This window comes from Suncus etruscus, chromosome 6 (assembly GCF_024139225.1).
Source record: "Suncus etruscus isolate mSunEtr1 chromosome 6, mSunEtr1.pri.cur, whole genome shotgun sequence".
NCBI lineage: Eukaryota > Metazoa > Chordata > Mammalia > Eulipotyphla > Soricidae > Suncus > Suncus etruscus.
The window spans coordinates 29,435,803-29,579,981 of record NC_064853.1 but is presented as its reverse complement, the minus strand read 5'-3'; the positions used below and the strand labels follow the sequence as shown (position 1 = coordinate 29,579,981).

General features: G+C 36.7%; 4 protein-coding genes across 4 annotated transcripts in view; 1 reads left to right on the top strand and 3 right to left on the bottom strand.

Annotated features, from left to right (window-relative positions):
* Window positions 1-12,998: 12,998 nt before the first annotated feature.
* Window positions 12,999-45,189, bottom strand: LOC126011669 (selection and upkeep of intraepithelial T-cells protein 1-like). The gene is given in 5 exon segments (XM_049775483.1): window positions 12,999-13,300; window positions 19,753-20,113; window positions 20,115-20,193; window positions 35,181-35,341; window positions 44,872-45,189. Coding segments are annotated over 5 exon segments (1,221 nt in total).
* A 16,254-nt stretch (window positions 45,190-61,443) lies between these two features.
* LOC126011668 (selection and upkeep of intraepithelial T-cells protein 7-like) lies at window positions 61,444-87,316 on the bottom strand. Its single transcript, XM_049775482.1, has 6 exons — window positions 87,173-87,316; window positions 84,100-84,209; window positions 74,819-75,195; window positions 74,223-74,501; window positions 61,636-61,743; window positions 61,444-61,448 (listed from the first exon to the last, which is right to left on the bottom strand). The coding sequence occupies exons 1-6, from the start codon at window positions 87,314-87,316 to the stop codon at window positions 61,444-61,446; spliced, it is 1,023 nt and encodes a 340-aa protein (XP_049631439.1).
* A 2,699-nt stretch (window positions 87,317-90,015) lies between these two features.
* LOC126011666 (selection and upkeep of intraepithelial T-cells protein 1-like) lies at window positions 90,016-141,107 on the bottom strand. The gene is made up of 8 exons (XM_049775480.1): window positions 140,846-141,107; window positions 104,064-104,411; window positions 102,635-102,910; window positions 100,731-100,841; window positions 96,528-96,616; window positions 94,272-94,329; window positions 92,913-93,035; window positions 90,016-90,032 (listed from the first exon to the last, which is right to left on the bottom strand). The coding sequence occupies exons 1-8, from the start codon at window positions 141,105-141,107 to the stop codon at window positions 90,016-90,018; spliced, it is 1,284 nt and encodes a 427-aa protein (XP_049631437.1).
* Window positions 141,108-142,655: 1,548 nt separating this feature from the next.
* Window positions 142,656-144,179, top strand: part of SLC5A9 (solute carrier family 5 member 9) — a 17,650-nt gene continuing 16,126 nt past the window's right edge. Inside the window, exons 1-2 of the mRNA XM_049774721.1 lie at window positions 142,656-142,817; window positions 144,151-144,179. The exon at window positions 144,151-144,179 is cut by the window's right edge and continues 43 nt beyond it. Of these exons, the coding sequence (XP_049630678.1) occupies window positions 142,656-142,817; window positions 144,151-144,179 (191 nt within the window). The remainder of the gene's footprint in view (window positions 142,818-144,150) is intronic.

The following is a 144,179-nucleotide window of genomic DNA, read 5'->3' as shown; positions in this document are numbered from 1 at the left end:
GAATAATGACTTTTGAATTACTGCCTTCCAGTTACACTTACCTCTGATTTTAAAGTAAATGAAGAAAATAACCATTTTAATGAAGGCCATCAGAACACACAGGATGATAGTCAAATCTTTCAGCCACAAATTATCCAATTGGGAAATTGAGTCTGAAGTAGAGACTGTGGAAAGGTACAGAAAGTAGCCGTGTCAGAACAGGGAAAGAAGGATGGTTACAGATTAGTAACAGATTTTCTTTTCAAGGTCCTATTGATACATCTGGGTTCATTCTAGGACATGGGAAGAATTAGATTGGGCGATGTAGAAAGTGGATATAGTTGGAGCTGAGTGTATTTGTTATAAAGTTTGAAGATGGATGCAAAGATCAAGTACCCATCCTTTAATTCTAGAAGCAGGACATTTGCTCTGAGTGCTGAGAGTTTGAAGCACTGATGGACATTATACTTTTATATTATTCTAGTGCTACAGACTTCTTTAGAGTTTTTGGTGAAGCAAAACCTTTCCACAGTTCTCAAAAGTATTCCACTTACTTTGAGAGGATATTGCTATTAAAATACTTTCTCTTAGTCATTCTAAAAGTAGAAAAGTATCCTATTTGCTGATAATAGTGATCATATCAAGTGCTGTGTGCACCATTTTCAACCATTAGTTTATCCATTTTCTTACCAGACCTCTATATCTATAGCAGCTAATTTCCTTTATCAACTATGATTTGCCTCACTAACATAGATTGCTCATTGATTTTATATCATATTGAAAAGGACACCAACATTCTATGACTTAAATCCCAGTATAAAATTTTTTGTAAACAGTGATTAAATATATATGTATTTTGACCAAATATTTAAAAAAGGAAAGAAGGAAAGAAGAGAAGAGGAAGGAAGGAAAGAAGGAAAGGTAGGATGGGAGGAAGGGAGGGAGGAGGAAGAAAGGAGGGAGATAGGGAGGAAGAAAAGAAAGAGGGAAGGAAGAAAGTAGGAGGAAAGAAAAGAAGAAAAGAAAGGAAAGGAAAGAAGGAAGGAAAGGAAGAAAGAAAGGAAGAATGGAAGGAAGGTAGGATGGAAGAAAGAAAGGTATGACGGAAGGATGAAAGAATAGAAGGAAGAAAGGATGAAAGGAAGAAAGAAAGGATGGAAGGAAAGATGGAAAGAAGGATGGAAGAAAGGAAGGAATGAAGGATGAAAGGAAGGGAGGAAGAAAGGAAGGATAAAGGATGAAAAAAGGAAGGATGGAAAGAAGGAAGAAAGGATGGAGGGAAGGATGGAGGGATGGAAGGAAGGATGGAGGAAAGGGTGGAAGGACAGAAGGATGAAAGAAAGGAAGGAAAGAAGGAAGGAAGAATGGAAGGAAGGAGTAGGAAATAAGGAAGGAAGGAAGGAAAGAAGAAAGGAAGAATGGGAGGAAGAAAGATGGAAGGAAGGAAAGAAGGAAGGAAGGGAGGGAGGGAGGAAGGAAGGAAGTAAAGAAGAAAGAAAGCAAGAAAGAAAGGGAGGAAGGAAGGAAGAGTAGGAAAGAAGGAACAGAGGACGGAAAAATGAAAGGAAGGAAGGAACAAAAGAAGGAAGGAACGAAGGAAGCAAGAAAGGGAGGAAGAAGGAAGGAGTAGGAAAGAAGGAATGGAGGAAGACAAATGAAAGGAACAAAAGAAAGAAGGAACGAACGAAGGAAGCAAGAAAGGAAGGAAGGAGTAGGAAAGAAGGAACGGAGGAAGGAAAAATGAAAGGAAGGAAGGAACAAAAGAAGAAAGGGAGGAACGAAGGAAGCAAGAAAGGGAGGAAGGAAGGATGGAAGGAAGGAAAGAAGTAAGGAAGGAGAAGGAAGAAAGGAAGGATGGAAGGAAGGAAAATGTATGAAAGTAAGGATGGACAAAAGGAAGAATGAAAGGAAGGATGAAAAAAGAAAGGATGAAAGGAAGGAAAGAATGATGAAAGAAAGGAAGAAGGAAAGGATGGAAGGAAGGAAGAAAGGAAGGAAGGAGGGGTCGAATAGATAGCACAGTGGTGGGGTGTTTGTCTTGCATGCAGAAGGATGACAGTTCGAATCCCGGCATCCCATATGTCCCCCAAGCCTGCCAGGAGCGATTTCTGAGCACTGAGCCAGGAGTCACCCCTGAGCACTGCCGAGTGTGACACAAAAACCTAAATAAATACATAAATACATAAAAGAATAAATAAATAAAAATAAAATAAATACATAAAAGAAAGGAAGGAAGGTAAATTGGGTTAAATTAAAGAAGAGGGAGCCTGATAGATAGCACAGTGGTATGGTGTTTATCTTGCACATAGCAGACCCGCAATGGACCCTGGTTCGATTTCCAGCATCTCATATGGTCCCCCAAGCCTTCCAGGAATATTCTGAGTGCAGAGCCAGGAGCAAACCCTGAACACTGCCTGGCATGATCCAGAAGAAAATAAAATCTAAATACTATATATATATATATATATATACACTTGGATTTGGGATCCTTAAATTGTCATTTAACTATGTGATCTTGGATGTAATCTGTTTAACTTCTCTGTGTCTAATTCTATCACCAAAATAACCTATTTCACTGACAAATGGATTTTGTATAGAATTCATAGAGCATAGAATAGATATAATGTATTTTGCAATTATTATTTATTATTATTGAGGTTGTTCCCTTTTATTATATATGTATAATTTAGTCAACAAATGGTTGATATGAGAGACTGAGGAATGAACTTTTTTGCTCATTGATATGAAAGACATTATCAAACAGCGATAAGGCATTGGATTTTGAGTACAAAACTTAGTTATTGAGACCTTCAGGTAGAGGCTAGAGTGGGGAGGGGAACAAGAGAAATATTAGAATTAAAACAAGGATAATGGTAAGGTCTTTGACACTTTGGTGGTAGTGAAGTTATAGAAATGAAAACATAAATGTCAGCAAAAACATAAATGTCAGCACTAGTTGTAACCATGCAACTTTAGATATGATAGTAAATAAAGAAGAAAAAAAAGGACTCCCAACCTTATTGGCTTTAATTTCATGAAATAAAATTAATAACTAAAATTTTCCAATTAGTTCAGCCATACTTTATAACTTCAGTTAAGTTATTTGGAGCTGTACTATAATGTGGAATCACTTTAGCAGAACTAGGAATGTAGCTCAGTAATAGAACATTAGCCTTGCATATATGAGGCCCTGGGCTCTATCCTCTTTACTTTGCTAAACATTGCCTATATAGTAAGTAATTATATAATGATCTTTCTTTTATTGACTTTATTTATTTAATTTTCATGGAGACCTTAAAGATAGTACTAAGAGTACATTTTAAAGATGCCGGGCTTAGCTATTCAAAACATATGTTTGCCACATTAAAATCATCTTTAAAATGAAAGAGACAAACTACTTTTAAGGGCCCATGAACAGTATGAAACTGGAAAAATATATATGTAGACATGGGTATTATTTCTAGGAGAGTTCTCTACTGTGCAAATGTTTCTAAGGAAAGTGTGACTCCCCAAAGTGTAAGATATTTTGAGTTATTAACCCCTCGAGGCTAAAAGTATGTGAAGAATTGGCACATTTAGTTAGGCAGTGAAAGCTTGGTTTTTGACAAAAAAGTTATTAAACTCATAAAATTCTTTTTCTTTCTGTAATGGACAGAACAATCAATAGTTAAATCATTAAGGCATACAATTCAAGAAGCTATAATCCAGATATTTTGACATGAGATTCAAGTATTTATTATTCCTAAAATTTAAAAATATAACTTTACTTTGGCTATATATTTTATCAAGACTTGGGAAAGGAGATGATTTTCAGTAAGTTTCCACTTTTTTAATACCACATACCTCTATTTCTGTAATTCAAAATGATAATGAGTATGACTGTTACAAGAATTGAAAGTAAGAAATTAATTATGCCCACTCTGAAAGCATGGCACTCATTGAGAAGGATATCTGAAAAAAAGAAGATAATTATAATTAGTGTGGAGGTAGGTATATTGTATTGGGAAAAATGCACCAAAATGATGGGTTATGTTTTACTATCATCCCTCTTTAATTAAGTAGATTAGGATTAAAGATAAAAATTAAAGATATAGCATAAAGCTCAGCAGTATAAGACTCACCCTGCCCTTGCCCTCATCACTGGGTTGTCCATTGCACTGCTATTAAGATCCAAGTACTACTTATTGTACACACTTATTGTGTGTGGTTTCTGGCACACTATAACTAAGTGCTTGATCACCAAATCAAAGTGTGATGTCACAAAAATAAGAAGGGAAAGAAGAAAATTAAACAAAGAATAGAACTAAGGTTAAGGTCTAAGGGATATATTGAACTAAGGTATAGATGAATAAGACTGGAAAATTTCTCCGGGCCAGAGAGATAGCATGGAGGTAAGGCATTTGCCTTGCATTCAGAAGGATGGTGGCTCGAATCCCGGCATCCCATATGGTCCCCTGAGTCTGCCAAGAGAGATTTCTAAGTGTAGAGCCAGGAATAAGCCCTGAGCGCTGTCAGGTGTAACTCAAAAAAATTTTTTTTTCTAAGGTGGGAGAAATTTTGGTCTGGTTGTAAATGTGGAGGAGAGTGACTCATCCTTCATTGAAGTAATCTATGCAATATTATTCATTAAAGATTATGAGGCAGAATTATACTCCATCTATTACCATAACACATAATTCAAGAGTCCAGGAGTAGAATAGCTTTGGAAACCTTTAAACTCCTTTACAAATCAAAAGTGCTTTAAAAATAAGACTCTAATAAATAAAAGGTTGGTGAACACATTGCTTTAAATCTTATTTAGCATATAATATTGTTTAGTCATCTAGTCTTCTCATGAAAGAATTCTATGAGGTGGCGGCTTACAACCATAGGTACTGCGTCTTCCTCTACTGGCACACTTTAGCACTATTCACCTTAGTGATTAAAATGTGGAACAAAAAGATCTATGAGAACTACAGCGGAATAAGCAGGCTTTCATTTTTGTTCATATCCTTCCCAACCAAAAAATACTGTCAATTGCCCATAATCATATTAATCTCTACAAGATTTCTGAAATAGGTAGCAACATATATTGAGAGACATGAGTTGGGGGAAGGGGAGTTATTGCCCACCTTTGATTGAGAAAGATGCAGGAGACTGTGCATCAGTTTTTTCTCTTCTCTGCAGAAATTCTTGGTTGCCTACAATACATTGCCTTGAATACTTACCTAATAAAGAAAATATTTATGAAATTCCAGATGCAGATGACATGATACTATATTTAGAAAATCCTAAAGACTCTACCAAAAAGCTTCTAGAAACAATGGATTAATGTAGCAAAGTTATACTAAAGTGGCAGGCTAAAAATTTAACATGCAAAATCAATGGCATTCTTATACACAAATAAATGTAGATAAGAAAAATAAAATACCATTTACAATCATGCCATAGATATTCAAATATCTTGGAGTCAACTTAAGAGGTGATGAACCTATACAAAGAAAACTACTAACACTGATTCAAGAAATAAAAGATGACACAGAAAATGGAGATGCATATTATGTTCATATATTGGGAGAATTAACGTTATAAAATTGGCAACACTCCCCAAAGCATTGTACTGATTTAAAGCAATTCCTCCAAGGATATCCATGACATTGCTAAAAGATCACTGGAATATACTTGAGTCTTCAGAGAATATCCCCCAGACATATTCTTAACATACACTTAACTAATCTTTAATCAAAAGGTAAAAAATTCAAAATGGAACAAGGAAAGTCTCTTTAATAAGTGGTGTTGGGACAACTGGTCAGACACATGCAAAAAAGCTAACTCAGACCTCATCTAATCCCATGCACAAAGGTCAAATCCAAATGAATTAAAGACCTTGATATCAGACTTGGAACCATAAGATATATAAAGAACAGATAGGTAAAACACTCCATGACATTGGAACTAAAGGTATCTTCAAGAAAAAAACATCATTTTCCAAACAAGTGGAAGTAGAGATAAACAAATGGGACTATATTAAGTTAAGAAGCTTCTGCACTTCAAAGAAAATAGTGATTAGATTACAAAGGTCCCCCACAGAATGGAAGAGACTATCCAATACTCATGAGATAAGGGGCTAATATCTAAGATATAAAATGTACTAACAGAACTTAACAATAAAAATACTTCTAATTGGGCCCGGAGAGATAGCACAGCGGTGTTTGCCTTGCAAGCAGCTGATCCAGGACCTAAGGTGGTTGGTTCAAATCCCGGTGTCCCATATGGTCCCCCATGCCTGCCAGGTGCTATTTCTGAGCAGATAGCCAGGAGTAACCCCTGAGCTCCGCCAGGTGTAGCCCAAAAACCAAAACAAACAAACAAACAAACAAAAACTTCTAATTACATAAAAAATGGGGAGAAGAAATGAATAGACACTTCCTCAAAGAAGAAATACAGATGGCCAAAGGGCACATGAATAAATGCTCCACATTACTAATTATCTGGAAGATGCAAATCAAAACAACAATGAGCTATTATCTCATGCCACAGAGATTGGCACACACCACAAAGACCAAGAACAATCAGTGCTGGCTGGGATGTGGGGAGAAAGGAATTCTCATTCACTGATGCTGGGAATGCAATCTAGTCTAGCTTTCATAGAAAACAATTCAGAGATACCTCAAAAAACTGGAAATTGAGCTCCCGCATGATCGAGATATACCAGTCCTAGGGATATAACCTAATAACACAAAAATACAATACAAAAATGCCTTCCTCACACCTATATTCATTGCTGTGCTATTTAAAATAGCCAAAATCTGGAAACAACCCAGATGCCTGACTAAAGAAAATGTGATACATATATACAATGGAATACTATGCAGCCATCAGGAAAATGAAGTAATGAAATTTTCCTATACATGGATGGACATCAAAACTATTATGCTGAATGAAATAAGTCAGAGAGAGAGAGAGAGAGAGAGGGAAAGAGAGATAAAGAGAGAGAGACAGAATAGCCTCACTTATCTGTAAGAATTGAGAAAAATAAAGACATTTTTTGTAATAATATCCAGAGACAATAGAGATGAGGGATGGAAGGACTATCCCATGATATGAAGCTTACTACAAAGAGTGGTGAGTGCACTTAGAGAAATAACTACTATCAACAACTATCATGACAGAGAAATAGAATGCCTGTCTCAAATACTGGCAGGGAATGGGAAAGGAGGGAGATGGGGCATTGGTGATGAGAAGCTTGCACTGTTGAGGGGGCTGTTCTTTACTATAACTGAAATGCAACCACAAACATATATTTTAGTCAAGCTGCTTAAATAAAAGTATTATTAAAATAGATCAATGGATAATGATATTATACACATAATAATACCATTACTATTCAAAAATAAAAAGTAAGGAAATCCTGCTATTATCAACAACATGAATATACCTTAAGAATATTAAAAACTGAGAATGTCAAAAGGTAGATATATACCAAAAGACAATTAAACTCTGCAACCATTAAAAAGTATGAAAAGTTGTGAATTTGTGACTTTCTGGTGGAGTCCTTAAAATCTATGTTTACAATGGTGAAAATGTACAGCCCAGTAATTTACATCAGATGAGAGTCCAGACTAGAAAGGTGGCTGGAAATGTTAGAGGAAATCTAGGTGGTAAGAGAAGTGCAATACTTTAGCAAAATTCTTATCTGATAGTTGACCAATGTTCATTGGGATAAGCACCTAGACAGTCTTGTGTAAAAAAAAAAAAAACAGAGTTTGTGGAGAAATTTTCTCTTGAGAGAGCTATTGCTGAAGTGAGTTTGAAGTTATCCCAACTGAGTTATGCCCCAATCAAAAACAGCTTTTTTCCAACCAACAGCAATGTCATTGCTCTTAATATAGTGCAATTAAGGGTAGATAAAAACTTTTTTCTAGGACAGCTGCACTTGTGTCATAACTCTCCCTGTATGTTCTGTTTTCCTGCTGTGTCAGACTATTAAGTAACCTGTTCTCAGCCATTTTCCTATCTGTACTATCAGAACTTTAATTCTGACTTCTAACATAGCCTTTGGTCCCTTTAAGAAGCCAGTGCAAAATATGTGTAACTTATGTTAGGTGTTAAGTGTTAAAAGCCCTTTGGACTATTATAACAGTTAACATAATTTGAATTGTATTGAGAAGTATTCATAAAGATTATTGTCAGCAAACTTCAATAGCTAGAGACACCTGTTTAGATCCCAAGAGTGAGTAGAGAGCATGTTTTACATATAACCCAGGAGATTAGACTTTCCGAAAGCAGATAGATTTAGGAATCAAAGGCCATGTAGTTTTAGTTATCCCATCCCACTTTTTATGCATACCTTTCAAACATACTTACTTTTAATTTTATGACATAATTCTATACTGGGCACCAAGATGAAGAATAACAGAAGAAACATAATTCCAAACAGTACCATTGTTAGAAAAAAATTCCAGGGAAACACTATATCTGAAATACAGAACCATACATTTTACTATTAAGAAACTTGGAGTGCTTGGATCTTTCAAATCACAATAATAATCAAGAATTAGTTTTCATAATATGGATATTTCTCAAAAAACTGTAAATTGAGTTCCCATCAAAAACACTCCTAAGAATATACTCTAGAAACAAAAAAACACAATACAAAAATGCCCTCTACATGCCTATGTGCATTAAAGTGCTATTTACAATATCCAGAATCTGGAAACAATCCAGATGCCTGACAACAGATGAGTGACTGAAGAAACTGTGGTATATTTACACAATCGAATGCTACACAGCTGTTAGGAAAAGTGAAGTCATGGAATTTGCCTATAGATGGATGAACATAGAGACTATCATACTGAGTGAAAGGAGTCATAGAATAGAATCATAGAGTAGACATAAAATAGTCTCATTCATCTGTGAGATATAAGAAAAAAAGAGGGACCGGAACAATGGTGCAATGGTAGAATGTTTGCCTTGCATGCAGCAAGAGGGACCGTGGTTTGATTCTCCGGCATCCTATATGGTTCCTCAAGCCAGGAGCAATTTCTGAGCTCATAGACAGGAGTAACCCCTGAGCATCAATGAGTGTGGCCCAAAAAGAAAAAAAAAACAGTATGGTAATAATACCCAGAGACAGTAGGGAGGTGGGCTGTAAGGATCAACCCATGATATGAAGCTTACCACAAAGAGTGGTGAGTGCAGCTAGAGAAGTAACTTCACTAACAACTACCATGACAATGATCGTGAGAGAGAGAAAGAAAGAGAGAGAGAAAGAGAGAAATAGAATGCCTGTTTTGAAGGCAGGAAGACAGTAAGGGGTTGGTGGTGAAGGAAAATGAGGAACATTGGTGGTGGGAAAAAAGTTACATTGGTGAAAAGTGGTGTACATTCAATGACTGAAATCCAACTATCTAAAATTTTTGTAACCATGTACTTAAATAAAGAAAACATGATTAAAATTAAAAAATAGTTTTCATTCAAGGTCTCTCATGGCCCTGGCTAGGTGGAGGCTTCTGGGGTGTAAGTAATTTTGTGAAAGCAGTTTTAACTCAGTGGGTAGAAATCAAGACAGGATATGGAGCTAAGCAGACATCATTTAGTTTAAGAGTGGAGCAAAGGTGAATGTAGGTCAGATTTCCCTTTTCTTTTCATTTAATCTTTCTCTTACTTTTCCAACCAAGATACAGACATATACAAAGCATTACATAAAATGTGGTCCCAACTCAGTCCTTTGGGTTTCACACTTAATAGAGTGTAGTTCTGAGTTCTCCAATGGATTCAGTGAGTTTGGTGTTATTAAGTACTTTAGAAACATACACATACTATAATTTTACTTGTCATGTGAACAAATACCCGTATTTTCCAGCGTATAAGATGACCCTTCAACCCATGAAAAACTTCCTAAAAGTCGGAAGTTGTTTTATATGCTGGTATAAGGCATGCTGAAACTTATTCCAGCTTCAGGGACGAGTGATCCAACCCCCTCTTACTTTTAAGAAGTAACTTACTTTTAAGACTTTTAGAAAGTTTTTCATGGGTTGAAAAGTCGTCTTATACACTGGAAAATATAGTATTTGCTCTAGCTGATTGATTTGTACATTGTGAGCATAAATACTTGTCATAATTGTTTTTGCTTGTTATCTATTTAGAGGAAAAAATTCTATTGACTTCCCCTAGTTCATACTATCACTGTGTACATAAAAATCATTCAAATAGAGTGGTAGAGTAATCAAGCATATTCCCTCTAAAATTTGTATGTTTGGTGCTAATCTGTTGCCTGTAACATGGTGCCTGAGCACATGTTGTCTGCATCTCCCATCTTGAGATTTGTACTTTCCTACTTTCAAGCAGGGTTGTGTATCATGTCTCTTTTTTTTTTTTTTTTTTTTTTTTTTGGTTTTTGGGCCACACCCAGCGGCGCTCAGGGGTTACTCCTGGCTGTCTACTCAGAAATAGCTCCTGGCAGGCACGGGGGACCATATGGGACACCGGGATTCGAACCAACCACCTTTGGTCCTGGATTGGCTGCTTGCAAGGCAAACGCCGCTGTGCTATCTCTCCGGGCCCGTATCATGTCTCTTTACCTTTGGAAAAACCCAAGCTATGCCTTGAGTGTGTTACTCATCACTTTCTCTCTGTCTTATCCTCTCCCTTCCCTTCCCCAGTATCTCCTAAAAAAGCCCTTTTTTACTTAAAAAGGGGGTATATTTGGTTTAAATATATCCTTCAAGAAATCAAAATTTAGAGACATCTTCAATGCCACTGGCCAAGAAAACAGAGGCAAATGTAAACATGACTACATTAAATTAGGAAATTTCTGCTCTGCAAAAAGAGGACTAGAAAAAAAAGCACCCCATAGACAGGAGAAAATATTTTCTCACTATTCATCTGATAAAACTTTCAATCTAAGATATATGAAGCACTTGTAAAACTTAATCCAATCCATCTATAAAAATTGTTCTTAAAAACTTATCATCTGGGAAATGCAAATCAAACCAATGAGATGTCACCTCATACCAGTGAAATGGGCACGTATTAAAACAAAAACAAATAATATGCTAATGTAGATTTGGGAAAAAAAAACAAAACCTCATTCACTGTTAGTTGGTAATATTTATTGGTTCAACTACTTTGGAAAATATATGGACAATTTTCAAAAAGAAAATTCTAGCTTCTATATCACCCAGAAATTTTACTTCTTGGTAAATTTCCCAAGTGTCCAAAATGCCATTTTGAAATTAGCAACAGAAGGTATCATGCCGAATGGAGTCAGTTAGAAGAGGCACGGATACAGAGTGGTCTCCCTCATAAGTGGTGTTAAAAGAAAAGAAATACTAAATGCCCAAAGGTAATACAATCTGTAAGTAGATCTACAGAACTGAGCTCATCAAGGGTTAGGATGGAGGGAAGGGATGTTACGATACTGGTGAAGAGAAGCAGGTAGTAGTGATAGTAGTGGAGGTAGTGGTGTTGGAATTTTGCAAGCATGAAGCATTATAATTTAAAACATGGTATTTCAATAAAATTGGGGGGAAAGCTGGATGGAGGTGGCATGTTCTGGAGGTGTCATGTTTCAAGTATGTAATCCATAAAATTTAGAGCCCCCTGCTCTAAGAGCCATATATGTTAGATGATTCTTCACACTGCAAACACAGGAGGACAGGAAAAGGGCTTTATCAATTCACAAGTTACACAGGCAGAAAGTCTTAAGTAATATAAAACTGGATTATGATTCTCACGATGATTTATGTTTTCTGATGTTCAGTAAGGTCTCCCAGAGATATCTCTATGTTTTTTGTTTTGGTATTAATTATACTCATTTTCAAGATTTCAAGTACATATACACATTTACAAAGTGTTAACCCAGAAAATAAAGCTCTGAAGATGTACATAAATTAGTAAGGTTGTTACATGCCACCCCTGTTTTGCTATATGTGTGTGCATTACTACTCTTGAAACAAATGCAACAGAAACTTTTGTGTGTGTGTTTTAAGATAAATGAGATCATAAATACATAAATGTAGCAATAGTGTCTTTGAGTGGAAGATAAAGCCCTGAAGTAATGAGATGTTGGATATATTTTAAAGGTAGAGCTAGTATACTCTCTGAATAGATGTTATATAGAACAGAGAGAAATATAGTTCTTGATGAAGGCATTCAAGGAAGTTTGTTGTGGAGTGATAGCATAGCAAATAGAGCATTTGCCTTGCAAAGTGGCTGACCCAGGTGTGATCGCAGCATCCATATGGTCCCCTGAGCCTGCCAGGAGTGATTTCTTTTCTTTTCTTTTCTTTTCTTTTCTTTTCTTTTCTTTTCTTTTCTTTTCTTTTCTTTTCTTTTCTTTTCTTTTCTTTTCTTTTCTTTTCTTTTCTTTTCTTTTTCCTTTGGATTTTGGGCCACACCTGGTGATGCTCAGGGGTTAACCCTGGCTATGAGCTCAGAAATCGCTCCTTGCTCAGGGGAGCATATGGGACGCCGGGAATTGAACCGTGGACTGTCCTGGGTCAGCTACATGCAAGGCAAACGCCCTACCGCTGTGCTATCACTTTGGCCACAGCCAGGAGTAATTTCTGAGTGAAGAGCCAGGAGTATCCCTGAGCACTGACTAGTGTGCCCCAAAAACTAAAAAAAAAAATTTTAAAGGAAGTTTGTTCATGAAAATATGAAACTTGGTCATAATGATAGTGAATTAAACAAATCACAAATAAATAACAATTTTTTTATGTATTTGGCTCAGACTATTAGATTTCTACATTGGGATCTTTAGTTTAGAATTTGGGGAGAGATTTAAAAAGAAGTTTTTATTTTAGAAGTCTTTACCATATTATATCACTGAAAGTCAGCATAATTAAAACATGGGGGGGGCAAAAACACAGGAAGTATTTATTCTATATCAAGAAGGCAGACTGAAAAAAATGAAGTAAAAAAGAAAATTAGAAAGTGAGAAGATGAATGAAACAAGAAAATGTAGTGTTATGAAAACCAAGTGAAGAAAGCATACTCATAGTTTAGCATTTAAATCTTATGACAGTGGCTCTAATCTAAAAGAAAACCACACTGATCTCACCTGTCAAAGCAAGGCTTGTCATCTCCTCTTCACCAGTTAGAGGGTTGTGAAGGTAGCAAGTGACATTTCTAATGGAGCTAAGCATCAGGGCTACCTTCATGTTGAATAATTTCTCTGTATCCTGTGAGTGAGATTCTGACGTAGGTGGAATGATCTCCCCTCTGTCATCTCTCCATTCCATTTGAGGTTGTGGGAACCAACCTTCTGAGTTACACTCCACTAAAAGACCTTTTATATTGGGAGGATGCACAACAATCTGTACGTCTAAGCTGGTAGCTAGTTGGAGGAAAAAGTATTTTTAGGTGAAGGGAAGGGAAAGTATAACCAAAATTAAACCTCCCGATTCTCAATTTCTCACACTTTCATGCCTATGATCTTAGAAATTTGATAGCTAAATTCTATGAGGCTATTTGTCTCTACTAGAAAATGAAAACAAGATAAATTAGAATGAGGGTTATTATATGCAAATTTACATTGTCCTAAATGTTAGAGGATGAAATATGTTTCTTTTATTTCTTTATTTATTTTGGTGTGGCGAGTTCATACCCAGTGGTACTTAAGACTTCTGACTTTGCACTTATTGATCATTCAAGAAGGTGCTTGAAGGACCATATGGGGTGCTAGAGATTGAACCAAGGTCAGCCTATGCAAGACAAGTACCCAACTCTGTACTATCTCCAGCTACTCTGTTTTTTTTTATGAACTCATTATTTTATTTATTTATACTATTAATTGATTATTTTGTAAATTTAGGAGACTGTGCAAAGTCCAGGGATAATAATATGTAAAACAATCAGGATTTCAATCTTCATAAAGTTTATAGCTTAATTTCTTTTTGATACTTTATATTAGGTCACTGTTGAGCTGTCACAATAAATAATTAGTACAATACCAATATAAAAATATGCCTCCACAATAAATTATTAATATAAATTAATACAAGAATATGAAAATTTGTAAATTTATATAAACCTTAACTTTGTATACTATTTCATATAATAGGCAGTTGCTTAAAACAGATAAAGCAGTGGGTGTTAATTTGAAGAAAATGAGTATTTGCTTTTCCAATTTCAGGTCATTTCTTGAAGTCTGGGCAAGTCTTAGTAATAAAGGTATTAGAAGAGAAGAGAGTGTTACTTTAGAGAAGCTGTGTTCAATAAATACTTATATAATAATGTAAATATTTACATTAATGTAATATTAATGTGAATATTATACATTATTTTGTACTATAGTACAGTAGATATATTCCCCAAGAAATTGCCAGTTGATAATACAAAACTGAATTTTTTATTACTGTTACACCATGGTTATAAGGTTGTTCATAATACATAGTCAGTGTTGTTTTTTTTTCATTACAAATAGAAAGTTGTTCATGATTGAGGTTCAGTCATACAGTATACTCATCTTTCACCAGTGCACATTCCCCACAATGTCCCCATATTTCCTCCCCTCACCCCCGCCCACCTCGGAGGAAGACAATTTTTTCCTTCTCCCTCTTTCCTTCACCTCCTCCTTCTCTTTCTCCTTCTTCTCTTCTTCCTCTTCCTCCTCCTCTTCCTCCACCTCTTCCTCCTCTTCTTTCTCCTCCTCTTCTTCTTCCTCCTCCCCTTCCTCCTCCTCTTCTTCCTTCTCCTCCTCCTCTTCCTTCTTCTTCTTCTTCTTCTTCTTCTTCTTCTTCTCCTCCTCCTCCTCCTCCTCCTCCTTCTTCTTCTTCTTCTTCTCCTCCTCCTCCTTCTCCTCCTTCTCCTTCTCCTTCTCCTCCTCCTCTTTCTTCTTCTTCTTCTTCTTCTTCTTCTTCTTCTTCTTCTTCTTCTCCTCCTCCTCCTCCTTTCTTCTCCTCCTCCTCCTCTTTCTTCTCCTCCTCCTCTTTCTTCTTCTTCTTCTTCTTCTTCTTCTTCTTCTTCTTCTTCTTCTTCTTCTTCTTCTTCTTCTTCTTCTTCTTCTTCTTCTTCTACTTCTTTTCTGTATCTCTCTTCCTCTCCCCATTTTTAGACACTATAGTTGGCTGTGTTGTTACTTATGGGTATTAGCCCTATCATTTTTATCTCCTTTGAGCACCCAGTTCTTGCCCAGAATGGTCATTTCCAAAAACCATTGTCATAATGGTACCTTCTCTGATAACTGCATAACTGCATTCTTTCGCTATTTGTGACAAGCTTCTTACCATGGACAAGAACTACTGGTACTTTCCTCTATTGTCTCTGAATATTACTAACATTTAATATTCTTTTTATATATCCCACAAATGCATTTGATCATCCTATGTCTACTCCTTGCCCTCTGACTCATTTTGCTTACCATAATACTCTGCATATCAATCTATTTATAGACAAATTTCATTAGTCTGTTTTTCCCAATATCTGTGTGTTATTCCATTTGATATATGTACTACTGTTTCTTTATCTGCTCATGTGTTCTTAGGCACTTGGGTTGTTTCCAGATTCTGGTTATTGTGATAGAACTGTGATGGACATAAGTCAGCAAGGAAGCCTAGAGAGCATCTGAAATGGAAACAAAGGCAGAGAGAGCCAGAGAAGGGGCAGAGAAGTGGCTTCTTGGAAAAGGCTTAACATAGAAGCCATATGAGGAAATGTGCATAGCAGTTAGGATTATGAAATAAAGCATGCTGACTTAATTTTTTTAAAAAATTAGAAAGGGGGAAACATGAAATAAATTGAGGCCTTTGAAATAGTTCCCATTTGTATCAAGCAGTTCTCATTTGTATCTTAATTATTTTCTGTTGATCTTTCCCATTGCTTTTCATCTGACTTTTTCCCCTCTCCCTGGAGAGGGGCTTTGCTTGGATCTCAATAAATGGGAGGCAGGAGAGCTTTAGAGTTCAGCTACCATATAAGCTTGTGGTTCTGCGTGGTGGAGCGAATGGCTTGTAGGTGAACAGCTTGCAGTGTGTTTTCTTGCCTGCTATAACCTCTAAATCTGTGTTGATTACTTTTTGTGGGGAGTTTCTACCAAACCAGTTTCTCCTGTCCTTCCCTGGATAGGGGGTGTGGCATTTTCCTTTCCCTTCTGGAATATCTTATGACAAGGGAATGCTAGAAATAGAACCCAGTTGGCTGCATGCAAGGCAAGTGTCCTACTGCTGTGCTATCATTCAGGCCCCAAATCTATTTTTTAGAAGCTTTTTGGTAGTGTTTAGAATTTTCTAAATATGGGATCATATCATGTGCCAACAGTGGGAACTTGACTTTTTCCTTTCTTATCTAGATGCCATGGATATCTTTTTCTTGCCTAATTGCTACTGCAATTACTTCCAGTACTATACTGAATAGAAATGGTGAAAGTGAGCAGCCTTGATTTGTGCCAGCTTGGAAGGTCTTTAGTTTTATCCCATTGAATATGTTTGCCATGGACTTGTATAAATGGCTTTGACTATGAAAGTTCCTTCAATTTCCATTTGCTGAATGTTTTGGAGTGTTTTGGACCTTGCCAAATACTTTCTATGTATCTATTGCTATGATTATATGATTTTTATATTTTCTTTTATTAATATGGTGCATTAAGTTATTGATTTGCACATGTTGAACCATCCTTGCATTTCTGGAATGAATCCTACTTGGTCATGATGTATGATCTTTTTGATAAATTGTTGGATTAGTGTTTTGTTGAGGATCTTTGCATCTGTGTTCATCAAGAAAATCGACAGTTATTCTCTCTTTTATTTTTTGATAGTGCCTGTGTCTGTTTTTTGATAAAAGAATGATGTTAGCTTCAAAAGAAATTATTTTGGAATGTTTTGTTTCTTCCATTTCCTGAGAGAAACTGAAATGCATTGGAAGTAGGTCCTCTTTAAAGGTTTGAAAGAATTCACTAGTAAATTCCTCTGGGCTGGGTTTTTGTTTTAGGGAGGCCTATTTATTACAATTTCAGTTTACTTATTATTAATAAGTCTGCACAGGTATGTGAGATCATATTGTTTCAACCTTGGGAGGGTATAGGAGTTCAAGAATTTATCTATTTCTTCCAGGTTTTCTCATTTTGTGGCATAAAGCTCTTCAAAGTAATCTCTGATTGCTCTTTACATTTATGTAGTATCTGATATGACATACCCCTATTTAATTTCTGTATTTATTATTAAGTTTATTACTTTTTTATGGGTCTTGCTAATGGCTTGATTAGTCTTGCTAATTTTGTTTATTTTTTCAAACAATCAACTCTTGCTTTTATTGATCTTTTGGATTTTTTTTTTTGATGTCCAGTTCATTATTTTCTCCTCTACTTTTGTTTGCTTTTTGTTTTGTTTTTGAGATACAACCAGCTGTACTTGAGTTACTCCTGAATCTAAACTCAGAAATCACCCCTGGCAGGTTTGGGATATGGGATTCAAGGGATTGAACTAGGGTCAGCTGCATGCAAGGCAAATACCCTACCTGCTGTGCTATCTCTCTGACCTCTGCTTTAAATTTTATTATTTTCTTCCACCTACCTGCTTTCAGCTCATTTTATTGGTCACTTTCCAATTTCTTAAGCTATAACCTTTCTTTTTTCCTGATGAAAATTTACAAAGTTAAAAATTTCCACTTAATATTGCTTTTTCTGTGTTCCACAAATTCTGGTCATTCGTGTCTTTATTCTCATTTATTTCCAGGAATCTTTTGATTTTCTTTCTGACCCATTGATTGTTCAGTAGTGTGCTGTTTAATTTCCAGGTGTTAAAAGTTATTTCTCTGTCTGTAATTCACTTTTATTTTCAGTACATAGTCTGAGAACATAGATGATACACGTTCTATCTTGATTTTATGTAAGTTTTATGGCTCAGTATGTTTTCTATCTTGGCATATGTCCCAGGTACATTGGAGAAGAAAATTAATAATTTAACATTGTGGGTATGAAAAGCACTATATATCTACTAAGCCTCCCTCTTCCATTTCTTCCTTCAAAGACAGTATATACTTGTTTAACTGGTGTAATCTATCAAAAGGTGAAAGGGCACTGTTGAAATCTCCACTACTACTCTGCTGCTACTGATGTCTTTCTTAAAGTATTTGTTTTAAGTTTTTTGCTGGCTCCTCATTGGGTGCATATATGTTTAGAAGTGTGATTTCTTTCTGTTGTAACTTAATGATTAAGAAATGATTCTCTCTGTTTCTTACAACCTTTATAAACCTGAAATAAATGTCTGATTTAGTATGGCCACCTCCATTTTATTTTTATTTTGAAGCCAGACCTGACAGCACTCAGGAATTCCTTCTGGCCCTCTGTTGGGTTGTTTTTTTTTGGAGGGGGGGCATATGTGATACGGGATCAAACCTGAGTCATCCACGAGCAAGGCAAATGGACAACTCTGTGCTAATATTCTGGCCCCTTATCTCTGCCTTTCTTAGGAAGTTGTTTGCTTGATGGATTGTATTCCAACCTTTGACTTTGAGACTGTGTTTGCTCTATTTAGAAGTGTTTCCTACAGACAGCAAAACGTTCAATTCAATTATCTAATCCATTTTGCCACTTTGTATCTTTTAACTGGTATGTTTAGTCCAGTGATGTTGAGAGAGATGGTTGTCATAGGATTTTGTGCCATTTTGGGTGGAGAATTTTAATATTTTGTAACATTAGTCTTGCCATAAAGTAGACCCTTTAGTTTTTTTAAGATAGGTTTGAGTCTGTAAAATTCTTGAGCTTTGGTTTATCCATAAAATTGCTTATCCTTCCTTCAAACCTGAATAAAAATCTGCTAGGTTTGCCAGGGGCCAAAACTGAATTTTTTTTGTTTGTTTGTTTTTGGGCCATACCCGTTTGACGCTCAGGAGTTACTCATGGCTATGCGCTCAGAAATCGCTCCTGGCTTGGGGGCACCATATGGGACGCCAGGGGATCGAACTGCGGTCTGTCCTACGCTAGCGCTTGCAAGGCAGACACCTTACCTCTAGCGCCACCTTCCCGGCCCTCAAAACTGAATTTTTAACTTACTTTAATTCTGAATTTTATTTAAGAACGAGTGTAAGAATACCATGTAGCTAAATAACTATGACATTGGATAACAGCTCTGGAAATAGAGATTAGTGTCATAATACCCAATACAATGTTAAGACAGGTGTGCATAGTCCCCTATACTGATGCCTGTACATTTGTGAACCCTATTATATTGATTCAAGTCTTCTATTTCCCTGTTTATTTGTGTCACAATACTTCAATATAAAGTGACTGACTTAAAAATATACATTCACAAAGGGGCCGGAGAGATAGCACAGCGGCGTTTGCCTTGCAAGCAGCCGATCCAGAACTAAAGGTGGTTGGTTCGAATCCCGGTGTGTATATACATATATATATATATATATACATTCACAGAAAACATATATAGAATAAACATTCTGAAGATTGTAGATGAAGGATATTTTAAGTTTAGTTTGAAATTTAGAAGTCAGTGAATTGAATTGGAGAAATAGAAATAGACTGGGGATATTATTCTTAAGATAGGGATCATCTTTTCCTAACATATCATAAATAATGGAAAGCATATAAATAAATTTAGAAAGTATTCTGATGGTATTTTGAATGTCTAGCAGTGTATACAGACATAAAGAAACATTTCTTACTGTTTAAGGCATTGGCATATATTTGCATTCTTAACCTTTAACTCTTTGCAATTAAAAATTATATGCTTTAATTTGAACTTGTTAACCACAGCACAATGGTCAGAGACATCAAGAATTCTCTGAGGTTGGTTGATAATCATGGGCAGATGGAAAATTCAAAGAATTCATCCTCACCTGTGACCTTCAATTCTGTGATGGCATCATCATAAAATTCACCAGCTTGGAATAAGCAATGGTATTGTCCATCGTCTTCAACATGGACACCAAATATCCTGAGGGTCACTTTTCCCTCTCCAATGGCTTCCTTCAGTAGCTCTGTTCGCTCCACATACTTGGACGCTGTTTCTCCATATATATCTTTCCCATCCTTGTATAGGTGAACAGGTTGTGTGTAGTGTTTTCGGAACCAGCGTATTTCCATGTTTTCTGCACTCTGTGGTGGGGACAGCTGGCAACTGAGCTCAGCGTCTCCTTTTAGTGAAACCAAGACATGTTTCTGCAAGGCAGTTACTGTGAAATATCCTGGGGAGATAGTAAGCAATCAATGAAAGCGTGAACAATGATACACAGACGAAGATACAGACACACACACATCCAATGGCAAGGTAATAGAAGCTATTTTACTCCATTGCACTAGTTTGATTGTTTGTTACCAATGAAGCACAATTAATTTAAAAAACACTTTTTTAAAACCCCAGGAAGTTCTGGGGGCTTACACATAGCTCTATGCTGAGATCACTCCTGAAGCAATTCAGGCAACCATATGGGTCACTGGGTTGAACCCAGGCCAGTCACATACAAGGCAAGTACTTTACTTGCTGTCCTATCTCTCCAGATACCAAATTCACTTTGTAATTTTATGATACAACTCTTTAATGATAATTTAACCTCTCATATTTCTAGGTGACAATGGGATTTTAACATTCAAATGCCACCCTTTGGATTGCCTTACATTTTAATATCACGCCTGATTTTTCTTTCAGTAGATGCCAGCTTGGAGAAAATATTTGTCTCAATATTTACCTTTAATTTTATTTTCTTTAACAAACTCTTAATGAGGGTCTGGAGTGATAACACAGCAGGTAGGGCATTGCCATGTATGTGGTTGGCCTAGGTTTGATCCCCACCATCCCAGATGATTCTTTAAGCCTGCCAGGAGTAATTTCTGAGACAGAGCCAGGACTAAATTCTGAGTACCACTGTATATGGCCCAAAACAAGCAAGTAAACAAACAAAAAACCCAAAACAAACTCTTAATAAATTTTTTTAATTATATATATAAAAGAGACCAGCATACAGATATATTATATCTAGCTCCATCCTTAACAAAAAAGTCTGCACTCACTAAGTATTTAATCAAATAATGTTGGTTGGGTGATTTATACAGGAAATAAACTATTCTGTAAAAATATTTTTAATCACTGCTCTTGCTCTTTTCTCATCCCCAAGTTTACCCATGTCAATCATTTTAAACTGCTAATACATTGACCTAGAGACATGAGTTTCTCTTTTCATCCTTTTATTGCTCTCAGAGTAAGACTTCAATACAAAGGAGATTTTCTTTGTATCCCTTAAACATAATTTATCTAAAAAATTCATTTAGGAGGCAGTCTACTCCATCTATTGTGTAAAAGCTAAACAATTAACAAGACACACCTGAGAAAAATAAAGAGAAAGATTCTTAAAGAAGAGGAAGAAGAGGTAGATGAGGATATGAAGAAGATAGATAAATATAATGTAAGAATTATTATCGATTTAATAATTATTAATGTTTTTATTGAATTTGATTTGCTTTAACACATTGATGTCATCATGTACCATCAATGACTTACATTTGAATGTAGTTCAGGTAACAAATTATAGTATGTCAATGTATTAATATTTTACTTAAAATATTTAAATTTATACAACTTAATTTAATTTATAAAACTTATTTAGTTTAAAGCATTTATTTTCTATATGTCAAGATTATATGATATTGTTTTATCATTTAAAATACTTCCTTTTTTTTCTTTTTTTTGGGTTTTCAGCCACACCTGGTGATGCTCAGGGGTTACTCCTGGTTATTCGCCCAGATATTGCTCCTGGCTTGGGGGGACCATATGGGGACTCAGGGGATCAAACCGCGGTCCATACTAGGCTAACATGCACAAGGCAGACGCTTTATGGCTTACACCACTGCTCCGGCCCCAATACTTCCAATTTTTATTTATTTTTATTAAACTACCTACAAAGTATGAAAATTCATCTTTACAATTCTGTAAGATTTTGAAAGGAACAATAATGGACATAATAAAATTCATAATAACATGTTATTATAAATATTATAAAATAATAATAATATTCTTAACTTGTTTGAAAATTTCATAGTATGTTATTCCTTTTATAACTTAACTGTTAACTGATGTAGAATGGTTTTCTATACTTTCTTTTTTAAATATTTTATTGAAACCATTGTGTTTTACAAAGTTCCTCATAGTTAGGTTTCAGAAATACAATGTTTCAGGACCAGTCCCACTACGAATGTCAGCCTCTTTTCATTAATTTTTCCAGAGTGCATCTCAAGCCACCACATCCTGCTCCTCAACCTGTCAGCATAACAGGCCATTTTAAATTTTTGTTGTTAAAGTTTGGGTCTCATTATTTCATTGTTTTTGAATCTGCCTTGGATATTTAGTTCTATCCTTTCTTAATATCACCAATGTACCTAAAACTTCTTGGCCTCTGTCACCCATCCTTTTGTCTTTCTCCTCCTCTACTCAACCTCGTTCCTTTTCCTCACTATACTCTGAGACCTAGAGTGTTCTTGACACCCCCCCCCCCCAGTTAGACCATTACATTTATTCATGTAGTTACTCTAAATACCAGATAAATGTGATATCATTCTGTATTTATTTTTCTTCTTCTGGCTTACTTCATGTAACATAATATCTTTCATTCATGTTGCTGTGAATTACATGATTTCATAATTCCTTGCAGTTATGTAGTATTCCATTGTATATATGCACCACATCTTTTTTTTTTTTGATTTTTGGGTCACACCTGGCAGCACTCAGGGGTTACTGCTGGCTCTATGCTCAGAAATTGCTCCTGGCAGGCACAGGGGACAATATGGGATGCCGGGATTCGAACCATGAACCTTCTGCATGAAAGGCAAATGCCTTTCCTCCATGCTATCTCTCCGGTCCCTATGCACCACATCTTAATGATCCACTCATCTGTTGTTGGACATCTAGGTTGATTCAAGTCTTAGCTATTGTACTGAGTGCTGCAATGGGTTTTCTATATTTTCTTAGAAAATATAGGAAACACTGATTTTAACTGCCCAATTTACTAATTATCAAAATTGATAAAAAATACTTTTGAACTGATCATTCAAAATTATTAAGATTAAGCTTTCTGTTTTCTTTTCCTCGTGAGACAGCCCAGAAAACACCACACCTGTGAACATAATCTCTCCAGAGCCCAAGCCCGGTAAGATGTCCCCACCCAATAAACATGGGTGCTAGTTCCTGCCGTGTGTTTGGACACAAGAGAGTCATTGTAAAGGACTGCTGCTTTGATCCCTGCCTGCCTTTCGGGTGGAGCGAGAGGAGCATGGCCACTCAGCTTCACTCCGTGGCAGTGCCCATCTTTTAACCCCACACATTTTAACAGCACATAGTAAAAACCACACCACAGGTGTGGCAATGGGGGAACAATGCACGACAAACCCATGCATAGAGAATGAAGATGGCTGCTTTGATGACCCAAAAAGTACCAACCAGCAAGGTATCCTCTCAGATTAGGTGTTTAGAGAAGAAATATGGAGGTTGTTCATGGAACTCAAAGAAAGCATAGATAGACTTGAATGGAACACAAATAAAAATTCAGAGAATATGAAGATAGAAATCAGAAAACTTCATACTGAAATAATAGGTTTGAAAAACAGGAGTAACAGCAGCTGCGGACAGTGTCAGTGAGCTGGAGGATGAGATGCAGAACAACTCCATATAGCAGAAGAGATTGGAAAAGAACCTTAAAGCAAACGATCATACAATGGATAAACAACTCAAAGAATGTAAGCAGGTGAAAACAGAAGTCTTTGATAAACTCAACAGAAACAACATAGGAATCATTGGAATCCCAGAGACCCAGGAAGAGAGTGTTAAGAAGAATTGGAGGAAGTGTGAGAAGAGGAAGAGTAGGAATAAAAAGAGGAAGAAGAGGGAAAAGAAGGGGAAGAAGAGTAAGAAGAAAAAAGGGAATAAGAGGAAGAAAAGGAGGAGGAAGAACAAGAGGAAGAAGAGAAGAGGAGGAAGAAGAGGTAAAAGAAGAGGAAGAAAAAGAAGAGGAAATAAAGAAGAAAAAGAATAAAAGAACAAAGAAGACAAGAAAAGAGGAGGAGGAGACTAGGGATGTGGTTCAATTTTTACATCAGATGATCTGTATGTGTCAATGCCTAAATTTGATTCCAGATGACCTCATGTTCATGCTCTAAAAAGAAAAAAAAAACTTAACAGATGTAATCTGCTAAGTCAATGAACTAAATAAAATCTACTAGTATGTTAAAAAATAAAAAATCCAAATACTGGCATTGTCCAGAAAAAATTGACAGGTTTATGTATAATTGTTATAAAGTTGAACTGCTGAAACTTGTTCATTGGAACATTTTGACTTCCCATTAATGCTTATGCCCCTGCATTTATATTAAAAATTCACACACAAATAAAAATGGAAAAACCACCAAAAAAAAAAAGATTAAGCCTCCTACTAGGGTGAATTATTTTGTGCTTTGGTGAAATTTTTAATTTTTCATTGAAAATTAATTATTCAAATTATTTTCCTTAAGAAATATGAATATTGTTTTCTATAGACACTGTAACTTGGATGGGGTGAAATTTCATGTTGAGTGAAGTTAAGTCAGAATGAGAAGGATAAATACCAGATATTCTCACTAATTGTGGCATAAAATATCATCTGTCTCAAGAATCAAAGATGGACAAAACATTGACTTCCTATTACAAAAATAAAATCTCCAAAGATGTATAAATAGAAGAGAGGAGCAGGAAAGTAGTACGGGGGCATATAGTATAGTATAAAGTAGTATGGGGCAAGACACAGAGGACTGGGGACCATCTATGGTCTAGAGGGGATGTATATGCATATTTCTAAACTACTAAACCCAACATTGGAAGCATTGGACACAAACCACAATGAGTAAATTTAAAATGTATTTGTTAGGGAGCATATTGGGGGCGAAGAGGTAATCTTAGGGTCACTGGTAAAGGAACTCAAGGTAGGAACACTGTATGCCTAAAACTTTGTAAGCAAATTTGTAAGCAAAATTGTGTCTAAATTAAAAAATTAACTTAAAATGTTTAAAAGAAATATAAATATTTTGTTGTCATTACAATTTCTAGTAAGTTGTTGCCAATCTGGAAGCTGAGAGATAGTACTTGGATAAGACACTTCCTTACATGCTCCCAACACAGTTTGGGTCCCCAGCACCACATATGGTCCCCTGTGCACCACCCAGAATGAGTTTTGAGCCAATAGTAAGCCCTGAACATTGCCAGTAGTGATCCCCAAACCAAAATAAACAAATAAATAAATTACTACCAATCTAATTTTGCTCCTTCCTTAATAAAGAAATTTTTCTCTGAATGCTTTAAGATTCACTTTAGTTTTACTATAACGAATCTGTATGGATTGATGCTTCTGTCTCTCTAAAAATTTATTTTATTGAAACCATTGCAATTTATAAAGCCCTTCATAGTTGGGTTTTAGACATGCAATAAATTGGAGCCAATTCTGCCACCAGTGTCGATCTCCCTCCATCATGTACCCATAGTGTATCCCAAACGACCACCCTTTGCCCCGCAGCCTGTTGGTATAACAGGCCCATTTACAGTTTAGATTGTTAGAGTTTGGGTCTCTTGATTCCAGTGTTGTTGACTTTGGCTAAGATATTTAGTTTAGTTTAGTTTTGTTTTTTACTCCACCAATGAACCTGAAACTGCTTGATCCCTGGCCTCCATCATTTCATATGTGTCTCTCCTTCTCCACTCAGTTTCTTTTTTTTCTCCTCGATATACTCTGGGACCAAAGATGTTTGAAACAACCCTCATTTAGATAATTGCATCTATTCATGGAGTTATTCTAAATACTACATATAAGTGATATCATTCTGTATTTATTCTTCTTCTGGCTTACTTCATTTGACATAATATCTTTCAGTTCCCTCATGTTGTAACAAATTGCTTTATTTCATCATTTCTTATATCTATGTAGTATTCCTTTGTATATATGTACATATTCATGATTTAATTATTTGTTGCAGGTTTAGGTTGCTTCCAAGTCTTAGCTATTGTACTGAGTGCTGCAAGGAATAGCAGTGTGTATACATCCTTCACAAAAATTGCATCTTCTACATGTATTATTTTATTACTTCTATTATTTTCTGCATTCTCTTTTATAGAAATTCTGTGTTCTATATTACCCTTTCAACTCTGTAGCACGTTACCAAAAAGATGCCACAAACTACTTGCTTCTAAAAGTGCACCACATATTAAAATATTTCATGGGTATATTTTTACTAATTTGAACAGTTCAGTTGCAATAGACCTTTCTGCTTAAACACTTAAAAATTCTCAAAATTGAGATGCAAATCTGCCGAAATTTGCCATCTTGAAATGTGTACTTTTAAACTTTAGGAGTCATTTAGCCATTCTTGAAAATTGGTGGCAGGTCTCTGCCTTGTAAGATTGGCCCTATGTGAGCATATGCGCTATACAGGGGCTCATCATAGATTTTATCAGTCCTAGATTTCCCAGGCAATTTCCCAGGTGATCAAAACAGGTAGAACAGGAAGCAGTAAATTTCCTCCTTGCGAATGCCACATCTCCACTCCATTTCACATAAGTTACGCAGGGTGCCCTACAGCTCGCCATTGGTGGGGTTGAAACTACCACCAGTCACATAGGCATTTGTGTGAAGTCAAGCTGTTTGTTCTATCCTAGGTCAGGACACTTGCAAAGACTACTGCTATGGCAGGCACCCACTCCCCCAAGCTCATAGAGATATAACTGACCTAGGAAGCTATACTCAAAACCTATCATTCTGCCTCTCCCCCAAGATAGAACTTTTTAAAGCTTGTCTGCCACTAGGCAAAGCCCTAGCACTGCTCCAGCTCAGCCCTGGGTTGGTCCTGGTTCAGCTCTGACTAGGTTCCAGCTTCATCCTGTGAACTTAAAGCTTCAGAAACTCTCTAGGAAGTCACCATTTCACGTACAGATAAGGGCCCCTGTGAAATACACCTCTCCAATACAGCTGTACAAAACTTCATTTCTTCATATCTTACAGAAAGCATTCATTGACATCCTAACTCTATAGTCACCTACACATCCTAACTACTTCTACACTCAAAAAATACCTCCAGGTCGCAAAAATCACAATGGATAAACAACACAGAAACCCATCACTCGCAGCAAAAGTCATAGATTTGAAGACTCAACAAGTAATACCCTGCTGATAAGAACTTCAAAAAAGAATTGTTGAAGATGTTTTAGGAGATCAAAGAAACAGTTGTAATGGACAGCCAATAAAACACAAAAGGACATGATAAAGGAAATGAGGAAACTATAAGCAAAAACAGTAGAACTAGAGAATTTGATAGAAGAAATAAAGAACTAACTAGAAAGCCTCAAATCCTGAGGGAAAAAAATCAGTGAGCTCCCAGATGAGACACAAAAAGCCTCCAAAGTAGGGGATGGAAAATTCCTAAAAGTAAATGAACAGTGGACAAGAGAACTCTGGGATGAATTCAAGAGGAAAAACAAAAAAAAATTAGGGTCCCACAGACCCAGGAAGGCACTTTTGATGAATATGACACAAAGAAATGATTGAGAAGTTTTTAGAGTTGAATTACACATGTATCCAGATTCAAGAGGCCTGACAAATTACTAGCTAAAATAGACCCATGCTGTGTTTGTTTTGATTCCATTAAATCGGTTAAAATTTTCTTTTGAATATTTTTCTCTATCAGACACTTTGGAAATGGTGAATAATAGATCTTTATCCATGTAAAGTGCAGCATTCAGTATAAGAGGCAGATGATAACAGAGTAAATAAATAAATGCATAACATAGTTTCTAATAATAATAAATGTCATTTATAAAAGGAGCAGAAAAATATTCTTTTACTTATAAAGGCATTGGGAAGATTTCTTTGAGGGAGTTTATTTTATGAAAGGATGCATTATACAGATTCAATGTGATCCTTATAAGTATACCCATGAAATTTTAAAAAACTCAGTCAAACCTGAAATTCATAGGGAAAAATAACCCATCCCTCAAATAACCAGAGAAATCCTAAGGGAAAAGAAAATGGGGCATAACTTTCCCAACTTTAAACTATACTACAAATTAGTAGTAATTAAAATAGTATGGTACTGGAATAAAATTCTCAAATCAATGGAATAGAATTGAAAATCTAGAGACAGACCCACTGGCATATGGTTGTTAATATTTAATCAAAGAGCAATATATATGAAATGTGAGGAAAGATTCTTTAATAAATGTACTGAGAAAAATGGTGAGTCACGTGCAAAAAACTGACCTCAGGTTTTTTTCTGATGTCATGCATAAAGTAGAAAAGGGCTCATACCTGAAGTTGATGGTATCAAATGAAGGATATTGCTATAAAAGCATAAAATGAAACATGGTTTCAGAATTTCCATTATATCTGTGAGAAGAAGTGAGACAAGTTGAGAAACTGAAATATTCATAAGAGCTTGCAAAATCACATATTTTCATTCAATTCTTTTCTCATGGAAAAATAACAATAACAGATGGTTAGACACACATAACTATAAACAAGAAAAAAAAGAATAGGATCCAGAGAGATAGCACAGCAGTAAGGTGTTTGCCTTAGAAGCAGAAGGATGATGGTTCAAATCTCAGCATCCTATATGGTCCCCCGAGCCTGCCAGGAACCATTTCTGAGCATAAAGCCAAGAGTAAACCCTGAGCGCTGCCAGGTGTGACCCAAAAACAAAAGAAAGAAAGAAAGAAAGAAAGAAAGAAAGAAAGAAAGAAAGAAAGAAAGAAAGAAAGAAAGAAAGAAAGAAAGAAAGAAAGAAAGAAAGAAAGAAAGAAAGAAAGAAAGAAAGAAAGAAAGAAAGAAAGAAAGAAAGAAAGAAAGAAAGAAAGAAAGAAAGAAAGAAAGAAAGAAAGAAAAAGAAAGAAAGAAAGAAAAAGAAAGAAACAAAGAAACAGAAAGAAGAAAGAAGAAAGAAAGAAAGAAAGAAAGAAAGTAAAGAATAATATAAAGACTTTGTTAGTTCTATAATAGTTTGTTTTTTTTTTATATTTTATTTAAACACCTTGATTACATACATGATTGTGTCTGGGTTTCAGTCATGTAAAGAACACCACCCATCACCAGTGCAACATTCCCATCACCAATATCCCAAATCTCCCTCCTCCCCACCCGACCCCCGCCTGTACTCTAAACAGGCTTTCCATTTCCCTCATACATTCTCATTATTAGGACAGTTCAAAATGTAGCTATTTCTCTAACTAAACTCATCACTCTTTGTGGTGAGCTTCCTGAGGTGAGCTGGAGCTTCCAGCTCTTTCCTATTTTGTGTCTGAAAATTATTATTGCAAGAATGTCTTTCATTTTTCTTAAAACCCATAGATGAGTGAGACCATTCTGTGTTTTTCTCTCTCTCTCTGACTTATTTCACTCAGCCTAATAGATTCCATGTACATCCATGTATAGGAAAATTTCATGACTTCATCTCTCCTGACAGCTGCATAATATTCCATTGTGTATATGTACCACAGTTTCTTTAGCCATTCGTCTGTTGAAGGGCATCTTGGTTGTTTCCAGAGTCTTGCTATGGTAAATAGTGCTGCAATGAATATAGGTGTAAGGAAGGGGTTTTTGTATTGTATTTTTGTGTTCCTAGGGTATATTCCTAGGAGTGGTATAGCTGGATCGTATGGGAGCTCGATTTCCAGTTTTTGGAGGAATCTCCATATCGCTTTCCATAAAGGTTGAACTAGATGGCATTCCCACCAGCAGTGGATAAGAGTTCCTTTCTCTCCACATCCCTGCCAGCACTATTTATTCTCATTCTTTGTGATGTGTGCCATTCTCTGGGGTGTGAGGTGGTATCTCATCGTTGTTTTGATTTGCATCTCCCTGATGATTAGTGATGAGGAGCATTTTTTCATGTGTCTTTTGGCCATTTGTATTTCTTCTTTGTGAAAGTGTCTGTTCATTTCTTCTCCCCATTTTTTGATGGGATTAGATGTTTTTTCTTGTAAAGTTCTGTCAGTGCCTTGTATATTTTGGAGATTAGCCCCTTATCTGATGGGTATTGGGTGAATAGTTTCTCCCACTCAGTGGGTGGCTCTTGTATCCTGGGCACTATTCCCTTTGAGGTGCAGAAGCTTCTCAGCTTAATATATTCCCATCTGTTAATCTCTGCTTTCACTTGCTTGGAGAGTGCAGTTTCCTCCTTGAAGATGCCTGTAGTCTCAATGTCCTGGAGTGTTTTGCCTATGTGTTGTCCTATATAGCTTATGGTTTTGGGTCTGATATCGAGGTCTTTAATCCATTTGGATTTTACCTTCATACATGATGTTAGCTGGGGGTCTAAGTTCAATTTTTTGCAATTGGCTATCCAGTTGTGCCAACACCACTTGTTGAAGAGGCTTTCCCTACTCCATTTAGGATTTCCTGCTCCTTTATCAAAAATTAGGTGATTGTATGTCTGGGGAACATTTTCTGAGTATTCAAGCCTATTCCACTGATCTGAGGGCCTGTCCTTATTCCAATACCATACTGTTTTGATAACTATTGCTTTGTAGTAAAGTTTAAATTTGGGGAAAGTAATTCCTCCCATATTCTTTTTCCCAATGATTGCTTTAGCTATTCTAGGGTGTTTATTGTTCCAAACGAATTTCAAAAGTGCCTGATCCACTTCTTTGAAGACTGTCATGGGTATCTTTAGAGGGATAGCATTAAATCTGTATAATGCCTTGGGGAGTATTGCCATTTTGATGATGTTAATCCTGCCAATCCATGAGCAGGGTATGTATTTCCATTTCCGTGTGTCCTCTCTTATTTCTTGGAGCAGAGTTTTATAGTTTTCTTTGTATAGGTCCTTCACATTTGACAAAATCTTTTTAGAAAAGAATAATGGCTATGATTGTAGAATGTTGTCTATGTCTGTGACTAATGTCATAGGATATACACCTAGTAATGGTTAACATAATAAAATTGTATTATGAGAATTCTAATACAATTTTTAAAAAATTTAAATTTTCAACAAAAAGCAAAACTGCAAATACAGAACTATAAAATAAAAAGTCATACTTGACTGACTGGAAAGTGAATCATATTATAGAGACAGAAACCCTTTGACTAGTATTATTACAGTGACAGTAACTTTCCTGATTCTTTAGAAACATCTAATTTGCCTTACACCCTATTTTTTTTGTTTGTTTTTGGGTGACAGCCAGCAGCACTCAGGGGTTACTCCTGGCTCTACACTCAGAAATTACTCCTGGGAAGCTTGGGGGACCATATGAGATACCGGAATTTGAACCACCTTCTTCTGCATGCAAGGCAAATGCCTTACCTCCATGCTATCTCTTCGGCCCCCTTGCATACTATTTTGATCAAACTTTAAATGTTTCTGATATCTCCTAATTCCATATTCATAAAATATGTTTATGAATGTCATTTGTCACATTTAAAAACAGTCATTTTGTATATATTATACTCGAATATTCATAAAAATATCCCACAATGGGACATTCTTTATTCTTCAAGTTTTTTGTTCATATCAACTAATTTTATATAACAGAAGAAGTTGGTTTCAGTTAATACTATCCAGTGGGAAAAGGTACACTGTTACTATACAACTAGGAATAACAAGCATACCAATAGGATTTTCTTTACTTTTAATCAAACCAGACTCAAGAAATTGAGTTAACACCTTTTCACTGTGACCTAATACTTTAGGGTCAGTTTTAAGTAACCAAAAGCAAAAGCTGAAATAATGTTTTCTCACACTCTCTTTTGTTTCACTCAAATATAGGTCTCTTAGACCTCTAAATTGTGGGAACACAACAGGATATTTCCAAGGATCATAAATAAGAAGAGAAAAAGTAGTAAGCACCTTTCTACACTTACTTGAGCTTGGTGATCCTGGGTCAATTTTCTTTGCTCCTAGAAAACTGCTCCCACCTGAAGTTCTGACAGCAGCAATGTTAAGAGTGAACAAGAAAATCATCTAACAATTCCATTTGTCAGAGTTGCCATCTATTCTGGGGCCCAGTTGTGCAGTCACACCCTAATTTTCCTTTCTAAGGGAAATTCCAAGGCGAATGACTGTCTTAGCTCGTGAACAGGAATTTGTTTGACTTCAGAGATGCAGCAGGTATTACTGTATTGACATTACAAGTACTAACATGCCTCACATTATCTGATATATAACATGCAGCACATTATCTGATATATACATTCCAGTTGAGATGTTTGCTTAGTAAAGAGCTATGATAAAGGTGCTTATTTTGATTAAGCTAACTTCTATTAGAAGGGGAAAGAAATAAGCTATAGAAACACAAATACAAGACACTAAATTCAGATTACACCTTCAGGAAGGTTTCAGTAGATGAAAGTGCCTGACAAGAATTGTGAAACAAAACGAGCAGTTGGGTTAATTAAGGAAAGAAGCAGCACAATCTTCCAGATTGGGAAGCAGGAAAACAGTTTGAAAGACATGAGAAGAAAGTAAATTCAGAAAATTTGAAGTAGTCTACTATAGATGCTCTTACTTACCTGGAAACAAATGTATTACAGTCAACTGTGTCAACTATGTGATGCATGTTCTTCAAATAAAGTAAATAATTTTTTAAATGAAGAAATGTCAAAAATTAGAGGACAAAAATTATTCAACCAAACATCCTTTCAAAAGTGCAGTGTTGGCTACACTAATATCAGACAATATAGACTCAAAAAGATTATAAGAGACAGCAAAGGTAATTTCTCAATGACGAAGAGACATATACATCATGAAGAACTCACATTCCTAAATATATATGCAACCTATGAGGCATCAGCAAAATTATTAAAATGAATGTTAATAGATTTGAAGGAAATTATTGATATCAATACTAATAGTAGTAGGAGACTTCAGCATGGCTCTGTTAGCTCTTGATAGATATGAGACTAAAGCTCAGTAAGCAAATGCTTGCTTTGAAGAAAGAAATGGCAAAGAGGAATGGGGACTTACATACTTAGTATATACATGTGTGTGTACTATATGTACTATAGAATATATCCATAATATAGTATATACAATATATTCAATACATAGTATATATTAACCCTCCCAAAGCCAAATACACATTATTCTCTAGCTCATATGAGACACTGTCTCGAGTAGACAGTGTGCAAAATGTACCTCCACAAAGCTCAGAGGATAGAAATCACATCAACTACCTTTTCAAACCATGAAACATTGAAAATAAATGTTAATCACAAAAAGATAACACAAACATCTAGAAACTAATAGTTCCTTAATGAATACTAGGGGGTTAGAGAGAAAATTAAAAAAAATTCCTGCAAACAAATGAGAATGAGGATACAATCTACCAAAATTTGTGGGACACAGTAAAACCAATGTGAAGAGGAAAGTTGATAAAATTTTAAAGATTCATCAGAAAGGAAGAAAGGACCCATATAAAAAACTAACTGCACAACTTAAAAACTGGAAAATGACTCAAAAAAAGCACAATGCAGATAGAAGGAAGGAAAATAATAAAGTTTAGAGCAGAAATTAATGAACTGGAATACGAAAAAACAATCCAAAGAATCAATGAAGCCACGTTCATTGAAAAACCAAACAAATTGGCCGGGGTGGTGGCGCTAGAGGTAAGGTGTCTGCCTTGCCAGCGTTAGCCTAGGACGAACCGCATTTCAATCCTCGGGCATCCCATATGGTCCCCCAAGCCAGGAGCGACTTCTGAGCACATAGCCAGGAGTAACCCCTGAGCAGCACCAGGTGTGGCCCAAAAACCAAAAAAAAAAAAAAAAAAAAAAAAAAAGAAAACCAAACAAGATTAATAAACCATTAGTAAGACTCACAAAGAGAGGGAACCCTAATAAACTAAGTCAGAACCAAAAAAGGTGAAATAATATCAAACACCATAAATATTCAAAGGATCATCCATGATTACTTTGAGAAGCTCTATACCATGATATGACCTATAAAAAATGAATAAATTCTTGGAATCCTATAACTTCCCAAGACTAAACCATGTGAATTGTAATACCTAAAAGACCTAGCACTATTGAGGAAGTTGAAATGTTAATTGAAAGACTTCCCAAAAACAAAAGCTCTCACTATTTGAGGATGATATGATATGATATTATATTTAGTAAAATCTAAAAACTTTACAAAAAGTGTCGAGAAAAAATAATTTTTATGAAACATTGGCAAGCTACACAATAGCACACAAAAGTTTCTGGCTTTCCTATATACAAATAATGGAAGAGGGGGCCAGAGAGATAACATGGAGACAAGGCATTTGCCTTGCATGCAGAAGGATGGTGGTTCAAATCTCGGCATCCCACATGGTCCCCCAAATCTGCAAGGAGCAATTTCTGAGTGTTGAGCCAGGAGTAACCACTGAACGCTGATTATGAGGTACTTGAGGCACAATGTGAATGGGTGTGACCCAAAAATACCAAAAAAAAAAAAAAAAACTCAAAACAACAAAAAACAAACCACCACCACCAACAACAAAAAAAACAAATAATGGATGAGATAAAAGAAATTACAAAAACAACCCCATTTACTGTTGGTGTGAATGACTACTGTTTCAGGCTTTTTGGTAAACAACATAGACATTCCTCAAAAAATACTAGACATTGAGCTTCCATTTGACCCAGCAATACTGCTCATGGAAATATACCTTATGGATCCAAAAACATAATACAGAAAAAGCATCTACTCTCCTATGTTTATTACAGAACTATTCACAAGAGCCAGAATCTGGAAACAACCGAAGTGTCTGAGAACAGATGAGTGGGTAAAGAAACAGTGGTAGATCTACACAATGAAATACTATTCAGCTATTAGGAAAAATGAAATCATGAAATTTGCTTATACATGGATAGATATGGATAGTATCTCAGCAGACATTCCTATCAAAATTTGTTTATATATTCTATTGCTTTCTATTGCTTAATTCTTCTACTCTAAATTTAAATTTTCTATACTATGGCAGGGACAGAAGATATTAGTATTACTCCAATTTTTTTGCTCCTTATAATTTTCTCACTTAAAGTGCTTTAATTACTTCTTACTAACCCCTTATTTTTCATCTGAAATTAGTTTGCTAAGAGCTGCCTTGAGTTGTGACCTTCTCCTTTGTAACTCAGAATTCTTACTGCTCACACCCATAGCTTAATGCATTGTTTACTGCTAAACTCTGCTTTGTAATTGTAAACATTCTTCTCAATACCTATGACCGTGCCTTTTACCTCTTATAAAAAAAAAAAAACCTTCCTGCTTAAAGATTAAATTTGTCACACACTTGTCAGACGTGGGTCCCAAAACTTCGTATGGTCTCATCATTTTCTCATTTTCTTCAATATATTTCTGTACACTGGCCCATATTTCATCCACTCCCTGAAGTGGGCTCATTGAAGTGCACTGAAGCTGTGAGACAGAAGCTGCTTGCAGCATAGTATCATGCTGAATGAAATGATTTAGAGTGAAAGGACAGAAAATAGCATGATTGCACTCATGTATGGGATATTAAAAATTCATATTATGAGATCAACACCCAAAACAATAGAAATGATGAGTGGGAAGTTTAGATAAGACAGAGAAGGGACCATAAGAATATGATCACTCTGGACAAAAACTGGGAGTTAAAATGGAGTAAAGTGATATGCATGATTCCCCTTTAATCGCAGTATTGTCAACCATGTGCTTAAAAGGAAAAAAAGGGGGGAGAGAAAGAGAAGAAAAGAATCTGTCATTGATGTAGGCTTTGAGGGTGGATGTGGATGTGGAAGTGGAATGATGGGAGAGTACCTGGGGATATTGATGGTGTGAAATAAACACTAGTAAATGGATGGGTATTGAAATATTGTTTTGTTTTGAGAAACAAAAAAGAGAAAAAAACTCAAAACAAAGCAAAGTAAAGCCTAAGAATTGAACTTCCCTCTGATTCAACAATCCTACTCTGGATATCTATCACAAGGGTCTAAACCTCTACCCACAGAACTTTTTTAAACATTCTGAATTCATATACAATAATTATTAATTCAAAGATGCATCCTGGTTTCACATATATCACATATGAAAAATGTATATCTTTGAAAATAAAAATGTTGCACATTTTTGAAAACCCTAAGATTTGAGCTTCTATGTGATTGAATGTTTCCATTTTTTGCATCTATCTAAAGAGTCACTAAATATTTCAGAACAGATATATGCAATAATATGTTTATTGCAATGACAATCATAGTAAGCAATATTTAGAAACACTTCAAGTGCTTAAGAAGAGGTGAGTAGCTAATGAAACTGTTTTATATAATATATATGTGTATATAACATATATACACAGTGTAATACTATTCAGGTATACTAAAATAAAATCAAACAATTCACAGTTGCATGGAAAGAGCTAGGGTGCAGCATGTCAGGGAGGGAGAAAATACAGGTTGATCTGTTATATATATATATATAGTGTAACATAGTAAGAGAATGATAAGGAAATACTATTAATAATAGAGTCTATTATATTTAATATTAATAATAGAGCCTACAATATTAAGTTTGATAAGAAATGGCGAATGGAAGTTAGGGGTACTTAGACACTTATGGAGGGACATTGACACTGCTGGTAGGTGTAGTGTTGAGTATTGTAGGTTTGGAATACTATTATTTATAGTATTTTTAATGTGGTTAATTAAAATTTGAGGAAGATATAACAGTATTATAAGCTATGTTCACTGAATAAATAAGTGGATTTTATTTTATTTTCTATTTTGGGCGAGCACACCCAGCAATGCTCAGGCATCACTGCCAGCTCTGCACTCAAAGATCACATCTGGCAGTGCTCAGGAGACAACAGGGGACGCCCAGAATTGAACCTAGGTCAGCTGTGTACAAGGTAAGTGATTTCATTCAGGCACCAATAAATTAATTAAAAATGTAAAACATAATGTTTTGTTCTGAAATTGCAACATAACTTGGAGAATGTTCTACGCACATTTGGAAAGAAAGAATGTATATGTTTCTAGTAATACAGATTGGCGAGGGAAACGTATGATCAGCCTAGATTGGAATTTTGAGGACCTCTCAAAATTTTCACTGAACTTCTTTTCTCTGATCTAGTGTGTAAAAAAATTCCAATTTCAATTAAAGGAATTTTATGATTCTATTGTCAAGAGATCTATTGTTCCTCAGAGTTGGTCTGCTATATGATAGCTCCTCTAAAGCAATACAGCTCACAACTCTATGTTATAGTTCTCAAGGTCTTTAGGCATCTAGACCTTATCTACCAGTGATTTATGGCATGAAAGATAGAAATAAGTCTGCCCAATTTTTTCTCAGATTAAATAGCAAATGTATGTTTGAGAATTCTTTGTTCAATAGGTAGAACCAAGGGATAGTGAACATTCCCGATGATATCAAACTGAGCTAAAATGAGCAGATGAAAGTGCATACTCGAAGCATTTACTTTATTCTTAAGAGTTTTAGGACATGATATCTCTTCATCACGAAGATCAGATTCAGGATGCAGAAAAGATAACAAATAATCCTACAGATTGACCTTCTAAATACTTTATAACAATTTTTATTTTCACAGTATAGGGCTTGTCTTCCTCAGGAAAAGCTTGGGAGTTGAATTTTATTTTATTGTGTAGTATGTCTTGAGGAAGTAATTTTGAAGAAAATTAAGACATTTTGGTTTAAGTACCACAGTTTCTTATATATTTTTTTAAATTTTATTGTGACCAAAGTGAATTACAAATCTTTCACAGTAATATTTAAGGTACATAGTGACAATGAATGAGAGGCATTCCCATCCCCAGTGTTGTCCTCCCTCCACTCTTGTTCCTGACATGCACCCCATATCTCCCTCATTGACCCCCCAGAATACTGGTGTAATTGGTCCCCACTTTATAGCTTGTTGTAGGTTGGATATCGATTCTGTTGGCACTGATTTTGGGTTTGGTGTTCAAGTCTAATTATTTTTATTTCTGCTATATATTCATATGATTATCTGGTCCTGGTACCATCCTTTCCCCTGCTCATGATTCAAGATATGTGGTTCTGTCTGAGATAAAAAGGAAAAGAAAAAGAAAAGAAAAAAATTGGTAGTAACTACATAAAAAAAGAAGAAGAAAATGCAACCAGCAAAAAAAAAGTTCATCAAATAATAACCACAAGAGTGAAAAAGAAAGAAAAAAGTGGAAGAAAAAAAAGAGGAGGAAAAGAAAAACAAAACAAAACAACAACAACAACAACAACAAATAAAGAAGTGCTGGTGTGGCAGGGTTTTGTGCCCACCCTTTTTCTTTATTTTTGCATAGGCACAGTAAGTATTGGGGAAGAAAGGGAAGTCCCTTGGCCTAAGAGATTCAGGGTTCCTCCACCCTTGAAGCATACCATCATGGGACCAACTACTGGCTCCTTACATGCTCATTACCACATCCCAAGGGCTGTTTTGTGGTGCCAGGAAACTTTCCTTTCAGTTGTGGATGATAAAAATCAGGCCACTGTAGCTAGGGATCTAGAAATTTCCCAGGGGAGTTTGGTTCCTGGTATTGTTGCAGAAAGCTGTATCAGTTCTATGTCTGGGATCTGGGTTTCGTGTTGACACTGCCCAATCTCATGGAGACTGAGTTATATCCACATGACACATGTTCAGGGTGGGAGGCACTCCTGTGTTGTAAAAAGTATGGGCTCTTATCTCTAGAAGATAAGACCATGTTACTGTATCTATGTTTTCTTATTTTTTACTGTGCCTACACAAAAGTGTATGGTGTCATATTGTATTGCTGGTGCTATTCTCGGTAGGGATGATAGGCTACACAGTCTCTGTGCTCTGGTTTTGACTTGGGCTTTTATCTCAGGAAAAACTTTTTCTTGGTTTTGTACTAAGCAGCACCAAAACTGGTGAGGATAAGAAAATATGTGTGTGTGTATGTGTATAATAGAACTAATAAATAAAACTGAGTTTTTTTAAAATGGTAATTGACAAAAACAAGTGATGTAGGAGACTACCTTTATATATTAAACATCTTAATTAGGTCTTTTGAGATATCCTTGTGGGGTGTTAATTCCAAGGCACTTTTTTTTATCATACACCTTGATCTTGAGTTTGAGACATGATTTGAAGCATTACAGAATCATGTACTGTCCTTGTGCTGAGGGTATTTCTGGAGCTGAATTTGGTACCATGCAACAGTCCACGGTTTGAGGGGAGTGAAAAAGGCCACATAGCATGAGTCAGAAGGCATGTTGGTTGTAGTTACTTGCCAGGGCACGAGATGGGGGACTGAGAGGGTGTCTTTTCGTTGAGGAGCTGAGTGGTGGTTAGTTGGGGCAGGAGGTCAGTCTTGGTGTCTAAGGAGTTAAGAACTGAGGGTAAAGAGATAAGCAAGGAGGGATAACAGATCATGATTGGGAGATGAAGGGGTAAAAGGCATTCTGGAATTGGGGAGGGGTAATATGTAAGAGGGGCTATATACACTATAAAGATGGATTGCTTATGGTTTAGGTTTGCAATCAGAGAGAAAACCACTGTATAAAAACTCACCCCATATATAAACTGACTTTAGAGATCTATCCAAAACTTGGGCATTCCATTTCCTTTCCTACGAACGATCTAAAATTAGGAGCACTGTTGGCTAAAGGTTAAAAAGTATATTTGGCTAAAAAGTAAAGATTAAAGGTTAAAAAGGTTTAAAAGATTAAAAAGTATATTTGGCTAAAGGTTAAAAAGTATATTGCCCATGTGATTTTGAAAATGAGGACTACTAGAAAAGGACACCCTACAAGGGGGTCCACTGCATAGCTCCGTTTATGGCAATGGAGAAGGGTTTGAATTTCTTTCCCCAACCCCCTGGTGTGTGTGGGGGTCTCAGTCCCCTGCACTAGTGTTCAGTACAGGGGACCTTTTGGCTAGGTCCCCCAGCCAGTGACCCGCACATAACAGTTGAAAGAGGAACAGAGAAGTCCTGGCATGTGGAGACTGCTGTGCCAGGCTCCAGCTTCTCCTGGTTGTTTATGCTTTGGGGCATAATTTTTCTCTCTCCCCCAACCCCAGAGACCCATCTGCCAGGCCTTGCTTTAAGGCTGGTTTAACATGGGGGCGATCTTGGTCCCCTGCGCAGTGTTCAGTACAAGGGGCCTTTTGACTAGGTCCCCTGGCCAGTGACCCGCAAATACAAGTTGAAAGAGAAACAGTATGTACCACGGTTTCTTTATACATTCATCTGTTGAAGGGTATCTTGGCTATTGTAAATAGTGCTGCAATGAATATAGGTGTAAGGAAGGGATTTTTGAATTGTATTTTTGTGTTCCTAAGGTATATACCTAGGAGTGGAATAGCTGGATCATATGGGAGTTCAATTTCCATTTTTTTTGAGGAATCTTCATATTGTTTTCCATAAAGTCTGAACTGGACAGTATTCCCACTAGCAGTAAATATTATGCAGCTGTCAGGAGAGATTAAGTCATAAAATTTTCCTATTCATGAATGTACATGGAATCTATTATGTTGAGTGAAATAAGTCAGAGGGAGAGAGATAGACACAGAGTAATCTCACTCATCTATGGGTTTTAAGAAAAATTAAAGACATTACTGTAATAAGGCCCAGAGACAATAGAGTTGAGGGCTGGAAGGACTGGGAGGACCAGCTTCACAATTTGAAGTTCACCACAAAGAGTGGTGAATGCTGCTAGGGAAATAACTGCACTAACAACTAGCATGGCAATGTTAAAGAATGAGTAGAATGCCTGTCGCGAATACAGGCAAGGGTGGGGGAGGCGGGGGGGGGGCATTGGTGGTGGGAATGCTGCACTGGTGAAGGGGGGTATTCTGTTTATGACTGAAATCCAACTACAAACATGCTTGTAATCATGGTGTTTAAATAAATATTTATAAAAATAAATAAAAATAAAAGACCAAAAAATAAAAGACTATAAAGATATACCAACCAAATATGTTTGGAACAAGTTTAAAACAGTAAAAATAGAGCTTTTGCCAGCAAGGGGAATGGCAGGCTTCTGCCATGCCAAAGGCCTTTTTAAACAGGCCTAGGAGGGGTATGGGGATTGGGTCACTCCAGCACCCTTTCACTTCCTTCCTCTGGAAATTCAAGACTACCCCTAGGATGCACCCCCAGGGGGCCAGTGAGGTGGGTCTCATCTACGAGTTTAAAGGGACCCCACCCTTTCCCCACCCAGCTCTGGAGGTTTTGAGTGGGGGTGGAGAACTTTCAGGCTTCCAGCTCTTGAAGGATCTCTTTCCTTCCTGGGAACAGGGAGCTTTTGCCAGTAAGGGGAATGGCAGACCTCGCCACATCAAAGGCCTTTTGAACTAGGCTAGGAGGGGTGCGGGGCTTGGGTCACCCCAGAACCCTTTCACCGCCTTCTTCTGGAACTCCAGGGCTACCCCTGGGCGTGCGGACAGTGAGGTGGGTCCCAGTGAAGAATTTAAAGGGGACCCCCAGGCTTTCCCCATTTCCCACCCAGCTCTGGAGGGAGGGTTTGGGTGGGGGTAGTGAACTTCCGGGCTTCCAGCTCTTGAAAGATCTCTTTTCTTCCTGGGAGCTGGGAGCTTTTGACAGCATGGGGAATGGCAGCACAGGAGCATAAGAGGTGCTGACTTCAGAAAGTCACAGTCAACTGTCCTTCTTAACCCTGTCCATTCTGAAACCGTGCAGGGGCTAGTGCCCCCACGTGGAAAATATGGACAATTACTTGGATATCATTGCTTTTAATCTGTCATATACAGAATGTCTATGTTGTATACTTTCCTACCTCCCCCCTTGACTTACCACCCAGAAGCTCATTTTTAGTCCTTTACTCCCTCACTCTCACCACCTATTATCCTACATTTAACGATTTTTACCCTCAGTTCTTGGCTCCCCACGAAGCACATTATTATCCCCATCCAAGTTAGCTACCAACCAGCTACCAAATTGGAAAAAATAGACTATCAGGCTGAGAAGAAACCAGTTCTTTGTTCCTACTTATCTACTCTCAGTGGCCGCCTGTCCTCCACCTTCCTTCACTCTGTAACTGTGGTTGCTACCATACTAGGATTCTGATTAGTTCCCATTTAAAGGCATTCCCCGATATGGAACTGCTAGGAGTCATTTTGCATACTGCAGAATGCCAAATTACCCCAGAATTCAATACCTCCTCCCGACTATTTCTAATGACATAAAACTGACATGCATATCTCGTTTGAATATCCTAGATGTATTCCCTTAACAGTAAAAAAAAAAGCTCATTTTTTAGAATTAAAAAAAAAAAAGAATATTGGGGGAAGGTGCCCACACTTGCTCCCAAAAAATCCTAAAAAAAAAGTTTTGTACATTTAATTTTGTGAATATCTGAGGTACAAAGGTTTTTCAGTTGATTCCTGGTTTTATCATTAAGGGTATTCATGTCAGGTGAAATTGGGTCAGGAAGAGTCTGGGATTTTCTAATTTTCTTTGGCTGTTATCATTTTTTTGTATTTATCATTTTATTTGGCTGTTATCATCAAGTACTATTTTCAGTCATCCATGTCTCAAGCACCTAAAAACTCAATTGCTATGGGAAGATAAACATGGATTGGTAGCTATATTAGTTGATGTTGTGGTGTTTTTGTTTGTTTTTTTGACACAGCTTCATGTTTTTTTTTACATACTGACAGCTGTCTCCTCTCCTATAATATGTATGATTCACAGTGTAGTGACTATATGCCACAAGAAAACTTCCCAAGAGCAAGTATTCCAGGAGACTGAGAAAGAATTGCTTTTTTCTTTTGAGTTTAGGCAGATATGCAAATCATTAAAGCAGTATAGTTTCAAATGCTGAGAAATTCTGATTCAGTGATTGATTTTTGCTTGTTGGTTTGTTTTTGGGTCATAACTGGCGGTGCTCAGAGGTTATTCGTAGCTCTGACCTCAGAAGTAGCTCCTGGAAGGCTAGGGGGATCATATGGAATAGTAGGATTTGAACCAGGGGCCATCTTGTGTTGGCCGCATGCAAGGCAAAAGCCCTACCACTCTGCTATCGCTCTGCCCCCTCGATTGATTTTTTAATTTTACACCTTGTTTTTTGCTTTTAAACATAGTTCTTTTTTGGTTGAAATTACTTTTTTCAACCTATTTTGATGAGCTTTGATTTATTGATTGATTTTAAATTTTATTTAAATTATTTTTTGAATAATTTTATCTTGATCATCTATTGGTTTACTTCTACTATCGTCTGTTGGCAATCAATCATACTACAAAGCACATATATTGTATATTTCTTTTTATGTCAATTTATTGCAAGGTCAATTTAGTTATTTATTATCCTTGTGAATAATGAGTAAAAAGAACATGAATGATTTTCCACTCTATATGTGCACATGTATATGAGAGAATAATATGATCATATATGTATAATATTATTTACTGCTTTTCTCTATTCTTTTTCTGAAAACCATGAACGAAGTGTAAATAATTCATGGCTCCAATTCATATAACTCATTTTACTATGATGATTTTGTTACTAGTAGAAACCAACATTATTTCCATAGTATCACTGACCAATGTATCAAGTGTAAATCACACAATAGCAGGCTTCTCACATTATATGCTTCTTCTCATGGTAGGGTTCTGATTTGTTCTCATAATATTTGATAATTCTCACGAATGTATTTCTCAATGACAATGTATATTCTTTATTTTATATAAAACACCTTTGTTTAATCTAATTCTACAGTTTCACATGTATTACTGATTTTGACTGAGAAAGATCTTGGAAAGAAAAGCAAGGAAAACAATTTGGGGGAGGCACATCTGGCCACACTCAGGGGTCACTCCTGGCTCTGTGCTCAAAATTGCTCCTGGCAGGCTCAGGAAACTATATGGGATGCTGGGATCAAATATGGGGATGTCCAGGGTTAGTTACATGCAAGGTAAATGCCGTACCACTGTGCTATCACTCCAGCCCCAAGAAAAACAATTTTTAACTTTATATTTGTATTAAATTTATTAATTCTGTAACTATTGATTGTATTCCTACATAATACATTGCTGTTTTGTACATGATGCTGTAAACAAAAAAGAAATATGTTGGAGACTGTTTGGCATAACTAAAAGCCCTTTTTACTAAAATCAAAATGGAGTCTCTGAAAGTCTGAGCAAAAATGCCTACGTGACAATTAGTAGGAGCTGCCAGCCTGAGCAGCTAGCAGATGTGGCCTTTGCCCTTGGACCTAAAGAAAAGGGGAGTTACTGCATACCTCAGAACTAGGGGAGTCAACCACAGACACCAAGATGTTCCCATAAAGATAGAGGCTGGTGGGCCTAGGCAGAGATTAGATCTTATTTGTTGCTCTAACACAATGTGGGCCTCATGATTGATGAATGCCAGCCTCATGATGTATAACCTTGTTAATTTTAAAAAAACAAGATGTGCCTATGGAAAGTTACAGTTATTCCAAGGATGCCTTGCCCCCTTTCTCTTTGTTTGGCCTGACTATATAAGGTCTACCTTTCCCCATAATAAACGGACTCTTGATCAGAACCTTTCATCTTGAGTCTCTTTATTTCCCAGCCCCTCTTCTCTTTCAGGCCAGAATCCTCTTCGTGACTCGTGAATAACTGTTGTGGTCTCCAGCCTCTCCCATGGGTTGGGGTTTCTGGGGGGCCACATAAATATATATATATGTATATATATGTATATATATAAAATATATAAAATAAACAAAAAGAAATATATATAGGCAACAAAAACTCAAACCAGCACCTGATATACCACACTTTTATAACCAGAATACATAAGTTTGGAAACCAAAAAATTAAATGCAAGAGATATTTTATACAATTAGAAATTTAAAACACTCAAATCATTTTTGCTTCCTATCTTTCAATTAATAAGTTTGCTTATTTTCAGGTTTCAGTACCTAATAGTAAATATGTTGATCAAAAGATACAATGGTTCAATTAAATTAAAATCAAAATTACTATTCAACCATTTTGGTATATTTGTGCTACCAAAATAAGTTTTAAAAACATTCTTTTATTGGAACAGCCGCCCCGCTCCTGCTGGGTTTCTCTTGCCCTGGGAAGGACCGCGAGAACGGCCGCCCATTCCTGCTGGGTTTCCCTTGCCCCAGGGAAGGTAGGAAAGCTCCGCCCACCCACGCTGAGCGTGCGAACAGCTGCCCCGCTCCTGCTGGGTTTCTCTTGCCCCGGGAAGGACCACGAGAACTGCCGCCCGTTCCTGCTGGGTTTCCCTTGCCCCAGGGAAGGTAGGGAAGCTCCGCCCACCCACACCGACTGTGCGAACAGCCACCGCGCCACATCCCCCATCGGGTCAGGCCACAGAAAGAGCACAGGAGGAGCCAAACCGCAGAAAACCCACCCAACAGTACCTCTAGATCCACCATCAGGGAGGGGACCCATTCCCACACCACAGGGGATCAAAACAGGCTGAAATTGGAAGGAACAGCACTCCAAAGCGCACCAATAAACACAAAGAAATATGGGTAAATCAAAGAGAACCCTAAGGTCTGAAGATACGGAGACAACCCCTAACAAGTTTCCAAGTCCGCCAAAACGCACAGATTCGTGGGAAGGCAACCTAAAAGCAGCAATGAGGAAGGAAATGCAAGAATCAATAAAAGAAATGAGAGAAACCTTAGCTACTGAGTATAAGATATCTATGGAGGAATGAATCAGCCAAATTAAAGAAGAAATGTTAAAGAGCATGAGAGAGTCCATACAAAAAGAAGTGAAGGAATTAACAGACAAAGTAACAAGCCTTACTAGCAGAAACACAGAGTTGGAGAAACACATTGAAGAACTCGAAGGAAAACTGCAAACAAAAAATGACCAAGAAACCAACAAAGAAATAAAAGGCAAAGCACTGGAAGGAAAAGTCCAGTACCTAATGAACAAGGACAAAAGAAACAATCTAAGAATCGTGGGTATACCAGAAGGGGAGGAAATAGGGAAAGGGAAAGAACAAGTAGTCAGAGAGATAATAGCAGAGAACTTCCCCACCCTCTGGAATGAAACTTCAGGGCAAATCCAGGAAATCAAGAGGGTCCCTAATAAAATAGACCCCAATAAACCAACACCAAGACATATAGTAATCCAAATGGCAAAAAAAACAAAGAGAAAGAGGAACTTCTTAAGGCAATAAGAGAGAAAAAAAAACCTCAAGTACAAAGGTAGGGACATAAGAATCAAACCAGATCTCCCAGTCAAAATAATTCAAGCTAGAAGACAGTGGAATGACATATTTAAACGACTGAATGAAAGAAACTTCCAACCTAGAGTCCAATACCCAGCAAAACTATCATTCATATGGGAGGACAGACTAAAAACATTTTCAAACAAGACCGAACTAGAGCTATTTGTGCAAACAAAACCGATTCTAAACGACCTACTCAGAGATGAATTACACAATTCAAACCCCCGATTGTAATAAAAGCCACCCTACACAACACAACTGCACAACAGTCCTCTCTCTCAATAATCTCCCTAAATGTTAATGGCTTAAACTCTCCAATATAAAGACGCATAGTAGAGAACTGGATTAGGAAAAATAAACCGGACTTCTGCTGTCTGCAAGAAACACACCTACAGCTACAGGATAAGCATAGGCTTAGAATCAAAGGATGGAAAGTAATTATTCAGGCCAATGGAAAACAAAAAAGAGCAGGGACAGCCATTCTTATATCAGACCAAATTGCATTCAACCTCAAGAAAGTGATCAGAGACAAAGAGGGTCACTACTTACTGATCAGGGGAACATTACATCAAGAAACACTAACCCTGGTCAATATCTATGCACCTAATCTAGAGTCAGCACAATATGTGAGGCAACTGCTTGTAAACCTGGAGAAACACATGAAGGGAAATGTGATAATAGTAGGGGACCTCAATACTCCACTTTCACCACTGGACAGATCCACCAAACAGAAAAATAGCAAAGAAATAAGAGCTCTAAATGAAAAATTAGAAGATTTGGGGCTAATAGACTTATATAGAGTCCTCCATCCCCCAAAAGCAGAATACACATTCTTCTCAAGCCCATATGGAACCTTCTCCAGAATAGACCATGTCTTAGGATACAAAGCCAACCTATATAAGACCACAAAGGTAAGGATCATTAGAAGTACCCTTTCAGATTACTATGCAACAGAGGTCAAAATTGACGTCAAGAAGAAGCAATGGAGAAAAACTAATACCTGGAGATTAAACAACATGCTGCTCAACAACAGCTGGATCAAAGAACAACTCAAGGAAGAAATAAAAAGATTCCTTGAGACAAATGACAATGAAGAGACAACATGTCAAAATTTGTGGGACACAGCAAAAGCAGTAATTAGGGGGAAACTCATAGCAATACAGGCCTATGTCAAGAAACAGGAAAATAACAAAACCAACAGTTTAAAAGATCATCTCAAAGAATTGGAACAACAGCAACAGAGAAATCCAACCACAACCAGAAGGCAAGAAATAATAAAAACCAGAGCAGAAATAAACAACATAGAAACCAAGAAAACAATACAAAAAATCAATGAGACCAGGAGTTGGTTTTTCGATAAAATAAACAAGATAGACAAACCACTGGCGAAACTCACCAAAAAAAAAAAGAGGGAAAACACCCAAATCAGTAGGATCACAAATGAAAGGGGAGATATTACAACAGAACCCCAAGAAATACAACATATCATAAGATCATATTATGAACAACTATACTCAGCTAGGATAGAGAACCCAGGAGAAATCGACAGATTCTTGGAGAAAAACCCTCTTCCAAGACTGGACAAGGAAGACCTAGAAAGCCTAAACAGACCAATCACCTCAGAGGAAATTGAAGATGTAATTAAAAAACTCCCTAAGAACAAAAGCCCAGGACCAGATGGATTAAGAGGTGAATTTTACCAAACATTCCGAGAAGACTTACTACCACTTTTCCATAGGCTCTTCCAAACCATAGAAAAAACAGGAATCCTCCCTAACTCCTTCTATGAGGCAAATATCACACTCATTCCCAAAGATGGCAAAGACACCACCAAGAAAGAAAACTACAGACCAATCTCACTAATGAACATAGATGCAAAGATACTCAACAAAATCTTAGCTAACCGAATCCAGCACTTCATCAAAAAGATCATACATCATGACCAAGTGGGTTTTATACCAGGAATGCAAGGTTGGTTCAACATACGCAAATCAATCAACATTATACATAACATCAACAACAAGAAAAACAAAAACCACATGATCATATCAATCGATGCAGAGAAGGCGTTTGACAAAATCCAACACCCTTTCATGTTAAAGACACTCAGCAAAATAGGGTTAGAAGGAACCTTCCTCAAGATAGTTAAAGCTATCTATGAAAAGCCTACAGCCAACATTATACTTAATGGCGAGAAACTAGAAGCATTCCCACTAAGGTCAGGAACTAGGCAAGGCTGTCCACTCTCTCCACTATTATTCAATATAACCTTAGAAGTCCTAGCAATAGCAATCCGACAAGAGAAGGGAATCAAAGGAATCCAAATTGGGAAAGAGGAACACAAACTATCTCTATTTGCAGATGATATGATGATATACATCGAAAATCCTAAAGAGTCCACAGTAAAACTCCTAGAAACAATTAACCACTACAGCAAAGTGGCTGGATACAAAGTCAATACACAAAAGACAGTAGCGTTTCTATATACAAACAACGAAGTCGAGGAGAGAGAGATTAAAAATACAATACCATTTAAAATAGTATCAAAAAATATCAGGTACCTAGGAATCAACCTTACAAGGGAAGTGAAAGACCTATACCAGGGAAACATCAAAATGCTTCAGAAAGAAATTGAAGACAATCTAAAGAAATGGAAGAACATCCCATGCTCATGGATAGGTAGAATTAACATAGTCAAAATGACTATCCTACCCAAACTACTATATAGATTTAATGCAATCCCTATCCAAATCCAGACACCATTCTTTAATGAAATAGAACAATCAATCACAAAATTTATCTGGAACCACAAAAGACCCAGGATAGCCAAACACATACTGAAAAACAAAAAGCTGGGAGGCATCTCCTTACCTAACTTGAAACTATACTATAGAGCCATAATAATCAAAACAGCATGGTACTGGAACAGAGACAGGCCCTCAGACCAGTGGGTCAGAACAGAATTCACAGACATAAACCCCAAGATATACAGCCAACTAATATTTGATAAAAGAGGCAAGAACCTGAAATGGAACAAAGGAAGTCTATTCAACAAATGGTGTTGGTACAATTGGAAAACCACATGTACGAAAATGAAGATTGACCCATACCTCACCCCTTATACAAAAGTCAACTCAAAATGGATCAAAGACCTTGAAATCAGACCCGAATCTATAAAGTTTATCGAGAATAAAATAGGCAGAACACCCAAAGACCTATATATCAAAAAGGTCTTTGAGAATGGAGCACCAATGGTAAGAACGTTAGTAGCAAATATAAACAAATGGGACTACATCAAACTAAAAAGCTTCTGCATGGCAAAAGAAACCCTACTTAATGCAAGAAGACAGTTAACAGAATGGGAAAAAATCTTTTCACTCGACATATCAGATAAAGGGCTGATATCTAGAATATACAAAGCACTCAGAAAGCTGAGCCCCCGAAAACCAAATAAAGCCATAAAAAATGGGGAGATGAAATAAATAGACACTTCTCTGAGGAAGACAGAAGGATGGCCAACAAACACATGAAAACATGCTCACCTTCACTCATCATCAGGGAGATCCAAATCAAGACAACAATGAGATACCACCTTACACCAGTGAGGATGGCTCACATCAAAAATAATGGAAACAACCTTTGTTGGCGGGGATGCAGTATGAAAGGAACTCTCATCCACTGCTGGTGGGAATGCCCCCTAGTCCAACACCTATGGAGAAAAGTCTGGAGAGTGCTCAAAGAACTCAGAATTGAGCTGCCATTTGACCCAGCAATTGCCCTCCTAGGCATATACCCCCAAGTTGGAAGGATATTCATCCCAAAATACGTATGCACCCCACTATTTATCGCAGCACTCAGTATAATAGCCAAATCTTGGAACCAACCTCGATGTCCAACAACAGATGAATGGATCATTAAGATGTGGTACATATACACAATGGAATAGTACATGGCAGTCAGAAATGATACAATCACAGACTTTGCAGCAACGTGGATGGACCTAGATCATGTTATGTTAAACGAAGTATGTCAGAAGACAAAAGATAAACACAGAATAGTAGCACTATTCTGAAGCACCTAGAACATATATTTTATACACAACTAATACCTAACAATCAAATAACAGGGTTTAAAAGTTAGAAACTCCGAGCACTGTGATAGTCAACATATACTTGGGAGCAGTGTCCAAAATACATGAAAAAGGAACAACGCAAACTCTTGACTACACAGTATACCACAAAGAAAACAGCAACAACAGAGACAGCAGCATAGAGAGAACAGGTATGTAATCAGACTTCTACAACAAAGGCCCACAATAATCCCTTAGAGATCGTATACAGGAACACAAGTATAGAACACCACGGGAAATCACTGACTGCAATGGATACATACCATAACACTATGTTTTAATGCCTTTATCTTACTATATTTTAAATAACCTCTCAGCTTTTCTGTCCACAGGCGCCCTTGGATACAAAGGGCGGACAAACTAAGATGGCAACTCGAGATACTACACGAGATACCATACCTTGCTTGCACTACGAGATGGCCACAAGAAAAATCTTTAACATACACTTTATCTCTAGGTTACACCTTCTTTTAGGAATTGAAGCACGTGACCAGTCAGACCACCGCAGCAGTAACTGTGACGTACAGACTTAAACTACAGGCTCTATTCATAGAACACAATCAACCAAACCAGCATTCCCTTGCTATTCTCTCCTCTCTTCTCACTACTTTCTTCTTTTTTTTCTTTTTTTCTTCATTTTTCTCTTTTCTATTCTTCTCTTTACTTTTTTCCCCTTTCTCTTCTCTCTTTCTTTCTAAGGTATTTTTTTCTTTTCTCTCCCTTCATACCCCTCTCATATACTTTCCCCTTTCTCCCCTCCGGAAATCCAACTATCCCTTCACCCCTCAATCCCATCCAGACCTCCCACCATATTAAAACTCTTCACCCTCAGTCCTTAATCTATTAGGCATCAAGATCGACCTCCTACCCAACAAACCAGTACCCAGCACCCAGGCAAGGGGACACCCAGTCAAACCCACACCTAGTCTCCTGCAAGAAAAGACAGCCAACTCCCCTGCGGACTCATGCTGCACGGCCCGCCCTACCAACTCCCCCTAACATGGACTGTTTCTTGAAACCGGGCCTAGGTCCAAAAGTATCCCCAATACAAGAACTCTTCCAAGACCTCCCTACCACAAATTTTTACCAAACTGAAGAAGGCCAGGGGGTGTGATAGAAAGATGCCTGGTAACCCACACACCACAAGAAAAACCCAAAAGGCAATGGGAAAAACTGTACTCCCAACATAGGCATAAGACCTGTAATACACCACCTCTTTACCTGCTTTCCCCCAAATGTAGGGCAGTTTTTTGCACCACTTTGGTCCTTTAAAAGCTTCGCTAACTCATTTTATTTCTTTTTCTTTTATTTATTTATTTATTTATTTAATTTATTTTTTCAAATGCCTGTCCTACATATACATTTGTGAGCATATACATTTTTATTCCCTTTCTTTTATTTATTTTTTTAATTTTTATTTTATTTTATTTTATTTTATTTTATTTCATTTCATTTTTTTTATTTTTTATCATTTTGGGGTATGTGACCTGTTTCTGTTATCCCCTCTGTCCACCCCCAAATACACCGACAATATAATGTAGCACCATTTCTCCCTGCAAAGGCACACTAAATAAAGGGAAAATCTTACATATAAAAAAGAGCTCTTATCTAATAGAGATAGGAACTCACAGTTATTAACAATACAGGAATATCTCCTACCTGGAAAATATGTCATGTGGAATCAACTTAGACCTCAGGTGATTAGATACCATTCATCCAGCCTTGAACCCTGGATCCCAGACATAGAAACGGCACAGCTCTTCACAACAGCTGCAGGAAACAAATCCCATCCTGGACAGCCTTAATACTGCGGGGTCAACAACAAGGGCCAGCTCTAACATGATATCCTGACAACGAGGAAAATGTGAACAACTTGACCTTAGAGCAGATTAGCCTACCTTACCAGCTAACGACAAGACAAAACCAGAAGACTTGTCACCCTTTGGTAGGTCCAAAAGCCAAGATCGCGATTTACAGATGACTGGCTGATAGAACCACGACCAGACTGTACACATCTTGGGGCCAATAAAAAAGCCCTAGTTTAGGGTTTGAACTATGACCTGCACAATAAGCATGATCCCCAGTCCCAAAGGTCCTGCAGAGACAATTGTAATGGAATGGGGCTTCTGGAAGCACAAAGAAAGACGCTAACCTAGGTGCTATCCTAGGCTCAGTGCAAAGACCAAGATCACCAACCACAGGAGATGGATTAAAATGACACTGAGGTAACAGAACCTCTAGAACCACAAAGACTGACTTCATCATAAATCCCATCTCAGGATCTGTGCAGATACTGAGACCTCTAAACACAGAGCTCTGATTGTATCACCCTGGACAGAGCAGAAGTCTACCAAACACCACAAAAACGCCACGGGGAGAGTAAATGATCCTGAGCAAAGTCTAGAGTTGATCCCATGACAGTATGCTCCAAGGAAGGAGAAACCCCATATTTCTTAGGCCAAGTGAATTCCTTTTCGAATGACCCCAATATTTACTGTGCCAGGGCAGGAGGGAAAAAACAAAAATACAAAAAGCACAAAACCTTGGTTATTTTTATATATATATATTTTTTACCTTCATTTATTATTATTATTATTATTTTTATTTACCTATCTATTTTGGTCGATTTCTCTCTTTGGGTGTGATTATTGAAATTGTTGTCCCCAATTATACTTTTTTTCTCTTCCTTTCTTTTCTTTTGTTATGTGCTATGCCATGTTTCTTATTACAGGACCATGGCGTATTTTTTGTTTGTTTGTTTGTTTTTGTTTGTTTTTTGTTTGTTTTGTTTTGTTCTTTGTTTTTGTGGTGCTTAATGATATAGCCGGAGTCCTCACTGGATATTTGACACTTCTTTTGGTACTGGTGGAGTGTTTCACCTTCTCTTTCTCCTTCACCTCCCAAATCGATGATGAGAGCCACTAGAAGGATTCCACCCATTTTCGGGGTATTAGACTCTTACCCCAATTTATTACTTTTCTCTTTTTCAGGCAAAACCACGTAACTTGAAATAGCTAGTCTTGCCTCCAGTTAGAGGGGGAAATAAGGGAGGCCTCAAGACCAAACAGGTGCAAGACTACTAAGTAGTAGATTAGATACAGAGGGGACCACATATTCTAGCCACCCTTGGGGTGAGGGAAGAAGAAATGGGAGGGAAGACAAAAACGGACGGGTAGGGAGGACAATTCGGTGATGGGAATCCCCCCTGATTTTATGTAAATATGTACCTAAAATATTATTGTCAACAATATGTAAGCCACTATGATCAAAATAAAAATTATGTTATAATAAAACAAACAAACAAACATTCTTTTATTAATTCTAATTACTAAAAATAGTTAACTTAAAGTATAATAGGATTTGTTTATAACATAAATTCTTCTAATCCTACCCTAATTCTGTTATTCTATTATCTGGTATCTCTAATGCTATCTGAAATGGTAGAATTTAGTCTCAGAGCAAAACAAAAACTTTCTTCCTGATTTCTCTTAAAAAATATTACCACCTATTTTCCCCAAATAAATGTACTAGATATTGAACCCATCATCAGTGTAAGGCAAGTAACATACCTGCTGCTCTATCTACCCACTATATATATGGTAGTTTTAAATGACTATACAGAAAAAGCCTTGACTTTACACTCAAGGATCACCCCGACTTTGCCTCCTGTGGCCCCCAGGTAAATTGAGTTTGAGACCCCTGGATTAAAGCAACAGTGATGGAACAGAACTTATAGAACTGTAAAGAAAGACTCCATCCTAGGCTTCATCCTATGACCTGTGCATATTCCTGTACAAATACCAAGATCTTAAGTTACAGAAGCCTGATTTTATCATCCACAACTGAGTGGAAAGTTTCCAGGCACTACAAAAGGACCTAGGGGAGAGAAAAAGAGCATGTACATAGCCTATATTTATTTATTCCCATGACAGTATGTCTCAATAGTGGAGAAGGCCTTTATCTCTAAGGCCTAATCTTCACAATTTACTGTGCCTATGCAAAAAAAAAAAAAAAAAAAAGCACAAATCTTTTTTTCTTTTTGCTATTGTTGTTGTTTGTTTGTGTTTTTTCACTTTGTTTTGTTTTTATTTTATGATTATGGTTATTGTTTGGTTGTTGTCTTTATTGTTGTGGTGCTTTTCGGCTTTTTGTTTGTTTTGATTATTGTAGTTTCTTTTTACTTATATTGTTGTTATCTTTTTCTTCCCTTTCTCTTTCTTCTCTTAAATTGATATTTATAGCCTCTAGAAGGACTCCTCCCATTTTTTTCCTTGTTTGATTTTTGCCCCCCCCCTTTTTTCCCTCAAACAGAACCACATAACTTGAATCATCTTGTTCTGCCTCATAAATTGAGGGGGAAATAATGGAAGGTACCAAGACTAAACAGTATATGAACATCAAGTAGAAATAAAATATGATCAGACTTAAACACCGAATCCAAAGCCAAGGACAAAAGAATCGAAACCTAATCTACAACAAGCTAGACACAGAAGGGACCACTTATACTAGTAGTCTGGGGGCAAAGAAGGGGGATAAGGGATGTATGCTGGGAATAGAGGTAGAGGGAGGACAACATTGGTGGTGGGAATGCCTCTGATTCAATGTCACTATGTACCTAAAATATTACTGTGAAAGATTTTTAATCCACTTTGGTCAAAATAAAAATTATTTTTAAAAAATTTACTGAAGGAGGGACATCACTGGTGGTGGGAATGCCCTTGATTTATTGTCACTATGTACCTTAAATATTACTGTGAAATATTTGTAATTCACTTCGGCCACAATAAAAATAAAAAAATAATTGAAGTAAATGAGATGTAAAAGTATAAATGTTTATATAAATTTTGAGAACTATTGTACCATATTACATTCACCATCAATAAATACTTTTAAACATTCATAGTAATATAAATTTAAAATATGAATTAATTTACTTTGCCCTAATAGATGAAAATTGAGAAGAATTTAAAAGTTCCAATTAATCTCTTACAAATTTTCTGTAATCTCTGGCCACACAACAGAAATCTGGCCATATTGGGAGGAGAGAACCGTCCAAGCCCCACCCTGCCAAAACCATACCTGATGCATCCATCACTCAGAATCACCAATTTCTTGATAGCCTTGCCTCATCACAACTCTTTGATTCCCTTTAGGAGCACCAATCTAACCAAACCTCAGGTACACCATTCTTTGGGCTGATATTACCAGGGTGTTTTTTTTTTTGGAATGAATGCAGCACTAACCCCCTTTGCCCTTTCACATATTTCCCTTCTTCCAGGAAGCCTCTCAGCCTAGTGCACGCCCCTAAAAGCCTCAATATCACTAATAATAATGCTTTGAATTTTTGGATAACTTCATTTGCTTGGTACTGTCATTTTTATAGAAACACACCAAATTAATAGAATAAACAGTTAATATCATGATCTTACTAAACCTTCTGCCATTGTCCTAATGACTTCATTAGAGATACAATAATTTTCACAAATGTGTATGCTTGCTACTGTACTTTTTCTTGTTTCTTTTTTTTTTTTTTTTTTGTGTTGGCACACCTGGAGGTGCTCCGTGGTTAATCCTGGCTCGCTCTCAGAAATAGCTCCTGGCAGGCTCAGGGGACCATATGTGATGCCAGGGATTGAATTCGGTCCTTCCTGGGTCGTCCGTGTGCAAGGTAAATAAATGCCCTACTACTGTGGTATCGCTCCGGTCCCTCTTTTTTCCTTTTCCTTTTTTTTTTTCAGTAGCTTTGCTTTCACTTATCTGGAAATTAATGTATTATGGTAAATTATGTCAACTATGTGATGCATTTCTTTACACAAAGTAAAAATGTAAAAACCAAATAATTTGTGTAATTTCTAATTTTTACGTAGAGAACAAACAATGCTTAAGCCATGTTAGTATTCCCATAACTAAGTAATGTAGTTTTGTTATGGCTTCAGAAGACATATTGTTTCTTTTTTGACTGTCATGTGTCTGCTTGTTAAAAACTTTTATTTATTCATTTTTATTGTACTATTTTACTTTTTCATATTATCTCATTATTATTTTAAATATATGCAAAAATAAGCTGAAAGAGATAGCTGGAAGAGATGGTTGAGCTGCTGGCTTTGCATGCAGTGAACTATTCATCTCTAGTATTTCATATGGTTTCTCCCAAGCACCAACAAGAATAATATCTGGGTGTAGAGCAGAGTAAACCTTGACTACTGTTATGTCTGGCATAAAAACAATATATACACACATATAGAATATGTATATGTAAACATTAATATAATTCAGATTCCCACTATTTGGCTTTAATATAATTAGCTTATTATCAATTTTAAACTATTGCCCACCTACCTCCTAATATTATTTTGAAGCAAAATCTAGACATTTTATTATTTTATTTCTGAATATTTCATCCCATTTCTCTAATATATTCCAACACAGCTACATACTTTTATTTGGCCTAAACACTAGTAATTCATTAATACCATCATACTTACATTCTTACAGTTTACATATTTATAACGCATACAAATGTCCTAGTTATTCAATAGTTTAATCACCCAAACACATAAACAAAGGGTGATTGAGATGCTACACATCTCAAAGTGTAGTCACTTCTTCCTTTGTTCTCATATTATTTTCTTGCAGCATATTTACTTGAATACCTTGGAGCATTTGTTCTGTAATGTTTTCATATTACATTTTGCTAATTGACATTTGATCTGTTTAGTATGTTCTTCTTGTTCTTAAATTTCCTATAATTTGAAGGTAAAAAGACAAGTTAATTGGATTTAGGTTTGCTATTCACTTTTATTTTTCAAAAATTTATCATGCTGTTTTTGTTCTTATTTCAAGAATTGAATAATTTTTAGTTATCCTTCTTTGTGTTAATTAGCAGTCATACTATTCAGTGATGAGACTATAAACATTTTTACTTTATTTAAATATTTTTGAACATAATACAAAAATTGAAATTAATTACATAGATTATGTTGACTTATTTGTTATTATTTGTTAATATTCTATATTTTTAATCTATACTTTCTGTTTTTTTGGGAGTCTTATTCAGTGGTACATATGGACTACTCAAACTGCAGTTGGCAATATGCAAATTTTACACTTTAACTCCTCTAGTTGTTAGGATAACATTTCTGACATAATTTCCAATTTACAAAATGATGCTGTTTTTAAGTATCTATATTTTGCTTTTGCATCTGTATTAAATACTATATATATTTAAGAAAATCATATAAACCAATGAGAATTACTCGTGAATTATTCTGTTGCAACCTGATTATAGGATATTTTGAGAAAAAGATCACATTTCTCATGTATTTAAGAAACAAAATTCTAGGAACAAAATTAAAAGCATTTCTCATCACTTGTTAAGCAAGATATGCAGTTAATTAGTGCTCAAATGGTATAGACTCATTAATTTTCTATGTATGACCTAATATATAAGCAGATAAATATTTTTTGTGATTAACATAGTATCACAAGCCTTTGTGCTTGGAAAAGTTTTCATTGTATCCTTTTTGGATACCAAAAATGTTCTCAGAAAAACTGACTTACATATTAAAGAAGAGTAATAGTATGATTCTTTGTTGTTATATGAAGATTAAAATGGAAGATCCCCTTGTCAATATAATATACTCAAGATATGACAACAACTAAATCATACAGTTATGGCAACTGAATGGAACTGGAATGAATCACACTGAGTGAGATGGTCAGAGGCAGAGGAAAAATAAAAGAATAGAGAAACAAATCAACAGTATGGACAATATAAATCGATTAAAGTTTGAATACTAGAAAACAATACTGAGAGTGCCTCTTGGGTTAGGGAGATAGTACATTTGGTTAAGGCATTAATCTTGCACATGGCCAACTCAGGTTGGATCTCTGGCATCCCATATGGTACCCCAATTCCTCCTTGAGCACAGTCAGGAGGAAGCCCTGAGCATCATCAGTTTTGACCTCAAATCTAAACCAAAAATAAAAAAGGGACAATTTCACCTTATAGTAAGTTACCTTATCATATTAAAGCATAATTTGACAAAAAAATATAATTTGGAATTTATGCTGTTTTATCTTTAGAAACAGTAAAATCATTAGTCTAATAACCAGTAATCTTTCAGGGAATGAAATATAAATCTGAGCTGGATTAAAGGCAATCTCAGACTCAGCACATAACCTGTTTACTTACTTCTTTACTGTACAGTATAAGATAAGGAGTAGTACAGGGTAAAATACCATCAGAATAATGATCAAATTTACTAAATCCCAAATCCAGTTATTGTACATCAGAAATAAAGGATCTGAAATAGAAACTGAAAAATAGTACAGAATTAGGAATGAGTGAAACTGGTGTGTTAATAGGGGAGAAAACATTAGGAAAAAGTACGTAGTATCACTATAGTTGAACTGTGCAACAGTACTGGTAATTTATTCTTTAGAACTCACTGTTTTACAAACCAAGATGGATGACTTTAATTATAACTAATAATATAGATTCTTTAATAACATTCTTTTGTTATAAAATTTGAGTTGATGGAGAAAAATCTTAGGATACTTCTATTTTGATAAGGATACTTTAAAATTATAGTTTGTGTGGGGGCCGGAGTGGTAACACAGCAGTAGGGCATTTGCCTAGCAAGCGGCTGATCCAGGACAGACATGGGTTCGATCCCCTGCATCCCATGTGCCCCCCACACCCAGCCAGCTGCGATTTTTGAGCGCAGAGCCAGGAATAATTTCTGAGTGCCGCTGGGTGTGACCCAAATTCACCCCCCCCAAATAAATATAAATATAGTTTCTGTGATAGGGCTACAATAGTGTTGAAGTTTATGTTATTGGTGTACAAAGTTGCTACATACTCCTGACACCAAAGTATTCACTCCTTATTTGGTCCCAGTGTCATTTCCCATCAGACGTTCCGCCCCTTTCCCCCAATATTTTCTAATTGAAAGTTATGGTTTTATGGCAACCTGTTAGCTCCCTTAGCTAGAGAACCTCTACCAATATTCCTATGTTTGTTCCCTTCACATATTCACCTCAAACCTAACATAGTATGCTCAGATCTATATTCTAATATCCAAAGATTAAACATCAACTGATACTTTCCACACTCAATTTTTTTTATCTGCAGATTAGTGGGATAATTTCTGCATTTGTATTCTGTGTCTGCTTAATCTCACTCAGAATGATACACTCCAATTCCATTAAAGTTGCCATTAACTGCATGAATTTTATCTCTATCTTTTGCTGGACTTTGGGCATATAAACATACCATATCCTAGTTATCACATTAAGATCTACAATTAACATAGCTGTGTACATAATTTTTGAAATTAATAATTTTTATTTAGGGAATAGATACTAAGAAATGAGATAGGAGGATCAAATGAAAGCTCTAATCTTTTTTTTTTTTTTTTTTTTTTGGTTTTTGGGCCACACCCGTTTGATGCTCAGGGGTTACTCCTGGCTATGTGCTCAGAAATCGCCCCTGGCTTGGGGGGACCATATGGGACGCTGGGGGATCGAACCGCAGTCCTTCCTTGGCTAGCGCTTGCAAGGCAGACACCTTACCTCCAGCGCCACCTACCCGGCCCCGAAAGCTCTAATCTTATCTAATCTAATCTTTTTGAGAAATATCCACCTTGTTTTCTACAGAGACAGAAACAAGTGACATTCCCACCAACACTTCTCCAACATCTGTTGATATTAGATTTTTTAAAATATATATCATTCTCACTGCTGTGAAATGATATTTAAGTGTCATTTTGATAGTGTTTTCTTGATATTAAGTGGTAATGAACACTTTTTCATATGCTTATTGGCTGTCTGTGTCTCATTTTTGTTGTGGAAGTGTCTGTACTTTTTCTCCCCATTTCGGATGGAATTTTTTAGTTGTTGTTTTGTTTTGTTTTTGCTGAAATTTTTAAGTGATATTTATATTTTGTATATTAGTACTGTGTGACATATAAGACCAAATATCTTTTCTCTGTCTACAGAGTGTCTTTTGATTTTTGCCCTTTTCCATGCAGAAACTTTTCAATTTCATTTGCATTTTTGTTACCTTTGGCAGGAAATTATGTCTTTAAATACCACTGTGATGCTCACATCCTGAATATTTCTGACTGTGCTTCCTCAATGTACTAACTAAATGCCTTGGAACTGTTCAATATCCCCAAAACATAATGCGGTAAACAAACTTGCACTTTTACTTTCATTTCAGCTCTATTCACAATAGTCCATATCTCTTAAAAACACAAGTGCCCAAGAAAAGGTAAACTGTCATTCATCATATAAAAAATATTTTTGTCTCAAAGAATATTACTAGAAAATCAAAACGGTAACCCATATGGAATGTGAAAATAATAAGTAAATAATATATCAAAAATACAAAAAAAGATATTCAACATATAACAAATGAAAGGAAAAATTCCAACTTAGAAAAAAGTAGACAAACTTAATTGACATTTATTCAATTAAAATTTGCATATCAGGGTTTAGGAGATAGTGTTGGGACTTAGGCTCATTTTTTCATAATAGGATCCTGTTTTGGCCTAGTTAATCAAGAATTGGAATAGCCTAAGAGATTCAATGAGTCCATCTCCTTTCAAAAAAATTAATCAAATAGACAAATGAAATTAAGAACAAGAGTTGTTTCATATATTTACTTATAAGAAAATAAAATATTTAAATGTGGCACACTATCAATTCATAGCAGAGAGCAATAATGAAAAAGACATGCCCTCTCCCAGTAGCAGATAACTATAGATGACAGACCTTCAACCAGTGTACAATTTAAAGAATTAAAAGAGAAAACTTTCTAGGGGAAATGTTATAAGTAGATTCCAGGGAAAGTGGTTTAAAAACAAAGCTCATGCAATATCAAGTATTTCTTTGTCTTGGGTAGATGACAAATATCTTGTTTTACATTCAAAATTATTAATACTAAAACAATATTTTCAAACAATTTATCCATTTCACCTCTAAATTATAGCCACATTCCATAAATAGAACAAGAGTTTCAATGCTTCATAAATGTTTGAATACAAAGTTAACAAAGAAAGCAGTATTGGTATACATAATATGTATACATAATGTGTAATTTTGTATAGTCGATATAGATTCTATGCCCCAAATATTCACATAGGTTTATAGACAAATTGTATACTGTCAATGATCCCATTAATGTAAATGAGTGGCTGGATCCATTCAAACCTACAAAAACAGAACATTTCTTTTAACCTGTAACAGAATATTTACAAATACATTTGAAAACTCTGGCCATAGTCATTGCAACTTCAGTCCATGACATACACTACAATCTTAGTGATGGATTCTGATGTTATCTTAGATGACTCAAAACCATAATATGGATTTCCAGAAAAAGAATAGGTGCCAAAGGAAATTCCCCACTACTAAATCCACATACCTGGGTTCCGATAACGTATATAAGTAAAGGTGACTATTCCCAAGATGATGTAACACAGTAATTGAGATATAATTGAATGCATCCTTTTAAAACAGGAATATTTAATCTCTAAAAAAGATAAAACAAGTATTATCCAATCAAAATAACAAACATCATTAGATGATGTGAAAATGACCATAGAATAAAAATAAGTCATTGTTCCATGTTCACATAACCTATGGAGGGCCTAAAATATGACTATAGTTTATGGGTGATGCCCAACCAAGTAAGGTTGGTTTTAGATCTTTTAGAACTAGGAAGAACTTGCTTCCCTAATTTAATCACTTTATTTAACAGCAGGGAGATGCCAGAAGGAGACTCTAGAATCTGTCATCAAATTTCTGAAGTTTCTGAGTATGATGGGACTGAACAGAATTCACTTGGAATACTAAATTTACAGACTCTGAATACCCCTCAGTTTATATTTTCCAGTCAGAAAGTTATTTATATAAGACAAGCAAAAGTCACTTTTTTATGTATTACTAAAATACTAATTATTAAAATTGGTGTTTCTATCTAAAAAATAAGAACTTCAAGATTGTTTTTAAAGAAGTATAATCGAAAAGATCTTATCTTTTAAAGTCTTTATGAGAAAGCCAAAGAATAACTAATAATATTAAAAGTGATATCGAGGGGCCGGTGAGGTGGCGCTAGAGGTAAAGTGTCTGCCTTGCAAGTGCTAGCCAAGGAAGGACTGCGGTTTGATCCCCCGGCATCTCATATGGTCCCCCCAAGCCAGGGGCGACTTCTGAGCGCTTAGCCAAGAGTAACCCCTGAGCATCAAACGGGTGTGGCCCCCCCAAAATAAAACAAAAAAATAAAAGTGATATCGATAGAAACACAACAGAATTTGCAGAATTCAATACTATTATGCCACCTCTTGATAGATAAACTAGACTAAAGATACGTTAAAAAAAACCCTTGCTTCTAAGAAAGAATGAAAGAAATGTGGCTAGTAGATATACATTGAGTTTTTTATCTTCAGAAGGCCACAAACACATTCTTCTCCAATGCGCATGAGACAGTCTCCAAGATAGAACACAGTGGAAACCAATTATCCCTCCACAAAGTTAATAGGTTAAAAATTATATCAACTATCTTCTCAGATGATGATGTACTGAGAATAGAAAGTTAATCACAAGCAGAAATGGAAAAATAACTCAAACAAAATATTAGATAGCTTATTACTGAATAATCAGTGTATTAGAAAGGAAATTAAAGTGGAAATTAAAAGATTTCTGATAACAAATGGGAATGAGGGCATGAGTTATCAGAATTTGTAGGACACACAATGTTGAGAACAAAGTTCATATCCATTCAAGAATTTATCAGAAAAGAAGAAAGGGCTCACATAAAAAACTTGATTGTACCACTTGAGAAACTAGAAAAATAACAAACTAAAGGAACCCCAAGCAGGTAGAAGGAAGAAAATAATCAAACTTTAAATAAAATTGGAATCCAAAAAGGTTATCCTAAAGATCAATGAAGCTGGTTCTTTGAAAACAAAACAAAAATCAATAAACTACTAGCAATACTCACAAAGAGGAGAGAGAATCCTAATAAACTAAATTAGAAATGAAAGGGTAGCATCACAATAGATACAACAGAAATTCAATTTATCATCAGAGATTCTTTGAGAAACTTTATGCCATTAAATGAAATAACCTAGAAGAGATGGATAAATAAGTAGACACCTCACAAGGCTGAACCAAGAGGACCTGGAAAACTTGAACAGACCTATAACAATTTTTATTTAATAATACCTTTATTTAAGCACCTTGATTACAGACATGATTATAGTTGGGTTTCAGTCATATAAAGAATACCCGCTTCACCATTGCAATGTTCCCATCACCAATGCCCCCCTCAATTATCCTTCCCCATGCCTGTATTTGAGACAGGCATTCTACTTTCATTCATTGACATTGTCACCATAGTTTTCAGTGTAGTTATTTCTCTAACTGTACTTACCACTTTTTTGTGGTGAGCTTATATCATGAGCCAGTAATTCCAGCCCTCATCTCTATTGTCTCTGGGAATTATTACAATAACGTCTTTTATTTTTCTTAAAACCCATAGATGAGTGTGACTATGCTGTGTCTATCTCTCTCCCTCTGACTTACTTCATTCAGCATAATAGATTCCATGCACATCTACATATAGGAAAATTTCATGACTTCCTCTCTCCTGACAGCTACATAATATTCCATTGTGTATATGTACCACAGTTTCTTTAGCCATTCATTTGTTGAAGGGCATTTTGGTTGTTTCCAGAGTCTGGCTATTGTAAATAGTGCTAAAATGAATATAGGTGTGAGGAAGGGATTTTGGTATTGTGTTTTTGTATTCCTAGGCTATATCCCTAGGAGTGGTACAGCTGGATCTTATAGGAGCTCAATTTTCAGTTTTTTGAGAAATCTCCATATTGTTTTCCATAAAGTCTAGACAAGAATGAGTGAATGAGAGTTCCTTTCTCTCCACATTCCTGCCAGTACCAAATGTTCTTATTCTTTGTGATGTGTGCCAGACTCTATGGCATGAGATGGTACCTAATTGTTTTGATTTGTAGCTCCCTGATGATGACTAATGTGGAGCATTTTTTCATATGCCTTCTGTCCATTTGTATTTCTTCTTTGAGGAAGTGTCTATTCATTTCTTCTCCCCACTTTTTGATGGGGTTAGATGTTTTCTTCTTGTTAAATTCTGTCATTACTTTGTATATTTTCAATATTTGTGATGAGTGTGGTGTGATAACATAAGTTTGGTGAAATTATATTCATAAAACATAGATAGTATTCTAAACTTATGAAGCCACAATAGATCTTAATGTCAAATTTTCTCATGATTTTGTTGATCACAATATCTTAGTGACATTCATTTACCAAGGGTGATATATTCATAGCTTAGCCACAAAACAGAAGAAGGAGTCTAGTTTAAAAGGACCTGTTTGGGATCAGAGCAATAAAGCAGAGAATTTACCTGATGTGCCCCTTTCAAAAGAAAATAAAATAAAAGTAAAATGACCTGTTGTATATTAATAGAAATCTTTCTTTTTCATTTAAATTTTATACAGTTTATTGAATAGAAATAATATCTTGAGAATTAACAGTAATGTGTAGGAAGAAGATTGTGACCAAATAAGCATATTCTAGAGCAATACTAAGGACTCTTCATTACTAAGTAATTTTGAGTAAAGTTGAGGTCAGTTTACTTCATTAACTGACTAGAGTCTGACTGAAGAGACAATGGTTCTTTAGGAGCACAGAATAACTGAAAGGATCAAGATACATCTATACTGACTTTTCATCTCACAAAACATTGTTCTGGAGGGGCCAGAGCAATAGTGTAGCAGTAGGCATTTGCCTTGCACGCAGCTGACCCAGGACGGATTTCTGTTCAATCCCCAGCATCCCATATGATCTCCCAAGCCAGGAGTGATTTCTGAGCACATAGCCAGGAATAACCTCTAAGCGTCACCGGATATGCCTTACTATATCCCCCCTAAGAAAACATTCTGGGAATCTCAGAAGAGAAAAAATGCTAAATTTAATAGTGCTGAAGAAACAAGCCCTAAATGATTCTATATAAGGTTTAGTATTGTTTCACAAATGCTATACAACTTTGCCCAAACATCCCATGTTGCTCAGATGTCATATTAAAAGATATAACTTTAATTATTATTTACTTGTAATAATTACCTTTTTTGTTTTTAAGTTGGCAATATGGAATCACTACTAACAGTAATAATATTAATAACAAACTCAGAATGGATGACATCACTGCATACTGGTATCCTTCAAACACTCCTAAAAGAGAAAACAGGAAGATCAGTAAACACACAACATAGAGCATCATTGCATTAAGAATGTTATTGCTATTAAATCAGCACTTCCCATCATGCCCTGAATTTTTTTTGTATATCTGGATCAGGGCTAACGGTCAATGGGCTGATTAAAGATGCTATCAAGCTATGATGGATCGGCTGTTTGACTGCCTGCATCAGCTCCCAAAGCTCTACACTTTTTTTTTGGACAGTGGACATACCTAGTAGTACTCAGGAATCACTCCTTACTCTGTGCCCCAGAATCACTCCTAGTGGGCTCAGGGGACCATATGACATTCTAGGGACTGATTCTGAATCTGCTGTGAGTAAGGCATGTGCCTTAGCCATTCACCAGGCCTCTGGCCTCTCCATATTCTTTTTATATTTTAATTTTTATTTTGATCATAATGGCTTACATATCTTTCACAGTAGTATTTTAAGTACATATTAACATTGAATCAGGGGAATACCCATCACCAAATTTGTCCTCCCCCATCCCAGTTCCCTTTCTGTAACCCATATACCCCACCATCACCCACAGGCTGCTAGAGTAGGTGGTCCCATCTTTGTATAGTTTACTATTAGTGATCATATATCTGTTTGGTCCTGGTACCCTCCCTTGTTTCCCCCTCTATTTAAGAGGCGGAGCTAGATAAATCGAGTTATGTGGTTTTGTTTGAAGGAAAGAAAAGCAATAGTTTGGGGTACATAATAAGAAAAAATAAAATAAAAAAAAGAAGTCAAATACGCTGAAAATGGGCAGAGTCCTTCTAGAAGCTTTCAACCTCAATTTTAGAGAGGATGTGAAAAAGGTAATTGAAACATCACGCCAATACAGAAAGAAATATCAAATTAAATATCCAGTGAGCACTCCAGCTATAAAGACAAGCACCACACAATAGTCTTGGTTCTGAAACCAAATTATGCCGAAGTGCAAAAAGAAAAAGATAAGATAAAATAAAGTAAAATAAAATAATATTGGAGACATCAACTTCAATCTCTACACCAAAATAAAGATGTCAAAAAATCGATCAATCGATAAATAAATATGTGGAAAAATGATTGTTTTGTGCTTTTTTTTTCTCCTTTTCTTTTTCCCCTTGCATAGGCATAGTAACTATTGGGGATATTATAGAAGGACTTCCCTTGGCCTAGGAGATACAGGGTTTCTCCACCCCTGAAGTATACTGTCATGGGATTGACAATAGACTCCTTGCATGATCATTTACTCTCCCCTCGGTGCTTTCGTGGTGAATGGAAGACTTCTGCTTCGTCTTGGATGGTAAAATCAGACCTCTGTATCTAGAGATCTTGGTGACTGTGCAGCTCAAGGAATGGAGTTTATGGTGAAGTCTTTCTTTGTGGTTCTAGCAGTTCTGCTTCTTCAGTGTCGTTTTAATTCATCTTCTGTAGTTGGTGGTCTTGGTCATTATGTTGCTCCTAGGATGGAGCCTGGGATAAAATCTTTTCGTTATGTTTTCGGAAGACTGGTTCAGTTGCGGTTGTCTCAGTCAGACCTTTGGAATTGGAGCTCTTGTTTGTTGAACAGATCGTAGACCAAAAGCTAGGCTAGAGCTTTTTGTTGCTGTTGTTGTTGTTGTTGTTGGTCCCTGGATGCATACTGTCCAGTCCTGGTTGTAACAACCAGTCATCTGTATATAGCGATCTTGGCTTTTGCACAGATCAAAGGGTGACATTTTTTTTTTTACCTTATCCTTGGCTGATGAGGAAGGACAACTTGCTCTTAGATCAAATTGTTCTCATTTCCTCATTGTCAGGTTATCAATTTAGAAATGGTGCGTGTTGGCATCAGAGCAGCATTATGAATGACCTGGAGGGGATTTGGCTCCTGGAGCTGTTGTTGAGAACTCTGTCGTTTCTATGTCTGGGATCCAGGAGTCAAGGCTGGACGGTCAGTGTCTAGTTCCCTAGAATCTAAGTCATTTCCACATGACATATGTTCAGGGTGGGAGATGTCCCTGTGTTGTAGACAAGTATGAGTTCTTATCACTAGTAGATAAGAGCTTGTTTTTACACATAAAATTTCCCCTTTGTTTAATATGTCTTTGCAGGAGGAAGTGGTGCTATATTATATTACTGGTGGATTTGGGGGTGGAGAGAGAAGAAAACAGATACCCGACCAAAAAAAAAAAAAAAAAAAGAATATATATGCTCACATATATCTAAAGAAAAACAAGGTTTCTTTTTTTTTTTTTAAAGATTAAATAAAAGACGTAATTAAAGGAGTAAAGTGGGGCCGGGAGAGATAGCATGGAGACAAGGCATCTGTCCTTCCTGTAGAACGACAGTGACTCAGATCCCGGCATCCCATATGGTCCCCGTGCCCACCAGGGGCAATCTCCGAAGCATAGAGCCAGGAGCACCCTCCGAGTGCCGCCAGGAGTGACCCAAAAGAAGCAAAAACAAATCAAATCAAAAACCAAACCAAACAAAACAAACAAAAAAAACCGAACAAGAATAAAAAAGAAAAGAAAAAAGAAAAAAAAAAGAAAGAAAAAGGGAGAAAGCGATATAGGAGATTACATTTGGGGAGAAACAGGATAAGAGGTAGTGTTATATAGGTCTATACTGATGATGAAAGTATAGGCCTCCCTATTGTCTTTTGAGATTTCCTTGTGAGGTGTGGGGTCCAGGCAGGGAGGTCTTGGGTAGAGTTCTTGCAGTGGAGGTCCTTTGGAGCTAGTTCCAGTATCAAGCCACAGTCCACATTAGGGAGAGGTGATTAGGAGGGGCCTCTCCATATTCTTAAATTGATTGATTAGTCATATGTGGTTGTGTGACAACTCTGCTCCACTCACATCATATATTCTAAAACTTGCTGGAAATTCACTGTAGGCTGCCAATCATTCAAAGTGGGATCATACTACAACCATTAGAGTTACAAAGGTTTCAGACCCACTCAGACATATGTCAAATTCCAACATTAGCTCAACACATAGACACATACTAGCCCAGTTTAATTCATCACCAGTTAAAGGAAGACCAAAAGCAGGGGGCTGGAGATATAGCATGGAGGTAGGGCATTTGCCTTGCATGCAGAAGGATGATGGTTTGAATCCCGGCATTCCATATGGTCCCCTGAGCTTGCCAGGAGCCATTTCTGAGCGTAAAGCCAGGAGTAACCCCTGAGTGTGCTGGATGACCCAAAAAAACAAACAAACAAACAAAAAAAAAAAACAAAAAAAAGGAAGACCAAAAGCAAATGAGAAAAAAAAACCTTAACAATGTTGGGGCCGGCATGATAGTGCAGCAGTAGGGCGTTTGCCTTGCATACAGCTGACCCATGAAGGACCTGAATTCGATCCAAGGCGTCCCATATGGTCCCCCAAGCCAGGAGCGATTTCTGAGTGCATAGCCAGGAGTAACCCCTGAGTGTCAACGAGTGTGGACCAACCCCTCAAAAAAGAACTCAGTGTCAACAGAGAACAATACAAGTTAAGAAATATTCCAACAATATCAGGTTTCTGTAATCTACAAGTTGAAGTTATTAAGACCACAATCATATTGCTGCTCAATAACCTAAAATTGAGAAATTTGAACCTAAAAATAATAAACATTAAGAGATGCTGATAGGGGCTGGGAAGGTGGCGCTAGAGGTAAGGTGTCTGCCTTGCAAGCACTAGCGTAGGATGGACCGCGGTTCGATCCCCCAGCGTCCCATATCATCCCCCCAAGCCAGGGGCAATTTCTGAGAGCATAGCCAGGAGTAACCCCTGAGCGTCAAACAGGTGTGGCCCTAAACCAAGGAAAAAAAAGAGATGCTGATAGAAAAAATAAAGAAAAAGAAAAATATCAAGTAGTATAAAAAAACTACAGAATATAGTATTAAGCTTAGGAAGCAGTATGGATAAAAGCTGAGAAGAAGAAAGTGGATATTCCTCAATGTACAAGAAACTGAGCTTCCATATGACTCAACAATACTGCTTCTGGGAATATACCCTAGAGGCCTACAAACACAATGCAGAAAAGGCATCACCACTCCTATGTTCACTGCAGCACTGTTCACAATAGCTAGAATCTGGAAATTCCCTAAATTCCCAAGAATGGAGGGATAAAGAAACTATAGTGCATCTACATCATGGAACGAATTCCTAAATAAGCTGTTAGGAAAAATGAAGTCATGAAATTTGTTTATATATGGATGAATATGGAGAGTATTATGTTAAGTGAAATGAGTCAGAAGGGAAGGGTCAGACATAGGATAATCACACTAATTTGTGGGATTAAAAACACAGTGTGAGAGGCTAGAGTGGTGGCATCTGCCTTGCAGGTCAGCCTAGGACGGACTGAAGTTCAATCCCTGCATCCCATGTGGTCCCCCAAGCCAGGAGCGATTTATGAGCCCATAGCCAGTAGTAACCCCTGAGCATCACTGGGTGTGACTGAAAAACCAAAAAAGACAAAAACAAAAACAAAAAAACCCACAAAACAAAACAAACAAACAAACAAACAAACAAAAAAAACCCCAAGTATGGTAAGTAATACTATACAGACAGTAGAGTTGAAAGCCAGGAGGTCTGGTCCATGGTTGAAAAATTATCAGAAAGGAGTGGGAGGTGCAGTTAGGACAGAGAAGGGATCACCATGATAATGGAAGTTGGAAACTCCTTTCAGCAAAATGCATAAAGCAATATGCATGATACCCCTTCAGTAACAAATTGCAAACCACAGTATCTAAAAGAAAAACAAAAGGAAGAAAGAGAAAAGAAAAATGTCATAGAAGCAGAGAGGCAGGCTGTGTGGTGCCGCTGGGGATGGAAACTGGGGATATTCATGGCAGGAAATGTGTATAAGAGATGCAACATTGTATGACTGAAATTCAGTCGTGAACAACTTTATAACTATGTGTCTCATGATGATTCAATTTTAAAAAACAGAAGTTAAATATACTCTCATTTCATTGGTAGTTATATACCCAAAAGAATTTAAAACAGATATTCACTCAAAACAAAACAAAACAAAACACCATAAGATTTGTTATCTAAATGGCTAGAATCAAAGAATAGAAGACAGAGACAGACTCCTTAAAGTCACACTAGAGAAGCAAAACCTTATAAACTGAAAAAGCATTTAAGTCACAGCAGATTTCTCCAGTGTAAATATATGGAATGCCATATACAAATATTGAATAAAAAAACCCACCAATCAAAATTACTTTTCCCAGCAGGATTATCACTCAAAGTGGGAAAAGGGATTAAATAATTTGCAGACAAACAGAACCTGAGGACATATTTGGAATCTAATACAGCTCTGGCAAGGATTCTGAAGGGCCTTATATATTAAGGAAAGATCAAACTACAAGCAGCAAAACTCCTTATAGATGCATGGCAAATAAAACCTCTTTATATCAATAATTTATCTAAATGATAATGCACTCTCCCATTAAATTACAGAATAGTAGAATGAATCGAAAATCCAACCTTTTGTTGCTTACAAGAGACTTACTTAAAATCTCATGAATACAAATATTCATAGTAAAACACTGGAAAATAATCATACTGGCTAAATAGCAGACTTAAGAAAAAGCAGACAGCCATACCAATCTTGGACAAAATAATACTCAAACTAAAGAAAATAAAAGACAGTCATGAAATGATGTATTTGTACTGGTTAAGGAACCAATAGATTAACAATACTTATCTCATTAACGTCGTACATTAAATAAAGGGATAAAAAATTAATAATCCTGAATTATTTAATAGATGGCAGCACAAGAGTAGAGGTAAATTTTAATAATCTACTCTCATCATTAAACTAATTAAAAAAGAACATTCATAAAGAAACAAGAGTCCTAAATTAAAAATTAGAATAACAGAGTCTAATTAGAATAGTCAGGACCTTCCACCACTCCCCAAGTTAATTACATATTCTTTTCCAGTGCACCTGGAACATTCTCCAGGATAAAAGACATGCTGGAACACAATTATAACACCAATAAAAACCTCAGAACAAAAATGTAACAATAGTCTTTTTACCAAGCCACAAAGGTAGAACCAATAATAAAAAAAAAGTTGTAAAAAGATCCAATATTTAGAAACTAAACATTGTTAAATAATAATTGTGTCAAAGAGAAAGTTGAAGAAAAAAATATTTCTTTAAAAAGAATGAAGGGGGGGGTAAGGTGTCTGCCTTGCAAGTGCTAGCCAAGGAAGGATCGCATCCCCTGGCGTCCCATATGGTCCCCCAAGTCAGGGGCAATTTCTGAGCGCTTAGCCAGGAAAAACCCTGAGTATCAAACGGGTGTGGCCTGAAAAAAAAAAGGGGGGGGGCCGGAGAGATAGCATGGAGGTAAAGCGTTTGCCTTGCATGCAGAAGGTCGGTGGTTCGAATTCCGGCATCCCATATGGTCTCCCGAGCCTGCCAGGAGCAATTTCTGAGCATAGTGCCAGGAGTAACCCCTGAGCACTGCCGGGTGTGACCCCTCCCCCCAAAAATAAAAAATAAATAAAAATAAAAAAGAATGAAAACAAACTATCAGAACCAATAGTAAAAGCAGTACAAAGGGGGATTTTTGTAGCTGCACAGATATATACCAGGAAAAAAAGTTCAAATCAATTCAATATCTAAAATTGATAAGCTAGAAAAAGGCAAACAATTCCCAAGTGAATAAGAAATAGAAGATAATAAAAATTAAAAATAAATTAATGCGGGGGCTGGAGAGAGAGAGCGCAGCGGTGGGTTTTTTTTCTTGCATGCAGCTGACCCAGGAGAAATCTGTTCGATTCCTGACATCCTATATGGTCCCACAGCCTGCCAAGAGCGATTTCTGAGAGCATAACCAGGAGTAACCCCTTAGTACCGCTGAGTATGCCCCCCCAAAAGACATATGGATGGGCTTCCTGTAGTGATACTGACACTGCCTACCACTATTCTGCTTCTCTAATCCATCTGATTTCTCTATACAGAGTTAGCTAAGTATACTTTTTTTTATACTGAAGAAGGCATTTTCTGCTTGGTCTTAGATGTATGCCCAGAAATTGTTAAGTAATCAGAACACTATACTTTAGTTCTATGTTTTCCTTACATTGCTTTGAATGACTTTTCTTAATAGTGTCATAAATAAACATACTTGCTAGAATTTTCAATGAGTCTAGAATGACAGTACTGTCATGTGACAGTAATAGTCACTAACACACATTCTTGATGGTGTTATATAAATGACATATATATATATTTATATATAATATGTATATTTATATATAAAATATATGTATATATGTATATATATTTATATATAAAATAACAGCTTTAAATTCACTTAGATTTATTTTTTTGTTTTGTTTTTGTTTGTTTGTTTTTGGGGCAACACCCATTTGATGCTCAGGGGTTTCTCCTGGCTAAGCTCTAAGAAATTGCCCCTGGCTTGGGGGGGGACCATATGGGACCCCGGGAGATCGAACCTCGGTCCTTCCTTGGCTAGCGCTTGCAAGGCAGACACCTTACCTCTAGTGCCACCTCACTGGCCCCAGATTTAGAAAATATTTTATGCACATGAATATTCTATGGGTTTAATGAGATAATAAAATTTAAATAATATATTGAACTATATTATATATTTTCCCCACTTTTTATTATAACACCATGATTTGACTTATTAAGTTTTTCATAATAGCCATTTTAAGGACTAAATGTTCAAACACCAATCCTACTACCTATATGACAGTATCTCCCACCTACCACCACCATAGCCTGCCTTCATGCAAGCACAAACAATATTGCTTATTACAACACAATGACAAATGGAATTATCAAACCTTAAATCAACTCAGTTGCTTAAAATAATTGTTATATCTCTCAATGGTATTACTAAAGTAAGTATCTAAGTGGTTGGTGCTAGTTGAGCTTTCTGTGCCACTGTTTAGGCTCACTAAGGTTGTATATTACTTTGCAATTTTCCCATCAAAGTTCCTGTGATACTAGTGGCCTAATACTACTATAAAATATTACGGTGTTGTCTGGCAGCTTCGAGTTCCAGAATTTATATATCAAAAACAAATGTGGTGGCTTGGAAATTTGATATGGTTGTTATTTAACTGGGCTGTTTCAGTTCAGGGTAGAGGGTGTAGCGTTGTGCTACTGTAGTTCATGGTTAAAATATGTAAAGCTACATTTATAATCATGGGTTGTTATTATTCTTATAATAGTTTTCTTCTAAAGTCTCCCTCTTGGGGCCGGCAAGGTGGTGCTAGAGGTATGGTGTCTGCCTTGCAATCGCAAGCCAAGGAAAGACCGCAGTTCGATCCCCTGGGGTCCCATATGGTCCTCCCAAGCCAGGGGCAATTTCTGAGTGCTTAGCCAGGAGTAACCCCTGAGCATCAATGGGTGTGGCCCGAAAAACCAAAAAAAAAAAAAAAGTCTCCCTCTTGGTATCTGATGCCATATATACTACAACTAATCTAAGGCAGTCACAATCAAGATTGTTTGATAACATATGATCCTATGTAACATTACTTATCTCAATAATTTTCTCTTATATTTTATATTGACAAACCAATCTTATAAAAACTCACCTGTTTTTTTTTTTTTTTGGGCCACACCCGGCGTTGCTCAGGGGTAACTCCTGGCTGTCTGCTCAGAAATAGCTCCTGGCAGGCACGGGGGACCATATGGGACACCAGGATTTGAACCAACCACCTTTGGTCCTGGATCGGCTGCTTGCAAGGCAAACACCGCTGTGCTATCTCTCCGGGCCCCCAAAACTCACCTGTTATGGTCACATTTGTTTGTCTTCCTTTACCTATTAGAGGGTTGAATATGTAGCAAGTTATATTGTCCGATGAATGTTTGGTGAGGAACAGAGTCATCTTCATGTGGAATAATCTGGCTTTATCCTGTGAAAAGGATTTTGAAAAATGCGGAATGATCTCTCCCTTGCTGTTTCTCCACTCCATGTGGGGCTCTGGGAACCATCCTCCTGAGTTACATTCTATAAGTTTTTTCAAGGTATAAGCCTGAATATGGATACCTGTGTTCAAACCTAGTGCTAGGGGAAACAAGACAGAAATACAGATAATTAGTTCATTGGAATTACGTTAGAAAGTTAAAAAGAAAAATTTATATTAATTTTGTTTACATAATATGTGAAGGGGTTCTCAAATTTATATCCATGCTATGAGTTAAGTTTAGCTTGTGTGTTCAATTCTCTGCGGTATGTTTCCAGAAATGAGCTCTTCTCATTTATAATATTTGAAATACTTTTTAAAATATGACAAAAGATAAATGAATATTTTTATACTTCACATATTTTGTTTAAGAGCATAATGAAAACTGCAATATGTGATGGTCTACCATTAATCTTACCTGCTACACTCAGGTTTATGCTGGCAGCATCACTGAAGTGGTCATCTTTAAATGAACAATGGTATGGTCCATCATCAGAAACACTGATATTATGAAGTCTGAGAGTCACTTTACCCTTCCCAATGGCTGCTTTCACAAACTCTGTGCGATTCATATATTCTGGGGCAACTTTTTCATTCACTTCATGGCCACCTCTGTAAAGGTGAATAGTATTGGAAGTGTTACCCCTAAACCATTGTATCTCCAAGTGCTCTGCACTTTGTGATGGGGACAATTGGCAGCTAAGTTCAGCTTTTCCTCCCACTGTAGCCACCACGTGTCCAGTGGAAGTGGTGACTGTCCACTTTTCTGTAGAGGAAAAAAAGACCAGAATAAATCTGAACTCAACAACATTGTTTTTGCTAGACAATGAAGGCTAACTGAATTCTTTCCATTTTAACAGGACATTCAAATGTCTAGCTCTGAGTATATCTCATTCAGCTGAAACATTCGATTTTTCAAAAGAACAATAACACTACATAATTTCCTTTAAAATAATTCTAGGAAGATTACAGAAAAAGAAATATTAGAAATTGATCTTCTGTTAGAAAATACTCATACTGGAATAATCTAATTTCTGTGCTTATTTAGATACCTGGAGTCTAATCTAGTTTATGTACTATGATAGTAAGTTCCAGGGGAAATGTTAAATGAAAATTTGTATTAATTTTGGTCAGGTTTGGCTTATAACACAAGTAGTTATTAATATAGCCCAGTGTCAGGAAACTGCATGACTAGAATTGCTTATACACAACTTATTGGAACCACCATTGACAAAAAGTTGTCTTCATAATATAAGTAATATTTGCTCTGATACTGTCTGCTACTTCTGATCAGAGATGTTCATACAAGGAGGAAAGTCATTATTATGCACATCTCCCATTCTCATCTAAAATCTTCCCCAGGGGAGTATAACAAACTTTAATTTACCCTCTTAATTGTTCTCATTTACACTTTATGAAATGACAAAAAATATAAAAAAAAATACAGACATTCAAAAGCAACTGGATATTTAGGGAAAATATGAAGTGGTTATATAGGTCCAGAAAAAGACACAGACTTACAAATAAACTATGAAGGACTGCACTTACACCTCAGGCTAATCTTTGGTGGGCAGTCTACAAAAAGAACAAAACCCAAAATATACAAATAATACCAACAGACACACAAAAAATAAACAACAAATAATATGAAGGGGAAGGGGAAAATTTGATTCTGAGCTAACACATTACTAGAGTCAAATGTATAGATTTTTAATTCTTTTGTTGTTGTTGTTGTTTTTTGGGGGGCCACATCCAGTGATGCTCAGGGGTTACTTCTGGCTATGCACTCAGAAATTGCTCCTGGTGTGGGGGACCACATGGGATGGCGGGGATTGAACATATGTCTGTCCTAGGTTAGTGCGTGGAAGGCAAATGCCTACCACTTGCACCACCTCTCCAGCCCTAGGCATACATCATTTTAACACCACACCCACTATCAGTCTTTGCATCCCTCCACCAATGTCCCAAGCACCCCACCCCACCACCCCACTCTCCAGTAAGCTCAATTCTGTAAGTAAATTCTTCGGCTTTGATGCTATTTGTTGTCCCTTTACTCCTTTTTAATTTTCCACATATGAGCATTATTATTATTTGATTGTGAAAGTGATAACATCTAAGCACAAATAGATGAACAAAACTAACCTCCTGAAATTCCATAACATGGTAAATTAATAATATGCTGATAAAAATCCCAAGAACTCTTTTTACAGCTATACAAACTTAAGAATTTGTATATCTGGGGCCGGGCGGTGGCGCTAAAGGTAAGGTGCCTGCCTTGCCTGCGCTAGCCTCGGACGGACCGCGGTTCGATTCCCCCGGCGTCCCATATGGTCCCCCAAGCCAGGAGCGACTTCTGAGCGCATAGCCAGGAGTAACCCCTGAGCATTACCGGGTGTGGCCCAAAAACCAAAAAAAAAAAAAAAAGAATTTGTATATCTGTATACAAATTATTTCATATATTATAATATTAATAATTTTATGCTAATCCATTTTAGGCTTTACATTAAATCCTAAAAAATATCTAAGCATGCAATTTAGTAAAGGTGGGGGAATTTAAAATTTTATTTAAAGGATAATATGAGTAGGACTATAAAATTTTAAAGCATGTTTTGATCTAAAATAGTAATGATAGTTTTGTTATAAATATTGAATTATGTATAAGACTGAAGTATCGGGCCCGGAGAGATAGCACAGCGCCCGGAGAGATAGCACAGTGGCGTTTGCCTTGCAAGCAGCCAATCCAGGACCGAAGGTGGTTGGTTCGAATCCCGGTGTCCCATATGGTCCCCTGTGCCAGCCAGGAGCTATTTCTGAGCAGACAGCCAGAAGTAACCCCTGAGCACCGTCGGGTGTGGCTCAAAAACCAAAAAAAAAAAAAAAAAAAGACTGAAGTATCTGAATTAATAAGTAAAAGAAAACATTTCTATATTTTTAAATCAAAAAAGAATATTCAATATAAATGTAAAATATAAATGTAAATCAAAAAAGAATATTCAATATAAATGTAAAATTAATTTATCATTTTAAAAGTATAAAATTTTTGGCAAACAAAATAACTGCCATTCTTAATCTAATAGAGAGAAACTTTAAGTGCCGTTAGAGAATGCCATACTTATTGATGAAATCTTGAGAAGTTTGTCTTGCCTTTTAAAAAAATTCCTTTAATGCTTCTTGAAAAAACAGTTTTAGTGATATGAAGTCTTAAACTGTTGATTGTCCATGAAACTTTAAATTCATCCTTTAGATATGAATGGTAATCAATGATAAGCTGGATAGAGTACTCTGGTTGAGGTGTTATTTCAGTGAAATTTTAAATTATACCCCACCTTTTATTTCTGGACTGTAGAGATATATTTCAAATTTGGTAGATCTGTGAATATTATGAGTTTCTTTGAATAGTCTGATCATTTTTTATTTCTACTCGATGTTCATATGACTGTTTGGTTAATTTTGATTTTAAAACAATTTTAAGCTTTTTAGTTTAAAGCATTTCTATTTTCAGAGTTATTCATACAATACAACACACACAATATACATACAATGTTTCAGCACGAATCCCAGTACCGGTGTCAATCTCCCAGTTTTCCCAGAATCCATCCCATACATCTCTTCAACCCACCTCCAGTCTTCCATCATAAAAAGCATATTTTTAAATGTGGCTGCTAAAGTTTGGGTCTTATAAATTCAGTGTTGTTGACTCCAGGGTTTGGATATATAGCTTTGTTATTCTTTAATACCACCAATGTACCTGAATCCCCTTGATCTCTATCCCCCATTATTTCTCATCCTTTCTCCTTGTCTACTTAATTTCTTTTCTTTGCCTCATTATACTCTGGGGTAAAGAGTGTTCAAGACAACTTCAATTAAATCACTACATTCCCTTATGTAGTAGTTATTCTGAATACCACATGTTAAGAGATATTATCCTATATTTATACTTTTATTATATGCTTTTATGCTTTTTTATGTTTTTTTTTATGTTCCATCCATGATATGCTTGGAGGACCACTTGGAATACTATGGATCAAACTGTAGTTGGCTGAGTCCAAGGTAAGTGCCCTATATGTTGTATTGTCACTCTGACTCAGAATTTGCTTGTAATAACCATATATTTTTCACAGTTTCTGTACTTTTTCTATTACAGCATTTAGCATATTACATATGCTTTAAAAAGTATTAATATTTAAAATTTTTTAATTTTAACACAATATTGATATTTTGTTTTAGTGCTGACACACCATGCCTACCATCAGATTGGGAAGGTCTCTCCATTATTACACCAAGCCTTCCAGCTCAGCACGCTCATCATACTTCTAATAATAGTGCTCTGGGATTGTTTCCACTGTGGATTGCCTAACCTTTTCTTTGCTTATTTATACACCATTGACGAATGAGATCACTCAGTGTTTTCCTTTTCCTTTCCAAGGAACTTTAATATCACGAGTTCCTCTAATAAAATCCAAGTTGTGGCAAACTACAAGACTTCTGTCTTTCTTCATGAGTAGTATTTCATTATGTATATATGCTACATTTTTTATCCATTTTGTTTATTGTTGGGCACTTGAGATATTTCTAGATATTGTCATTGCAAGTAATTTGTTAGTAAGTATAGGTATACATATATCCTTTTGAATTAAGTGTTCTTGTGTTCTGGGCATAAGAGGTCAAGGAATAGAATTAAAGGGTCTTAATTTTATAAAAATTCTCCAAACTAAATTTAAGAGGATTAATTTATCATATAATTGTTTCATTAGTCTTGCCCTATAAAAATCTAATCTTGTTTGCCATAGAACATAAAGCTATTTATTTTTATCTTTTAGGATTCCTTTCATATTTTTTGTTAAAAATCCTACATGAGGGGCTGAAGTGGTAGCACAGTAGGGCGTTTGCCTTGCATGCAGCTAATCCAAGATGAACACGTGTTCTATCCCTGCCATTCCATCTGGTCCCCAAACCTGCCAGGAGAAATTTCTGAGTGCAGAATCAGGAGTAATCCCTGAGCACTGCCAGGTGTGGCCCAACCTCCCTACCCCCAAAATCCTACAAGATGTACTGAGTAAAAAGGATTCTAGTGAAAGATTTTTATTGCTAATTGTAAGAAATGTGGGGAAAGATTATATTCTAAAATCCTTTATTAACACTCAGACTTATTGTGAACCACTGCCCTTGCACATGTTTCTCACTTTCCCTACACTCGCTGCTTGTTAAAGAAAAATTGTTTAAAGTGTACTTGAGTAGAATATTTTCCTACCCCCAGATCAATAAGGCTCTGATAAAATGCATATAGACCAGGCTAGTCTCTAGTAAAATAGTTTTTTTGATAGTAAACCTTGTTAAGAAGAAGAATACATTTCAAAATGGTTACCTCTTTTCCCCATTCTTGTGAAACACAAAAGAAAATATTTTTACAATATTCACTGTGAAAACATAGTGAAGTCAGTAAGGAAGGGTCCAAGACTTTTTGTCTCCCAGATTTATTCACATTGAATCAATTTTCTGACCATAGAACTATTTCCCAGGTTTCTGGCCTTAAACATTGTGAGTCTCTCTATTCACTTATCTGTGTCTCCAATTTTAAATCTATGTTAGTATGGATTCATGATGTTATGTCTCCTTACATGCTGGACTGAAGAACAGAAAATTGCCTGAGTATTCATAACTATGATGCCATTCAAAAAAATCTCACCTGAAGCAGAAATTTTCATTTGCAAGAGAAGAAATTCCACAAAAAAAGCAAAGGTTTTATGATTCATTGTACCTGTAAAGGAGGCAAGAATAAAGTAATAAACTGAGATATTAGGTAGGGATTGTAAAAATATACAACCTTGAAACTAATTCCTCTTAAGACAATCATCCTCCTAGTGCTCTACACAATGTGTTGCCATCAATATGATTTTTATTCAGAAGACATCTTATCAATTTCTTGCTCTCAATGTATGTTTTTCATGTTTCTCTCTCTTATTTTGGGACCTAACTTAATAAATAAACAATTTCTTTTGGTAGCTATATGAAAAATTAACAGTAAGTAGTGGAGCAGGGTGTTTAGGGTATAGAAGGGACCACTATGACAATGAGAGTTGGAACTGACCACTCTGGTACTGAACAGAGATAAAGTGATATGCATGGTACCCATTGTTAACAATAGTACACGGTGTCTAAAAGTGGAAAAAATGAGAGAGAAAGAAGAGTAAAATGCTTACCTCAGAGGCAGGTAGTGGGGAGGATGAGAAAGAAACTAGGAACACTGGGAAATGCACACTGGTCAAGGGTGATATATATTTTAAGACTGAAACCCAATCATGAACAATTTTATAAAAATAAGAGGAAAAATAAAATAAATAAAATGAACAAAATATAATTAAAATCTAACGAGAGAGTAATACAGGTCATATCAAGTGGCAAATCTCTTACAACATAACCAAAATGTATCATTGTAGGAAACTGAAGTTTGAGTAAATTACTATCATATTCTATTAGTTACATACACTGCATGCAAAATATCAAAATATTATTTAAAAATGGAGGTAGGGTAGGGTAAATGAGAAAGAACCTGGGGGCATTGGTAGAGGGAAATGGACACTGGTGGAGAGAGAGCTACCAGAACTTACATAACATAGTATGCTTAAAATTCAATTATGCATAACTTTGTAAATCATATCTTTAAAAAATAAAATTTTAATTAAAATTAAATTCAAAAGTTGTTGACACCCCTCAAAAATAAAAAGTAAATACAATTTAATTCTCAAATATAAAGAAAAAACAAGTCAGGAAATATTCAGTTTAATAAGTTGAGTATACGCTTTCATGTGGGAGACCTGAATTTGAACCCCAATACCACATGCTTACTGGGCACCATCAGATGGGGCCAGAGAGATAGCATGTAAGGCATTTGCCTTTCATGCAGAAGGTCATTGGTTCGAATTCTGGCATTCTATATGGTCTCCCGAGCCTGCCAGGAGCGATTTCTGAGCATGGAGCCAGGAGTAACATCTGAGTGCTGCCGGGTGTGACCTTCCCCCCAAAAAAAAGAGACACAAAAATTAAAACAAAAATAGATCTTACTCATTGCTTTGCTTCTAGGAATCACTTTTCTTGTGGTTCTAGAGGGACAATATGTGGCTCCAGGGTTAAGGTCAGTTGTGTACAAGACAATCTGTCACCCATGCCAATTGTTTGATCCTAGTATTTTTCTTTTAAAATTATGTGTACATTATGGAGCTGGAGCTATAGGACAGTGGTAGTGACAATAAAATGCCTCCAAAAGAATAAATCAAATCCAAATGGCTTCAATAGTGAATTTCAATAAATATTTAAGAATGAATTAATGCCAATTCTTCACAAATTCTTTCCAAAATTAGAAAAAAGAAGGAATAATTTATAATACATTCTATAAAATCAAGATTATCCTGATACTAAATCAGGACAATAGTACCACAAGGATAAAATTAAACTATAAATATGCTTCTTATGAACACAGGCAAATAAAATATAGCACAATATAAAAAGAACATACACAATGATAAAATGAGTATTGTCCTAGAGAAACAGTGTTGGCTTAAATCAATGAGCATACTACCAACCAGCTCAAATGTCCTCAGATAATGGTTTTCATAACACTATTGTGATAAGTAAATTTGTTTGTGCCAGCTAAAGCAGACTTGGAGGATGAGGACATTGGTGTAGGGAAGATCACACTGATGGGATTAGATTTAGAATATCGAATGCCTGAAATAATTGTATTATGAACACCTTTACAAATAGCAAGACTTAGCTTTTTAAAAATGCAATAAAATAAAAGGATCATTTGATCATCATAATAGATGCAGAAAAAACATTGCATAAAACTGAACACCTCTTCACAATAAAAACCCTTACAAAAATAAAAATGTATATGCAAAAGGGTTGCTAATATTTGATAGAAAGACACTCCAAATTTTATTAGCGCTTAGGTATTAAATGTAGAGTGAACATTTTAATTTTACGTATAAAATAAATAATAATTCGATGTAAGCAAGGCCAAATGTTACTTCTGCCACATGAATACTAGTAAATCATTAATTGTTTATATAAAATTCAAAATTAACTGGGTGTTTTGTCTTTTATAGACAACTCTAATGTATAAGCACGTGTGGTGATTTACAAAGTCAGTAAAACTAAAACTTCAACAACCAAATAGTAGTTTGCACATATATCTTAAAAGGACTTGGGTAATTTTATTTTACTCATAATCATAAACTAAAAATATAAAAATACATAAAGAAAAATGTTTACATGGTCATATACACTAAAAGTCTCTCTTAGACACTACTGTCAAAATATCTGGGAAGTCTATTTGATATTTTAAAGCCACCATGAAAATATTTAAAGTATTAGTTCTTAGAATTTTATTATTTTACATATCTAACACAAAAGGTAAATAATGATAAGCAGCACTGAGTACACATTAAATATGTAACCCATATCATCATGAAGGTGGAAAATAAGTTAATGTATCTCTCAGAAAATCATATTACACTTTTCTAAGAGATATTATGTCAAAATTATTCATTATTTTGGAATATAAAAAAACTAACAAAAGAAGGAATAATGAGAGGAAGGGAGGACGGAAGAAAGGATGGAAGGAAGGAAGGAAGGAAGGAAGGAAGGAAGGAAGGAAGGAAGGAAGGAAGGAAGGAAGGAAGGAAGGAAGGAAGGAAGGAAGGAAGGAAGGAAGGAAGGAAGGGGGAAATGATGCTGTTTGGTTAACCCAAATTAGAAAGAACTAGGCTTTCACAATCAGTAATTCAGTACTTAAATTTGAAAGTATATTCTCTATGTAGAAATATATGACTAAATTTTATCTTTCTAAATCCCCATTTATCACTGTTCTGTGAAGAAAAAAAAATGGCCAGGCATTACAGAAAATCAACTAAAGCAACTCCTAACTTCAGACTTAAGGAAGACAGTCTTGTCTTTTACTGTCCTTTAATATTTAATCACTTACTTGAGCTCCAGAATCTTGGAGGAATTTTCTTTTTAGGTTTCTCAGAACCTGGCAGTCTCAGTGTCTGAGGGAGGTTCAGCCAGTTCCTACAGAACAGTCACTAACAATTATGCAGCAGTCCAGATGGGTGCTCTGTTTGCTCTAGCTTCCACCTAGTGCTCACTAGAGAAATAGTTTGTCCTTACCGATCTGAAATCAATATTTCTTCTGAGAGAGAGAATAGCAAGGTGTATGTCTAACTCATTGTAAAAATCTCTAATCTCTTTGCTGCTGCAAAAGGGTGTTTCACCCAAAAGGTGAGACATGTTTCAACATGATATACCTGAGCTGACGAATGAACTAAGGTGTTGTGCTTTACTGAGTTTTAGCATGGGTGTCTTCTTGACATTATGAGAGTGCTGAGAATAATATTAAGAATTCTTGTTCATATTGAATGTTAGACACTTCACAAGTTATTTTTAAGCAACTTGGAGATTTTCCTTCTCTTTCAGTCCTATTTAATATTATCTTTTCTACCTCCCCATTCTATTTCTTTTTGCTTATTGTATACATTATCACACTTGATTTAGAGAAGAGCACAGAACAAGTACTTGGAAAACCTTTTGTATTAATTAACTAACCAACTAGATTTTTTAATTAAAAAGAATTTACCTGAGGCTTTAAAACTTTGTTGAAATTAGTCTGCAGAAGACTTTCAATGATTGTATTTTACCTACGGCAAAACATAGGCTGCTCTTACTACAAAGTGCAGGTTTAAATTGAAGTCGATGGAGGACAGAGTTGATAAAGAATCGAAGAATTCTAAGTTCTCCTTAGCAATGAAAGCCTGTGCTTGGGTAGATGTGAATTAATTGTAGGCATTGTGAAAGTGTTCTGTAAAAGAACTTCCCTGCTTCTGAAATGCTTTACTTACCTGACAACACATATGAAACATTTGACTCTAAGACAAAGGTGGCCCTAGTGTTCAAGAAGTAATTAATCTTAGCCTGTTCTTCTGTTCAACCTTCTCTCTTCTTGAGATCTGAAAGGAAATTAGAAAATAGCCTAGGACCAGAAGGTTTTTTTTCCCCTCATTATGTCTATGACGCTTGCATGATCACTAAGTATCTTTCCACTAAAAGTCACTGAATAGTGAATTGGGGGATAATAGGAAGCTATTTGAGCCTAGATCTCTCCAACTATAAAAAGAGCAAAATAGTAATCTGCCTATTCCTCAAAACCCTACCCATTTTTCAGAGTGAGATTAAGTTGATTTATTTCAATTTTAAATTGATTAGGGATATTGTTTCAGCTTTAAGTTGATTTAATTCACCTGCCATCCTTAGGTATTCAGTACAAATCTGTTCTTGGGCAGAGTAAATAGCTTTTTTGATGGTAATTCACTGGCTGCTGTTCCTTTCAGCCTTATGAACTTTAGAAGTATATACAAATTTTCAGTTTTGAAAAGACCCTACTGGTATTTTGATTAAAAAAAACCCCGAGACTTCTAATCCATGAATATGTAATCCATTAATATGTTTATTAATATCATCCCGATTTTGTTATTTACTAGCAATTGCTATAACTCTTTGTAGGTATAAGTGAATACTCTTTCTGGAAGTCATTATAAAATTCTGTCTTATGTGAGACCCCTGAGAAACTGACTCAAATATTTAAGTATGTGAAGAAGCTGTTGAGATTTTATTTGGAATCACCATCAAAGATCAAGTAAAAAAAATAATAAGCTTGCTATTTTAGAATAAATAAATGTGTTAAACCATAATGAAGTTATAATAAATCCCAATCCTGTGGAACTTGAATAATTTTTTTTCCAGTTTAGGTTTTATTTGGGGGACACACTTGGCAGTGCTCTGTGTCTACTCCTTACTTTGGGTTTGGGGAATGTTATATACATATATAGCACCCTAATAAATACTCCATGATCTGGATAGTCCCTTGAAAATATACACCACCCTTCACGAGTGCATTTTCCCCATCATTAATGTCCCACTTTTTCTCCCACCTACCCTCTTTGCATGCCTCTGTAGAAAGAAACTTTTTTTCTCTTACTCTCTCTCTCTTTTCTTTTTTGATACTGTGATTTACACTATTGCTATTGAAGGAATACTGTGCATATCACTTTATCCCCTTTCAGCATCCAGTTTTTGTTCAGTTATCATTTCCAACTACCATTGTCACAGTGAATCTTTCACTACCCTAATTGCATTCACCACTCTTTTTGGCAAGCTTCCTACCATGGACTGGTCTCCTGATCCTAATTTCTATTGTCTTTAGATATTATTACCATACTATTTTTATTTATATTCTATTCCACTAATGAGTGAGATTATTCTATGTCTATCTCTCTCTCATTTCACTTTAAATCTATCCATGTATAAGCAAATTTCATTACTTAATCTTTCCTAATAGCTGCATAGTACTCCAATGTCTAGATATACTACAAGTTTTTAGCCACTCATCTGTTCTCAGGCACTTCTAAGTTGTTTCTGCTTTGTTCTTGGTTGTTTCCAGACTCTAGATATTGTAAATTGTGCTATGATAAACATATTCTTATACCTGTTTTATGCTAATTAACTAACCTTTAGTATTTTGATTTTTATTGACATTATACTTTAAAGGTTGCTTTTGACTTATAATTTGAAACATGCCTTCTTAGTATGTGAAGTTAATTTTAATATAAATTTAACTTTATTTAAAAATTATATATTACATAGTTGCTCATAATATGTTTGTTTTGAGACCAATACCATCACCATTGTCCCCAGATTCCAGTCTGTTAGAAGGGAATGTTAGTTTAGAATAACTTGCTGCTATTTTTCTTCTGTAACCTTGCTTTGCTTCACACAGCTATGACAGGCTTAAGTTGCAAATGACAGGGACTAGGCTCAGAAAGATAGCCATTTCCAGGAACTTCAAAGACATATATAAGGATAGATAAACTAGCAACAACTGGGGGCCTGCAGGTGAGAAACCTTATCTAACTATACCCAAAAGTTGGTGGGAACCCACCTGGCAGGTACCTGATCCCCTCATCCACTATTTCAGACAAACAGTTTAAACCTGAATAATGCAATGTGTACTAAGAACCTATAGTTTTACCCCTATCTTGAAGCCCCAGAAACCCTATAAAAATGGCCTGCAAACCCACTTAGTTGTTGCTACCTATGAGAGGTATGGTCTCAGTATGCTGGAATAGACTCCCTTGCTTTTGCATTGCTCCCCTGGCCTTTGTGGAACAGATCTTGAGTCCAGAGCTAGCACAGTCCATTCCCAAATACCCTTGGCAGGTAAAAATAATATATTTCATATTTCTGTTTTCAAGTAAGAGGAAATAAAATTGGTGATGGGAATGTTGCACTGGTGATGGGTGGTGTTCTTTACATGACTGAAACCTAAACACAATCATGTATGTAATCAAGGTGTTTAAATAAAAAAAGAGGAAATAAAATAAATTTTATAAGTACAGTAATGTGAAAATTATTGTATCTCACAATGAGGTCATTAAGTCATTGTCAGAAGTTCTGCTAAGTGGTTTGTTACTAGCTGATATTCTGTTACTTGTTTTTGAACATTAAGTGGCTCTGGAAACCATGTTGTTGAAATTATTATGTTCCTACTGGGATGACAGTATTAAAAAATAATTGAAGCTGTCATGAGGTTGCAAGGTCCAGGAATTCTATACTTTTTAGCTACTACTTTGGTTTTAGCAAGATGTGGTTTTAGCTGTCAGTATTTCTGGATGTATGAGGAGGCAGGTGCAGAGTGCCTGCACTCACTCCCCCAAAATACTGGAGATGTCAGCCCATATATTGGCACAGTTGGAGTTTTGGTCAGTTTGGCATCTCTGCAGAGCACCATGATTGAGAGGTGAAGGTAGGCCATTGTCAAAGCAGCATTTATAAGTGGTGAGTAAAGCTGGCATGGCTTTGGCATGGCCCTTCCCTGTGATTGTCATTTTCAGCTGTGTGGCTGGTGTACCTATGGTTTTTCACAGCTTGGTATACATCTCCTTCAAGATAAAGTAAGTAGCTGGCTGAGTGCAGACATGATGACTCTATTGTATAGTAATTTTATATAATTTAGAGCAAAACACAAGACATGCCTTAGATTATACTTTGTTCTTTCCACATAATCCATTTTCTGTTGTTTCTTTTGCTACTATAAAATATACTATAAATTCTTATTTTTAATAAATATATAAATTATCAACTGTCTAATAAGAGAGAGTTAGAATAAAATAAAATATCAGCTTGCCTCACATTTTTACAATTTCTAGAACTTTTTCCTTTGATAGATTGGAATTTGCATCTGGTATGATATTCTTTCACCTTGTAAATTTCCCTTAACATTTCTAGTAGTCAGATATGTTAGCCAATCTTTCTGCTTTAATTTTCTGGACTATTTCTGCAATTCTCCTTGATTTTTGTCTTGTACTATAGCATACGCGATTTAAGACTGATATTGTTTTGTTTTGTATCTGTTAAAGACATATTATTTTCTTTAGGCTTTTCTTTATTATGCTGATCAATCAATCAATAGTAATGTTTACTTTGTCCCCTATCTAATTTCTAATTTATCTAGTTACTTTATAAGATATTTGAAACAATTTAACTATGATGTGCTTTAACTTATTTTTTAAATAATTTAACTATGGCGTGGTTCCCCAAATATAAGGTGTGGTTTACCTTATATTTCTCCTGTCCTTCAGGGTTGTCAACTATCTTTTCTAATGTCACATAACTATTTTCTAGATTGCCTACAATCTTCTCTCAGAAATAATAGTGAGAAATATTCTCTTGCATGTTTACATGGAAGTTTTGAAAGGATATCCTTAATGTACGTATCCTAATATGGCATAGGTAGTTAATGTATCATAAGTACATTATACATTTTATACATATGTGTACATACATATACATATGATATATTTCCTCTTTCTTTCTCCTACCCCTCTTCCTCCTCCAATTCCTCCTCTCTATTTCTTCTCCTACTCTTTCTCATTTTCCTTCTCCTTCTCATCCTTTCTCTTCCTCCTGCTTTTTATCCCCACTTCTCTTTCTCCTTCTCTCTCTCCTACTCCTCTTCATCTCCTCTTCTTCCTCCTCTTTCTTTTACTTTCTCCTATTTTTCCAGGAACTCATCTTTTTGCAATTCATATGCAATTGGGCCTGTTTTAATCAGAGTCATGACAGATTAACATAAAAGTATATAGATAAGCAAACTAAGAAAATGTTTACCCAAGAATGATATGAATTAAGTGAACTAATAAGACTCACAAGATATTGTTAACATGAAAAGTTATTAGTCTTCAACATTAACCACTAAGTTATTGCATGAGGGAACTTGTTTTTCTTAGAGTTTATATTTTCTGCCTGCTCTAATCAGGATTGTTACAAAGAGATTGATAAAATTCTAAAGATAATTTTATTTGCATTTCTTTCATAGACTAAAGAATGTATTATTAGTATATATGCACTATATAATGTATTTTAGAAAAATTTGTTTATTTTTATATTTATTTTGTAGGTGACTATCCCTACTAATTTCTTTTCAATTGTATTTTTCTTATATTTTCCACTTTTTGATAGACATTGCATAGGTTTGGCTTTGGAGCCCTGTGTTTTCGACTTCTAAATAGTGATGTTTTAATCAACTCTCTTGTAAACATCATAGATTTAAGAATCACTTTACTTTCATTAACATCCTTTTTTTTTTTTTTTTTTTTTTTTTTGGTTTTAGGGTCACACCCGGTGATGCTCAGGGCTTATTCCTGGCTATGCGCTCAGAAATCGCTCCTGGCTGGGGGGACCATATAGGACGCCGAGGAAATCAAACCTCTGTCACTCCTAGGCTAGCATGTGCAAAGCAGATGCCTTACGCCCTGCTCCAGCCTCTCATTACCATTCTTTTTTTTTTTTTTAATTTTTATTGTGACCAAAGTGCATTACAAAAAAGAAAAAAAATGCACCCGGGAAATAAAAATAAAAATAAATCACCAAATAATAACCACAAGAGTGAAAAAGAAAGAGAAAAGTGGAAGAAAAAAGAGAAGAAAAATAAAGTCAAAAACTAATAAATTAAACCAAAACAAGAAAAAGTAGGGGTGCTGGGGTGGCAGGGTTTGGCGTTTCCCCACTTTTTTTTTTGCATAGGCACAGTAAGCATTGGGGAAGAAAGGGAATTTCCGTGGCCTAAGAGATTCAGGGTTTCTCCATCCTTGAAGCATACCATCATGGGATCAACCCCTGGCTCCATATATACTCATTACCCCATCCCAAAGGCTTTCTTGTGGTGCCAGGAAACTTTCCTCTCAGTTGTGTGTGAGAAAATCAAGCCACTGTAGCTAGCGATCTTGGTATTTGCGCAGGTCATAGGTCAGGGTCTAGGATAGAGTCTTTAAGGTTCTAGAGGTTCCTATTCATCATTGTTGTGATGTTAAATTACTGTTATAGATTCAAAAACTAAAATAAATACAAAATAAATATACAAGTATATTTTATTTGTACGCTATATGTGAATTTTTGATTGTTATAAAATTGTGAGACAACAGATTTTTTCTTCTGAGATCTTAGCATGGTTTTCCAGTCTTGCCTCAAGAAGTCCAGATAAAACTTGGATGCTTGTTCAACTCCTTAAATGTTCAGGAATTCTGTTGAGAAAATAAAACATATTCACAGCATTATAAACTCATATCTTAATAAGAAAAGTTCTTATAATGGTAATATATTTGAGAATAGCCTGATTTTCTTTCATAGATAGAAGATAGTACTGGAAAATCAGTAGAGAAAAATAACTTTCACTTAGAAGTCATAATATAAATTAGCTTGATTATATCAATGAAAGGAAAATTTCTTCAAGGAGCCTGAAATAAATACAAATAATTTTAGAAGAGATACATTTAATTTATACATTATTTCTTCAACTGAAATAAACATATAGCCAGGTGAAATTAAAATAAATATTATCTTTCTATCTCTTTTTATTTTATTTCTCTTTGAACTCTGATACAATAACTCTGATACTCTGAACTTTGATATAATAAGTCATTATCTGTTGTATTTGCTTGTTTGATAAAAAGATGTTGTACAATCAAACTGATGCTTATGTCATCAGTACATGAGAGGTTACACTGGATCTGTACATTTGTTTTAAATTTTTTCTTAATATTTTTGTGCATTTTCTTCTAGTAGTCTCTTAAAGGAAGAGAAACTAAAAAAATACCCTGAAACACTAAAGGACATGAAATATAAAACTGAAGTATTCAATGTGAAAAAAGAAAAATTCTTTCAGTAAAATGGTACCAAAAATGTAGTAGAAAAGCAAGCCTAAAAACCCAACAGAAAGTTGGGAGAATCAAAAATAATATTAAGAAAAACTGTAGGCAATTTTGGAAAGTTGTAAGCAGTTGGAAATTTTTTTGGTACTTCTCAAATAAAATTAATTTTATTATGGAAATAGTTAACATTTTATATTGAAAAATTTGTATTTAGATTTTCAATTTGGCTATGTTATCATAAGATTATTACTATAAAATTATAACATTAGCAATGTCTTACTAATATAGTACAAATATTTATACAAAGAGTAATTTAATCATTTCAGCTCAATCTTTTGTATAATCCCTAATCTAAATTAATTAATGCATCATCTGATCTTATTTTATGTGATTATGAGAACAGTTAAAATATTGCTAAAATATTTGATTGAAATAATTCTTTCATGGTCTTCATGGAATACAGAAAGACACAATTGGGGGCCGGGAAGGTGGCGCTGGAGATAAGGTGTCTGCCTTGTAAGCGCTACCAAGGAACGGACCGCGGTTCGATCCCCCGGCGTCCCATATGGTCCCCCCCAAGCCAGGGGCGATTTCTGAGCACATAGCCAGGAGTAACCCCTGAGCGTCAAACGGGTGTGGCCCAAAAACCAAAAAAAAAAAAAAAAAAAAAAAGAAAGACACAATTAAGAAATGACCTTGCAGCCTTATGTAGATGAAAAATAGTACTGTTTCTCATCTCCTTTGGTACTCTACGGTGAGAGAAAGGTTCCTCCTTGACTCTAATGTCTATACTAATTCCTATAAGTTAATACATAAACATGACTATAATGAGTGAAAGAACATGGTTATAGGCTTATTACATTCCTCCCTGTCATTAATTCATGCTTAGGGATAGACTGACAGTGATAAAGTTACTTTACGTGGTAGCAAAATTAGGCACCAAAAGTATAAAACTGTTTTTATGAAACAGACTCTTAGACTCTTAGACACTTGACTCTTATATTTGTTTAATCTTGAGAAGCGGAATATTAGGACTGGAGAGATAGCACAGTGGTAAGGTGTTTGCCTTGCATGAAGCCCACCGGGACTGACCGGATTCTATCCCCGACATTTCATATAGTCCCCTAATCCTGCTAGGAGCGATTTCTGAGTTCAGAACCAGGAGTAACACCTGAGTGCTACCAGGTGGGGCCCCCAAAAAAACAAAAAACAAATTAAAAAAAAGAGAGGTTGGAGAGATAGCACAGCTGGAAGGTGTTTGCCTTGCAAGCAGCTGATCCAGGATGGATGGAGGTTTGAATTCCAGCATCCCATATGGTCCCCCAAGCCTGCCAGGAGAGATTTCTGAGCTCAGAGCCAGGAGTCTTTTTTTTTTTAAACTTACTCTATGACCATTACATACATTTTTTTATTTTAAAATCTGATTTTATTTTTTGAATTAAAAAGAAATATATCATGTTAAATTATAATGTTAAACTTTCCACTTCTCTCAAAATACTTTCCAGATATTGATAGCAGTGCTCAAAACTGTGTAAAAGTTAACATTCAATACTACATTTTAAAGAAAATAGCTTAAATGTGGAAACTGTGTGTAGAAACCCTTCTCATAGGTCAAGGGAGTAGCAATGCTAATTTTAATCATTAATGGAAATTTAAGGAAGAGTGGTTTTTAAGAATTAAAAATAGTCTTTAGAACAAACACAATTTTTGATTGAAGTTTTAGGATTCATAAATTTCTGGTAGAATACAAGAATCAAATATGAAATTATTTCTTTTCATGTAACCATTTCTTCCTTTCCATTTTCACAAGAAAAGTATATTTGTGCAGAAAAAAAGAAAGAAATTTTATATTCTTGTGAGCAAAACTTCAGAAATGTTTCTTGCCAAATGTTCTTCGGATACTTGAGAGAGAAAATTGTAATATTACATTCCGATACTGAGTTTGAGATGCAAATGAAGAAAGCACCTTAGTTATGAAAAAGATCTATAAACAACTTTAGCAAATGTTTCAGGATTAGATAGCCAAGTACCCTCGTTCAAATGAGAGTTGTAGCAGTTGTGAAGTAAGAAGTGAGATTATTTCTTGAATTTGAGGCACAGCACTAGTACCTACAGAAACCCTGGAGTTTCATGAAGATAAAAAACAGGAAGCTCTTATATAGGACATAGGTCTGTTTCATCCTTCCCCTAAGCCACATAGACTAGAAATATCATCCCTTTGAAAATTTAAATATCCCTTTCCATTCCTCTTACCTTTAAATTTAAAGTAAACGAAGGAAATGATCATGTTAATGAAGACCAGCAGAATACACAGGGCCACAGTTAAATCTTCCAGCCACATAGCATCTAATTGGGAATGTGGATTTGAATCAGGGCCTGTAGAGAGGTACAATAAATAGCAGTGTCACATTAGGGAAAGAGAGCTGATTACAGACTAATAACAGATTTATTTTATGTCCTAATGATCCATTCTTTTGTATGCATATTAGAGTATGGAGAGAGATAGAATGGACTATGTAGAAGGTGAAAGATCCCAGAGCTGAGTATAATTGGGATAAAGTTGGAAGATGACCACCAAGAGACAGGAACCCATCTTTCCATTCCAGCAGCATGACATTTACTCTGCGTGCTAAGAGTTTGAAGAACAGATGAGCACATTATGCTTTCTATTTTTTGTTTGCTTGTTTTTTGGGGCAACACCTGGTGGCTTTCAGGGATTACTCCTGGTTTATCAGAAATCACTCCTAGACAGGATTGGGAGACCCTATGGAAAGCCTGGGAGTTAACCCTCATCCAATGCTGGCAAGGCAAATGTCCTACTCGCCGTGCTATTGCTCCAGCCCCATTTTTATCTTCTTTATCTGGGGCCTTGGGTTTCTTGATACTTCTTGGTGAAGCAAAATCATTCAAGATCTCTGAGATGAAAGAACTTTCACAAAAGTATTCCTGTTACATGAAAAAATTATCTTCATTAAATTTTTTCTTCTGGATGACTTTAAAAGTATAAAACCAACTTTATAATATTGGTCTTATCTTGGGCTGGGTGTACCACTGTCAACATTATTATCTGTTTACAAACCAAAACTCTATGTCTATAGCAATCACTTTTTTTCCCAGAAATTTTCTTCATTGTTAATAAATATTGGCCTCTGTAGTTCAAAAAAACTACTCATCTCTGTTGGGGCCACACCCGACAATGCTCAGGGCTCTGAGCTCAGAAATTACTCTTAGCCAGTTCAGGGGACCATATGGGATGCCCAGGAAGGAACCTTGGTCATCCACATGCAAGGCAAGCACCCTACCCACTGTGTTATTGCTCTGGCCTCGATATTCTGTTCTTAGCTAACCATAAATCTCCTTTGACAGTGTAATGACATCACCTTTTAAATAGCAAAAATTCTCTGGATACTTATGTAAAATAAAAGAGAGAATGGAGACTCAGCAAGTTTTGCTGTTGGACAAAGAGTTCTATCTTCTAACATTAACATTGTAGAGAATAAGAATGAAATTTAAAAGAAAACCTAAACATAACTTGGAAATAAAAAATAGACTGAAAATGTTGAGTATTTACTCAAATAAATGAGTGAAAACTAAAACTTTCTTCCATCCTACTTTCTTTTTCCTTTTTGTCTTGTTTTCTTTCTTCCTTTCTTTCTTCTTTCTTCTTTCCTTCTTTTTCTTCTTTCTTTCCTTCCTTCTCTTTCTTTCTCTATCTCTTTCTTTTCTTTCAATTGCCATACTTAGAAAGTGAGATAACATAGGCTGCATGTGAAGAAATATAGTCTAAAAAAGAGAGGTGGGGAAATGACAGTGCTTTTAATCTACTCTTCCAGGAAAAGACTTGGGATAAAATTCTTAGCTAAAGGTAATGCTAATGGTAATGATCATTATAACAAGTTCATGTTGTCTAAATTCTGTGCAAAATCAGGATAAATACTTTTTAAATGGACTAGTTTAATTATCATATTAAACCTAGAGAGAATATATATGTATTATCACAGATATTTCACAGATAAGAAAATACAGCTAAAAGACCTTAGATAAATCTTCTAAATTTATTTCCATGGAAGAACCATGGGAATCTGACTCTAGCGTGCATCTTATAAACACTTTGCCACATAGACTGGAAACAAATGGCTGGATTTATTGTAGACTTATCTATGTATATGTTGATAGAGAACTTCCATCAAAATGCGTCTCTTGGAGAATCAGTCCACAACCAATTTTTTGTTTTATTGAGGACAGACCGCGGTTTGATGCCCCGGCATCCCATATGGTCCCCCAAGCCAGGAACGATTTCTGAGAGCATAGCCCAGAGTAACCCTTGAGCATCACTGGATGTGGCCCCCCAAAAAACAAAAAGCAAAAAAAAAAAACATTTAAGAGGGCAATCGTATTAATTGTAAAATTTTAAGAATAAGGGACTTATGGTTAGAATCCTAGAAGTTACCTTATTACTTTCTAAGTTAGCTGATATATAGGATAGTCAATTTTAGCTTTTATAGTTGCTTCTCTAAAGTGAAAGTTATAGTCAATTTCCCATAAGGATACTGTAAAACTAAAAACAAAGATTTTTGAAATTTTCTTGCAATTCATATGTGTTAAATGAATGGTTAAGTTATATCTAAATTGCAATATATAAATGAAATAAAGTAATCCAGAAAGGTTGATGCAAATGGAATCTGTCTAGACAAGAAGAGAGGCACCAAATAGAACTAGTAGGAAGCAGGATTCCCAAAGAAAGACCATTTTAAATAACATTAGGAGTAATTGTGAAATAGATTAGTGGTTAAACTTTTATGCATAACTACCAAAGATTGTGAGCAGTGTGGTAAAAGCCTTTGTAATTAATGCCTCAAGTTAGACAGAACAAACAAAAATGAAGTTTTAATACACTGTGAAGTGTTTGGGGTAAGTTTTCATAATGGCAAAGGCTTGCAGCCTTATAATGTCATATTCATCAGGAAGCCTTTAAGCTATATCACCTTGCAGTGTTTCTCACATGAAAATTAGGGCCAAATCTCTTTTTTTTTAATTTTTCTTTTTTTTATACAATTGATAATAGACTATTACCCTTGCCAAAACAGTGGAGACTATTCTTGTCTTTGTTCCTTAAATACCTTAAAACTTCTTTCTTCCTTTTGTTTGTGTTCTCTTTTTTAACTTCATTATCAATGCTGGATTATATTTTGTCTTTCACTATCTGATTCTGTCCCTATGAGATTCAATTACTATGACTATTGAGTGTGCTCTTTAGCTCCTTCAATTCCATTTTTATGGAGTCTCCCATCCTTTGAAAAAGTTCTTCTTTGAGTTGGTTTAATCTCTTGTATAGTGATCTCTTAAATTCACTAGCAAATGCTTGCTTAATTTCTGTTGCCAGTGCAGTGAGTCTTAATTTTAGGTCTTCATCAACTAATTTTAAGTGTTTTGATGGTCTTGGGGACTTCCCTGGTTTCTGTTCTATTTGTAGATGAAGCTGAATTTCTTAGTTTTCTCATTGTTCTTCAAGTTTTATCGGTGTTAATGGTGGAGATTTAGACTCCCAGTTACTTGAGAACTGATCTCTTGAGTTGTCTATAAAAGACAGCTAACAATACATCTGCTATTCAGGTTATTTACCTTATTGTGCGATGTTATTTGAGTATGCCCAGAAAAATTTCAACTAATTCCTCAGTTGAGTCAATTGAGATTTAAGGTTACACGTTGTCTAAGAAATAGGAGTTCCACATCCCAACTTCCCCCAATATAAGATATGTATGTAATAATGCTTTCACTAAGTGGGTCCACAAGGCTTTGGATTTAGAGGATAGATGGATATGATATAAGACCAATTTTTGGTCTAGAGGTAGATATACAAGAAAATACAGAAGGATGGGGTCTCCAGGCTTGCTGGTGTGTGGCTTCATAGGGCTTCAGACATAGAGACACAGGTTTGGACTCTACAGTGTACCTATCTATGTTTAAAGGAGAAAAAGATACACTACAGGGCCAATCTCCGTCCTATGGGTCGAATACAATGCACAGGACAGAAGAATGGGATCCCCAAAATTAACTTTTTTATGAGTTATGAAAAACAGTCCTACTCACATTTGGTTAAAGTCCAGTGTATTTTATTATAATAAATATGAGTATATAAAATTATCTGAAGAGTCTATGTCTTATGGTTTCTTCATTTTAAATTCTGGCTTTAAAGACATAATCAGCGGTAGAGCACGTGCCTTGAATGTATTTGGCTCAGAGTTTATTCTCCAACACAACAAGGGAATGAAGAATTTTTATTCTTTACTATACTAATTATTGTCTTGTTTATATAATTTTCATGGGCACATTTCACATATGCTAGATTTAACTATCACAAGACTTTTATAATTACTATTTCTATGCCATCCATAAAAAGGGCAAGAGAGGAAAGAATTAATTCTAAGTGGCCATGAACACTAGGAAACTGGCAATATATATGTAAAGTAAGAGTCATTTTGAGAAGGGAGTCTTTTGTTGTGCCCTGCTTTTTTAATAAAAGTCTGAATAAAGTTTAATATACAGTGAATTATTACCTCCTCTAGGTTTAACATATGAAAAGAATTGGTATTTTTGATTAGGGAGTGATAACAGGACTTCTGGCACGCGCGCGCGCGCGCGCGCACACACACACACACACACACACACACACACACATACACAAAGCTATAAGACCGAAGTATATTTTTTCTTTGTCTTGTGGGTAGCAGAATCAGCACTGTGTGTAATTAATTCATAAAATTTAAGCAGATATAAATCTTTAGCTAAATATGTTATCAAAAGATAATATTTAAAAATAACATATATTCCCACCTTTTGATATAGCATACCTCTGTTCTTGTGATGCAAATAGATATTAAGTCCAATGATTAGAAGTATTGTAAGGAATATCAGCATGCCAGCTTCTATAGGACACTTACTGAAAGAATGCTCTGAAAAAAATAGAAATCATAATTATTTTTGTATGGAGATAATTTGGATTGGTAAATGTGTACCAAGTAGTAATGGCGAGACTTTAATGTCACCCTTTTTGGTAATGTAGAATAGAAAAAGTTCAAAGAACTAGATAAAAAAAAAACTCAGGGATACATAGAGAGATATATAAAGAGCATGTAGCTAACCCTGGTCCAATCCCTGTCACCACATATGATCTTCTGATCACTGCCAAGAGTGACCCCTGAATGCAGTGAGCAAACCTGAACACTACTAGGTTTGGTCAAAACCAAAGAATGATAAATGAGAATGTCTATGACTTATTGAGTTCAAAGTGCTGGATGGTGAATGATGAATAATTAGTGAATTCCCTCCCCAACTGAATGGGAGGGCTTGTTTTTCTCTAACAGAATTCAAAGTACTGTCAAAATCTGGAAACAATTCAGCTGCCTGACAACAGATGAGTGGCTAAAGAAACTGTGATACATTTACACAATTGAATACCATGCAGCTGTTAGAAAAAATGAAGTCATGAAATTTTTCTATACATGGATAGATATGGATGCTATTATGCTGAGTGAAATAAGTCAGAGGGAGAGATAAACCATAATAGTCTTTGGGATTTAAGAAAAATAAAAGTCATTATTGCAATAACACTCAGAAATCATAGAGATGAGGGCCGGAAGAACAAGCTCATGATATGAAGCTTGCCACAAAGAATGGTAAGTGCAGTTAGAGAAATAACTACACTAACAACTACCATGACAGTGATGGAGAAATACAATACATGTCTCAAAGACTGGCAAGGGATGGGGGAGAAGGGAAATGGGGACATTGGTGGCAGGAAAGTTGCACTGGTGAAAGGGCATATGCATCTTATGGTGGAAACCCAATTATGAACATGTTTGTAATCATGGTGCTTGAATAAAGTATTACTAAAAAAAGAATTCAAAGTACCAAATAGAAATTTTAGGACTAGCTGATAAAGAGCATTAAGGACTTCAGTGAAACAATTTAATGTAATAATATTTATACCTTAGAAATTGTAGAAAACAATTCCAAATACTGGGTAGTATCAATAAGCAGATATAACATAAAAGAGAATTTACTTTTGCAAGACAGCAATTAGAGATGTATTAAAAATGTGAAATTGTAGTGTCTGGTAGGATTTTTCTCAAACTTTGTATTTATAGTGTGAACGTGGTACCATAAGGAAAACCACATAAAATAACAGAGTTCACAGGTTACGGGGAATTTTGGACTTGATCCATCGGCCCCCAGATGCACCAACAATATCTTGTGACATTGGTTCTCTTTTGCATAGGCACATTAAAATGGGAATATAATACATATGCAAACAAGTTCTTATCTAATAGAGATGGGAACACAAATTTGGTAATGCAGTTAGGCCTTTTACCCTGAACATTGGCAATAATGATTTGGCTTAGGCCTCAGAAGAATGGGTATCGCCCATACACACCTGAACAATAAATACCATCTGTGGAAACAACCACAATTGTCCATAACATTACCAGGATGCAAACCTCTACCATGGAAGACTTACTACTGCTCTGGCATTGACTTACTCCAGATGACTCAGCAACAACCTATTTGCAGGGCAGATTGCTCCGCATCTAATGGCGTGCTGAAACTGGAAGATGCTCCACATCAGCTGACTTCAATGAAAGAAATACATAGAATTCAGAATCTTTAAATATAGGAACCTGATACTAACAATAGCTAAAATGTGAAAAAGTTTCACCAGGACCACGGAGAATGACTTGGGTTGGACAGACTGGTATGCCTGGAGCCCAGAGTCGGTCTTATGCCATTAAAATTCTGGAGTGAGGCCTTCTTGTAATCAGGCCAACGATTTTTTCCCCTGTTTTCCCCATATTTTTCTGGACCTATGCAAACAACGGCGATTGCCACTGTCACAACTTCACTATTGTATTTTTTTTTAACACTTATCCTTTAAGAAAAAAAAAGCAGTTTACTGAACTTAAAAACAAACAACTGTAGTAGAATTAGAATGCCTGTCTCGAATACAGGCAGGGGATGGGAAAGGGGGGAGGGGGCCATCGGGAGGCGGAATGTTACGCTGGTGAAGGGGGATGTTCTGTTTGTGACTGTAACTCAACTATAATCATGGTTGTAATCATGGTGCTTAAAAAAAAAGATAACAGAGTTCATACCAGAAAGGAAGCTGAAAAAGTTAAGAGGAGATTTAGATGAGAGAAGTATAGAACTGAAATCCAAGTCCTTCGCTAATAGCTAATCTAGGCTTATTGGAACAAGCACTTGGAAGTTTGGTGAAAAGAACAAAGAGGCTGCAGATAAATTAACTTTGAAGGATTGAAAGACCTATAGCTGAAGGGTTATGTGAGTATGAAGTTTTTCCAACTGAACACTCCTCCCCAAATCACACAGTTATTTGTGTCTCTATTCCAACTAACCACCATATCTATTTTCATTATTATAACATACTTGAGAATAATAAAAAGCACTTTATTCTAGGAAACTTAAGCTAGCTTCCTTCAAACACCATTTTCCAACTGTAGACTAGGATGTGACCTCTTCTCAACCATGTCTTTCCTTTGCTTAGAGCTTTAATTTCTACTTCTAACGTGGTCATCGAAACTTTTTAAAAATTAAGTACAAAATATGTGTAAATCATGTTAGGTTTTATGGATTATATGTTATAAAATTCCTTGTTTGTTGTTAAGGCCAACTGTGCTAAGAATTGGATTAAAATAAAAGTAGCCTAAAAAAATTAAATAAAAGTAGCCTGTCTTCTATAGGAAGCTTACCACAGTGAGACGGGGTGTATTAGTGACACTGAAACAATAGTGGAGATTGTAGGCAAGTGGGTGGAGGGTGTGGTTCTGAAATAGTTTACACATAAAACCCTACTAATAACAGTTTATAAAATATGGAACACCCCCAAGTATTACCAATAGTTCCACCAAGAGGAGAATATATAGAACACAAGAGTGTATTGAGGACATATGTCTTACATATAACCCAAGAGATTAGACCTTCCTGACAGTCTTATAATTATAGACATGTAGGTTCTGCTATCCCACCCTCTTTTCATATCTTACCTATTAAACATACCTTTACACATATGAAATGCCTCAATCAGAGATGTTTTTATGAAGACCGGTAGAAGAGCCAGAATTAAACCCAGCATCAACAACCAAAAATACTTCCATGAAAACAGTACATCTGAATTACAGAACCAGAAATCTTAATATTAGGAAACTCAGAGTGCTTGGATGGTTCAAACAAAAAATAATACATCAAAAATATGTTTTCATTCAAAGCTCCCTTGACTCTGCCCAAAAGGGCTTGTGTGGTTTAAGGTAATTTTATGAGGCAGTTTTAATTGGATTGGACTGATCCAGATGTCATTTAGTTTGATAGGGTAACAAAGGTGGATGAAAGACAGATTTCCCTTCTATTTTCATCTAGTTTTTCCCTCATTATTTTTCAGGACAACCAGAGAGAGGCTTGGTTATTGCCACTAAAACTGGACTTACAAAAAAAAAAAGATTTATAAAGGCTTATAAAGGTCATTCCTGACATGTTCTGATTTTACATTTAGTTAATGTGCAGTCTTGGGTTCTCCAAAGGATTCACTAGATTAACACTATTATTAACTACCCTTAGTTACATGTGCTGCAACATTTCTTTCCTACTCATATAAACAAGCTTTAGCTTTCTGATTTGCATGAACATGTCATTTTGTTTGAGAATCTAATGTTTTTCTACCAGATAAAAATACCTGTCTTTTCTCACTAGAATATGTGGAAATGATTCTAAGATGTTACTAAAGAGTTGGTCAAGAGTTCTGTGTCTCAAAATTTTGTGTGGTTAAATTTGGATCGAGTTGATATGTTTCATGCATGTTATCCATGAAACTGAGAGCCAGTACTATATTCAGATGATTTTCTGCACTTTTCAAACCCAATAAGATAGTAAAATAGGTATATCAATGCACAATGCACAAGTCTAATGAACACAGACCCCCAAAGTAAGATTAAATTGGATTATGCGTTTTTCCAAGATCAAAAGTTTTCCTTATGTTTTTTGACGATAAATGAATGGGAAACTGTGCTCTTTCAGTACTATCTGCTTCCCAAAACTAGTTCTATTTCCAAATGCCTGCTAATGATAGTTTTTTTAATGTAATGTTTTTTAAGTAAACATCTACATTTAGAAAGTGGAACTAACACAGATGCTTGACAACAGATGAGTGGCTAAAGAAACATACACAATTGAATATTACACAGATATTAGAAAAAAATGAAGTCATGAAATTTGCCTATACATGGATGGATATGGAGACTATTATGTTGAGTGAAATAAGACAAAGGGAGAGACATAAATACAGAATAGTCTCACTCATCTGTGGGATTTAAGAAAAACAAAAACAGTATAGTAATAATGTCCAAAGTCAATAGAGATAAAGGCCAGAAGGACTAGCCCATGATATAAAGCTTACCACAGAGTGCTAAGTGCAGTTAGAGAAATAACTACACTAACAACTACCATAACAATGATAGAAAGAGAAATAGAATGCCATTTTCGAAGACAGGCAGAGGATGGAGGGAGGATGGAAATAGGGGACATTGGTAGCAGGTAAGTTGCACTAGTGAAGGGTGTGTGTATTTTATGGCTGAAACTCATTTAATTATGAACATATTTGTAACCATGGTGCTTAAATCAAAACATTATTAAAATAGAAAGTATTAATTTAGAAAATATATCTTTAATTTTTTTAAATTATCTCTTAGGTAATAGGGTGATAATAGTGTCAATTTTCTGGTATTTGTATATAAATACATCTCAGCCACTTAAGTGCCCAATGGCCCATGCCCATTGCTATGTAACTTCTACTCTAAAGTTCTTTCCCATTCACCCTTTATTTGTAATTGAAGGTTATATTTTTGTATGTTCTAAAACCTTATTTCCCTTAGTACCATACTAGCACTTATTTACTGACACACTGATCTTACCTGGAAGGAAAATGTGTGTGATTTCCTCTTGACCAGTCACAGGGTTACGAAGGCAGCAACTGACATTTCTATGTGATCTAAGAATAAGGGTCATCTTCATGTTGAACAATTTATCTGTACCCTGTGAATGTGATTCTGATGTAGGTGGAATGATCTTTCCTCTGTCATCTCTCCATTCCATGTGAGGTTGTGGGTACCAACCTTCTGAATTACACTCCAATAAAATACCTTTGATACTAGATGGGTGTACAAGCATCTGTGTCTCTATATTTGTTGCTGGTTAAAAATAAAAAGGGAAACCAGTATCTTAGGTTAAAGAAAGGGGAAATATAACCAAAAATATTTCTGCCACTCCTATTCTAATTTCAGTGCATTTGGATAGCCAAACACCATGAAGTTCTGCTTTTCTATCCCCATTAATCAAAACATAAACAAGAGTAACTATACTAAAGAGATACTACAAACAAATTAAAAACATCATACTAAATACTAAGGAGAAAATGACTATTTCATTCATATTTTCATTAACTTAAATTATTTATGGAATATTTGATCAATTTAGAAGATTGTTTAAGTTCAGTTGATATAAAAACAAAGCCATCAAAATTTAAGTATTCAAAAATTTATAGAGTAATGTTTTTTCTCATATCTTCATTATTTATCATTTATATGATTAATATGAACTGATTAATGAACTGATTAATATGAACTGCCACAATAAATAACTTAAACATTTAAATGAGACTTCAATTTGTATAGTCTTTTCATATGATAGGTATTTGCCAAAAACATATATAGATGTAGATGTCAGTTTAAGAAAAACTTTTTTTTTTTCAGGCTATTTCCTAGATTATTGGCAAAATGTGCTTAACATACTGGCAAAAAATGAGAAGAGATTTAAACTTTGAATCTAGAGTAATTTTGGGGAGGGGTTTGGACCACACCCGTTTGACGTTTAGGTGTTACTCCTGGCTATGCACTCAGAAATCACCCCTGGCTTGGGGGTACCATATGGGATGCTGGGGGATCAAACCGTGGTTAATCCTAGGCTAGCACTTGCAAGGCAGATGCCTTACCTCTAGTGCCACCTCTCTGGCCCCTTAATCTAGATTAATTTTATGCAATAAATGTTCTCCAGTAATATAAATGTTCTGCATCTTATTATCTAATACAGTAGCTTTTTGCCACATAATATCATTATGTACCAGAGATGTGGTCATTGCTACTACAGAATTGAAATTTTAACTTAATTTTAAATTTTATTTAAAAATGAATGCAAGTATCTCTGTGTCTATCATATTAAATAACTTAGCTCTAGGTAATAGAGTTAACATTTCATGTAAGAGGCAAATAGTGATAGACACTGATAATTTTTCTAGATGGGTTTAGAACCATGGATACATAAATATTTCAAGGAACCCATCCTCACCTGTGACCCTCAGTTCTGTGATGGCGTCATCATAGAACTCACCATCTTGGAATAAGCAATGGTATTGTCCATCATCATCAACACGTACACCAAGAATCCTGAGGGTCACTTTACCCTCTCCAATGGCTTCTTTCAGGAGCTCTGTTCGCTCCACATACTTCGGATCTGTTTCTCCATATATATCTTTACCATCTTTGTACAAGTGAACAGGTTGTGTGTAGCGATTCCGGAACCAGCGTATCTCCATGTGCTCTGCACTCTGTGGTGGGTACAGCTGGCAACTGAGTTTAGCTTCTCCATGAAGTGAAACCACGATATGTTCCTGCAAGGCATTCACTATAAAATGTCCTGGGAAGGGAGATAGTCATGAACAATTGAGAGTGTGAGTCAAGACACATATACAGACACACATGTTTCCATAGTTTGGTAAGGAACTAGTAACTATCTGCCACATTTAAGTAACTTAAATATTTGGCACTAATAGATATAAAATTTATATTATAATATGACTCGAAGAATAATTTGAGTTCTCATATTTCTTGTTAACATTTGGGATTTTATAGTTTTTTTGGAGAGGGGTTTGGGTCACACCTAGTGATGTTCAAGGGTTGCTCCTGGCACTGAACTCAGGAATTATTAAAGGCAGTATTAAGGGGACCATATGGGATGCTGGGGGTTGAACCTAGGTTGGCTGCAAGCAAGGCAATCACCCTACACACTGAACTAACCCTTCAGACATCAACATAAGTTTTTAACATTCCAAACACTTATCTGGTTACCTCACCTTTTCAAATTAAAATATTTTTCATTACTTATTTCTTCAACTAATCGTTTTATTTCTCCCTCTCTCTCCTCCTACTGGAATTCCTGATTTTCTCTCTTCTCCTTCTGGAATTCCCGATTCTGAGATTGTTTCTTTTTTTTCTTTTTTCTTTTCGTTCTGTTTTTTGGGGCCACACTTGGTGAAGCTCAGGGATTACTCCTGGATATGCTCTCAAAAATCGCTCCTGGCTTGGGGGACCATATGGGATGCTGGGGGATTGTCAGTCCTGAGTCAGCCACGTGCAAGGCAAATGCCCTACCATTGCACCACTGCTGCAGCACCAAACAGTTGTTTCTTTTTAATATTGTAATTAATATCTCTTATACTTTTTTTTTTCATTCTCTTTTCTATGGACTTCATTCTTACTGGAGTTGTTTAATGTATCTTAAAGTGCACTAATTTGATTTTCAGCGTTAACAATACTGCTTCTGTGAGTTAGTAATGCATTCTTTTAGTTCTTTTATTTCTATTCAAACATTTATTTTATTTTAGCGGGATACTTCAAGCTTAATTATTCAAGTATCGTTTTTCAGATCATTGAGTATCAATATACAGTTGCCCTAAAGATTTCTCCAAGATGATTACACAGTTCTGATGTTGTGCATTCTCCTGAATTTTTGTTCTGTTTACAACTATGAGAAGTTTGCCCCCGACTATTCTTGGAACTATGTTAACCAATGACTGCTGATGTGTTGAGCTAGTGTCTGTCTAAGCCAAACAATGCTCTTGAGTAGATGCTGGGAGTGAACCAACATCTGGCAGGGCCTTTGTTCTTTGCTACCAAGACAATTATGATATAATTCTTCTTTTTAATGGTCATGCAATAGTGGGGATAGGCTAACTGAGCCTCTATGTATTTGCAGAACGGTTATAAGTGTGTGTGGTAAGGGTTATTAGCTGCCATGAAGTTTTGGGGTATTCATGTAGAGTGGAGAATTCAAGACAGTACAGATGACAAAGTCTGTCTCACACCTAGACAGGGGCTGGAAAGAGAAGCTAGGGACACACCCACACTTTCTCTAAAAAGGTGAAAAAATAGTCACACAGTAAGAATTTTTATTTTATGATGTTTTTTGTTAAGATGATTAATTAGTACCAAAATATATGGATTTTATAGAGAGAGACATTGCATAAAACAATAACAAACCTTTAACTTTAGATTGAAATACTGATTACAAAACCCTGGACAGGAGTGAGGGTGAAGAATAATGATCAGACTAAAGTGGTTAAGGGTTTGTTATTGTTTTATACTTGCATTTCCCTTGTTTTATCTCTATATTTCAGAGATGATAGAGGTTATCTAATATTTGCCCTTCTCCCTCTAACTTATTTTGTTTAATATAACGACTCCAGTTTTATGCACTTTGTACAAACCACATGATAGAATTTTTCTTGTATAGTATTCCATTGTGTATATATTATACATATATATGTCACAATTTTATTCATTTAACTTTTGTGGACATTTAGACTGTTTACATTTCCTGATTCTTTTACACTATGGTAAAAAAGAAATGTGCATATATCTTTTAAAAGTAACATTTTTTTATGTTTGGGGACAGATGCCAAGAAGGGGAATTACACAGGTTTTTAAGCAGAATATTTATCTATTCAATAAATGAGAGACTTGCTTAAAACCTTACTATGTGTTTGTCTTTCTCCACTGTTCTGCATTGTACCCAGGTCAAAAACTCCTGAACCCAGTTTAACAAAAGAAATGAACACTAAAGAACCCCCTACTCCCAACTCTGGGAGTCTCCTTGATATACCACTAAGGAATTAAAAATTAAGACAAGATATTACACAAATATATTAGTTTAGGTGAAATCTAAATCACTGATATCATCAAAATTAGTGATGATATAGGAAAAAAAAAAGAAATTCTCATTTGCCAAATGAGAAATGCCAATAGAACAAATATTTTGGAAAAAAAAGATGACAGTTTCTCAGAAAGCTGACTGCACGCTTACTAAATAATCTAGCAATTATGCTGGTATGAACTGAAAATTACATCCATGTAAATTTCTACTTATAAACACTAATAGCATTTTTATTCAAAATCGACAGAATTTGAAAATAATTAAACTGTCCTTAATGAATAAACAAATGATTTGTTTCTTTAATCTTTATTCAATAATAATTAATAAATAATATTTATTGAACAAAACAAAATGAGCTGTTACACCACAAAGAAGAAAATTTACCTTTCTCTTGTTAGCAAATGTGGTCACTGTGATTAGGCCATATATTGTATGATATTTTGAAAAGATTGTAACTATGGAGACAGGAAAATATTGGCTTCCAAAAATCAGGAAGACAGAAAAGATGAAAGATGTTGCACAAGACATTTTTGTATTTTTGTTGTTGTTGTTGTTTTTTGGGCCACACCCGTTTGATGCTCAGGGGTTACTCCTGGCTAAGTGCTCAGAAATTGCCCCTGGCTTGGGGGGACCATATGGGACGCCGGGGGATCGAACCGTGGTACTTCCTTGGCTAGTGATTGCAAGGCAGACACCTTACCTCGCTGGCCCCATGCACAAGACATTTTTGAAGTGGTCAAATGATTTTGTATAATATATAGTAGTACATGTATTGCATAGAGCTCTTACATAATAAATTTGAGTTTTTCAGGTCTGATCAAGGATAAGTCTACAAAGGTAGTAGATTTGGCTTTTGTTCATACATTGGTGGTGGGAGTGGGAAGCAGCATTACAAGTATAAAACAACATGGAAATTCATAAGCCATATTATCAAAACAAAAAACAGAGTTTACAAACAAAATATTAAAGAAAAGTTGATCTGATGGTAAGATAAGTACTAGAACTGATGGCCTTAAATTCAACTATGAATAACTTTGTGACTCATGGTGCCTCAATGAAAGCATTTAATCAAAATATTAAAAATATTTAAAGCATCTGAAATAAAAATAGAATTGTCTTAAACTTGAAGAGATAAAAACTTTTGATATCTGTAAAACCTCTCATAACTAATAAAAATATTTTCTGATGTCATATAATACCTTCTGTGGAGCTATAGATAAAATTTTTCAACATTATAGCAATCTTGGAGTTTCACTGCTAATAACGTGTCCTATTTCTGTACTCATAAGAATGCTCATATAATATAAGTATATTTGTAGAGCATTAGTTTTATTAGTCAAAGATTGGACACCACCTATTTTAGATGTCTATCAATAATATTTCTACCATTTAACAAACAACTTTTGCTAGACATTTTGTAATCTAATGTGCTAATTTGTCTCTGTGTTTTATTTTGTACTTATAAATAAGTTACATTTATTTCTGCTTTTCATAGATCCTCTTATAAGTGCAAATTCTTATCACTTGTTTAAACTTCACTAGTCTATCCCATCCTTTTTATCTGTTGCCTTAATAGAAATTTCAAAATGGATCCAAGATTACTTTTTCATTGTATGACTTACATTAAATCATTATTCATTATTCATTCCTATGAATATTTGGCAGTCCATCTAAATAAAGGTATGTGAAAAAGGGCAAATGGTAGGTCTTCTGTATTGGTGTTTAAGAGAAGTGTTTAATAAAAGATTTGACTTGCCAACTAAAAATAATTGATTTTCCCAACCTCAAGTTGAATCCTACACATGCTTTTCCAATAAAAAATGTACATCTTATTCTCACTATATGATTTGATTAAATCTGAGATAAAATGATCATAAAGCTTATTTTTTGTCTTTCTGTTTTTTATTATTGATATTGCTGTGGCATAAGGAGATTCATACCTGAAGTTGGTGTTATCAACTGAAGAAAGATCATGATATAAAAGAAAATGATGAAAGATAGTTCTGTAATTTCCATTATGCCTGTGATAAAAAAATGAGATAAGTTAGAAAAAAGTGATAGCATACTTAAGTAGTTGCAGAAACCACATATTCACTTATCTTTTTACTGTGTCCTAATTTTTAATTATATCCAGTTATATTTTAGTATCATAAAACAATTGTAATTTTTGTTTTTTGGTTTTTGGGCCACACCTGGTGATACTCAGAGGTTACTACTGGTTATACACTCAGAAATTGCTCCTGGCTTGGAGGACCATATGGGATGCTGGGGGATCAAACCACAGTTCATCCTAGGTCAGCACATGCAAGGCAAAAGCCCTACCGCTATGCCACCACTTCAGCCTCACAATTAAAACTCAACTTTAACAATTTTGTAATCATGGCACTTAAAAAATGTGAAAAGCTATTTTCAGGGCGGGACTCCAGAACATAAAAACCGGCAGGCTTTTGCAGAAGCCATGTCCCCTGTTTGGGACATCAGGCGGGGAAAATCCACGAATCTATGCCTGCCCAGTGGGGCCCAACTGTGAAAAACTGTGAGTTCTACCTGTAAATGTCTGTCTACTGTCCTCTTGCGTGAAACTCTTAGGAGTGGGGCAAAAGAGGCTCCAGCAGAGCACGGCCGCTTCGCTTCGCTACGTGGCCGTGTGCTCTTTCTAAGAAAAGAACACCATCGCAACAAGAAGAAAAAATCACACTAAGAACTGTGCTATATCACAGAAGCAAGCATTTCTCTCCGGACTGTCTTCTCTGTTGCATGCTCGGGCCTAAGATTTGATCCAGTGTGAGGCGTCATCCACGGAGGACTCCCCTCCCTTAGAGGCAAGTCAGCCCATCCAGAAAGGGAGGAGCCAGAGGAGTGTGCTGCCTGCATCATATAGCCAATGAATACCACCACAACACGTAGAAAAACCCACGATACAAGTGTGACAATGGGGAAACAACGCAGGCCAGCATCAGACATAGAGAATGAAGAAAACAATTCTGATGACCAGATAATGGCCAACCAACTAATCAACCTCTCAGATAAGGACTTTAGACTAGCAATATGGAAGATGCTCAAAGAACTCAAAGAAACCATGGATAGAGTTGAACAGAACACTAATAAGAACCAAGAAAATATGAAGACAGAAATCACAAAACTCCAAACTGAAATAACATGTCAACTAACAGGGCTGAAAAAGTCAGTAAACGAAGTGAATGACAAAATGGATAAGCTCTGGGACAGGGTATCAGAAGCTGAGAATAGACTTGGTGCTGTGGAAGATGAGATACATAAAATTCCATACAGCAGGACAGATTGGACAAAAAACTTAAAACAAATGAGCAGACAATGGAAAAATTAGTCAAAGAATGGGAACAGATGAAAATAGAAGTCTATGATAAGATCAATAGAAACAACTTAAGAATCATTGGAGTCCCAGATACCCAGGAAGAAAATTTCCAGGAAGAATCAACGGTCAAGAACATCATTAAAGAGAAACTCCCAGAGCTAAAGAATATATGTGATCAAATCCTGCATACCCGAAGAGTACCAACCAAAAGAGACCCCAGAAAAACCACCCCAAGACACATCCTAGTCACAATGACAAATCCCACAGATAGAGACAGAATTCTGAAAACAGCAAGATCAAAAGGGGAAATCACGTTCAAGCAAGCATCCTTAAGATTTACAGCAGACCTGTCACCAGAAACACTCAATGCCAGAAAGCAGTGGTGGGATATTGTGACAAGACTGAATGAAATGAATGCTTCACCCAGAATACTATACCAGCAAAACTCACTTTCCGGTTTGACGGAAGAATACATTGTTTCACAGACAAAAAGCAGCTCAGAAACTTTACAGACACAATACCAGTCTTAAGAGAAAAACTGAAAGACCTAATTTAAGACAAGACTAACCAAAAGACACACCAACTTTCGATATAAAGATGGCATTAAATCAGAGGACAATTCTTTCTCTCACTGTCAATGGACTAAATGCACCAGTCAAGAGACACAGAGTGGCTAAATGGATCAAAAAACTCAATCCAACCTTCTGCTGCCTACAAAAAAAGCACCTGAATAGTCAGAACAAACATAGACTCAAAATAAAAGGCTGGAGAAAAATTATCCAAGCAAACAACACCCATAAAAAAGCTGGAGTGGCCATACTAATATCAGATAATGCAAACTTTATACTCAGAAAGGTTGTAAGGGACAAAGATGGACATTTTATATTAATAAAGGGGTATGTAGAGCAGGAAGAAATAACTCTCCTAAACATATATGCACCAAATGAGGGGCCAGCAAAATATTTAATACAACTGTTGACAAATCTGAAATATAATATCAATAACAACACAATAATTGTGGGGGACCTTAACACGGCTTTGTCAACACTGGATAGGTCAACCAGACTGAAACCCAACAAGAATATACTAGACCTGAGGAGAGAAATGGAAGAAAGAGGCCTAGTGGATATATATAGGACACTTCACCCCCAGAAACCTGGATACACATTCTTCTCCAATGTACATGGGACATTCTCCAGGATAAACTACATGCTGGCACATAAAACATACCTCCATAAGATCAAGAGGATAGAAATTTTGCAGACTACCTTCGCTGACCACAAGGCTCTGAAATTATTTGTGAACTCCAAAGGGACTCAGAAGAAACACTTTAAGACCTGGAAGTTAAACAGCCTCATGCTCAATAACCAGTGGGTCTGAGATGAAATCAAGGAGGAAATCAAAAGGTTCCTGGAAACAAATGACAATAAAGACACAAACTCTCAGAACTTATGGGACACAGCAAAAGCAGTACTGAGAGGAAAATTTATAGCTTTGCAAGCACACATCAGGAAGGAAGAAGGAGCTTACCTGAGTAGCTTAATGACACAGCTAATAGAACTAGAAAGTGGTCAACAAAAGGACCCAAAAATAGGAAGACAGAAGGAAATAACAAAGCTGAGAGCAGAAATCAATGAAGTGGAAACCCAAAAAACAATCTGAAAGATCAACGAAAGCAGAAGTTGGTTCTTTGAAAAAATAAACAAGATTGATAAACCACTGGCAAACCTAACAAAGAAAGAGAGAGAGAGAAACTTGATAACTCGTATTAGGAATGAAAAAGGAGAGATCACTACTGATATGACAGAGATTCAAAGGGTAATCAGAAACTACTTTGAGAAACTCTATGCCACTAAAAATGAGAACCTGGAAGAAATGGATAAATTCTTAGACGCTTATAATCTTCCACAGTTGAAGGAAGAGGATGTAGCATATCTAAACATCCCCATCACCATTGATGAAATTAAAACGGTAATCAAAGGTCTGCCGAAAAACAAAAGCCCAGGCCCAGATGGATTCACTAATGAATTCTTTCAAACTTTCCAAGAGGAACAACTACCAATACTGGCAAGACTCTTTCATGAAATTGAGCAAACAGAAACACTTCCAAATAGCTTTTATGAAGCCAACATCACCTTGATACCTAAACCAGACAGAGATGCTACAAAAAAAGAAAATTACAGACCAATAACGCTGATGAATGCAGATGCAAAGACCTCAACAAAATTCTGGGAAATAGGATTCAATGCCTCATTAAGAAGATCATCCACTACAATCAAGTAGGTTTCATCCCAGGAATGCAAGGATGGTTTAACATCCATAAATCTATCAACATCATACACAACATCAATAACAAGAAAAATAAAAACCACATGATCATATCCATAGATGCAGAGAAAGCATTTGATAAGGTCCAACACCCATTCTTGATCAAAACTCTCAGCAAGATGGGAATGGAAGGAACCTTTCTCAATACAGTTAAGGCCATCTACCACAAGCCAGTGGCAAATATTATCCTCAATGGAGAAAAACTAAAAGCCTTCCCTCTAAATTCTGGCACAAGACAAGGCTGTCCTCTCTCACCACTCCTATTCAACATAGCACTGGAAGTACTTGCTATAGCGATTAGGCAAGAAAAGGATATCAAGGGAATCCAGATAGGAAAGGAAGAAGTCAAGCTCTCACTGTTTGCAGATGACATGATACTCTACTTAGAAAACCCTAAAGACTCTACCAAAAAGCTTCTAGAAACAATAGACTCATATAGCAATGTGGCAGGCTACAAAATTAACACACAAAAATCAATGGCCTTTCTATACACCAATAGTAATAAGGAAGAAATGGACATTAAGAAAACAACCCCATTCACGATAGTGCCACACAAACTCAAATATCTTGGAATCAACTTGACTAAAATGTGAAGGAACTATACAAAGAAAACTATAAAACTCTGCTCCAAGAAATTAGAGAGGACACGCAGAAATGGAAACACATACCCTGCTGGTGGATTGGCAGGATTAACTTCATCAAAATGGCAATACTCCCCAAGGCATTATACAGATTTAATGCTATCCCTCTAAAAATACCCATGATATTCTTCAAAGAAGTGGATCAGGCACTTTTGAAATTCATTTGGAACAATAAACACCCTTGAATAGCTAAAGCAATCATTGGGAAAAAGAATATGGGAGAGATTACTTTCCCCAACTTTAAACTGTACTACAAAGCAATAGTTATCAAAACAGCATGGTATTGGAATAAGGACAGGCCCTCAGATCAGTGGAATAGGCCTGAATACTCAGAAAATGTTCCCCAGACATACAATCACCTAATTTTTGATAAAGGAGCAGGAAACCCTAAATGGAGCAGGGAAAGCCTCTTCAACAAGTGGTGTTGGCATAATTGGATAGTTGCTTGCAAAAAATTGAACTTAGACCCCCAGCTAACATCATGTACGAAGGTAAAATCCAAATGGATTAAAGACCTCGATATCAGCCCCAAAACCATAAGATATATAGAACAGCACATAGGCAAGACACTCCAGGACATTACAGGCATCTTCAAGGAGGAAACTGCACTCTCCAAGCAAGTGAAAGCAGAGATTAACAGATGGGAATATATTAAGCTGAGAAGCTTCTGCACCTCAAAGGAAATAGTGCCCAGGATACAAGAGCCACCCACTGAGTGGGAGAAACTATTCACCCAATCAGATAAGGGGCTAATCTCCAAAATATACAAGGCACTGACAGAACTTTACAAGAAAAAATCATCTAATCCCATCAAAAAATGGGGAGAAGAAATGAACAGACACTTTGACAAAGAAGAAATACAAATGGCCAAAAGACACATGAAAAAGTGCTCCACATCACTAATCATCAGGGAGATGCAAATCAAAACAACAATGAGATACCACCTCACACCACAGAGAATGGCACACATCACAAAGAATGAGAATAAACAGTGTTGGCGGGGATGTGGAGAGAAAGGAACTCTTATCCACTGCTGGTGGGAATGCTGTCTAGTTCAACCTTTATGGAAAGCGATATGGAGATTCCTCCAAAAACTGGAAATTGAGCTCCCATATGATCCAGCTATACCACTCCTAGGAATATACCCTAGGTATACAAAAGTACAGTACAAAAACCCCTTCCTTACACCTATATTCATTGCAGCACTATTTACCATAGCAAGACTCTGGAAACAACCAAGATGCCTTTCAACAGGCGAATGGCTAAAGAAACTGGTACATATACACAATGGAATATTATGCAGCTGTCAGGAGAGATGAAGTCATGAAATTTTTCTATACATGGATGTACACAGAATCTATTATGCTGAGTGAAATAAGTCAGAGAGAGAGAGAGAAAAACACAGAATGGTCTCACTCATCTATGGGTTTTAAGAAAAATGAAAGACATTCTTGCAATAATAATTTTCAGACACAAAAGAGAAAAGAGCTGGAAGTTCCAGCTCACCACAGGAAGCTCACCACAAAGAGTGATGAGTTTAGTTAGAGAAATAACTACATTTTAAACTTTCCTAATAATGAGAATGTATGAGGGAAATGAAGAGCCTGTTTAGAGTATAGGCGGGGGTCGGGTGGGGAGGAGGGAGACTTGGGACATTGGTGATGGGAATGTTGCACTGGTGATGGGTGGTGTTCTTTACATGACTGAAACCCAAACGCAATCATGTATGTAATCAAGGTGTTTAAATAAAAAAATGTGAAAAGCCAAAATAATTTATAATACTATATTAGAAAATAGTGAAAAAACTAGATATCCTTGCCTTTGCCTGATCTCACTCATGGTACATATTTAAGTAAAACAAAATAATATACAGTAATAAATTAAGACAAATATTTAGCTCTATATTACAAAACCAAGATTCCCAAACAGGGAGAATATGGTGGAGAAAATGAAGAGGTGGACTAGAGGTGATATAGAGACAGTAATAGAGAGTCTTAGAACTTTCTTCTCAAAGACTTTCAAGCTATTAATACCTAAAGTCTACTGTACCTACAACAATAAAAAATTATGTTCTAATGATGTATGGTTGCACAAACATATCAACATAAACTAATGTCATAGGCTATGCACATATGGTGGTAAAAATGATATATTTTATGTTATGTATATTATAGCAGAACTTCCCATTTTTAAGTCCTTAAACAAAAGAAAAGATGCAAAGAAGGAACCAAGAAATTTAATAAAAATTAACGCTCAACTTGCCAGTAAAGTGAAGCAGATCACAGAAAAAGAGATACGCCTCTGAGAAGCAAAAGGGCATTTGGAAATCAAAGAAGTAATGAGCATCTTTCTGTAGATTAAGAATCATGTTCCTGGGCCCGGAGAGATAGCACAGTGGCGTTTGCCTTGCAAGCAGCCGATCCAGGACCAAAGGTGGTTGGTTCAAATCCCGGTGTCCCATATGGTCCCCCTTGCCTGCCAGGAGCTATTTCTGAGCAGACAGCCAGGAGTAACCCCTGAGCAATGCCGGGTGTGGCCCAAAAACCAAAAAAAAAAAAAAAAAAAAAAAAAAAAAAAAAAAAAAAAGAATCATGTTCCTAAATCTTAGACTTACTTGAGCTTGGTGATTCTGGATCAGATTTCCTTGTCTCTAGAGAACTGCTTCCTCCTGAAGTTCAAGGACAATCAGGAAAACCACCAGCAAATGCACTTTCTCATACTTACCATCTGTTCCGAGACCTGGCTCAGCAGCCTGATCTTTATGTTCTTTTCTTTCCAAGGTAAATTCCTAGGTAACTTAAAGTCTGAGCCTATGAACAGGACTTTGTTTGACTTCAGAGATGCAACTATCATCACTATATTGACATCACAAGTACTAACATGCCTCACCCGAAAAAGAAGCAATACATGTTCTTATGTACACATTCCAGGAGTATTTTTGCTTAGCCAAAGACTATGATAAAGATGTTTCTTCCAATAGTCTCCCCTCTCCTTAGAGGGAAAAGAGAGAAGCTGTAAAAGCACAAATAAAAAGAACTAAATTTGGGTTTGATTTTAAAATGTTTTGAGAGGAGACGTTGCCTGAGAGGAATCGTGAAATGAAATGAGCATCTAGATTTGTTTAAAAAAAAGCAGCAGCATTATGCAGGCTGGAGGGCAATGGTTCGAAAGATATGCTGCTTATATGGGGCTTGCTTTAGACTGTGAGGACTTTCAGAAGTACAAGAAGGAAGAGCGAGGGTGCTCACACTCACTCCAAAACATTTCTAGTAAAATCAGCCCAAATACTGACATACCTGGAGTTTTAGTCAGATTGGTGTCTCTACAGGGAAGCAAATTATTAAAAATTTTAATGAATCACACAACTCTTTTAGTAGACTTTTGTTCCCTAACTTTGAGTGATACTATAAAGCTATAGTAATAAAAGTAGTAGATGGCTGGAGAGATAGTACAGGGAACAGGGTGCTTGACTTGCTCAAAGTTAACCTGGATTCAACCTCTTGCAGCACATAGTAGTCTTCTAAGTGCAGCAAGAAGTGATCCTTAAGCACAGAGCCAGGAGTAAGCCCTAAATACTACTGGCTGTGGACTCAATTTTTAAGAAATATGTTTGTTTACTTATTCAATTCATTAATGTTCTAGATATGAAATCCAGAGCCTCACACATGTGAGAAGCAAGTGTTCTGCTGCCGAGCCATATCTCCAGCTTTATGTACCTTTTTACATGCCACAATGCATTGTCAGTATTTTTTATTATTCTTCAAAAACATAACTTCAATTAATTGATAGATTACTTTTGTGTCTCAATTTATTTTTAAGTATCATCGTTAGGACTCAAAGGAGATGAAAGAATCATATTTTTTTGTTTAAATTCCAAATTAACTGGAAAATAAAACTAAATTAAAAAAACAGGAAATCTAAATATTACCTTCAATTTACTTTCTTTTTTTTAATTTAGGCTCTGTGATTTACAGTTTTACAATCTGTACTATCTTTCTAGCTCTAAAGAAATAAGTTTTGGGAATAAAATAACTTTCCAAGACTGAACAAAGACAATACAAAGCATGTATTGAGAAAATTAAAACTAGGATTAAGTCTCTCCAAAAACAAAAACTGAGAGTACTATGAGTTCATTACTGAGTTCTTAACCTTATTTGAAAAATAATTACTTTATTCAAGCACTATGATTACAAAAATTGTTCATGATTGTCATACAATGTACATACACCACCCATTGCCAGTGCACATTTCCCACCATAATGTCCCCACCCTTTCTCTGGCTGCCTTTTGGCAGACATTTCACTATTTTTCTCTTTCCTGTTTTTTTCCCCTTTTGACATTGTGGTCTGTACTATAGTTAATGAAGGAATATGTATCATGCATATCACTTTCTCCCCCTTTAGCACCCAGTTTTTGTCTATGGTTATCATTTCCAACTATCATTGTCATAGTGACAGAGAACATCTCTACCCTAAAAGCACTGTTCTACTATTTGTGGCAAACTTCCTACCATGAACTAGTCCTTCTGACCCTCATCTCTATTTATTCTGAATGTTATTATTAGATGTCATAAAATTTATTTATAGATTTATAAAATTTTATTTTATTTATAAAATTTATTGAATAGATATGGAGATTATTATGCTGAGTGAAATGAGTTAGAGGAAGAGAGAGAGAGACTTAGAATAATCTCACTCGAAGTTCTTCTAAATCTTTCAACAAGATCTACTTTCACTACTTTTCAGACTCTTCCAGAAAGTTCAAGAAACAAGAATCCTAAAAGTTTCTATAAGGCTAACATAACAAAAGCACACAAAAACGCACCACTAACAAAAAAAATTATAGACCTTATATCCTAATAAATATAGATGCAAATATACTTAACAAAATACTAGCAAACAAAATTCAGCAATACATCAACAGGATCATACATCATGACCAAATAGAATTTATCCCTGGGCTGAAAGAATGGCTTGATATATGGAAGTCAATCTATATATCAATACAAGAAAAAACATATCAACACAAGAAAAACTAAAAATTATATAAAATATCAATGATGCAGTTAAAACATTTGACAAAATAAAAAATACTCATGCATTATTAGAAAAAAAACACTAGAATGGGGATAGTAGTTACATAGTAATTAGACAAGAAAGAGATTCAAGGGCATACATAAGGAAAAGAAGTCAGCTTATCATTATTTGCAGATGGCATGATATTATACTTATAAAACCCTAGAGTCTGCCAAAAATATCGCAGGAACAACAAACTTGTACAATAAAATCAGGGTAAAATACATACACAGAAATCCATGGCATTTCTGTATGAAAACAAATAGGAGAGAAATTTAAAAACTCTCTCCCACTTGCAATTGCACCTCAAAAAATAAAATACCCAAGATCCAATCTAACAAAGGAGATGAAAAACTCATACAAAGAAATTACTCTGATTTTAAGAATAACTATAATAGAGAATATACCTACTATCAAAGGGCAAGTGAGCTACCAATATTAAATCTAAAAATTAGGCCGAAGTATCCGTTACCAGAAAATTTATAACTCCTACTATCATAAATGTCTCCCATGAGATATCCACCATAACAAATGAGAGCCATGTTCATTGTGACATGCTTGATTCCAGAGAGATAAATATATATTAGGAACAAGAAAGAAACCATTCTATTCTATTCCCACTTTCATAAGACTATTTCATAGGAGCAATTTTCAGAACTGTTGTTTTGACTCTATTGTAACTATTTAATTACTAACAATGAAGACTTTGCTACCAAAGAGCTCTTCTTAAACCCATGGCCAAAGAACAATATAATTTTTATTGTCCAAGTCTAAACTAACTGAGAAACAATACAAATTTTAATAGATTTATAAATTTAAATGTTAATTTTATAAACCATAGTTATGAGATAAATGTATAGTATATATTTAAGTGAATTGACAACCCAGTGATAAGAAAGTCCAATGCGAGGTTGGATTATCTGCTCCCACAGAGATAAACTCAGTTTTACAATTTACTCCATGACTTAATGCTGCTGGCCACACATTTTCTCCATGAGTTACCTGTTCCTTAAATAGATAGGTAAAATTTTTAGAAATAAAGAAACCTCTATTCCTGATCACTATATACTGTACCATGAAGCATGGTAAGGGCAAGTTAGGAGATAGAGTGGGCAATGATATTAGTATTGAGGAATGTGGAGGAAATTAGCTGGCCTTGAATATAAAAGAAAGTCTCTTTTCAGAAACTTGTGTTCCCTGCTATTATGAGTGCAGGATGAGCTGTGGAGAAAGTCATCCGGGTCAAACAATCTGTCCTTACAAACCATCTAGGTTAATAATGCCATAAGCATTGCAACCATTACCTTTACATACTATCTGAGTTAATGATGCCATGAGCATTGTAACCACCATAATTGCATACTATCTGACTTAATGATGTCCTGTGCCTTATGACCACTATCTCCACATACTTTCTGATCGCTGTAATGCTTAAGCAATGTAAAACTGTATTACCCACATTCTATTTCCCGACTGAAGTTTGCCTTTAAAAACCCTGTCCCTACCTTCAATAAAGGAAGTCTATTGCTATGACAATACTTCCCTGCGAGTGGTTTTTGGCTTCCCGCCTTTTCCCAAGTCTGGCCTCAAAGGCTACGGTGCGAAAGAGACCCTAACCCACCTTTGCATCAGCCTCATGGGGATGGGGGCCAGAGCCCATCAGAGGACCACAAAAAAAGCAGTTAATTCTTTCAGTAACAAAATGGATTATTTTAACAAACAAGAGAAAAAAGGGACTCGTCAAAGGTGTATGCCTCGTAGCAAGAATGTCTCATTTATGCTTCCTCAAATCAAAGCTGCAAACTATACAATTTCTGAAGAAACTTCTTTCATGTGAGGCAGAGAGCATATCATTTCCCTTCAGAGATCAAAGGAGTATTTGGATCCTAGAGTTGGTTATTTGCACATACATGGACACACTCTTTAGCCTCCTGATGGTTTTAAATATGGTTTCTACGTATTATTATTTTTTAATACTTGAAAATAGAAAAAGATTTTGTTTAAAGTAATAAAGTAATCCTTTTATTCAGGGGTAAAAGTCAACAGTTATTAATACAGCCTTCATTCTCACCACCACCCTCTTCCTTCTTATCACCAATATTGTTAAAGCCTTTTTATATCAAGTCTTATATCTGTATTTCTTGTTACTTGACTAGAAATACCAAGATGTTGTGCTAGTAATTTAAGGCTTTTTATAAAATTTGTTTAATTGCCTTCCAAAAACAAATACATGGTTTACCCCCTCACCACCATTAATCACAATATTTATGCTATAGTGTGAGCAAGAAATAAGACTATATTAGGTTAAATAAGGAAATATGTTCAGTGTTTTAGAAATATTATATCTTGATATACTTACTTCAACCCAACAAAATAGAAACTGACTCAATGTTATCATGCTTTTGATCACATTTGATACCAAAAAAGATTTACAGAGATTACAGGTGGCTTAAAGTTACATGAAATATGAGATGAAAATTTTATGAAGAATCCCAGCTCCTCAGTGCACTGGAACGAGATATGTTTATCTATTAGTCACTAATTCATTAAAATTAAGTTAGTGGAACTAGGGTAAAGTGAAATGGAAGAATATAGCTCACTTGCTATGCTCAATGATAGCCTATTAAAAATTCTCTCTCCTTCATTTTCATCACAGTACAGTCACAGTCCTGCTTCTCCCACCTACACTTTAGCTCTTTGCCTGGAAGAAAAAAAAAAAACCTGTCCAGTCATGTTTCACCCCATCTTATTCCAAAGAATTAAGAAGAAAGTAAAAAAAAAAAAAGGTTAATATTGCATACTTTACCCAGAATCAAAATCTGAAATAAAACTCAGGTTTAAGGAAATTGAGTTGATCTTTCAATCATTTAGTTATTCATTATGTGTATATGTCATTAGCTGGTAGAAATTTAATGTGCAAACCAAGACAGTCTCTGCTCTTTGGAGTTTATGAGATCATGAACTTATGAGTGCCAGAAAGCTCAGTGCCAAAGGCAGCAACACCTGCAAAGGCCCTGCAGTGGGAGACAGTACAGGAATTGCTGGAAAATTAAAGACCCAGGGAGACAAGTGCAAAAGGCAAAATAAGGGAACTTTGAGGCAAAATAAGGCACAAAGACAGACCATGCAGGCACTAGCACACAGCATTAAGGAGGACTAGATTTTTTAAATATCATTAGGAAACTACTGAAAAGTTTTAAGCCAGGTGTGGAATTTAAGATTAACATGTCCCATACTTACATTTGAAAAGTTCTTTTTGGTTCAAGAGTAGAGTAGAAAGTTTTGAGATGATCCATCAGTGAATCTGCAAACTAGGAAGTCAATTAGTAAAGGGTCCCCTTCATCCTGCTTCATGCTAAGTCCTACAGCAGGACAAATTCCAGATGAATGAACACTTGTTTCCCATACTCAGCAAATCACACTGCTTTTTTCCTTCAGATGATAGTGTCTTTTCCTCCATCCACATTTTCTCTGTTTCATGCTGCAGAGATATCCTTCTCTCTCTTTATATTCTAGGGTGATTAAACAGGATCATTAAACCTGGCTTTTTTATAAGCCTTTCTTTAATCTCTAAGCAGGAATCTATCTGCCTCTAAAGGGAAAAAGTAACACACAATAATCGTCCCTTTCCCAGATTTCCCTTACATTTACAAATTTATGTTTTATTTTGTATGTAAAAAAATTGCAGACCATTCTTTTATTTAAAAATCATTCTTATCCATCAGAAAAACTAAACAGTTGTTGGGTTTATTCACATCTAGTCTTCATGCTATATAAGTAATCTTTCTAGATCCTAATTTAAGTAGCAAACTTGAAAGTTATTCTATCTGACTCTAAAGTTATTCTGACATGAGGAATGTGATACCATAAGAGCAGGGGTTTATTTACCTAGGGTCTCCACAACAAAATGATGAGCCTGGCCTTATTATATCAGACATGCATTCCTTTTCAATTTCATCTTCCTAGGGTTAAGTGCTAAGCTTTACACTTTCATCATTAAATATAATCTTGATAGAATCAAATCAATTATAGAAGGCAATAACCTGCTGGCTTATGAGTCTCTAAGTAAAAATTATCTCTCTTAACTAAAATAATCTTTTAACCAAGCCTTTATTTTATGAAATGTATTTGTTTAATATGAGCTTAAAATGAAATGAAATTGTTAAATCCATAATGATCTGCTCCATTTGTCATTATAGTAAAAGTCATTTTAAATCACCAACATACATTTGTCTATTATGTGCTAGGAGATTTTGAAAAATATTTTTTAATTTTATTTTATTGAAACCATTGTGATCAATAAAGTCCTTTATAGTTGAATTTCAGATATATTGTGAATCAGGGCCATTTCCACCACCAGTGTTGACATCTCTCCACCAGTGATTCCAGAGTGCATCCTATTCTGCCACCCTTTGCCCCCTGGCTTGCAAGTATAACAGGTCCATTTAAGTTTAGATGGTTGAAGTTTAGGTCTCTTAATACTATTGTTGTTGCCTTGGCTTGGAAATTTAGTTCTGTCCTTTTTTTCCTCTACCAATGAACCTGAGACCACTTGGCCTCTTTCCGCATTCTTTCCTTTTTCCTTTCTTATTAATTGTTAATTGTATATTAATGCTTATTAATTATTAATTGTACAGAATACTGAAAAATGTTGTTTTACCCAATATGACAAAGCTTTTCTGTTGAGCCCACACATAATTGGTGTCAATAATCTACTTCATTGACTGTATAATCAATCTAGTCTTTTGGATCCATCCATTAATACTGAAAATACTAGCATTATATTGAGTTTAGTATGACTATCATTCTATGGCTATGTTTTTCTGAAGTTCTTCCTCCCATTTACAGTTCATCGTTGAGAGCTGTGAGATGTTAAAGTAGAAATGGGGGTACCTTTGCACTTCACTTATTTATCTGTTTTGGGAGGAGCAGCTACTCATCATTCTCCTGCTCATGCATTCCTAAGACTTCCATTGCATATGGGAACACTCCTCTATCTCTCTCATACCAGTGGTTATGAGTGAGGAATCATGGACTCAACCTACATTTAGTAGTAGTAGTAGTCTACATTTTCCAACAAACCCAGATTTTCTTTAGGTCGGGACCAAACCCCTGTTCCAGGGTCTAAGCAAATCTGTTTCACCAGGTTTCACAATGAGATGAGTGCTATTATCCATATTTTTTGTTAATTGTAATGTTACAGTGCTGAATTGTCTCTAAATGTGAACTGCAGTGGAAAATGCTAAAGTGTGCTCTAGTACTCCACCTTGTGTTCAATACTTGATTTTGTACATGTTTTATATCACTCATAGCAATAAACTCTTAAGTTCAGAAAAAATAAGAATGCCAAATTAATTCATCTTTATTACACTTTAAGGAACTAGAAAAAGAACAAAATAGGCACAAGTGAATAGTAGTAAGGTAATAACAATTGGCAGAGCAATAATATGCGAAAAATAATGAAAAATAAAAAATATTAAAGATCAATAAACCAGCATTTTGTTTTGTTTTGTTTTGGTTTGGGGACCACACCTTGTGGTGCTCCAGGGGAATATCCAGCTCTGTGCTTAGAGTTTGCTCCTGCAAGTGCTTGGGGGGGATCATTTAAGGTCAGGGCTCAAAATCTGTCCTCCCACAGATACAGTATGTACTCAGACTATTGAACTATCTCTCTTGCCCCAGAGTTGTGTTTTTGTTTGTAATATTTTTTTTTAAAAAAGTGACAATTTTTTATTTAGACAAATTCACACAGAAATAGAATGAATAGACCAGAGCGATAGTATAGTGAGTGGTGCTTGCCTTTCACATGGCCAACTTGGATTCAATCTGCAGCCACATAGTATCCCTTGAGCACAACCAGGAGTAATTACTGAATGAAAAGCTAGGAATAAGCCCTTAATATTTCTGGGCACAGCCCAAAAAACAGAGAGAGAGAGAGAGAGAGAGAGAGAGAGAGAGAGAGAGAGAGAGAGAGAGAGAGAGAGAGAGAGATGGACAACAAACAGACAGACAGACACAGAGACAGAGTAAATGCTCAGATCTAAAATGTAAAGAAAAGGTTCCCAAGCCGAAAGCCAAGAGGTCTCCTCTGCTTTGGAAACTGGTTATGCCCAAAGATCAGAAGGCATTACCTTGGTTCCCCAAAGCTATGCAAAAGATAATTTTCCTCTCTTTAATACAGCTTCCCCAGAGCCATTGATTGTAACACAATAGTAGTTGGACACTTCAACATTGCTCTCTCACCTCTCCATAGATCAATTAGGAAAGAAATACTTAAATTGAGCTAAATAAATGGAAGAGCAGGCTTTATATACATAAAACATATGTATGTGTGTGTGTATACTTAAAACAAACAGGAGGAAGAAAATAATCAAAGAAAATAAATTATTGAACTGGAAAAATAAGTTCAAAGAACAAAGAAACCAAGAACTGTTTTTATTTTTACAAAGGTAAGATCAATAAATCATTAGCTAAAGTCAGAAAAAGGAACTCTAATAAATCAAATCAGAAATGAAAGAGGGATGTAAAAATAGATACCACATAAATCCAAAGGAACATCAGAAGTTACTTTAAGAATCTTTTTGCCATGAAACTAGAGAACCTAGAAGAAATGAACAAATTCTTGTACTCCTACAACCTTAAAAGGCTGAATTAGTAAGCCATGGAACACCTGATCCCTTTTCAAGAGATAGAAATTATAATAAAAGTTTATGGAAAGACAAAAGTCCAGGTCCAGATGCAGTCACTATTTAAGTCCTTATTTGACGCCAAAAAAAAAAAAAAGTTACATTTGAGCTCCTTATAGGAGGGGCCAATGGGCCAGAGCAGTAACACAACCAATACTGCATTTCCCTTGCATGCGGCCCACCCAAGTTCTATTCCTAGCATCCCATATAGTTCCCTGAGCCTACCAGGAGTGATTTCTGAGTGTGGAATCAGGCATAACCCCGAGTGCAGCTGGGTGTGGCCCAAAACAATAACAACAACAACAACAACAAAACACTTTAAGAGAGATATACTGCCAATCCTTTTCTGGTTCTTCCAAAAAATTAAAAACCAGAAATAGTTCCAATTTCTATGAATCAAAAACATCACATCACCCTGATACCAAAAGCAAATAGAGATACCACCAAAAAAAAAAAAAAAGGCAAATTACAGATCGATTTAGTTGATGAATACAGATGCAAAGAACCTCATCAAAATTCTAAACATAAAATCCAACAACTCGGGGCCGGCTAGGTGGCGCTAGAGGTAAGGTGTCTGCCTTGCAAGCCCTAGCCAAGGAACGGACCACGGTTCGATCCCCCGGAGTCCCATATAGTCCCCCCAAGCCAGGGGCTATTTCTGAGCGCGTAGCCAAGAGTAACCCCTGTACATCAAACTGGTGTGCCCCCCATCCCCCCCAAAAAAGAATCCAACAACTCATCAGAAATATGTTGATTCCACTTGGTCACAATTCATGCCAGGGATGCAAGAATGATTTACCACATGCAGGTCATATACCTGCATATATTAAATAATAGACTATAACAATGAAAAAAATAAAAATCATATGTTTATATAAATAGACACAGATACATTTGACAAAATTCAGCACCTAGTCATGATTTAAAAAAAACTCTCAACAAAATGAAGGCACATTCCTCAAAATAATTAAATCCATTTACCACAGGACCACAGCAAACACTATACTCAATGGGGAAAATCTAAAAGCTTTCCCTCTAAGACAAAGTTGCCCACTCCCACCACTTCCATTCAATATAATTCTGTAAGTACTTGCCATAGCAATTAGGCAAGAAAAAGATTTTTTAAGGGCATCCAGATAGGAAAAAAAAAATCAAGCTCTCCCTATTTGTGGATGCCATTATCCTATAATTAGAAAATTCTAGAGTCTACAAAAAGCTCCTAGAAACAATAGATTTATATAATAAAATGGCAGTCTACAAAATTAACGCACTAAAGTCCATGACTTGCATATATGCAAATAGTGTAAGAGAAAGAGATATTTAAAAGAATCCCATTCACAATTGTGCTTCAAAAATTAAATTCTTCTGAATTAGCTTAACTAAAAATGCAAAAGGCCTAAACAAAATAAACTACAAAGCTCTATGAAATCAAGGAGCATACAAGGAAATAGAAACACATTCCCTGCTAATGAATTAGAAGGATTAACATCAATAAAATAACAATACTCCCTACAGCATTGTGCACATTCAATTTAATCTCTATGAGAAAATTATTTTTCAAAGAAATAACTCAAACACACCTGAAATTCATATAGAACAATGAGTACCCTCCTTCTTGAAGAAGTAAAGCAATTCTTGGGGAAAAGAAAATGGCAGGCATCCCTTTCCCCAATGTCAAATGGTACTACAAAATGGTAGTAAATAAAACAGCATATTTTTTTTAATAAAACAGCTTTAGATTGATGGAATAGAATTGAATATCCTCAGAAGACAATCAATTAATATTTGATAAATGAGCAAAAAATAAATAAAATGGAGCAAGGAAACTTCCTTAATAAATGGTGCTGAAGAAACTAGTCATGCCAAATAATGGAGTCAAGTCTGTTTCTAACACCATGCACAAAAATAAAATCAAAATTCATTAAAGACCTGAATTTATAAAATATATAGAAGAAAATGGAGGCAGAACTCCCCAAGATATTGAAACTAAAGGCATCTTGGATGATGATCACTTATTAAGCAAATATCACTGACCCAAAAAAAAAATAAAAGAAAAATAAGCAAATCCTTGGGACTACATTAAATGAAGAAGTTTCTACACCTACACCTCAGTGAAAATAATGACCAGAATACAAGACAGCCACAAAACAGGAGAAACTATTTTCCCACCATTCATCTGATAGAGGTTTCATATCAAAGATTTATAAGGCACTGGTAGAAGTTGAAAGGAATAAACCCTATCAAAAATTGAAAGAGGGGATAAACAGAAACTTCAAAAAGAAGAAATATAAATGGTTAAAAGGCACATGAAAAGTATTCTGTATCAGGATTGCAAATCAAAACATCAATGATATATCTTTCACACTAGTAACTGGAACAGATCAAGAAATAAACCAAAACAGAGCTGGCATGAATGCTATAAGAAAAGGATTCTCATACACTGGGAATGTCAACTGATGAGCCTTTCTGGAAAATAATGACATTCCTTAAAAAAAAAAAGCAATTTTTTTTTGCAAAAGCTGGCTCCCTGTGTGTGACACCAGGCGGGGAAAATCCGCAAAAGTACACCGGCCCAGTGGGGCTCAGCTGTGAAAGACTGTGAGTGTGACCTGTCTATGTCTGTCTACTGTCCTCTTGCGTGAAACTCTTGCGAGTGGGGCAAAAAGAGCCTCCAGAAACCTCGCTCGCCCAGACGCCATTTTCAGGGAGGGACTTCAGAGCATAAAAACCGGCTAACCTTTGCAAAAGCTGGCTCCCTGTGTGTGACACCAGGCGGGGAAAATCCGCGAAAGTACACCGGCCCAGTGGGGCTCAGCTGTGAAAGACTGTGAGTGTGACCTGTCTATGTCTGTCTACTGTCCTCTTGCGTGAAACTCTTGCGAGTGGGGCAAAAAGAGCCTCCAGAAACCTCGCTTGCCCAGACGCCATTTTCAGGGAGGGACTTCAGAGCATAAAAACCGGCTAACCTTTGCAAAAGCTGGCTCCCTGTGTGTGACACCAGGCGGGGAAAATCCGCAAAAGTACACCGGCCCAGTGGGGCTCAGCTGTGAAAGACTGTGAGTGTGACCTGTCTATGTCTGTCTACTGTCCTCTTGCGTGAAACTCTTGCGAGTGGGGCAAAAAGAGCCTCCAGAAACCTCGCTTGCCCAGACGCCATTTTCAGGGAGGGACTTCAGAGCATAAAAACCGGCTAACCTTTGCAAAAGCTGGCTCCCTGTGTGTGACACCAGGCGGGGAAAATCCGCAAAAGTACACCGGCCCAGTGGGGCTCAGCTGTGAAAGACTGTGAGTGTGACCTGTCTATGTCTGTCTACTGTCCTCTTGCGTGAAACTCTTGCGAGTGGGGCAAAAAGAGGCTCAGAGGAGCACGGCCGCTCCGCTTCGCTACGCGGCCGTGCACTCTTTCTAAGGAAAGAACTCCATTGCAACAAGAAGGAAAAATCACACTAAGAACGGCGCTATATCACAGAAGCAAACATTTCTCTCTGGACTGTCTTCTCTGTTGCATGCTCGGGCCTAAGATTTGTCCCAGTGTGAGGCTTCATCCACGGAGGACTCCCCTCCCTTAGAGGCAAGTCAGCCCATCCAGAAAGGGAGGAGCCAGAGGAGTGTGCTGCCTACATCATATAGACAATGAATACCACTACAACACATAGAAAAACCCACAATACAAGTGTGACAATGGGGAAACAACGCAGGCCAGCATCAGACATAGAGAATGAAGATGACAATTCTGAGGACCAGATAATGACTGAACAACTAATCAACCTCTCAGATAAGGACTTTAGACTAGCAATATGGAAGGTGCTCAACAGACTCCAAGAAACCATGGATCGAGTTGAACAGAACACTAATAAGAACCAAGAAAATATGAAGGCAGAAATGACAAAACTCCAAACTGAAATAACATGTCAACTAACAGGACTGAAAAAGTCAGTAAACGAAGTGAATGACAAAATGGATAAGCTCTGGGACAGGGTATCAGAAGCTGAGAATAGACTTGGTGCTGTGGAAGATGAGATACATAACAATTCCATACAGCAGGAGAGATTGGACAAAAAACTTAAAGCAAATGAGCAGACAATGGAAAAATTAGTCAAAGAATGGGAACAGACGAAAATAGAAGTCTATGATAAGATCAACAGAAACAACTTAAGAATCATTGGAGTCCCAGAGACCCAGGAAGAAAATTTCCAGGAAGAATCAATGGTCAAGAACATCATTAAAGAGAAACTTCCAGAGCTAAAGAATATATGTGATCAAATCCTGCATGCCCGAAGAGTACCAACCAAAAGAGACCCCAGAAAAACCACCCCAAGACACATCCTAGTCACAATGACAAATCCCACAGATAGAGACAGAATTCTGAAAACAGCAAGATCAAAAGGGGAAATCATGTTCAAGCAAGCTTCCCTGAGATTTACAGCAGACCTGTCACCAGAAACGCTCAATGCCAGAAAGCAGTGGTGGGATATTGTGACAAGACTGAATGAAATGAATGCTTCACCCAGAATACTATACCCAGCAAAACTCACTTTCCGGTTTGACGGAAGAATACATGGTTTCACAGACAAAAAACAGCTCAGAAACTTCACAGACACAAAACCAGTCTTAAGAGAAAAACTGAAAGACCTAATCTAAGACAAGACTACCCAAAAGACACACCAAATTTTGAAATAAAGATGGCGTTAAATCCCAGGACAATTCTTTCTCTCAACGTCAATGGACTAAATGCACCAGTTAAGAGACACAGAGTGGCTAAATGGATCAAAAAACTCAATCCAACCTTCTGCTGCCTACAAGAAATGCACCTGAATAGTCAGAACAAACATAGACTCAAAATAAAAGGCTGGAGAAAATAAAATAAAATAAAATAAAATAAAAGCTGGAGTGGCCATACTAATATCAGATAATGCAAACTTTATACTCAGGAAGGTTGTAAGGGACAAAGACGGACATTTTATATTAATCAAGGGGTACGTAGAGCAGGAAGAATTCACTCTCCTAAACATATATGCACCGAATGAGGGGCCAGCAAAATATTTAATACAACTGTTGACAAATCTGAAAAATAATATCAACAACAACACAATAATTGTGGGGGACCTTAACACGGCTTTGTCAACACTGGACAGGTCAACCAGACTGAAACCCAACAAGAATATACTAGACCTGAGGAGAGAAATGGAAGAAAGAGGCCTAGTGGATATATATAGGACTCTCCATCCCCAGAAACCTGGATACACATTCTTCTCCAATGTACATGGGACATTCTCCAGGATAGACTACATGCTGGCACATAAAACATACCTCCATAAGATCAAGAGGATAGAAATTTTGCAGACTACCTTCGCTGACCACAAGGCTCTGAAATTATTTGTGAACTCCAAAGGGACTCAGAAGAAACACTTTAACACCTGGAAGTTAAACAGCCTCATGCTCAATAACCAGTGGGTCCGAGATGAAATCAAGGAGGAAATAAAAAGGTTCCTGGAAACAAATGACAATAAAGACACAAACTCTCAGAACTTATGGGACACAGCAAAAGCAGTACTGAGAGGAAAATTTATAGCTTTGCAAGCACACATCAGGAAGGAAGAAGGAGCTTACCTGAGTAGCTTAATGACACAGCTAATAGAACTAGAAAATGCTCAACAAAAGGACCCAAGAATAGGAAGACAGAAGGAAATAACAAAGCTGAGAGCAGAAATCAACGAAGTGGAAACTCAAAAAACAATCCGAAAGATCAACGAAAGCAGAAGTTGGTTCTTTGAAAAAATAAACAAGATTGATAGACCACTGGCAAACCTAACAAAGAAAGAGAGAGAGAGAAATTTGATAACTCGTATCAGGAATGAAAAAGGAGAGATCACTACTGATATGACAGAGATTCAAAGGGTAATCAGAAACTACTTTGAAAAACTCTATGCCACTAAAAATGAGAACCTGGAAGAAATGGATAAATTCTTGGACTCTTATAATCTTCCACGGTTGAAGGAAGAGGATGTAGCATATCTAAACACCCCCATCACCATTGATGAAATTAAAACAGTAATCAAATGTCTGCCGAAAAACAAAAGCCCAGGTCCAGATGGATTCACTAATGAATTCTATCAAACTTTCCAAGAGGAACTACTGCCAATCTTGGCAAGACTCTTTCATGAAATTGAACAAACAGAAACACTTCCAAATAGCTTTTATGAAGCCAACATCACCTTGATACCTAAACCAGACAGAGACGCTACCAAAAAAGAAAATTACAGACCAATATCACTGATGAATGCAGATGCAAAGATCCTCAACAAAATCCTGGCAAATAGGATTCAATGCCTCGTTAAGAAGATCATCCACTACGATCAAGTAGGTTTCATCCCAGGAATGCAAGGCTGGTTTAACATCCGTAAATCTATCAACATAATACACAACATCAATAACAAGAAAAATAAAAACCACATGATCATATCAATAGATGCAGAGAAAGCATTTGATAAGGTCCAACACCCATTCTTGATCAAAACTCTCAGCAAAATGGGAATGGAGGGAACCTTTCTCAATATAGTGAAGGCCATCTACCACAAGCCAGTGGCAAATATTATCCTCAATGGAGAAAAACTGAAAGCCTTCCCTCTAAATTCTGGCACATGACAAGGCTGTCCTCTCTCACCACTCCTATTCAACACAGCACTGGAAGTACTTGCTATAGCGATTAGGCAAGAAAAGGATATCAAGGGAATCCAGATAGGAAAGGAAGAAGTCAAGCTCTCACTGTTTGCAGATGACATGATACTCTACTTAGAAAACCCTAAAGACTCTATCAAAAAGCTTCTAGAAACAATAGACTCATATAGCAAGGTGGCAGGCTACAAAATTAACACACAAAAATCAATGGCCTTTCTATATACCAATAGTAATAAGGATGAAATGGACATTAAGAAAACAACCCCATTCACAATAGTACCACACAAACTCAAATATCTTGGAATCAACTTGACTAAATATGTGAAGGACCTATACAAAGAAAACTATAAAACTCTGCTCCAAGAAATAAGAGAGGACACACGGAAATGGAAACACATACCCTGCTCATGGATTGGCAGGATTAACATCATCAAAATGTCAATACTCCCCAAGGCATTATACAGATTTAATGCCATCCCTCTAAAGATACCCATGACATTCTTCAAAGAAGTGGATCAGACACTTTTGAAATTCATTTGGAACAATAAACACCCTCGAATAGCTAAAGCAATCATTGGGAAAAAGAATATGGGAGGAATTACTTTTCCCAACTTTAAACTGTACTACAAAGCAACAATTATCAAAACAGCATGGTATTGGAATAAGGATAGGTCCTCAGATCAGTGGAATAGGCTTGAATACTCAGAAAATGTTCCCCAGAGATACAACCATCTAATTTTTGATAAAGGAGCAGGAAATCCTAAATGGAGCAGGGAAAGCCTCTTCAACAAGTGGTGTTGGCACAATTGGATAGCCACTTGCAAAAAATTAAACTTAGACCCCCAGCTAACATCATGTACAAAGGTAAAATCCAAATGGATTAAAGACCTCGATATCAGCCCCAAAACCATAAGATATATAGAACAGCACATAGGCAAAACACTCCAGGACATTACAGGCATCTTCAAGGAGGAAACTGCACTCTCCAAGCAAGTGAAAGCAGAGATTAACAGATGGGAATATATTAAGCTGAGAAGCTTCTGCACCTCAAAGGAAATAGTGCCCAGGATACAAGAGCCACCCACTGAGTGGGAGAAACTATTCACCCAATACCCATCAGATAAGGGGCTAATCTCCAAAATATACAAGGCACTGACAGAACTTTACAAGAAAAAAACATCTAACCCCATCAAAAAATGGGGAGAAGAAATGAACAGACACTTTGACAAAAATAAATACGCATGGCCAAAAGACACATGAAAAAATGTTCCACATCACTAATCATCAGGGAGATGCAAATCAAAACAACGATGAGATACCACCTCACACCCCAGAGAATGGCACACATCACAAAGAATGAGAATAAACAGTGTTGGCGGGGATGTGGAGAGAAAGGAACTCTTATCCACTGCTGGTGGGAATGCTGTCTAGTTCAACCTTTATGGAAAGCGATATGGAGATTCCTCCAAAAACTGGAAATCGAGCTCCCATACGATCCAGCTATACCACTCCTAGGAATATACCCTAGGAACACAAAAATACAATACAAAAACCCCTTCCTTACACCTATATTCATTGCAGCTCTATTTACCATAGCAAGACTCTGGAAACAACCAAGATGCCCTTCAACAGACGAATGGCTAAAGAAACTGTGGTACATATACACAATGGAATATTATGCAGCTGTCAGGAGAGATGAAGTCATGAAATTTTCCTATACATGGATGTACATGGAATCTATTATGCTGAGTGAAATAAGTCAGAGAGAGAGAGAAAAACGCAGAATGGTCTCACTCATCTATGGGTTTTAAGAAAAATGAAAGACACCCTTGTAATAATAATTTTCAGACACAAAAGAGAAAAGAGCTGGAAGTTCCAGCTCACCTCAGGAAGCTCACCACAAAGAGTGATGAGTTTAGTTAGAGAAATAACTACATTTTGAACTGTCTTAATATTGAGAATGTATGAGGGAAATGTAGAGCCTGTTTAGGGTACAGGCTGGGGTTGGGGGGGGAGGAGGGAGATTTGGGACTTGGGTGATGGGAATGTTGCACTGGTGATGGGTGGTGTTCCTTTTATGACTGAAACCCAAACACAATCATGTATGTAATCAAGGTGTTTAAATAAAAAAAAATTAAAAAAAAAAAAAAAAGAGAGGAGGGTTAGAAGGTTCAGCTCATGACATGAAGCTCACCACAAAGAGTACTGAGTGCAGTTAGAGAAATAACTACACTGACAACTATCATAACAATGTGAATGAATGAGGGAAGTAGAAAGCCTGTCTAGAGTACAGGTGGGGGGGAGGAGGAAGAATTAGGAGACTGGTGATGGGAATGTTGCACTGGTGATGGGGGGTGTTCTTTACATGATTGAAACCCAACTACAATCATATTTGTAATCAAAGTGTTTACGTAAAGATATTAATAAAAAATAAAACACTAAAATTAGTTTCAAATATAAAAATGAATGCCATAAGCCTTAGCAGTCCTTGAAACTTAGTTGATGGTGCTGTTTTATCACTTGTTTCTTTTGCATCTTGAGGAAAACTATCTATTAAGATACGTGTTTATTTAGTTTGCCTGGAGCCTAGAGTTGGTCTTGTGCCAGGAAACTTCAGGGGTCGGGTCTCTTTAGGCCAAGGTTATTCCTTTCCATGTCCCTCATATTTTGGTGGGCCTATGCAAACAACAATTGCCACTCTAACACCATCTTTACTGTGCTCCTTTGACTCTAATCCTTAAAAAGAACCCACTTAAAATTTGAGGTTAACTTAAGCTAATATGCATGTACATGGAAATGTAGAAAAATACTATGCCTCTAATGTCTAAGGAGTTACATAAGTTTTATGGCTTTAGATTGCTTTGTCTGCTCTAAGAAATATTATAATGTATTACAATCTGGGGACTTTAGGGACAAAGTAATTGTACATGGATTCTGTCTTATTTATCTTAATGTTCTTTGGCTGAAAGTTCAAAGTTAAGATATCAGCAAGGGAACTTCTGAGAATTATGATATGGGTGATTGTCCTTCCACTGTAACTTTACCTTGTCCTCTTTCTTTGCATCTTTGTTCTCATAATTAAAAATAAAAAATTAAAAAAAAAAAAAAAAAAGCAAACTCAGAATATTTTTTTTTTTTTTTGGTTTTTGGGCCACACCCGTTTGACGCTCAGGGGTTACTCCTGGCTATGTGCTCAGAAATCGCCCCTGGCTTGGGGGGGACCATATGGGACGCCGGGGGATCGAACCGCGGTCCTTCCTTGGCTAGTGCTTGCAAGGCAGACAGACACCTTACCTCCAGCGCCACCTACCCGGCCCCAAACTCAGAATTTAGATTTAGCAACTCCACTTGAAATATACTGCTTCTACTTGAAACATAAGGTCTCAAAAACAAAAAGTAGAAAAGATATTTGCACCTTAGAGATTCTTTGCAACATGATTCACAATTCTTAAAAGTTTTGTTTTAATTTGGGGCCACAGCTGGCTGCGCTCAGGGGTTACTTCCTAGCTCTGCATTCAGAAATTGTCCTTTGGTATGCTTGGGGGACCACCTGGGATGCAGGAACCAAACCCGGGTTGGTCCTGGGTCAGCTGTGTGTAAGGCAAACACCTTACCACTGTGCTCTCTCTCCAGCCCCACAATCTCCAAAATCTTAAAACAAAACAAGTGTCCAAAAACAGAAGACTAGATAAAAGAAACTATGACACAGATACAGAATGGAATATTCCTTGGTCATAAGAAAAGATAAAATAATGAAATTTGCTACCAGATGGAGAGACCTGGAGAGTATTATACCGAGTGTCATTAGTAAGAGGAAGAGGGGCCACCATAAAAATGAATGCTCGCATATGAATATCTCATATTATGTGAATAAATTCACATAATAATAGAGTAATGAATGCCCAAAGACAATGAATACAAAGAATATGGGAACTGGTATCGAGCAGGAATCATGCCATGTGAGGGTTCTTCTGGTAGGACAGAAAGGGGCAACATCTATGGTTAAGGGTAATGTTTAATTGGGAGGAGGAGATGTTGATGAAAGGGTTTGAAAGTTTTGGAAGTATGTTGAAAGTACTGTAAGACAGAGGGCAAAACATATACATACATACAGACATATTAAAAAATCACCTGCCATAGAAGCAGGCTGGTGAGTGGGTAGCAAATGAGGATGGGGGAGGCATTGGTGGAGGAAAGCAACACTGGTGAAGGGATCAATGTTGAAACACTACATGCCTGAAACTCAACCATGAATAACTTAGTGATTTCACAGTGACAAAGAAAAAAATTTAATTTAAAGAAGCTTTATCATAGCTGCTGCTCAGTAATACCAGATATTAGATGAGATTACTATAAGCAATTATTACATCAATAACTTAAAGAAGAAACCTAGAAGAAATGGATAAGTTCCTAGAAAAAAATAAAATCAGGTTGACTCAGGAAGAAGTAGAACATTTGTATAGATTAATTACTAGCAATGAGATTGGCCAGTAATAAAAAAAAATCTCCAAAGAGGGTCAGAGAGATAATCCTAGTAGTCTTGCACTTGCTCTGTCCACAACTAGCATTCTTCAGCACCACTCAAAGTGATCTCTGAGAGCAGAGCTAGGAGTTAGCCTTGGGTATTGTTGGATATAACCTCAAAACAAACATAAAAATGGTGAAAGTATCTCCTGGTGATCCAATTTAAAACACTTTAATAGTAAAATAAATTGAAGTAGAAACAAATAAGTGAAAGATAGCATTCCCATGCTATTCAAAACGGCCTACATATTTAATGCAATTACACCAAGAGTTCAAATAATATTTTTTCATAGGGAGAAAAAGTCTTACTTTTTTTTTCAAAGAACTGAATATATTTTGAGAAATAACAAAGCTGAAGACATGTGTTATGTCTTTGACATTATGCTCCTTAGTTAGCAACTACAGCACAAAGCAGCCGAACAGTATTATAATGGCAGTACAAAAAGAAAAATAGATATGTGAATCCTATTCAGAATAGAAAATTCAGAATTAAATTCACATATTGCTCAAATTAAATTTATGTAAGGCACCAAGGACTTGTAAGAAGGAAAATAGTTCTTCAATAAAAAGTCTTGGGAGAAATGGATATTCATATGCAAAAAATAAATTCTTGAACTTTATCTTATACCACACACAGAAATCAAAGCAAGAGTTCAACTATTTAAAGGATTATCTGGAACCATATAATCTAGAAGAGAACATAGGAGGAAGTCTTGATTTTGTCTTGATGGTCTTATACTTTCTTGAATCTGACATGCAAATAAAACAAAATTTAGCAATCTGAACTGCACAAAACAAAAAGTTTCTGTAATAAAAAATTATATATATATATAGGCTCATGGATATGCAACTTTATGACAAAGAATGTTTCTAGGCATTTCTCTTTCAAGCTAGGAGTGAGCTAGAAGATGCTAAAAGTTGTCTTATTTCTCCCCCTTGTGGCTCTATGTTTAACTGTACATTCTGAAAGCTAAATGTGGAGAAAGGAAGAATGTGCACATGTTACTCATGTTTCTATTAATGAATAGAAAAACATTTTCAAGACAGAAATAGGCCACTTAAAATCATTCAATTTACAGATTTATAGTTATCTGTGAATACAACTACTAAGTTCTGAATCACAAGAAATGTATGGCTGGGTATAGAGATGATGAGCAGAGCCTTATCAGTTATTTTTAAGCAACAAGGTGGATGATGAGAGTGCAGCAAGGTAAACGGAGCTGAGGTCTCAAAAAACTGAAATTACTGTGCCAGTCATGTACTGTCCAGCTCTGAATGAACAGTTTTTTTACTCTTTTTTTTTTACTCCAAAAACTATTTTTCTTCGTTCTTTTAACTTGATTGTCCATCACAAATTTAATTTTAATTGATATGTATGGTTCCACTGATAACAATTTACATGGTCTTCAGTCTTACCATCGCCATGTACTGTTTCTGACACTTGAGTGTGGTGGCTGTTAGACCTTAAATGCTGATTCCTCTTAAATAATTTCTATAGGGATGTTATCTGCTATCAGTCACTTTGACATTAAATCGGGGCCTCAAGGAACCTCATGTATGCATGGTCTGAGGTCAAGGGTCTGAGGGACCCTTGGACCAGAGTTTCAGCTCCCAGTACTTCAGTGCAGTGACAGAGAGCAAGTGCTTGTGGGAATAACTAAGCCTAAAGTAGGAAAATGCAGGAGTCTCTGGAGATTGAGGATGTGATAAGGAGGAAGGAGCTGTTCATCAGAGGAACCTCTCAGTAGGGGGAAAAAACATGACAGAGAGTAGTGCTTGAGCAAGAATATTTGGCAGCCCCCAAAAGGGGAACTCAATTTCAGTGGCCCGGTCCTAACCTCTCCATCTCATCTTCTTTCTAAAAACCATGAAGTCCTCTTCAGGACAGAGCCAACACAGATAGATGCTCAAAAGGCTTCTCTCCTTACATGTGGAGGGGAAATGCTGCGCCATTTCCCATCTGGAATCAAACAGACTTCTTATCTGGGCAAAGAAGGATTGAATGTCAGAAGAAGGAAGGTGGTTAGCAGGAAAAGGCTAAAATCCAGGCAGAAAACTTTACTGCCCCTTAAGAGCCCTTGAAACCCTCTACAAACTTTCTAAGTTTTCACCTAGAACCCTGCCTCTCCTTGGAGAAGGCCATGTATGCCCTCTTCACATCTGTCTCTCAGTGCTGGCCTAGAATAATAGACTCAGGGGAGAGCCATGATGATGGGCCTGGGACATCAGGCATTGAGCTGAACTGGGCATTGTCATGATGGCTCCCGTAGTCCTGTCCCACTTTTAGAACAGGGACGCCAACACTTCAAGCTAAACTACCCATCTCATTGCATTGTCCTTTCATTACTATATACTCTCTCTTTCAGCTCTCTCACCTCAGCAATGGGAACATTATTGGTTTATTATAGCAACAAAACCATAGAACCCCATATGGGTTGCCTCATGAGCAGCAGAGTCAGAACAAGCTCTGTCTGATTCCATGTCCTAAGGTGCACCCATTCATCCTTAGATTCTACCAGGATCTCCAAACAGTACCTTGCATCCTGGTGAAATATGGCCAGGCTCCTGCTTTTATCTCATCCCTCAACTACCTGAGACACACAATGTTTCTCTCCACTTTATGGAAGAGGAAAGAAGGGGAACTAGAATTGTAAATGGTCTTTCCAGTCAAGGGTCTAAAACTGCGGCCCGCGGGTCGCAAACGGCCCTCCGTACAACATTTTATGGCCCTGCCCTAGAGGAATCTTTTTTTGTTTTGTTTTGTTTTAGTTGTTTGGGTCACACCCCCCAATGTTCAAGGCGGCTTACTACTTTGCACTCAAGGATCACCCCGACTTTGTCTCCTGCGGCCCGTAGGTAAATTGAGTTTGAGACCCCTGCCTAGGCCCTGTAGATGAGTGGAGAGTCCTAAACAAACATGGACATATGGTGCAAAAAAAATTTGTGTTTTGATCAACCCTGCCAGCATTTCTAGTAGGTAAGAGCCATGCATGTATGTTTGTGAGTCCCACTGAGGCAGAACTGGAGCCCAGCACCAGTTCTTTCTTCTAAGCTTCAAACAATGCCTATATCTAATGCCAGTCCCACCTCTCTGTCTTGAGAAACCTGTTTTCCCTGTATTGGGAGGATAAGGTTGGTTGAGTAATGATCTTCCGCATATGACCTGGGTATCCTGAAGAACCCTGAGCCAGGACGAGTCCACCTTCCCTGGGACCACATTCTGAGTAAGGCCAAGCCCTGTCCCTGATAGCTGGGCCAAGTGGGTTTGGGGGCCTTCCTACCTTTTCCCTGTGCGATAAACCAAGACAAGCTGTTGGAGGCCAGGACAGAGGACACACTGGAACGGGGAGCTGCTGCCTGAAGGAGGAACTGCCCAGGTAAGAGGAGCTGGCAGGGCTGGCAGTATCCTTTCCTGCTGCTTAGAGTACATTACTTTGCTTCTGTCCTTGTTCCCCACTCCTGGATCAACATCACCATCTCTCTGTGCCTTAACCTCCTAAGTAACATTGGTTTCTTGCTTAGTTTTGTCTTTTTGAGGGAACACACTTGGTGATCTTCAGGGGTTTCTCTTGATTCTACACTCAGGAATCACTCTTGGTGGGCTTGGGCGACCATGTGAGACTGGGATTAAATCCAAGCAGACTGTTTGCAAGGCAAGCACCCTACCTGCTGCGCTATCTTCCTGGCCCCACTGCAGGCAGAAATTTCAGACCCTCCCCTGACTATCTCCCCAGCAAAGTGCTCACCTCCATTATAACTTTCATTGTGCCTCTTTTGAGATAAAGTTGCCAGATAACTGTGTTACCTGCATGTTGTCACCTAGAACCATATACAATCTTCCTCTTTCTCACCAAATTCCATGCTAACTCTATAGGTGTTTTTAATGTCTATCTCATGGATCCTTCTCAATCCCCCTTGCCTATCCTCCCTGCAGACACTTAACACCAGCCCAACCCACCAAAGCCATTCCCAGAACCCACAGATTCCCTGTGCCCCTGTGACACTTACGTCTCAGCCCTGCTCATCCCTTCATCAGTACAGCTAGACTTATACTGTCCCTTCAGACTTTTCTGCAGTGTAAGGTAGCCATTTATACAGGACCAAAGATCTCCACTTTCTCTTGTCTATCATATCTATGCATATTATTTTACTCTAACACACACATAATCACAGACTCACATACACTCACTTATACTCGAACACACATTCACACATACATTTTCATACACCTGCCCCAAAACTCAACACACTAACACTCACTCTCCCACATTTATACACTCACATATGTACACCAAAACACAAAGACACTTCTTTCCCCAATTTTCTCTGTGGTAGGAATGTCCATCTTATGAGCCTATCACACATCTGTTATATATCTTTACTATGTTTTTTCTTTTTGTGTTTTTCAAGCATGGAATGAGGGATCCAAAGTAATGTTCAGGATTCTTGGGAATCCTTAGCCAACTGGACCAGTGTTCAATGCAAATGGCTAGAGGATGTGGTGTTACTCAGGCCCTGCAGTGTCAGAGATTACTCAGAACACCCCTTGAAGTACTAAAGGCCTTCAGGGTCACACCTGGCAATGTCCTGACAATACCCCCAGGGCAGCATCCAGTACGTCATAGAAAACCATGTGGTACCAGGCACCATGTGGGTGCATGTTAGACAAATGCCATAACTGCTATGCAATCTCTCAGCCCCTCTTACATGGCTTTAAGGCCAACTAAAACCTCACCCCTTCCTATAGTACTGTCCCTAATCTCTCTAGTGTCCCTTTGACACACCAGCATGTACTCTGAGCTGTTCCTCTTGAGCTTCTTCCTTCCCTTCACCTGGTTTAAATGATACCCATTGGGATGTTCCCTGGGCCAACCTGCACAGCCACACCTTCCTCCCCTCAGGCAGGGTGTCGTTTCTAATTTGTGAGCTGAAGTATAAATCACAAAGTTCTGGTTAGAGATGACACAGACAGGCCCTGAGTGGAGCCCAGGGTCAGGGAATGAGGTGTAAAGCAAGGCCTCACACTGTCTACCAAGTGGACCTCTGCCCAATTTGTCTTCTTGCTTGTCTCCCCAGGTTCCTCTGAGGGGTGGCTGCTGTGAGCCCAAATCTGTTGGAATAGAGTTAAATGACATGCACAGAGTCTTGTCAGGGGCTCAGAGTAGGGTAGTTGTGAGGTGAAACAGAGGTTCAGGGCATGTGCAAAAACCTGAGGATCAAGAATGAAGTGTCTGGAGTACAGGTGGGGGTGGGGTGGGATGGAGGGAGATTTGGGACTTTGGTGGCGGGAATGTTGCACTGGTTAAGAGGGGTGATCTTTATAGGACTGAAACCTTATCACAATCATTTATGTAATCAAGATATCCAAATAAAGAGAAAAAAAAATCACAGTTAAAAAAAAAAAAAAAAAAAAAAAAAAAAAAAAGAATGAAGAGTTCTTAGGAAGAATTTAGGAGCAAGTGCACTTGGGCACTGAGGTGGGTGGTGCAAGGCTACATGGGAGAGCCAGCACAGAACCATTCACCATTGCCTGATTTAGGGAGAATGAACCAAGGCAGGCTGCCAGGATCTGGGCATATGCTCTCCCTGTACCCCAGCCTCTGTGACCTATCAGTACCACAAGCCCCCACAACCAGGGAAGCATAGGATTCTGGGCTTCCCTCTTGCAAGCCAGCCTACTCCAAATCACCAAAACTTTTCCCAAGCCTCAGCTCCCTGCATTGTATAGGAGAGGAGTAGTCAGGCTGCAGCAGGAGCCCATCAGACATGAAGCTTTGCAAGAGGACTAGCAGCCCTTTCCCAGCTCCTCCTGCCCCTTTCACTGGCCTTTAAGAAACTAGGTCTTATGCGCCAAGTGATAGCACAGTGGCATGCAGGACGAACCATTCAATTCCCGGCATCCAATATGGTTCCCCCAAGCCAGGAGCGATTTCTGAGCACAGAGCCAGGAATAACCCCTGAGCACCACCAGGTGTGACCCCCCCAAAAAACAAGAAAAAAATAAAGAAATTAGGTATTAGACCCCACTGCTTTACTCCCAGAATAATTGTTTCTGCCCTCAGCCTGTTTTCCCCAAACACAAGCAGAATTCTACCCCAGGACTGATAATTGAGGATTCCAGGATTTCTTTTCCCTCTTCTTCCTCTTCTCCTTCTTCCTCCAGGTTGGAGCATTTGGGAGTGTATGTTTGCATGTGTTTTATTCACTCGTACATGAATGCACCTGTGTGAACATGTGTGCGCACTGAACAAGAATTGGACATGTAAATTTTCGTAGATGTAGGATGTGCACGTAATTGTATGTCCTGTCATGTCTATATGTGCATTGCTTATGTGTATGCAGGAGTGTACACATGTGTGGGTATGTCTGAATATGTAGCATGTACATCGTGTGTGTATTTACACATGTGTGGGTGTGCCTGTATATGCCCATATTTATAAGTCTGCACATGTCACTATATCTGTGTGCTATATATAAACACTTGTGTGACTGTACACATGTGGGTGTGGCCTGTAGAGAATGAAGTGACAGTGAGCTGGAAGGAAATCAAGAATCTTCCGTGCTATGCTGTGGGGTTCCGAGTTTTCTCAGGGGATCCTGGCACTGGGATTGTTTAATCATTAAAGGAGAAACACAAAGCGAGGAGCGCCTCAAAGTCCAGCCAGCTCTGCAGGCTTCAGCGGATGAGTGAGGAGTTGGTGGCAATGGAGCTGGGAAGCTCGGGAGATGGTGCAGGGACCCCGGCCCCGCCTCCTTCAGCACTGGGCTCTGGAGCCGGTCTGCATGCCTATGACATCGGGGTCCTGGTCGTCTACTTTGTCTTCGTCATTGTCGTGGGGATCTGGGTGAGTCTGGCTCAGATTGAGACCTGGCAGGGAAGTAAGGGATACACAGGGAAGGAAAATGGGGACAGGGCCAAGAAGGGAGAAAGGTCATTGGAAGTCCTCCCCTCCACACTCCTTTCACAGCCCAGAAGCCCAGAAGGGAATGTAGCTAGTCCAAAGTCACACAGTGAGGCAGACAGGGGCAGGGATTTCCTGACACCCTATCTCTGTTCATCTGCCCCATGCTTCATTTCTACCTCTTTCCTGAACCAAGATCCCCAACTCCATGGATGCCCAGCCAGCCCTTGTCTTCCAGCCAAGGAGCAATGGTCCTGGCAATGCAGTGACATACCACACTGGGCATGGTGCCAGCTGTTATCATGGCTGTGTTTCATGGCCCACCAGCCCTTTAGACTCTGCTGTGGGCTGGGCTGACTGCTGGCTCTAGACTCTCCTGTCACCAAGCTGAGCAGGACTGGGAAGCCTCTTAAGCCTGGTTTCCTGAACTCTAAAGTGGAGTGAATAGTCCTGCCTCCCAGGGCTGGTCTGAGGAGGTCTCAGAGGTCAACTTTCACTTCTCTGAAGACTTTGGACAAGCTGCTCCCCACCCTTGTGCCTGAGTTCCTTCTGCTCAACCAGCCTCTCCTGAGAACCAGCAGTAGTCCTGGAGCTGTGCACTGGCACAAACTCGCCAGCTCATGCTACTGTTCCTCCACCGACTGCATCCCAGGTCAAGAAGCTTCCACAGACCTTGCCTGCCACTCCTGCAGGGAACCTCTCTTGAAAGAGTCCATCAGAGTCCCTTTGTTCTGATAATGAAACCCTGGTTTCTGCCGCCACCCCCCAATGCCCTGCCCTCTACTCTTTCTTGGTGGGATGCACTCTCCCACTCCATTCATCTACCACAGCTAGTCCCTAAACAGGTACTAACCATGCACCTCCCTACTGAGTGGAGGACTTGTGCTGGGGTCCTTGAAAGGACCTGTGCTGTGGACATGGCCCAGGTCAGGGCAGCAGAAGTTCTTCCACCGAGAGTTTGACCTCTGTTAGCATTTATAGTTCCCTTTACCATGAGGAAGGGGACAAAGCAGTACCCCACCAGCCACTGTTGGCTGAGAAACTGAATAAATTCTCAAAGACCAACTTGAGGACTGAGTGCCTTATGGGATGGTACCATCTGCCCACAGCCATAGCCCTTCTTAGGAGGCTGGAGGTGGGCGTGTCAGTGATATACCCAGCATCCCAGCCTTACTAGCTGGTCATGTCCTGCATCATGGCCAGGTGCTGGGGGTCTATGTGGGGCCAGAGGTTGGAAGAGTCTGGAAAACCCTGTCCCTTGTTATTTCCTTTCCAGTCATCCTTTCGTGCAAGCCAAGGGACTAT

Excerpts from the sequence above, each read along its gene's own strand:
- LOC126011666 (XM_049775480.1), bottom strand. The coding sequence starts at position 141,107 with ATGTCATTTAACTCTATTCCAACAGATTTGGGCTCACAGCAGCCACCC. Across the intron at positions 96,617-100,730 it reads GGCATTTCATATGTGTAAAG|ATAGGTACACTGTAGAGTCC; the intron begins GTATGTTTAATA and ends CTTTAAACATAG. Across the intron at positions 94,330-96,527 it reads CCTGGAGACCCCATCCTTCT|GGAAAGAAGAAAGAAGAAAG; the intron begins GTATTTTCTTGT and ends GAAGAAAAAGAA.
- LOC126011668 (XM_049775482.1), bottom strand. The coding sequence starts at position 87,316 with ATGCCAAAGCCATGCCAGCTTTACTCACCACTTATAAATGCTGCTTTG. Across the intron at positions 84,210-87,172 it reads TATATGGGCTGACATCTCCA|GCTTTCATTGCTAAGGAGAA; the intron begins GTATTTTGGGGG and ends ACCCAAGCACAG. Across the intron at positions 74,502-74,818 it reads CATAAACCTGAGTGTAGCAG|CACTAGGTTTGAACACAGGT; the intron begins GTAAGATTAATG and ends TGTTTCCCCTAG.